The sequence below is a fragment of the Caretta caretta genome, chromosome 14 (genome assembly GCF_965140235.1).
Source record: "Caretta caretta isolate rCarCar2 chromosome 14, rCarCar1.hap1, whole genome shotgun sequence".
NCBI lineage: Eukaryota > Metazoa > Chordata > Testudines > Cheloniidae > Caretta > Caretta caretta.
In genome coordinates, this window is record NC_134219.1 from 48,333,941 (window position 1) to 48,467,477 (window position 133,537).

At 54.9% G+C, this 133,537-nt stretch overlaps 7 protein-coding genes and 1 long non-coding RNA gene across 20 annotated transcripts; 5 read left to right on the top strand and 3 right to left on the bottom strand.

The window, feature by feature from the left end:
• Window positions 1-7,199: 7,199 nt before the first annotated feature.
• LOC125629584 (T-cell antigen CD7-like) lies at window positions 7,200-9,874 on the bottom strand. Its single transcript, XM_075119121.1, has 3 exons — window positions 9,279-9,874; window positions 7,458-7,796; window positions 7,200-7,348 (listed from the first exon to the last, which is right to left on the bottom strand). Exons 1-3 carry the CDS (start codon window positions 9,343-9,345, stop codon window positions 7,200-7,202), a joined length of 555 nt encoding a protein of 184 aa, XP_074975222.1. The 5' UTR covers window positions 9,346-9,874.
• Window positions 9,875-12,891: 3,017 nt separating this feature from the next.
• On the top strand, window positions 12,892-18,087 carry LOC142069164 (uncharacterized). Of its 2 annotated transcripts, none has more exons than XR_012665006.1 (2): window positions 12,892-15,441; window positions 15,962-18,087. It is a non-coding gene; the product is annotated as an uncharacterized LOC142069164 (long non-coding RNA). The 2 variants fall into 2 exon arrangements; XR_012665007.1 differs by having other exon boundaries at window positions 12,892-13,913.
• A 44,072-nt stretch (window positions 18,088-62,159) lies between these two features.
• LOC125629570 (uncharacterized) lies at window positions 62,160-67,944 on the bottom strand. 2 transcript variants are annotated; one of them, XM_075119606.1, is made up of 4 exons: window positions 67,783-67,944; window positions 65,980-66,318; window positions 65,687-65,809; window positions 62,160-65,346 (listed from the first exon to the last, which is right to left on the bottom strand). In XM_075119606.1, the coding sequence occupies exons 1-4, from the start codon at window positions 67,847-67,849 to the stop codon at window positions 65,228-65,230; spliced, it is 648 nt and encodes a 215-aa protein (XP_074975707.1). In that variant the 5' UTR covers window positions 67,850-67,944; the 3' UTR covers window positions 62,160-65,227. The 2 variants fall into 2 exon arrangements, with proteins under 2 accessions (XP_074975707.1, XP_074975708.1); XM_075119607.1 differs by lacking the exon at window positions 65,687-65,809.
• A 5,714-nt stretch (window positions 67,945-73,658) lies between these two features.
• On the bottom strand, window positions 73,659-86,072 carry LOC125621274 (T-cell antigen CD7). 6 transcript variants are annotated; one of them, XM_075119616.1, is made up of 8 exons: window positions 85,982-86,072; window positions 85,428-85,542; window positions 82,773-82,840; window positions 79,611-79,884; window positions 76,706-77,044; window positions 76,477-76,596; window positions 76,199-76,236; window positions 73,659-75,896 (listed from the first exon to the last, which is right to left on the bottom strand). In XM_075119616.1, exons 5-8 carry the CDS (start codon window positions 76,989-76,991, stop codon window positions 75,786-75,788), a joined length of 555 nt encoding a protein of 184 aa, XP_074975717.1. In that variant the 5' UTR covers window positions 76,992-77,044; window positions 79,611-79,884; window positions 82,773-82,840; window positions 85,428-85,542; window positions 85,982-86,072; the 3' UTR covers window positions 73,659-75,785. The 6 variants fall into 6 exon arrangements, with proteins under 6 accessions (XP_074975717.1, XP_048673960.2, XP_074975714.1 ...); XM_048818003.2 differs by having other exon boundaries at window positions 78,455-79,884; XM_075119613.1 differs by having other exon boundaries at window positions 76,706-79,884.
• On the top strand, window positions 85,560-92,662 carry LOC125621407 (antigen-presenting glycoprotein CD1d). Of its 2 annotated transcripts, none has more exons than XM_075119608.1 (6): window positions 85,560-85,727; window positions 85,951-86,229; window positions 87,650-87,931; window positions 88,338-88,634; window positions 91,332-91,431; window positions 92,542-92,662. In XM_075119608.1, the coding sequence occupies exons 1-6, from the start codon at window positions 85,679-85,681 to the stop codon at window positions 92,552-92,554; spliced, it is 1,020 nt and encodes a 339-aa protein (XP_074975709.1). In that variant the 5' UTR covers window positions 85,560-85,678; the 3' UTR covers window positions 92,555-92,662. The 2 variants fall into 2 exon arrangements, with proteins under 2 accessions (XP_074975709.1, XP_074975710.1); XM_075119609.1 differs by having other exon boundaries at window positions 85,972-86,229.
• Window positions 92,663-92,696: 34 nt separating this feature from the next.
• On the top strand, window positions 92,697-105,856 carry LOC142069165 (T-cell antigen CD7-like). Of its 3 annotated transcripts, none has more exons than XM_075119611.1 (5): window positions 92,697-96,878; window positions 98,504-101,116; window positions 101,225-101,341; window positions 104,589-104,626; window positions 104,861-105,856. In XM_075119611.1, the coding sequence occupies exons 2-5, from the start codon at window positions 100,753-100,755 to the stop codon at window positions 104,969-104,971; spliced, it is 630 nt and encodes a 209-aa protein (XP_074975712.1). In that variant the 5' UTR covers window positions 92,697-96,878; window positions 98,504-100,752; the 3' UTR covers window positions 104,972-105,856. The 3 variants fall into 3 exon arrangements, with proteins under 3 accessions (XP_074975712.1, XP_074975711.1, XP_074975713.1); XM_075119610.1 differs by having other exon boundaries at window positions 100,769-101,116; XM_075119612.1 differs by lacking the exon at window positions 101,225-101,341 and having other exon boundaries at window positions 100,769-101,116.
• Window positions 105,857-106,613: 757 nt separating this feature from the next.
• NFKBIL1 (NFKB inhibitor like 1) lies at window positions 106,614-114,147 on the top strand. 3 transcript variants are annotated; one of them, XM_075119619.1, is made up of 5 exons: window positions 106,614-106,721; window positions 107,437-107,723; window positions 108,655-108,767; window positions 112,222-112,336; window positions 113,582-114,147. In XM_075119619.1, exons 2-5 carry the CDS (start codon window positions 107,447-107,449, stop codon window positions 114,145-114,147), a joined length of 1,071 nt encoding a protein of 356 aa, XP_074975720.1. In that variant the 5' UTR covers window positions 106,614-106,721; window positions 107,437-107,446. The 3 variants fall into 3 exon arrangements, with proteins under 3 accessions (XP_074975720.1, XP_048673948.1, XP_074975719.1); XM_048817991.2 differs by lacking the exon at window positions 106,614-106,721 and adding an exon at window positions 106,742-106,847; XM_075119618.1 differs by lacking the exon at window positions 106,614-106,721 and adding an exon at window positions 106,742-106,847 and having other exon boundaries at window positions 112,225-112,336.
• Window positions 114,109-121,156, top strand: LOC125621269 (TNF receptor-associated factor 2). Its single transcript, XM_048817989.2, has 6 exons — window positions 114,109-114,187; window positions 116,848-117,041; window positions 117,368-117,422; window positions 118,161-118,259; window positions 119,191-119,304; window positions 119,597-121,156. The coding sequence occupies exons 2-6, from the start codon at window positions 116,848-116,850 to the stop codon at window positions 120,266-120,268; spliced, it is 1,134 nt and encodes a 377-aa protein (XP_048673946.2). The 5' UTR covers window positions 114,109-114,187; the 3' UTR covers window positions 120,269-121,156.
• The last annotated feature ends 12,381 nt before the right edge of the window (window positions 121,157-133,537 follow it).

Below are 133,537 nucleotides of genomic sequence, written 5' to 3' on the forward strand. Positions count from 1 at the left end.
TCAGCCTGTTGGGTAGGCTGGAGACTCACGCTTCACTCGAACACACAACGCTGAGGTGCTTTGGGAAGCACAGTAACAAAGAAGAGATTTAAGTGACACTAAGCAAGAGAAAGAGACAAATTTCAAACAGACAAACAAAACACAACACACTTTGTACTGACTAAAACTGAATCTTAACAAGTCACAATCTTTGCCTTAGCAGTTTCCAGACTAACATCTCAGCTTTCCTAACAGACCTTCTTTGATGTCCCTGTAGGGTACAAAGCTTCTCTGTCGAATCCGCGGATTTGATTGCTTCGTCTTCTGGTTTCAGACCCTCTGTTCTCCTTCTGGGCTGCCTGGACCCTGACTGTAACATCTCTCTGGCCCAGCCTCTTACACAGATGCGTGCTGCAGCCAGCCCAGCGCAGGGAGCAGGGGGGACAGATGATCTCATCCCGTCAGACCAAGCAACAGGGGTCCCAGTGAGGCTTAGAAGGAAGATCCCAGGCATCTCCTGGAGGTAAGAACCGTCCACTCTTCCGGGCACTTGGGACTGTTGCAACAAAGAGGGGGCTCCTGTTCCATAGCCTCTTTGTCCTCATGACTGTGTTTTTTTATTCTCAGAAGATGCGTCCGGGACCCTGGAGACTGTTTCGTGGAGGAGGTTTGAGCGGGGAGAGATCACTCACTGTCATGACCCATGGGTCATTAACCCGGGTCTGCAGGGTTCCTGGGAGCAGCCGCCCTCCAGCACGCCACCTGGAAGCCTACGAAAAACTGCTTACCTAGGACTGACGAAGTCCAGACCCAGTTTGAGGCTCCATCCCTGAGGCCCATTGGCAGAGTCCCAGAGCAGCTAATCGGCCCCCGGGACCTCCTTAAACCAGCAGCAGGAACAAGGAGCTGTCTGAACACCCGAGCTCCTCCCCGGCTCTGGACCCTGTGTTAGCTGTTCCTGCTCCCACTCCCCAGGCTTGATTTCCTGGCACCCGGACTCGGGGTGACGCATCTGACTTGAGGTGCTGAGCACAATTTCGTCTTTTGCTTCTGCTCTTCCAGTGTCCTGACCCAGCTGACTCTCGACTCCTGCCTTGTGAGTGTGGACTCTGCCTCTTACCACTAGGTCCGGCTGCCCATGACCCGGCCATGACACTGACATTTCGACAGTTCCTCCAGTGCCCTTTCCTGCTCTCCAGCCCTGCTCTCCCAGCAAGACACACCGATCCCTGGCTCCCGGAGTCCTGCTTGCCTGATATTCAGGGGCTCCGGGGGAGAGCTTGTCTTGCCCCCTCCCCTACCACGGCTGCTTTTCTCGGGGGCTCTCCCTAGCGCAGAGGAGAATCCGTCCTGGCAGCAATTCAGGAAGTCACGGAAGGGACGGTCTGCTCAGCTCCCTCTGCAATGCCACTGCCCGAGACCATCACGAGTGGGTGCCCAGTGACTGCGCCGGCAGCTCCTTGAGAGACTCCTGGGGCAGGGCAGTCGTGTTTCCCGGTGACCGCGGGAAGCCATGCAAAGAGTGCGGCATTGAGGAGACTCTCCTGCTGTCCCAAAGGGTTTCTGTTCTCCTGCACGGTCAGACCGTGGGGCCGGCTGGCAGAATGGGGAAGAGCTGGTTGGTGATGAGTCGGAGGATTCACCATAGAGGTGGCAGCAGCTGCAGATCCTGGAGTCCCTGTGGTCGGGTTACCATGCGTCCGGATTTTCCCGGACGTGTCCGGCTTTTGGGGTTTTAAATCGCCCTCCGGGAGGAATTTGTAAAACTCTCCAAAGGGCCGGGATTTCCCTCCCAATGCAGCACTCCGGGGGCGGGGGGGGGGAGCTGCGCGCTCTGCGGGGGAGCGCGGCACTGTGTCTGGCTCCGCACCCCAGACACACTGCTCTGAGCAGCAGGGTACGGGGGCCGGGGGGCTGGAGAAGGGGAATGGGGTCCCAAGGGGCAGTCAGGGGACAGAGAGCAGGAGGGGTTGGATGGGTCAGGGGTTCTGGGGGGAGCCTGTCAGGGGGTGGGCATATGAAGAGGGGTCGGGGGAGTCAAGGGACAGGGAGCAGGGGGGGTTGGATGGGGCGGAGGTTCAGGGGGGAAGTCAGGGGCAGGGAGCGGGGCGGGTTAGATGGGTCGGGGGTTCTGCGGGGGCAGTCAGGGGACAGGGAGTGCTTGGATAGGAGTGGGAGACCCGGGGCTCTGCCAGGGGGCGGGGGTGCGGATAGGGGGTGGGGCAGTCAGGGGACAGGTAGGGGGGGAAGTTCTAGGGGGGCAGTTAGGGTGGGGGGGTCTCAGGAGGGGGCAGTTGGAGACAGGGAGAAGGAAGGCTTAGATAGAGGACGGGGTCCTGGGAGGGGGCGATCAGGGGACTAGGAGCGGGGGGGGTTGGATGGATGGGCGGTTCTGTGGGGGGCAGTCAGAGGGCAGGAAGTGGGAGGGAGTAGATAGGGGGCAGGGCTACCACTCCCCCCGCCCCACCCCGGAGTGTCCTCTTTTTGGAAAGTTCAAATATGGTAACCCTACCCTATGGGCCCAGCCTCCACCCCTGAGAGTTCAGGCGAACCTGCCCCTGTTCTCAGGGAGTCTTTGGCTTTGGCGGCTGGGCCTGCCTGCCGAGACAGAGGACTCAGTGTTTCCATCAGGCTGCTCAGCTGCAAATGCAGCCACCCAAAGAGGTGAAGAATGGAAGCGAAAGAGCAAAGCTGGACCCTCCGCTGACTCCTGCCATCGAGTGAGCCCAGCCGGGGAGAGACGAGGGAAAGCTCCAAGGTGGCTGGTGGCTGCAGGAATCCAGGGGAGGAGAAATAAATCATTAATGATGAATCCTACGGGCTTTGTCTTGTGTGGTGAAGGGTTTAAAATGGGTCTAGTTACTATCACATTCAACTTTACAATCGCTGCGTCTGATTGAAGGGCAGGTCTGGAAAGGTCAGAGGTCACTCGAGGAGATTCAAGTCTCCGATTCTGTCCCTATTGCCTGCTTTGACCAGCTGATCTCACCCCAACCCATCCCTCAGGTGGTCGCAGTGGTGAGCTCTTTCCCTCTTTTTCTGGATGAGCCGCCAGCATGGGGACAGGATACATGTGGCCAAGGAACTGGAGAGACGTGGGGGTCACTTGCAGAGGCATGCAGAGAACTTGCAGAGTTGCCTGTTGATGCAGCTCCTCTCAGGGAGCACGGTAGGGTCCCGTGCACTCAGGGGCACCATTTCAAATTTTGGTGGTGGCGGGGAGGATAAGTTCACCATGATTCCAGGGGCTACTTAGGCACCTGAAAACTCTCGTGTTTTGGCAGATAACTTAGCAAAGAGCTGACAGGAACACTTGCCAGACTGCTTTCCGGGGAAGACAGCTGTAAGCATGGATCCAGGGAATGGTTCTGCATCCCTGAGCTGTTTGGACACTTTCAGGGAACATTCCCGATTCAAGACAGAGATCCCCAAAGTTATCCTGGGTAACCCTGAGAGACTTATGGAAAACTCGCAGATACCACATCTCTGCTGTCACTTTGCACTGACAAACTTGGACTGTCCGAACCTGTTCATGTATTTTACCTGCTTTAAGCTCTCAATAACTTTCCCATATAAAAGAAAGAAAATTAAATAAATGAGTGACGTAGTTACACTGATATAGGGCCGTAGCGTAAACCCGACCTCAGAGTTGTCCCATTGAAATGGAATTATTCACAGCAGTCATTAAAGTTAAACATGCATGTGTCAAGGATCCTTCCCCACTTTGAACTCTAGGGTACAAATGTGGGGACCTGCATGAAAACCTCCTAAGCTTACTTTTACCAGCTTAGGTTAAAACTTCCCCAAGGTACAAACTATTTTACTCCTTGCCCTTGGTTTTCCACTGCCACCGCCAAACATTTCTCTGGGTTCCTGAGAAAACGTTGTTTGGAAACATCTTTCCCCCCAGAAATCCTCCCAGCCTTGCACCCCACTTCCTGGGGAAGGTTTGGTAAAAATCCTCACCAATTTGCATAGGTGACCACAGACCCAAGCCCTTGGATCTTAGAACAATGAATAAAGCAATCAGTTCTTGAAAAGAAACATTTTAATAGAAGAAACAGTAAAAAGAAAAGAATCACCTCTGTAAAATCAGGATGGTAAATACCTTCCTTACAGGGTAATTAGATTCAAAACATAGAGAATCCCTCTAGGCAAAACCTGAAGTTACAAAAAAGACACACAGACAGAAATATTCATTCTATTCAGCACAACTTCTTTTCTCAGTCATTTAAAGAAATCAGAATCTAACACATATCTAGCTTGATTACTTACTAAGTTTTAAGACTCCATTCCTGTTCTGTCCCCAGCAAAAACATCCCCCAGACAGACACAGACCCTTTGATGTTCTCCCTCTTCCCAGCTTTTGAAAGTATCTTGTCTCCTCATTGTTCATTTTGGTCAGGTGTCAGCGAGGTTATCCTAGCTTCTTAACCCTTTACAGGTGAAAGGATTTTTCCTCTGGCCAGGAGGGATTTTAAAGATGTTGACCCTTCCCTTTATATTTATGACAGCACGCAAGTGTTTCCAGGGCCAAGATTAAGGCCACAGCGTACGAGAGGTGCAGACGCAAGAAGAGAAGAGCGGTGCAAAAACTGAATTACCACGTGGAACTTGGCCCAAACAATGCAGCATGACAAATAAACTCATCTTGTTATTCAGTAATAGAGCTGGTTCAGAATGGTTTTACACTCACAATGCAACCTTTGAACTAAAAATGCCACTTTGGATTACATTGATCATTTGAAAAAAGTTCCCTTTCTAAAAAAAACATTTTGGATTTCTCTGCCCACTTGAGAGCGAACGTGGAGTTTTTCCCACCAAAACTAAACAAAAGTTTGATAATTCAAAAGATTTGCAAATAAGTTTGAAGAATATGGGGGGGAAGTGGTTTCTTCTTCAGTTTTCATAACCCTCCCCACCCCAGCTATTTTTCACCAGTTCTAATTATGAAGAAATGTCTGTCTGTCCATGAATGATAAATATGTCTGCTCCTGAAACATTTACAAACAACGGCTCTCATCAGGAGCACTGAGGTCACATTACGCAGAGAAACACCCAGGCCTGCAGGGTTCACATTCACAAAGACATAAACCGCCCCAGGCCGGGAATGTCACACACAACACAGCGTGACTGGCCCGGGTTGGTGAGGTGCGTGTTTTGCTGTTGCTGGCAAATTGTGCTTTTTTGAGGTGGGGGGGAGTTATATTTGAAAGGAGTTCTTCATCCTCTCCCACTCTCATCCAGGGGAGACCAGGGCCCACCACTTTTTACTGGCCATAAGTGTGAGCGACTGGATGAGGGGGAAGAGAAGGGAGAGGGGGGGCAGTGTTTTGGGGGCAAGGGGCGGCGTGAAGTGGGAGCTCAGGGAGAAAGATGACATGAGGGGGGGCCTCAGGGAAAGGGGCGGTTTGAGAGGGCAGGACCTTGAGGAGAAGGGGTGGCACCGGGGCTGGGTCACAGTTTGGCTGCCAGCAGCCCCCCCACTTTTAGGAAGCTTTTGCCCATCCTGCCACAAAGGACATTTTTAAACAAAAAATTGTTTCAAGCTGAAAAATCAAAATGGTTTGTTTGGAAAGTGTCTAAACGAAATGCTTCGACTTGTTAAGAACTTGGGGGAGGGGCTGGACGGGAACAATTCAGCAGACCGGATACGAATTCGCAAACTGCTGAATCTGCATTTTTCTCCTAAAATTGGTTTAGATGAAAAGTTTCGGCCAGTCTAGTCCCCACCATTGAGGGGCACCGTAAGAGGGATCAGCTCTTCTAGCTGGTTCCCCAGCCCAAGTCTGTCTCTATATAATGGGTCCCTCCCCGCCACTCCGGTTTAGGGTCGCCAATTTTAATGGGATGGATTCCTGAAGATTTCATCACATGCCATAATCTTTCATTAAAAATTAATCTTGAATTCCTGCAGACTCCCGGTCACCCTGGAGGATTGGCAATGCTGCTCCAGTTTCCTGGGCCACACCCGTGTCCCCACCTAATGGATCCCTTCCTCTGGGTTCCTGGGTGAAGCGTCTGTCCTCCATGAGCAGGTCTCCTTCCCCCTTCTCCAGGGCTGGGTCTGGATTCCTGTTTCTGGTTCCCTGGGCCTGGTCCCCGTCCCTGTCACACACTGCGGGGAGCTCAGGTTCCTGTCGCTCAGACCAGTTCCACCGCCCACACCATGCTGAGCTGGGCGAGCGTTTCTCTTCGTGCTCAGTTAGGAAGAGGGACCAGACGCTGCGTTAATTACCCCCAGCTGGTCACGCTCCACAGGGAGGCGTTGCAATCACTCCGGAGAGGACAGGGAAATAACACACAGGGACGTGATATAGTTATATCCAGGAGGCCCCGGAGAAGGCATTTCCTGAGGGTCAGACCATGCCCTAGTAGATTCTTCCCTGCCGTAGAGAGGGCTACTTGGGTTTTGTTGGGGTTCACATGGACTTTCACGCCCATAATTTTCTTCTGCTCTCCCTCAAACCCTGTGAGGGTCTCCTCCTGTGGGGAATTCCCTCCTGGCAGCGTGGCTGCGAGTGTGAGGGACTCAGGTGGTGCTGGGTGCGGAGGGACTCAGCGCCGCTGGGTGTGGTTGGAGGTGTGTTCCCTGCGTCCTGGAGTCTGGATTTTAATCTCTGAGTACTGTACGCTCTCGCTCTCCTCGGCCCCCCGGCTGCCGTGGCCCTGTGTTGGACAGACACACTGTGAGGACGCCGTCACCCCAGATCTGGTCTCTTAATTCTGGTCAATTTAGGCAGCTCCCAGGGAGCAAATCCCACAGTGTTACCCCAGATCGGAGGGGTTGGGAGTCAGGACTCCTGGGTTCTCTCCCCAGCTCTGGGAGGGGACTGGGGGGTTAGAGCAGGGGGGATGGGAGCAAGGACTCCTGGGTTCTCTCCCCTCACTGTATTGTACCAGTCCTTATTGGCACCCGGAGACCAGACCCAAGCACTGTATGGAACAGGGCCCAGCCTGCATTCTCTTACCTTCGGCTGCCGCTGGCGGGGCTGCGAGGGGGGCGGCGCTGCGGAAGAAGGGAGAAGAATGAAACGTTAAAACGGAGGAGTGTGAGAGAGAGTCTGGGGTGAAGAGGGAAGCTGCAGAGATCTAGGGACGAGAGGAGAAGGAAGGACATGGGGGGTTCGTTATATGGACAGACAGCCCAGCATGGACCCAGCGGACAGACGCTAGGGTGCGTTCACTAGCAGAGTCCCTGGCCCATGGAGGCCAGGAGTTTAGCAGGAGGAAGGCTCCGGTTTGGTACCTCGGCGTCTCTTTAGGAGGAGGGTGGCCACCAGGCCGAGGATGAGAAGGAGCCCCAAGGAGATGGCGACCTGATACAGGAGCTCCCGGCCGCAGCACCCTACGGGGGCAGGTTCTTTACCTGGGCGATGGAGAGGAGATTTAGGGGATTCTCAGCCCCTTGAGCCAGCCAGTCCCCTGCCCTGGGGCCGCAGAGGGGGAAGACCCCATGCCCCCATTCCCCACCTCACCTGTGTCACTCTGGTTTCTCCCCATCACCTGCAGCTCGGTGCCCGCTCCTGTCCCGCTCTCTCCCTGGTGGATGCTGATCTGACACCGATAGAGACCAGAGTCCCGCTGCTCCAACTCCGACAGGGTCAGCGTGGCCTCCCCTTTCCGGAGCAGATCCAGGTCGGACACATTGAGCCGTCCGCTGTAGAAGGGATGGTGAGATTCCAGCACAACCCCGGGTGCTATGGTCCAGATCACTTTTGTCACGCTGCCCTGTCTGTACTTGAAGAAGCAGCTGAGGTTCACGGTCTCGCCGGGGGACGCTCGGAGGACAGCTGGGCTCTGAAGCACTGTGAGACCTTCATGAACCAAGGCAATAAACATTACAGCAGGAAAGGAAAACTACGACCAGTGATATTAAGACATGCCCCAGCCACCCGAAACCTTAGCAGCACAGAGAGAAGAAGCTAAGGGGAAAGAATTGTGCGTTCCTGTCCCCCTTGCCATTGCTCACAACACTCCCGATAACACACTGCACAGGGCTTTCACTTCCACCCCAACAGAGACCCAACATCAACACTGCTCTGGGCACGGCAGATGCTCACAGAGACGTTACATGTCAAATCACTCAGGACAGCTAAGTCCAAAGCAGACTGCGAGGAATTACAAAGGGATCTCACTAAACTCGGTGACTGGGCAACAAAATGGCCGATGAAACTCAAGGGTGGAAAATGCAAAGTCATGTACATTGGAAAACAGAATCCCAACTATACATAGAAACTGATGGGGTCTCAATTAGCTGTTACCACTCAAGAGAGATCTTGGAGTCGTTGTGGATAGTTCTCTGCAAACATTCACTCAATGTGCAATGTCAGTGAAAAAAGTCACCAGACTGTGAGCATCCATTAGGAAAGGGAGAGAGAAAAAGACAGAAAATATCCTATTGCCTCTATATAAATCCAAGGTACGCCTGCACCTTGGACCCTGCGTGCGGTTTTGGTCGCCTCAAATCAAAATAAGATACATTAGAATTGCAAAAGGTGCAGAGAAGGCACGGGTATGGAACGGCTTCCCCCTTACAAGGACCAGGAAACCCCCTTACAAATTAAAGTGGCAGCTGGTCATTTTAACTACACCACAAACACATGCCTCCACTTTATACAATTTGTACTTCAAACTAGAGGGGGTCAGAATTTGTCCTGACGGAACATTTCCCTCTTGGGAAATGCCGTCTCATCGAAAGGGAGACAATTGGTTTAAAAATGGGGGAGAGAAAGCATTTTCGATAGGGTCAATAGGGAATTATTTGATTTTGCATTTCCACACTGGTTTGATTTGATATTATTAAGAGGAGTCAATACTGAAATGAAATATTTGTTTTATGGAAACAGACTACTTCTCATTGACCTGATGGGACATATCCATATCTATCTATGCATCCATGCACGCATCCTCCACCCCTAGATCTAGATAGATAGATACATAGATAGATATAGATATTCTTTTTGGGGTGGGATGGATGGGTACATAGATAAAAAGATAGATGAGATGTAGGGGTAGGGTGAATGGGTAGGCATAGATGGATCTAGGGATAGGGTATATGCACAGAGAGGGCTGAATATAGTGGAGTGGGGTAGAAGGACAGATGGACAGACAGAGATGGATCTAGGGATGGGGTAGGTCGATGGATGGACACACAGAGATGGATCTAGGGGTTGGGCAGATGGACAGAAGGACAGACAGAGATGGATCTAGGGGTTGGGTAGGTGGATGGACGGATGGACACAAAGAGATGGATCTTGGGATGGGTAAGTGGATGGATGGATACATAAAATTAGTACCTGCTCCCCAGGTGGGGATGAGGAGGACGGCGCAGAGGACGGTGCTCAGGGCAAGCAGCTGCTCCATGGTCCCTGCTCTCTGGGGAGCTCCGCAGCCCAGCTCAGCTCAGCCTCAGCATCCTCCGGAAATGTCACCTCGGGGAGGGGCCGGTGGAAAGTTTTGTGGCCTGAGCTTCTGAGATGGCTGCAGCAAAAGGCTGGGGACGAGGGCTGGACGGGGGTGGGGGGGTGCATTCCTCTGGCCCTCGCTGGGAGGAGAGTGGGGTCTAGTGCTTAGAGCAAGGGCAGATGGGGGGCTGGGAGCCAGGATTCCTGGGTTCAGTCCTCAGTTCATTCTCTCATCTTGGGTCATGCTCCTTACCCTCTCTGGGATATTTTGTCATGAGGAATAACATTATTTTACAGAAAGGAATTTTTGCTGAATATCTTTTATTTTCACATCCTGAGGTATGTTTATTTTTTGCAACACGTATCTCTTGCCATCGGCGTATTCCTTCTAAAAAACCAAACATGCTCCGGACAGTCTTTATCTGCTTTATACAGAAATGTTTTGTACAGAAATGTTTTCTGATGAAGTGACCTGTGGCTCAGGAAAGCTTATGCTCAAATAAATCGGTTAGTCTCTCAGGTGCCACAAGTCCTCCTGTTCTTCTTGTATGAGAAGGGAAACAGGAACACGACCACATTGCTTTCATGGCTAAATGCCAAGATTCCTGTACTATATACAACAGTGATATCTACATTCAGTTGATGTTAATTGGGTTCCAAATGTTTGCTGGAGCTTATAGATATTTAGGTCAGAAGGGACCATTATGATCATCGAGTCCGACCTCCTGCACAATGCAGGCCACAGAATTTCACCCACCCACTCCTGCGATAAACCTCTCACCTGAGTCTGAGCTACTGAAGTCCTCAAATCGTAGTTTAAAAAGACTTTAGGGAGCAGAGAATCCTCCAGCAAGTGACCCGTGCCCCACGCTGCAGAGGAAGGCGAAAAACCTCCAGGGCCTCTTCCAATCTGCCCTGGGGGAAAATTCCTTCCTGTCCCCACATATGGCGATCAGCTGAACCCTGAGCATATGGGCAAGATTCACCAGCCAGATACTACAGAAAATTCTTTCCTGTATGGATCCAGTAGCTCTTTTCTATAGATCTTGGCAAGATCACGTGAGACATACGGGAATCCTGCTGCAACAGCAGATCCAATCCACTGTTATTCTCACCAAGTTTTACCTTGAGTTTGTAAAGAGATTCAATCACGTTATGGACCATGACGTGGATAAACCATTTCTGTTCTACACTGGTACGGCCTCTAACCCAATACTTGCTGTACTAAGACAGAACCAAGGGTGGGGAGCTCTTGGGATGCACTCAGCGATGTTTGTGTCGTCCCTTCCTGCATCAATTTTGCGTTGGGGGTGTGACGTTATGAGTGTAATATATCTCATTGAAAGGTGACAGGGCCAGAAAGAGTCAATGAACTCCCAGACTGACCTGATCCAAGGCCGAACTTCAAAGGCTGGTTCGAAAGATCTGTAAATGAATGGTTTCAGAGTAACAGCCGTGTTAGTCTGTATTCGCAAAAAGAAACGGAGGACTTGTGGCACCTTAGAGACTAACCCATTTATTTGAGCATGAGCTTTCGGGTGCATCCGATGAAGTGAGCTGTAGCTCACGAAAGCTCATGCTCAAATAAATGGGTTAGTCTCTAAGGTGCCACAAGTCCGCCTTTTCTTTCTGTAAATGAATAGAGCTTTGAAATGCAAGGAGGGGAACTGCCTTGTTTTGACTTCTGAGTAACCAGGGAGGTCGTACAGAGGCAGTTTGGGGCTGGCTGGGTAAATCTCAGTATTGGAATATCCACCAGCTGTTGGGGTTTGTCTTCCTCGTTCTGTTTGCCGTTCACCCTGATTGAGTGACCTCAGCTGGCTCCCACGGGCACCATCCTCACACTGCAGCTGTGGGGAGAGAGTGAGGAGAGGTGGAGCCGGGGGGAGGGCTGGGAGTCAGGACTCCTGGGTTCTATCCTAAGTTCTGGTTCAGTGTGGTCTAGCAGAAAAAGACTCCCATGCCCCCCTGACTCTAACCCCCTAGTCCCCACTCCCATCGCAGAGCTGGGAGAGAACCCAGGAGTCCAGACCCTTTGTCATCCTTCAGTTCAGGTCTGTGCAGAGCCTGGCACGACAGGGGTCCCGATCTTTCCCAGAGGGGAGGGGTCTGTGCAGCACTGAGCAGCATGAGGGAGGGTCCATTTGCGACTGGTACTTTCTGCAGTTTCTGTGGTGGGCTGAAACGTGCCGAGTTCTTCGGGGCTCTGTCTTCACTTTCACCCCTGCGCATCATGGTGAGAAACAGGAAATTCAGCCTCTTGCATGGCTGCAGCTTCTGCAAAGGTGGCAGCTGGGGGGGGCCTGGGGGAAGGGGGGACCAGGGGTGAGTTACAATCAGCTACAGAAGTGTCGGAGTCAGGGCCGGGTGCCACGCACAAATAACTGACCACGGTTTCCGTCCCATGAGCTGGAGTCGATCTCTAGGTGCTCAGCTTGCAGAGCCAAAAATGCTTCCAGTCTTCACAGGTGCAAAGAAATCTCTCTAACCAGGGGCGGGGGGGACCCATGCCTGAGTCTGCAGAGAGCGTGAGCTGATCGCTCTGAGAGGGGGGAGCTGCCCCGAATGTGATCCAGGCAGCGATGGGAGTGGGCTGGCTCGGGGGGGGTCTCTCCTGCTAGAATTTTACTTTCCACCCAAATTTCCTATTTCTCACCTTTTTGTCCCAATTCAGGAGAAAAACAAGTGTTAAAATATAGATGGAAAATCTGTTTTCTGAACATCTGACCTGGGAGTGCTTGAAATTCCACCCAACACCCCTTCCTCATGTAGTCTGAGACGGGGTGAACAGCCTTATTTTCTAGCCTTCTATTACCTCCTCTTCTCTGTTTCAATCTCTCCCCCTACATCGAGTCTGTACCTAGGGTGTTTTCAAAACAATCATTTGCACTGGGGAAAAGTCAGAAGCCTGAAGAAACTCGCCCCGTTCGTTCTGCTAGAACTTTCCTCTCAGCCAGGTGTGTCGTCCATTCCCAAGACAGATATATTTCCGAGTGCAAACCTGTTTGTTTCAATAACACTGATATTTACGTGAGGAGAAGCAAATATGTTCCATAAATGCAACTACCCCTGGGGTGAAGCTTGACAGGTGTTATTATATAGAGAACATTATTTTTATCAAGAAAAATCATGAATTCCCATAAATGCAGCTAGCACGGGGGTGGAGCATATTGTGTCAGCTCTTATATATAGATGTAAACACACACACATATATACATATACACACACACACACTTTTTGTCCATGAGAAAACACATCATTTTCCATAATTATTTTTTTCTGAAAATATTTTTGCTAAAGAGAAACATTTTCCCCCGAAGTATTTTCCTTTTTAAAGTGATATCGGTTTTGTCAACGAGAACAGTTCACAAAGATATGTTTTCGTTGAAAGCCATTTCTGCACCAAAAGAACATTGCTTCATGTAAAACATTTTGAAATAACATTTTATCACGAGTGTTAGGATATAGATATTCAGGCCTGTCTGTAAAGGCCTGTACTCTAAGAATTTAGGTGTATTCTTATCACTTGGCTAGTGATAGAGGTATGAAAGAAAGAATCAAAATCACTGTCTGCTGGTGTAAGGGCCTTCTCTTACTGTGACAGTCTGAGGCCCTGTTCTTAGGCTAAGGCCTTTGGCTAAGCAGCAGAGGCAGCCATAAGCTGGGAAGCGACCAGTCACCTCCTCACATTGCAAACTAGTCACATTGAAATAAGGTGCTATTGGGCTGTCAGGCACTATCAGGACAGGATTGTATTCCTATCACCTCCAGAGAAAGGGAAGTGCCTAGAAAATGTAAAAGGAAACTTAGTTTGATAGCATCCTGTCTGGCAAGAACTCACTTATCAACAGCCGGGATGTGAAATCCTCACTTCTGTATTGTTTTGTCATTATAGTTCCCACTTTGCTGTTGTTTGTCTGTATAATCTCTGTCTGGTTCTGTGATTGTTCCTGTCTGCTGTATAATTAATTTTGCTGGGTGTAAACTAATTAAGGTGGTGGAATATAATTGGTTAAATAATCATGTTACAATATGTTAGGATTGGTTAGTTAAATTTCAGGAAAATGATTGGTTCAGGTATAGCTAAGCAGAACTCAAGTTTTACTATATAGTCTGTAGTCAATGAGGAAGTGACGGGGTGTGGGTGGGGGTGGGCATGTGGGTGTGTGAGATGGGAACAGGGAATGGGGGTAAGAAAATTGGAATCATGTTTTGCTAAAGGGGGAAATGGGAACAGGGAATGGGAGTAAGGAAGTTGGAATCATGCTTGGCTAAGGGCAGGAATGGGATCAGGGACACAGGTGTAAGGCTCTGTGGTGTCAGAGCTGGGAAGGAGGATACTAAGGAAGGAAACTGGAATCATGCTTGCTGGAAGTTCACCCCAATAAACATCGAATTGTTTGCACCTTTGGACTTCGGGTATTGTTGCTCTCTGTTGATGCGAGAAGGACCAGGGAAGTAAGTGGGTGAAGGAATAAGCCCCCTAACATCTTGGTGCCGGTGACTCGGATGCATCGCATTGGATAGGTGAGTGGCAGCCTGTAAGTCCCCCTCCCCAACAGTCCGCGCAGCTGCTTGGAGGGGGTCTCGCGAACTCTCGTGATGGTAGTTGTGGGCTCTGGCAAGCCAGGGTAAAGGATTTTTTGGATAAATGGATAAGGGAGGACCAGGGCCCATACCAGGTACAGGGGTCAACCTGGGATAAGATTAAAAAGGAAATGGAGGAAGTGTTAGGGGACCCAGAGGTATGGGGGGTGGCTGAGGAGCCCACCCTCCTTGGTATATGGGTAGGGGAAGAAGGTCCCTGCTCATGGGGACTGAATGCCTCCCAGGGAAAAGAGGCACTTCAGTCTGCTTGAGAGGTTTGAAGTGAGGGCAGCATTATGGGAAGCTGCCAGTAATCTTTCAAGTTTGGTGCTGCTTCAGCAAGGGCTGCTGAAGGGTTGTAAATTAGTTAGGGATAGTGAAAGATGATTTGGCACAAAAGGGTTTAAGGTCAAAAGCAGAGTTAACAGACCACCTTTAGAGACTGGATCTGAGACTTGGTCCTAGGGGAGTGGAGGGAAAAAAAAAAAAAAGTTTCAAAGTGCAACCTGCCTTTCCACACTCTTTTGTTTTTCTGAAGTTTTAATGGAGGGTACTTTGGATACGTATGTGAGATGTCAAGAAGGAAGTTTTTGTTTAATGATAAAACCCAGGTATATAAATGTCACTGTATGTGCAACTCTGTGCAGTCACATTGGATGGAAGCTTGGTCATTAAATTTTCCAAGGGGGTCAGGTCGAGCGGCTACTATCACCACTACGCTTCTGTCCCCAGAAGCCTTTATAGCTATTCTGAGGGAAAATGGGCCCTTTTCCCACAGAAATGGTCTATAAGGGACTGCTGCAGGCAGCAGGCGGAGAGAGAATCTGAGCAAAATTATTTGACTATTGGGTAATGTAATCAAAATCACTAAAGGATGGAAGAGGTTTCTTTTGGAACTTAACTTGGCTGCCCCTAGTTGTGTCTAGTTGTACAAGATGGAAGTGTAATCGGGGTACAGTTGTGTAAAAAAGAGTAATCACAGTGCAAGGGATGTTAGGCAAAACAGAATTTTGTGTGTGTGTGCACAGGTAAAAGAAAAGGAAAAGGGGAGGAATGGTGGGAACACTGAGCCTTGGGATGGCTCTGGGGGATCAGATTGTTGCTTTGGTGGGTTCTGCATGACAACTCTGTAGGCATGGGGGAGGCAGTTATACCTTGTGTAAAATTAATTTGGCTAATATGATGTTATGGAGGTTAAACTATATGGAAGGAATTTGCATTTTCCCAGGACATGTGCAGTGTATATTGGAAAAGGAGTAAAAGAAATGCAAATAAAACATGGTACTTCATTAAAATCCTAATAGGGCTCCAAAAGGAGCCACAATAGGTTGTGCTTTCTTTTTCAGATCGCTGTGTTTTGGAGCAGGAGATGAAAGTGGAAAGTGATCAGAACTCTGGTGGAAGTAAAATGCTTCCCTTTTAAGACAGTGTCTGAGCTGCTAACAGCTTTGGATCCAAAAGCAAGCTAGTAAGCCTCTGTGTGTAAATGCAAATTACCTAGCTGATGGGCACAAAGGAGCTGCAAATAACTGAATACATCTGGTCAGCAAACAAGCTACTAGAAGACTCAGATTATGGCCCTTCAGGAAAGGGAGGTGAAAAAAACAAGTCAAGCCTGAAAATAAGGGGGACAGGTTAACCTTAAGGGGGGTGTGTGTGTGTGTGTGTGTACAGTGCTAAAATCTGAAGCTGTGTCTCAGCTATTACCTGAGAATAAACTTAAAGCTTGGTACAGCAGAGAAACTATTGCAAACTTGGTCTGTTGTACAAGAGGGGAAACTGAGGTACACCATCTCATGAATTTCATAAATGACCAGTGAGTGAGGTAATTCACTAGCCTGACTATAGAACAAAATAAGGACAGTCTGGAGGTAATTCTTCTGTTTTTCCTGCAAGTAGCAAGGACATTTGTAAAAGAAAGTGGTATTATTATTAAGCAATAATCTGTCCCCACCATGGAGAAGGAAATTGTTTCTTTTGTTTTTCAGACACTCTACAAGCAAGCTGGCACCAGCGGGAAAAATAACCCAGAATACCATGGATCTATGTTTTGTGTTGTTTGTCTGTGGTGTTTGTCTTGTTGCTAGCATTGTTGTGTTTTAATGAACAGAAAACCTCATGATGTGGGTGGGGGATGGCTTCCAAAGGCTGGCCTTGAGGGGGAAGATGTGTATGGGAATGCAAATTCTCAACTAGGAGGCCAGCACCTGTGTAATAGCTACCGTGGTACCTGGAAATGGAATGGCAACTAAGGTGGCCCCCACAAGCCCTATGGAAATAATGAGAAGGGGAGAAGCTCACTGGGAGTTAATGGAGGTGTGTGTAAAATAGTGTAAATCAATAGAAGATGTTTGGATGTGCCCCTCTCCTATGACTATAGAGGAGCAGGATCAATGGCCTATGCAAGGGGTGGACAATTGGGTGTACTGTGTATAAGGTGTTTTGCTGGGAATGTACATATTACTGGGGGCACAATTACACCAGCCCATAACCAAACTACACCCATCTACATGCTGCTATATGGACTTTGGTGCACAAATGGATCTGTGAATCTTATTGCTGTGAATAAGCCAGGGCTTACTGCCTGATTCCATACCAAGTGGTCAAGCTGGTTTGGACAATATCCCATTTCTCTGTGAACATTCAATGAACTTGTGATATGGACAAAAGCATACACAACTTGCAGGAGCAGCTTGTTGCAACTGCCAGCAACTGGACACAAGATCGTGACCCCATCGAAGGAGGAGAGGCAGTATTTTGGGGGTGTCTCGGATGTTGGACCATACTGCAGTGGTCAGGACTCGGTGTTGCTGTGGATTTTGTATTGTTAACTGTACTTGTGTTACGTTGCATAGGGAGATAACCTATTAGGAATGTAATAAGCCCTCCAAACCCTGCAGTGTACTAGACAACCCGGACCCAACCTTCTCAGGCCCACTCTAATGGGAAGTCTGGAACACTAATTGGAATAGGTGTGGTATGCCCGTATGAGAGAAGGTGCAGGGCACTATACTACCCAAGGGGCAGTGGGACAAATGGAATATCGACACCTTCCACCTTGATGCCTGGCCCTATCAGGAAATGTGTCACCATATGTCCTATGCTTTTCCAGGGATACCTGGGCAGGAGGATCCCAAAAGAAAAAGAAAAAAAAAGGGGTGGAGTGTTAGGATATAGATATTCAGGCCTGTCTGTAAAGGCCTATACTCTAAGAATTTAGGTGTATTCTTATCACTTGGCTAGTGATAGAGGTATGAAAGAAAGAATCAAAATCACTGTCTGCTGGTGTAAGGGCCTTCTCTTACTGTGACAGTCTGAGGCCCTGTTCTTAGGCTAAGGCCTTTGGCTAAGCAGCAGAGGCAGCCATAAGCTGGGAAGCGACCAGTCACCTCCTCACATTGCAAACTAGTCACATTGAAATAAGGTGCTATTGGGCTGTCAGGCACTATCAGGACAGGATTGTATTCCTATCACCTCCAGAGAAAGGGAAGTGCCTAGAAAATGTAAAAGGAAACTTAGTTTGATAGCATCCTGTCTGGCAAGAACTCACTTATCAACAGCCGGGATGTGAAATCCTCACTTCTGTATTGTTTTGTCATTATAGTTCCCACTTTGCTGTTGTTTGTCTGTATAATCTCTGTCTGGTTCTGTGATTGTTCCTGTCTGCTGTATAATTAATTTTGCTGGGTGTAAACTAATTAAGGTGGTGGAATATAATTGGTTAAATAATCATGTTACAATATGTTAGGATTGGTTAGTTAAATTTCAGGAAAATGATTGGTTCAGGTATAGCTAAGCAGAACTCAAGTTTTACTATATAATCTGTAGTCAATGAGGAAGTGACGGGGTGTGGGTGGGGGTGGGCATGTGGGTGTGTGAGATGGGAACAGGGAATGGGGGTAAGAAAATTGGAATCATGTTTTGCTAAAGGGGGAAATGGGAACAGGGAATGGGAGTAAGGAAGTTGGAATCATGCTTGGCTAAGGGTAGGAATGGGAACAGGGACACAGGTGTAAGGCTCTGTGGTGTCAGAGCTGGGAAGGAGGATACTAAGGAAGGAAACTGGAATCATGCTTGCTGGAAGTTCACCCCAATAAACATCGAATTGTTTGCACCTTTGGACTTCGGGTATTGTTGCTCTCTGTTGATGCGAGAAGGACCAGGGAAGTAAGTGGGTGAAGGAATAAGCCCCCTAACAACGAGCTCTTGTGTTCCAGAAACGTTTGACTTGATAGAACTGGTTTTAAATAAGCGAAGGGAAAACCTCTGCCCAGATCCCAGCTGGTGTCAAACGGCCGCGCCTCCACTGACCTCAGCGGGGCCAGGTACTGAGCGTCTGGAAATCCGTTCCACTGAAGTCAGAAGCGCTACGGCCGACGGATCCCAGCAGGGATCTGGCCCCATTGACTTAGATGGAGCTACGGCCAATTGACTCCCTGGCTGATCGTTTCTCCTGTGCTCTCTCTCTCCGCTGCTGTGTTCTCTTTGGGTTTCTGCGTCTCCTCCCTCTGCTGCTGGACAGGACGGGACAGTGTCCTGCTGCTCCCTCAGCTCTCCATTCGGCTGTCGGACAGACGGACCGCTCAGCAAGCTTCTCTCTGCTTTTCTCTCCTTCTCATCACCGTCCACTCGCTCTCCACCTACCCCTTGGCTGTCTGCTGACACAGCGACGTTTATACCGACCTGTCAGGCACAGACGCCCTTCCGTGGGTGCTCTGGGGCTGTAGCACCCATGGGGGAAAATTAGTGGGTGCTCTGCACACACCAGCAACCAAGCTCCACTCCCCCCCCCACCTCACATCACCAAACCTCCACCTCATCCCCTGAGTGCGTCCCTGCTTCCCTGCCCACCTCCCAGCACTTGCTGCCGCAAAACAGCTGTTTCGTGGCGGAACAAGCTCCGGGAGGGAGGGGGGAGGAGCGGGGACTCCGCGCACTCAGGGGAGGAGGCGGAGAAGAGGCAGGGCAGGGGCGGGGATTTGGAGAGGGGGGTTGGAATGGGGGCAGGGAGGGGGCAGAGTTGGGGCGGGGCCTTTGGGAAAGGGGTTGGAATGGGGGCGGGGCAAGGGCGGAGTCGGGGCGGGACCGGGGGCAGACGGGGGTCGAGTTGGGAGGCCGCGGTTGGCGCCTCTGCTGCCCAACTGCCCGCCTTCCAGACGGTCCGTTCTGTTTTTAGCCCGCAGCCGTTGTTTCCCTCAGCGTTCGGATCGGCTGACCTTTGCCCCCCTTCGCTTTTCCCGCCAATTCTACCTGTTAGCGCTGTGGGATCTGCCGCTCCGCGCGTGGGCCTGACTCTTGCTCGTTTACAATGAAAGCCAGGGATACACCATGGAGCCCGGGGGATTTCTCTGGCATCAGCATCCTCCACGCAGGTGTTCGACCTGCAAGTTATTGCACCTGGTTTCTCACGTTTAGACAAAAAGGGAAGCAGCTCAGGGGGTAGCATAAGGAAATCTCAAAATTCGGGGTCAAGAGTTCATCAGTTTCTGGTGCGTTACTCAAGTGAGTTTCGTCTCCATATTTTTCAAAGGGGACGTGTGTTTGTTTCATATCTAGAGAGGAACTGACTGATTTGCGAACACTTCAGCTGTGTCTGTAACAACCTGATGTTCCAGGAGAGGAGAAGTGGAGGGGAGGCCAGGAGGCCACAAGGAGGGCGGAAGTGACGTGGAAGCGGTGTCACGCCGCCTGCCACGATGGGGCGTTTGCCCACAGCCTTGGTGCAAAGCCCGACAGGGTCCGGGTGGGAAACAGGAGGCCTCGAGGGAAAGTTTCGGGGTGTGTTTGGTTCTGCAGCGGTTAAATGGCCCCAAGGAGAGCAGGTGGTGGGGGAGGGGGACAGAAGACCGTCCATGGAGTGGGCCCAAGGCAGGGCGGGAGTGGACCGGATGTGGCGTCAGGATTATGGACGACTTGCCCACCGTTGGGTGCCACGCTCTCGATGATCCGTGTGGGAAAGACGAGGGGGAGGGTTCCGGGGTGTGGTGGGTCCCGCAGGACTTAAAGGGGCGGGGGGGCAGGTGAAACTGGGATTAACGCTCCAAAGGGAGGGGGAGACAGTGGAAGTGGATCTCAGTGAGGGCGGAAACAAACTGGAAGTGGCATCAACCCCTCTAACCTCAACGAAGGACTTGCCCATAGTTCCTCATGGGGTCCGGGTGGGAAACAGGAGCCGCGTTGGAAGGTTCCGGGATGTATTTGGGGCGGGGTATCAGAAAGGGAGTGAGTCCCCTTCCCCAGGCCAGGGACGATGGGGAGGTGATAGGTGGGGAGGGGAGAAAAGTGCGGGAGGGATAAAAGTCCCACAAAAATGGTAAATACCCAAAGGGGAAAAAAATCAAAGACCAATTTGCCCCCTGGTGTTTCAATTACTTCTCAACATTGCTGGTTGATTTTCCCCAGTGATTTCTATTAAGTTCCTTCTTTTTCTCGCTTTTTTCCTTCTTCCCCCACTCATCATTTAAAAAAATAACATTTGCAAGGGGGGCAAAATTCCAATTTACAGGGGAGAAAAGTTTTTCATGAAAAAAAGTATTGTTTTGGTGGGGGGGGGGAGGGAAATGTCCCAATTTTCAGGGATAAAATGAAACATTTTCACTGGGCGGGGGGAGGATGATGTTCCAGAACAAAATATCATATTTTCAGGAAAATATCATTTTTTTATACGGAAAAAGGTTCATTTTCTGAAAATCAAATTTTCAGAAATGATTGTAAGATTTTGGACCACGACAAAGGGACTGAAGAGAAGAGGGAAGTGAGGGAGAAAAAGCAAAAGTTTTTACCCAAACACATTTTTTCTAAAAACTCTGAAAACAGACAATTTTTCACACAAAGAAATTATTTAATTTTTAGACCAAAAAAAAATCACTTTCTTTGAGCCATTGGTTGGAGCACTCACGCTGGTCGCTCAGACCAGTTCCACCGCCCACACGATGCTGAGCTGGGCGAGCGTTTCTCTTCGTGCTCAGTTAGGAAGAGGGACCAGACGCTGTGTTAATTACCCCCAGCTGGTCACGCTCCACAGGGAGGCGTTGCAATCACTCCGTAGTGGACAGGGAAATAACACACAAGGACGTGATATAGTTATATCCAGGAGGCCCCGGAGAAGGCATTTCCTGAGGGTCAGACCATGCCCTAGTAGATTATTCCCTGCCGTAGAGAGGACTAGTTGGGTTTTGTTGGGGTTCACATGGACTTTCACACCCATAATTTTCTTCTGCTCTCCCTCAAACCCTGTGAGGGTCTCCTCCTGTGGGGAATTCCCTCCTGGCGGCGTGGCTGTGAGTGTGAGGGACTCAGCTGGTGCTGGGTGCGGAGGGACTCAGCGCCGCTGGGTGTGGTTGGAGGTGTGTTCCCTGCGTCCTGGAGTCTGGATTTTAATCTCTGCGTACTGCACGCTCTCGCTCTCCTCGGCCCCCCCGGCTGCCGTGGCCCTGTGTTGGACAGACACACTGTGAGGACGCCATCACCCCAGATCTGGTCCCTTAATTCTGGTCAATTTAGGCAGCTCCCAGGGAGCAAATCCCACAGTGTTACCCCAGATTGGAGGGGTTGGGAGCCAGGACTCCTGGGTTCTCTCCCCAGCTCTGGGAGAGGAGTGGGGTCGAGTTGGGTAGACCAGGGGGGCTGGGAGCCAGGATGCCTGGGTTCACTCCTCTCACTGTATTGTACCAGTCCTTATTGGCACCCGGAGACCAGACCCAAGCACTGTATGGAACAGGGCCCAGCCTGCATTGTCTCACCTTCGGCTGCCGCTGGCGGGGCTGCGAGGGGGGCAGCGCTGCGGAAGAAGGGAGAAGAAAGAAACGTTAAAACGGAGGAGTGTGAGAGAGAGTCTGGGGTGAAGAGGGAAGCTGCAGAGATCTAGGGATGGGAGGAGAAGGAAGGACGTGGTGGGGTTAGATATATGGACAGACAGCCCAGCATGGACCCAGAGGACAGACGGCCACTAGGGTGCGTTCACTAGCAGAGTCCCTGGCCCATGGAGGCCAGGAGTTTAGCAGGGGGAAGGCTCCGGTTTGGTACCTCGGCGTCTCTTCAGGAGCAGGGTGGCCACCAGGCCAAGGATGAGAAGGAGCCCCAAGGCAATGGCGACCTGGTACAGGAGCTCCCGGCCGCAGCACCCTATGGGGGCAGGTTCTTTACCTGGGCGATGGAGAGGAGATTTAGGGGATTCTCAGCCCCTTGAGCCAGCCAGTCCCCTGCCCTGGGGCCGGAGAGGGGGAAGGCCCCGTACCCCCATTCCCCACCTCACCTGTGTCACTCTGGTTTCTCCCCATCACCCGCAGCTCAGTGCCCGCTCCTGTCCCGCTCTCTCCCTGGCGGATGCTGATCTGACACCGATAGAGACCAGAGTCCCGCTTCTCCAGCTTCGACAGGGTCAGTGTGGCCTCCCCTTTCTGGAGCAGATCCAGGTCGGACATATTGAGCCGTCCGCTGTAGAAGGGATGGTGAGATTCCAGCACAACCCCGGGTGCTCTAGTCCACTTCACATTGACCATGCTGCCCCATCTATACTTGAAGGAGCAGATGAGTGTCGCGGTCTCGCCGACGTACGCTCGGACAACGGGGCTCTGACGCACTGTGAGACCTTCGTGAACCAGCAAAAAACATTACAGCAGCAAAGGAAAACGACGACGAGTGGTATCAAGACACGCCCCAGCCGCCTGAAACCTTAGCAGCACAGAGAGAAGAGGCTAAGGGGAAAGAATTGTGCGTTCCTGTCCACCTTGCTATTGCTCACAACACTCTCGATAACACACTGCACAGGGCTTTCACTTCCACCCCAACAGAGACCCGACATCAACACTGCTCTGGGCACGGCAGATGCTCACAGAGACGTTAGGCGTCAAATCACTCAGGACAGCTAAGTCCAAAGCAGACTGCGAGGAATTACAAAGGGATCTCACTAAACTGGGTGACGGGGCAACAAAATGGCCGATGAAACTCAATGGTGGAAAATGCAAAGTCATGCACATTGGAAAACAGAATCCCAACTGTACATACACACTGATGGGGTCTCAATTAGCTGTTACCGCTCAAGAGAGATCTTGGAGTCGTTGTGGATAGTTCTCTGCAAACATCCACTCCATCTGTAGCATCAGTGAAAAAAGTCACCCGACTGTGAGCATCCATTAGGAAGGGGAGAGATAAAAAGACAGAAAATATCCTATCGCCTCTATATAAATCCATGGTACGCCCGCACCTTGGACCCTGCGTGCAGTTTTGGTCGCCTCAAATCAAAAAAAGTTACATTAGAATTGCAAAAGGTACAGAGAAGGGCAACCAAAACAATGAGGGGTATGAAACGGCTTCCCCCTTACAAGGACCAGGAAACCCCCTTACAAATTAAATTGGCAGCTTGTCATTTTAACCCTTTTAAATACACCACAAACACATGCCTCCACATTATACAATTAGTGCTTCAAACCAGAGGGGGTCAGAATTCGTCCTGACAGAACGTTTTCCTCTTGGGAAATGCCGTCTCATCGACAGGGTGACAATTGGTTTAAAACTGGGGCAGAGAAAGCGTTTTGGATAGGGTCAATAGGGAATGATTTGATTTTGCATTTCCAGACTGGTTTGATTTGATATTATGAAGAAGAGTCAATACTGAAATGAAACATTTGTTTTATGGAAACAGAATACTTCTCATTGACCTGATGGGACATATCCATATCTATCTATGCATCCATACACACATCCTCCACCCCTAGATCTAGATAGATAGATACATAGATAGATATAGATATTCTTTTTGGGGTGGGATGAATGGGTACATAGATAAAAAGATAGATGAGATGTAGGGGTAGGGTGAATGGGTAGACAGAGATGGATCTAGGGATAGGGTATATGGACAGATAGGGCTGAATATAGTGGAGTGGGGTAGAAGGACAGATGGACAGGCAGAGATGGATCTTGGGATTGGGTAGGTGGATGAATGGACACACAGAGATGGATCTAGGGATGGGGTAGGTGGATGGATGGACAGACAGAGATGGATCTAGGGTTGCGGTAGGTGGATGGATGGACAGACAGAGATGGATCTAGGGGTGGGGTAGGTGGATAGATGGACACGTTAAATTAGTACCTGCTCCCCAGGTGGGGATGAGGAGGACGGCGCAGAGGACGGTGCTCAGGGCTGGCAGCTGCTCCATGGTCCCTGCTCTCTGGGGAGCTCCGCAGCCCAGCTCAGCTCAGCCTCAGCATCCTCCGGAAATGTCACCTCGGGGAGGGGCCGGTGGAAAGTTTTGTGGCCTGAGCTTCTGAGATGGCTGCTGCAAGAGGCTGGGGACGAGGGCTGGACGGGGGCGGGGGGGTGCATTCCTCTGGCCCGTGCTGGGAGGGGAGTGGGGTCTAGTGGTTAGAGCAAGGGGAGATGGGGGGCTGAGAGCCAGGACTCCTGGGTTCAGTCCTCAGTTCATTCTCTCATCTTGGGTCATGCTCCTTACCCTCTCTGGGATATTTTGTCATGAGGAATAACATTATTTTACAGAAAGGAATTTTTGCTTAATATCTTTTATTTTCACATACTGAGGTATATTTATTTTTTGCAACACGTATCTCTTGCCATCGGCGTATTCCTTCTAAAAAACCAAACATGCTCCGGACAGTCTTTATCTGCGTTATACAGAAATGTTTTGTACAGAAATGTTTTCTGATGAAGTGACCTGTGGCTCACGAAAGCTTATGCTCAAATAAATTTGTTAGTCTCTCAGATGCCACAAGTCCTCCTGTTCTTCTTGTATGAGAAGGGAAACAGGAACACGACCATATTGCTTTCATGGCTAAATGCCAAGATTCCTGTACTATAAACAACAGTAATATCTACCTTAAGTTGATGTTAATTGGGTTCCAAACGTTTGCTGGAGCTGACAGATATTTAGGTCGGAAGGGACCATTATGATCATCTAGTCCGACCTCCTGCACAACGCAGGCCACAGAATTTCACCCACCCACTCCTGCGATAAACCTCTCACCTGAGTCTGAGCTATTGAAGTCCTCAAATCCTGGTTTAAAGACTTCAGGGAGCAGAGAATCCTCCAGCAAGTGACCCGTGCCCCATGCTGCAGAGGAAGGCGAAAAACCCCCAGGGCCTCTTCCAATCTGCCCTGGGGGAAAATTCCTTCCCGACCCCAAATATGGCGATCAGCTGAACCCTGAGCATATGGGCAAGATTCACCAGCCAGATACTACAGAAAATTCTTTCCTGTATGGATCCAGTAGCTCTTTTCTATAGATCTTGGCAAGATCACGTGAGATATACGGGAATCCTGCTGCAACAGCAGATCCAATCCACTATTCTTCTCACCAAGTTTTACCTTGAGTTTATAAAGAGATTCAATCACGTTATGGACCATGACTTGGATAAACCATTTCTGTTCTACACTGGTACGGCTTCTAACCCAATACTTGCTGTAGTAAATCAGAACCAAGGGTGGGGAGCTCTTGGGATGCACTCAGCGATGTTTTGTCATCCCTTCCTGCATCCATTTTGCGTTGGGGGTGTGAAGTTATGACTGTAATATATCTCATTGAAAGGTGACAGGGCCAGAAAGAGTCAATGAACTCCCAGACTGACCTGATCCATGGCCGAACTTTAGAGGCTGCTTAGACAGATCTGTAAATGAATAGAGCTTTGAAATGCAACGAGGCCGGGCAGTTTAAGGGAACTGCGTTGTTTGGGCTTCTGAGTAACCAGGGAGGTCGTACAGAGGCTGTTTGGGGCTGGCTGGGTAAATCTCAGTATTGGAATATCCACCAGCTGTTGGGGTTTGTCTTCCTCGTTCTGTTTGCCATTTACCCTGATTGAGTGACCTCAGCTGGCTCCCACGGGCACCATCCTCACACTGCAGCTGTGAGGAGAGAGTGAGGAGAGGTGGAGCCGGGGGGAGGGCTGGGAGTCAGGACTCCTGGGTTCTATCCTAAGTTCTGGTTCAGTGTGGTCTAGCAGAAAAAGACTCCCATGCCCCCCTGACTCTAACCCCCTAGTCCCCACTCCCATCGCAGAGCTGGGAGAGAACCCAGGAGTCCAGACCCTCTGTCATCCTTCAGTTCAGGTCTGTGCAGAGCCTGGCACGACAGGGGTCCCGATCTTTCCCAGAGGGGAGGGGGTCTGTGCAGCACTGAGCAGCGTGAGGGAGGGTCCATTTGCGACTGGTACTTTCTGCAGTTTCTGTGGTGGGCTGAAACGTGCCGAGTTGCTCGGGGCTCTGTCTTCACTTTCACCCCTGCGCATCGTGGTGAGAAACAGGAAATTCAGCCTCTTGCATGGCTGCAGCTTCTGCAAAGGTGGCAGCAGGGGGGGGGGCTGGGGGGAGGGGGGACCAGGGGTGAGTTACAATCAGCTACAGAAGTGTCGGAGTCAGGGCCGGGTGCGACGCACAAATAACTGACCACGGTTTCCGTCCCGTCAGCTGGAGTCGATCTCTAGGCGCTCAGCTTGCAGAGCCAAAAATACTTCCAGCCCTCACAGGTGCAAAGAAATCTCTCTAACCAGGGACGGGTGGGACCCATGCCTGAGTCTGCAGAGAGCGTGAGCTGATCGCTCTGAGAGGGGGGAGCTGCCCCTAATGTGATCCAGGCAGTGATGGGAGTGGGCTGGCTCGGGGGGGGGTCTCTCCTGCTAGAATTTTACTTTCCACCCAAATTTCCAATTTCTCACCTTTTTGTCCCAATTCAAGAGAAAAACAAGTGTTAAAATATAGATAGAAAATCTGTTTTCTGAACATCTGACCTGGGAGTGCTTGAAATCCCACCCAACACCCCTTCCTCATGTAGTCTGAGACGGGGTGAACAGCCTTATTTTCCAGCCTTCTTTCACCTCCTCTTCTCTGTTTCAATCTCTCCTCCCACACCGAGTCGGGACCTAGGGTGTTTTCCAAACAAACATTTGCACTGGGGAAAAGTCAGAAGCCTGAAGAAACTCGCCCCGTTCGTTCTGCTAGAACTTTCCTCGCAGCCAGGTGTGTCGTCCATTCACAAGACAGATATATTTCCGAGTGCAAATGTGTTTGTTTCAATAACGTTGATATTTATGTAAGAAGAAGCAAATATGTTCCATAAATGCAACTACCACTGGGGTGAAGCTTGACAGGTATTATTATATTGAGAACAATATTTTTATCAAGAAAAATCATGAATTTCCATAAATGCAGCTAGCACTGGGGTGGAGCATATTGTGTCAGCTCTTATATATAGAAGTAAACACACACACAAAAATGCAAATGCACACACACAGCTTTTGGGTTTCTGCGTCTCCTCCCTCTGCTGCTGGACAGGACGGGGCAATGTCCTGCTGCTCCGTCGGCTCCCCATTCGGCTGTCGGACAGATGGACGGCTCAGCAAGCGTCTCTCTACTTTTCTCTCCTTCTCCTCACCGTCCACTCGCTCTCCACCTACCTCTTGGCTGTCTGCTGACACACTGACTTTTATACCACCCTGTCAGGCACAGGTGCCGTTCCGTGGGTGCTCTGGGGCTGTAGCACCCATGGGGGAAAATTAGTGGGTGCTCTGCACACACCAGCAACCAAGCTCCACTCCCCCCCGCACCTCACATCACCGAACCTCCGCCTCATCCCCTGAGTGCGTCCCTGCTTCCCTGCCCACCTCCCAGCACTTGCTGCCGCAAAACAGCTGTTTCGTGGCGGAACAAGCTCCGGGAGGGAGGGGGGAGGAGCGGGGACTCAGCGCACTCAGGGGAGGAGGCGGAGAAGAGGCAGGGCAGGGGCGGGGATTTGGAGAAGGAGGTTGGAATGGGGGCAGGGAGGGGGCAGAGTTGGGGCGGGGCCTTTGGGAAAGGGGTTGGAATGGGGGCGGGGCAAGGGCGGAGTCGGGGCGGGGCCGGGGGCAGACAGGGGTCGAGCACCCGCCAGCCGCGGTCGGCTCCTCTGCTGCCCAACTGCCCGCGTTCCAGACGGTCCGTTCTGTTTTTAGCCCGCAGCCGTTGTTTCCCTCAGCGTTCGGATCGGCTGACCTTTGCCCCCCTTCGCTTTTCCCGCCAATTCTACCTGTTAGCGCTGTGGGATCTGCCGCTCCGCGCGTGGGCCTGACTCTTGCTCGTTTACAATGAAAGCCAGGGGTACACCATGGAGCCCGGGGGATTTCTCTGGCATCAGCATCCTCCACGCAGGTGTTGAACCTGCAAGTTATTGCACCTGGTTTCTCACGTTTAGACAAAAAGGGAAGCACCTCAGGGGTAGCATAAGGAAATCTCTAAATTCGGGGTCAAGAGTTCATCAGTTTCTGGTGCGTTACTCAAGTGAGTTTCGTCTCCATATTTTTCAAAGGGGACGTGTGTTTGTTTCATATCTAGAGAGGAACTGACTGATTTGCGAACACTTCAGCTGTGTCTGTAACAACCTGATGTTCCAGGAGAGGAGAAGTGGAGGGGAGGCCAGGAGGCCACAAGGAGGGCGGAAGTGACGTGGAAGCGGTGTCACGCCGCCTGCCACGATGGGGCGTTTGCCCACAGCCTTGGTGCAAAGCCCGACAGGGTCCGGGTGGGAAACAGGAGGCCTCGAGGGAAAGTTTCGGGGTGTGTTTGGTTCTGCAGCGGTTAAATGGTCCCAAGGAGAGCAGGTGGTGGGGGAGGGGGACAGAAGACCGTCCATGAAGTGGGCCCAAGGCAGGGCGGGAGTGGACCGGATGTGGCGACAGGACTATAGCCACAGACGACTTGCCCACAGTTAGGTGCCACGCTCTCGATGATCCGGGTGGGAAAGATGAGGGGGAGGGTTCCGGGGAGTGGTGGATCCCCCAGGATTTAAAGCAGGGGGGGGCGGGTGAAACTGGTATTAATGCTTCAAAGGGAGGGGGAGACAGTGGAAGTGGATCTCAGTGAGGGCGGAAAGAAAACGGAAGTGGCATCGACCCCTCTAACCTCAACAAAGGACTTGCCCATAGTTCCTCATGGGGTCCGGGTGGGAAACAGGAGCCGCGTTGGAAGGTTACCCAAACACATTTTTTCAAAAAACTCTGAAAACAGACAATTTTTCACACAAAGAAATTATTTTATTTTTAGACCAAAAAAAATCACTTTCTTTGAGCAAGTCCAGCCGGCTGGAGCAGTCATGCTGGTCACTCAGACCAGTTCCACCGCCCACACCATGCTGAGCTGGGCGAGTGTTTCTCTTCGTGCTCAGTTAGGAAGAGGGACCAGACGCTGCGCTAATTACCCCCAGCTGGTCACGCTCCACAGGGAGGCGTTGCAATCACGCCAGAGAGGACAGGGAAATAACACACAGGGAAGTGATATAGTTATATCCAGGAGGCCCGGAGAAGGCATTCCCTGAAGGCCAGACCATGCCCTAGTCGATTATTCCCTGCCGTAGACAGGGCTAGTTGGGTTTTGTTGGGGTTCACATGGACTTTCACGCCCATAATCTTCTTCTGCTCTCCCTCAAACCCTGTGAGGGTCTCCTCCTGTGGGGAATTCCCTGCTGGCGGCGTGGCTGTGAGTGTGAGGGACTCAGGTGGTGCTGGGTGCGGAGGGACTCAGCGCCGCTGGGCGTGGTTGGAGGTGTGTTCCCTGCGTCCTGGCGTCTGGATTTTAATCTCTGCGTACTGCACGCTCTTGCTCTCCTCGGCCCCCCGGCTGCCGTGGCCCTGTGTTGGACAGACACACTGTGAGGACGCCGTCACCCCAGATCTGGTCTCTTAATTCTGGCCAATTTAGGCAGCTCCCAGGGAGCAAATCCCACAGTGTTACCCCAGATCGGAGGGGTTGGGAGTCAGGACTCCTGGGTTCTCTCCCCAGCTCTGGGAGGGGACTGGGGGGTTAGAGCAGGGGGGATGGGAGCCAGGACTCCTGGGTTCTCTCCCCTCACTGTATTGTACCAGTCCTTATTGGCACCCGGAGACCAGACCCAAGCACTGTATGGAACAGGGCCCAGCCTGCATTGTCTCACCTTCGGCTGCCGCTGGCGGGGCTGCGAGGGGGGCGGCGCTGCAGAAGAAGGGAGAAGAAAGAAACGTTAAAACGGAGGAGTGTGAGAGAGAGTCTGGGGTGAAGAGGGAAGCTGCAGAGATCTAGGGACGGGAGGAGAAGGAAGGACGTGGGAGGTTAGTTCTATGGACAGACAACCCAGCATGGACCACAACGGACAGACGGCCACTCAGGTGTGTTCACAAGCAGAGTCCCTGGCCCATGGGGGCCAGGAGTTTAGCAGGGGGAAGGCTCCGGTTTGGTACCTCGGCGTCTCTTCAGGAGGAGGGTGGCCACCAGGCCAAGGATGAGAAGGAGCCCCAAGGTGATGGCGACCTGGTACAGGAGCTCCCGGGTGCAGCACCCTACGGGGGCAGGTTCTTTACCTGGGCGATGGAGAGAAGCTTTAGGGGATTCTCAGCCCCTTGAACCAGCCAGTCCCCTGCCCTGGGGCTGCAGAGGGGGAAGGCCCCGTGCCCCCATTCCCCACCTCACCTGTGTCACTCTGGTTTCTCCCCATCACCTGCAGCTTGGTGCCTGCTCCTGTCCAGCTTTCTCCCTGGTGATTGCTGACGTGGCACTGATAGAGACCAGAGTCCCGCTTCTCCAGGTCCGACAGGGTCAGCGTGACCTCCTCTTTCTGGAGCAGATCCCGGAAGAACACCTTGAACCGTCCTTTATAGAAGGGATGGTGAGATTCCAGTATGACTCCGGGTGCTCTAGTCCACCTCACATTGACTGCGCTGCCCGGTCTGTTCTCAAAGGAGCAGCTGAGGTTCACGGTCTCGCCGGGGGACGCTCGGAGGACAACGGGGCTCTGAAGCACTGTGAGACCTTCGTGAACCAGGGCAATAAACATTACAGCAGGAAAGGAAAATGACGACGAGTGGTATCAAGACACGCCCCAGCCACCCGAAACCTTAGCAGCACGGAGAGAAGAAGCTAAGGGGAAAGAATTGTGCGTTCCTGTCCACCTTGCCATTGCTCACAACACTCCCGATAACACACTGCACGGGGCTTTCACTTCCACCCCAACAGAGACCCAACATCAACACTGCTCTGGGCACGGCAGATGCTCACAGAGATGTTAGACGTCAAATCACTCAGGACAGCTAAGTCCAAAGCAGACTGCGAGGAATTACAAAGGGATCTCACTAGACTGGGTGACGGGGCAACAAAATGGCTGATGAAACTCAATGGTGGAAAATGCAGAGTCATGCACATTGGAAAGCAGAACCCCAACTGTACATACACACTGATGGGATCTAAATTAGCTGTTACCACTCAAGAGAGATCTTGGAGTCGTTGTGGATAGTTCTCTGCAAACATCCACTCAATGTGCAATGTCAGTGAAAAAAGTCACCAGACTGTGAGCATCCATTCAGAAGGGGAGAGATAAAAAGACAGAAAATATCCTATCGCCTCTATATAAATCCATGTTTCGCCCGCACCTTGGACCCTGTGTGCAGTTTTGGTCGCCTCAAATCAAAAAAAGATACATTAGAATTGCAAAAGGTACAGAGAAGGGCAACCAAAATAATGAGGGGTATGGAACGGCTTCCCCCTTACAAGGACCAGGAAACCCCCTTACAAATTAAAGTGGCAGCTTGTCATTTTAACCCTTTTAAATACACCACAAACACATTCCTCCACTTCACACAATTTGTGCTTCAAATGAGAGGGGGTCAGAATTTGTCCTGACGGAACGTTTTCCTCTTGGGAAATGCCGTCTCGTCGACAGGGTGACAATTGCTTTAAAACTGGGGCAGGGAAAGTGTTTTTGATAGGGTCAAAAGGGAATGATTTGATTTTGCATTTCCAGACTGATTTGAGTTGATATTATGAAGAGGAGTCAACACTGAAATGAAATATTTGTTTTACGGAAACAGAATACTTCTCATTGACCTGATGTGACATATCCACATCTATCTATGCATCCATGCACGTATCCTCCACCCCTAGATCTAGATAGATAGATAGATTAGATAGATATTCTTTTTGGGATGGGATGGATGGGTACATAGATACATAGCTAGATGAGATGTAGGGGTTGGGCTGAACGGGTAGACAGAGATGGATCTAGGGATAGGGTAGGTGGATGGATGGACAGACAGAGATGGATCTAGGGATAGGATATATGGACAGACAGAGACGGATCTTGGGATGGGGTAGGTGGATGGACGGATGGACACACAGAGATGGATCTAGGGGTGGGGTAGGTCAATGGATGGACACACAGAGATGGATCTAGGGGTTGGGCAGATGGACAGAAGGACAGACAGAGGTGGATCTAGGGTTGGGGTAAGTGGCTGGATGGACATATAAAATTACCTGCTCCCCAGGTGGGGATGAGGAGGACGGCGCAGAGGACGGTGCTCAGGCCTGGCAGCTGCTCCATGGTCCCTGCTCTCTGGGGAGCTCCGCAGCCCAGCTCAGCTCAGCCCCAGCATCCTCCGGAAATGTCACCTCGGGGGGGGCCGGTGGAAAGTTTTGTGGCCTGAGCTTCTGAGATGGCTGCAGCAAGAGGCTGGGGACGAGAGCTGGATGCTGTGGGGGTTTGCATTCCTCTGGCCCATGCTGGGAGGGGAGTGGGGTCTAGTGGTTAGAGCACAGGGCGATGGGGGCTGCGAGCCAGGACTCCTGGGTTCAGTCCTCAGTTCATTCTCTCATCTTGGGTGATGCTCCTTACCCTCTCTGGGATATTTTGTCATGAGGAATAACATTATTTTACATAAAGGAATTTTTGCTGAATATCTTTTATTTTCACACCATGAGGTATATTTATTTTTTGCAACACATATCTCTTCCCATCGGCGTATTCCTTCTAAAAAACCAAACATGCTCCGGACAGTCTTTATCTGCTTTATACGGAAATGTTTTCTTTAGAATTTTGTTTTCTCTTATGGCTGACTCCTTTACAGCATTTAATTTTCATTTGTAAATGGAAAAATATTGTCCCACAAGGAATTAATCTTGAGAAATACTTTTCTTTCACGTTATTGGCATACCCAAGACATACAGGACAGATCCACAGCGGGTGTAAATAGGTCTTTCTGAGTTTATTCCAGCGGAGCTACGGCCGATTGACCCCAGCTGGGATCACACCAGGAGCCCTGCAGGGCGCACATTCCCCTCCCCAGACCCACCCACACCCAGGAGCCCGACGCCCAGAGCCACAGGCCATTTCCTGTACCAAGGAGAACTATAATGGCAGCAGCCACTAGGGGACGACAAAGCTCCCAGGCACCCATCGCTGCTGCATGGCCCCTTCCCTGGGTGCCCTGGGCCGATCGACCCACAGACAGAAGCAGAGGAGAACGGAGATGCCCAGGCCCCGCAGGAGCCCCTGGCAGGTGGCTCAGAGTCCAGCGAAGTCTGACGGCTTGTGCCCCAAGAGCTGGGAAAATTCTGCCGGTGACCAGCCCCCGTAAGCAGCTAAAGCAGCGTCACCCGCCCCTGTGCCGGGGGCGGCTTGGAGCCAGCACGCACCGTGGGATCCACGGGGATGCCTGGGAAACAGAACGGGAGCGTCACTGAGCAGACTGGGGGGAAACACGACGGGGATGGAGCCCAATCAACACCAGAGAGAGACTGATTCCACCAGGGATGAAATGCAGCCACCTCTGGGGTAGAACGCTGGGGCTGTTTATACAGGGACCCCTTGCCCGGTGCTGAGATGCAGCTGGCTCTGGGGTGGGGCAAAGGCTGCTTACCAGCCCACACAGTGATGCCATGTAACCATTTGGGACAGGAAGTGAAGGCAGAACCCACGTGGAGCCGGTACCGCTCCAAGGCCGCAGGCGGAGGATGATTCCCAGGGAGAAGAGAACGACGAGCAAAAGGGAGATGACGGCTCGGTAAAAGAGGGGCCCCGAGTCCCGACAGAGCTCACGTCCCCTACTTGGAGAACACTTCAATCTCTCTGGTCACTCGAATACAGACCTAAAAGTGGCAATTCTTCAACAAAAAGTCTTCAAAAACAGACTCCAATGAGAGACTGCGGAACTGGAATGAATTTGCAAACTGGATACAATTAACTTAGGCTTAAATAGAGACTGGGAGTAGATGCGTCATTACACAAAGTAAAACTATTTCCCCATGTTTATCTCCCCCCTCCACCACCGTTCCTCAGACATTCTTGTCAACTGCTGGAAATGGCCCACCTTGATTATCACGACAAAAGGTTTTTTTCTCTCCTGCTGGTAATAGCTCACCTTAAGTGATCAGTCTCGTTACAGTGCGTATGGTAACACCCATTGTTTCATGTTCTCTGTGTATATAAATCTCCCCACTGTATTTTCCACTGAATGCATCCGATGAAGTGAGCTGTAGCTCACGAAAGCTTATGCTCAAATAAATGTGTTAGTCTCTCAGTTGCCACAAGTCCTCCTGTTCTTTTTGTATGAGAAGGGAAACAGGAACACGACCATATTGCTTTCACGGCTAAATGCCAAGATTCCTGCACTATAAACAACAGTGATATCTACATTAAGTTGATGTTAATTGGGTTCCAAACGTTTGCCGGAGCTTGTATGGATAAAGTAGCTCTTTTCTTTAGCTCTTGGGAAGATCACATGAGACATACGGGAATCCTGCTGCAACAGCAGATCCAATCCACTATTGGTCTAACCAAGTTTTACCTTGAGTTTATAAAGAGATTCAATCATGTTGTGGAACGTGACTTGGATAAACCATTTCTGTTCTACACTGGTACGGCTTCTAACCCAATACAAGCTGTAGTAAATCAGAACCAAGGATAGGTTAAGAGTAACAAGAAGGGTTTCTTCAGGTATGTTGGCAACAAGAAGAAAGCCAAGGAAAGTGTGGGCCCCTTACTGAACGAGGGAGGCTACCTGGTGACAGAGGATGTGGAAAAAGCTAATGTACTCAATGCTTTTTTTGCCTCTGTCTTCATGAACAAGGTCAGCTTCCAGACTGCTGCGCTTGGCATCACAGCATGGGGAGGAGGTGACCAGCCCTCTGTGGAGAAAGAGGTGGTTAGGGACTATTTAGAAAAGTTGGACGTGCACAAGTCCATGGGGCCGGATGCGTTGCATCCAAGAGTGCTAAAGGAATTGGCGGCTGTGATTGCAGAGCCATTGGCCATTATCTTTGAAAACTCGTGGCAAACGGGGGAAGTCCCGGATGACTGGAAAAAGGCTAATGTAGTGCCAATCTTTAAAAAAGGGAAGAAGGAGGATCCTGGGAACTACAGGCCAGTCAGCCTCACTTCAGTCCCCGGACAAATCAAGGAATCAATCCTGAAGCATTTACACGAGAGGAAAGTGATCAGGAACAGTCAGCATGGATCCACCAAGGGAAGGTCATGTCTGACTAATCTAATTGCCTTCTATGATGAAATTACTGGTTCTGTGGATGAAGGGAAAGCAGTGGATGTATTGTTTCTTGACTTTAGCAAAGCTTTTGACACGGTCTCCCACAGTATTCTTGTCAGCAAGTTAAAGAAGTATGGGCTGAATGAATGCACTATAAGGTGGGTAGAAAGTTGGCTAGATTGTCGGGCTCAACGGGTAGTGATCAATGGCTCCATGTCTAGTTGGCAGCCGGTGTCAAGTGGAGTGCCCCAAGGGTCAGTCCTGGGGCCGGTTTTGTTCAATATCTTCATAAATGATCTGGGGGATGGCGTGGATTGCACTCTCAGCAAATTTGCGGATGATACTAAACTAGGAGGAGTGGTAGATACGCTGGAGGGTAGGGATAGGATACAGCGGGACCTAGACAAAGTGGAGGATTGGGCCAAAAGAAATCTGATGAGGTTCAACAAGGATAAGTGCAGGGTCCTGCACTTAGGACGGAAGAATCCCATGCACCGCTACAGACTAGGGACCGAATGGCTAAGCAGCAGTTCTGCGGAAAAGGACCTAGGGGTGACAGTGGACGAGAAGCTGGATATGAGTCAGCAGTGTGCCCTTGTTGCCAAGAAAGCCAATGGCATTTTGGGATGTATAAGTAGGGGCATAGCCAGCAGATCGAGGGACGTGATTGTTCCCCTCTATTCGACATTGGTGAGGCCTCATCTGGAGTACTGTGTCCAGTATTGGGCCCCACACTACAAGAAGGATGTGGATAAATTGGAGAGAGTCCAGCGAAGGGCAACAAAAATGATTAGGGATCTAGAACACATAACTTATGAGGAGAGGCTGAGGGAACTGGGATTGTTTTGTCTGCGGAAAAGAAGAACGAGTAGGGATTAGATAGCTGCTTTCAACTACCTGAGAGGTGGTTCCAAAGAGGATGGTTCAAGACTATTCTCAGTGGTAGCTGATGACAGAACAAGGAGTAATGGTCTCAAGTTGCAGTGGGGGAGGTTTAGGTTGGATATTAGGAAAAACTTTTTCACTAGGAGGGTGGTGAAACACTGGAATACGCTACCTAGGGAGGTGGTGGAATCCCCTTCCTTAGAAGTTTTTAAGGTCAGGCTTGACAAAGCCCTGGCTGGGATGATTTAATTGGGGATTGGTCCTGCTTTGACCAGGGGGTTGGACTAGATGACCTCCTGAGGTCCCTTCCGACCCTGATATTCTATGATTCTATAATTCTATGATTCTAATGATCAGCAATTCCTAGAAGCAGGGAATTATTTTTTCTGTTGCTGCTCTCCTTGCAATTACGTGGCCTGGCAGGTGGGAGTAGATCTACTGGGGACCTGGGGAGGGCACCAGCAGGTATGGAGGTTGTTGGATAGGTGGGGGTTTGAGGAAGGAATTAGGGGTGGGGGGGTGGATAAAGAGGAATAGGGAGCAGAAAAAAGGGTTGTTTTGACATTTCTCCCCCAAATTCTTTTTGTTTGTTTGTTTCAATGTAAATATCTTGCCAAAGTTGACATGGATTTGTAAAATGTTTCTGTCAACCCACCTCTGCAATTTTCACCTTAAAAATGTTTGCCTGTGTTTGGAGGGGTGTGGAAGGAGTAAAAGTGCTAAGCAGACCAGGCCCTTGAATACAGCCCAACTGCAAAGAGCACAGGTCAGCGGGTGCTGAGCAAAGATGGCTCCAAGCTCACATTTCAGCTAGCTTGCTGCTGCCCTGTGCAGGCTCTTCCTACTGCATTATATTAGAGCCACACACAAGCGTTGCTCCAACTCATACCAGCTATATGATGAATATATCTAATTTATCTAAATATTTTTAACCTGTTCTTTTCCTATTTTGTATTCCTTCCCCTTGTAGTTAGTATTAATTGAGTTAAATATCTGGTCACCATTAACCCTTTTAGTGAAGACTGAAGTAAAGTAGGCATTAAACACCTCAGCCTTCTTCTTGTCATCAGTTATTAGCACTTCTTCCCCACTAAGTAGTGGACCTACACTTTCCTTCATCTTTCTCTTGCTCCCAATGTATTTATAGAACCTTTTCCTATTGCCTTTTGTGTCCCTTGCTAGGTGTAACTCATTTTACACCTTAGCCTTGCTGATTTTCTCCCTATATGCTTGTCTCATTCTTTTGTACTCCTCCTTATCAATTTGTACAAGTTTCCACTTTGTGTAGGGTTCCTTTTTGATTTTCAGGTCATCAAAGAGCTCCCAATGGAGCCATATTGGCCTCTCACGATTCTTGCCTTCATACACAGAAGTTTGCTGTTATAACTTTAATAGTCTCTCTTTGACAAACTGCCAGCTCGTTTTCCTTTAGATTTTCTTCCTGTGGGAGCTTACCTACCCGTTCTGAGTTTTAGTCTGCTTCTTTGATGTTCATTGTCCATATTCTGCTGCTCTCATTCCTTCCTTTCCTTAGAATTATGAAATCATATCATTTCATGATCACTTTCACCCAATCGCCTTCAACCTTCAGATTCGCAACCAATTCCTCCCTGTTAGTCAGAATCAATTCTAAAATGGCTGCCTCTTGGTTACTTCCTCCACCTTCTGAAACCAGTTATCCCCGATCCATTCCAAGAATTCACAGGACATTTTGTGTTTTACCACATTACTTTTCAACAGATGTCTGGGGAGTTCAAGTTCTCCATTACTACCAGGTTGAGTGTTTTGGATATTTCTGTTGTTTGGTCTAGAAATGCCTCACCCACCTCGTCTTTCTGGGGTAGACTCCTACCATGCCATCACCCCTGAATTTTCCCCTTCTATCTTCACCCAGTCTTCTTCTGACCTCCTTCTCTTCTCGGTGTATAGTGGCACACCTCCTCCTTTTCCCATTGTCTGCCCTTCCTTGCCAAGCTCTATCCCTCTATACTAATATTGCAGTCATGAGCATTATCCCACCAAGTTTCAGTGATTCCAATTAAGTAATAATTTAGCTTATGTACTCCAATACTTCCCGTTCTTCTGTTCATTCCCCAAACTCCTTGCATTGGTGTACAGACATCTAAGATATCGAAGAGAGTCCCCCACTGATTTCCTCTTGTTGCTCCAATGACTTTACTGTAATTTTCCATTACCCAACCCGCAACACAGCTAGCCTCCTCTGTTAAGGTCAGCTTTTTTATATACCTACCTGTAATGGCTTCCTCCAGCTCCCTGCACGCTGTGTAGAGACTTCTGGTCCCTCTCTGTTCCCCTCCCCACCTAAATATACTGATATTGAACAGAAACCCATTTCCCCCTTCCCCTCTGTTACCTGCCATCACCAGTGGGCTGACTTCCCCTCTATTATCTTCAGCTTCTCCTCTGAAGGAGCCTTTGCTAACCCCCCAGAAACCTTTACTCTCCCACAGATGCCCAGGGCAGTACCATACCTATTATTGTGATGATCAGTGGAGGCTTCATAGAATCATAGAATCATAGAATATAAGGGTTGGAAGGGACCCCAGAAGGTCATCTAGTCCAACCCCCTGCTCGAAGCAGGACCAATTCCCAGTTAAATCATCCCAGCCAGGGCTTTGTCAAGCCTGACCTTAAAAACCTCTAAGGAAGGAGATTCTACCACCTCCCTAGGTAACGCATTCCAGTGTTTCACCACCCTCTTAGTGAAAAAGTTTTTCCTAATATCCAATCTAAACCTCCCCCACTGCAACTTGAGACCATTACTCCTCGTTCTGTCATCTGATACCATTGAGAACAGTCTAGAGCCATCCTCTTTGGAACCCCCTTTCAGGTAGTTGAAAGCAGCTATCAAATCCCCCCTCATTCTTCTCTTCTGCAGGCTAAACAATCCCAGCTCCCTCAGCCTCTCCTCATAACTCATGTGTTCCAGACCCCTCATCATTTTTGTTGCCCTTCGCTGGACTCTCTCCAATTTATCCACATCCTTCTTGAAGTGTGGGGCCCAAAACTGGACACAGTACTCCAGATGAGGCCTCACCAATGTCGAATAGAGGGGAACGATCACGTCCCTCGATCTGCTCGCTATGCCCCTACTTATACATCCCAAAATGCCATTGGCCTTCTTGGCAACAAGGGCACACTGCTGACTCATATCCAGCTTCTCGTCCACTGTCACCCCTAGGTCCTTTTCCGCAGAACTGCTGCCTAGCCATTCGGTCCCTAGTCTGTAGCTGTGCATTGGGTTCTTCCGTCCTAAGTGCAGGACCCTGCACTTATCCTTATTGAACCTCATCAGATTTCTTTTGGCCCAATCCTCCAATTTGTCTAGGTCCTTCTGTATCCTATCCCTCCCCTCCAGCGTATCTACCACTCCTCCCAGTTTAGTATCATCCGCAAATTTGCTGAGAGTGCAATCCACACCATCCTCCAGATCATTTATGAAGATATTGAACAAAACCGGCCCCAGGACCGACCCTTGGGGCACTCCACTTGATACCGGCTGCCAACTAGACATGGAGCCATTGATCACTACCCGTCGAGCCCGACAATCTAGCCAGCTTTCTATCCACCTTGTAGTGCATTCATCCAGCCCATACTTCCTTAACTTGCTGACAAGAATACTGTGGGAGACCGTGTCAAAAGCTTTGCTAAAGTCAAGAAACAATACATCCACTGCTTTCCCTTCATCCACAGAACCAGTAATCTCATCATAGAAGGCGATTAGATTAGTCAGGCATGACCTTCCCTTGGTGAATCCATGCTGGCTCTTCCTGATCACTTTCCTCTCATGCAAGTGCTTCAGGATTGATTCTTTGAGGACCTGCTCCATGATTTTTCCAGGGACTGAAGTGAGGCTGACTGGCCTGTAGTTCCCAGGATCCTCCTTCTTCCCTTTTTTAAAGATTGGTACTACATTAGCCTTTTTCCAGTCATCCGGGACTTCCCCGGTTCGCCACGAGTTTTCAAAGATAATGGCCAATGGCTCTGCAATCACAGCCGCCAGTTCCTTCAGCACTCTCGGATGCAACTCGTCCGGCCCCATGGACTTGTGCACGTCCAGCTTTTCTAAATAGTCCCTAATCACCTCTATCTCCACAGAGGGCTGTCCATCTCTTCCCCATTTTGTGATGCCCAGCGTAGCAGTCTGGGAGCTAACCTTGTTAGTGAAAACAGAGGCAAAAAAAGCATTGAGTACATTAGCTTTTTCCACATCCTCTGTCACTAGTTTGCCTCCCTCATTCAGTAAGGGGCCCACACATTCCTTGGCTTTCTTCTTGTTGCCAACATACCTGAAGAAACCCTTCTTGTTACTCTTGACATCTCTGGCTAGCTGCAGCTCCAGGTGCGATTTGGCCCTCCTGATAACATTCCTACATGCCCGAGCAATATTTTTATACTCTTCCCTGGTCATATGTCCAACCTTCCACTTCTTGTAAGCTTCTTTTTTATGTTTAAGATCCGCTAAGATTTCACCATTAAGCCAAGCTGGTCGCCTGCCATATTTACTATTCTTTCGACTCATCGGGATGGTTTGTCCCTGTAACCTCAACAGGGATTCCTTGAAATACAGCCAGCTCTCCTGGACTCCTTTCCCCTTCAAGTTAGTCCCCCAGGGGATCCTGGCCATCCGTTCCCTGAGGGAGTCGAAGTCTGCTTTCCTGAAGTCCAGGGTCCGTATCGTGCTGCTTACCTTTCTTCCCTGTTTCTTCCTCTGTTTCTTCAGCAACAGAGGATGTGGTCTCAGGCCCAACACAGGATACTCTGAACCCTAATTCAGACAGGCGGGGGCAGAGCGGAAATGGCCACTAACCATTTGCAAAGAACAACGGACTTCAAACAAAATGATGGGGAAACTGAAAAGCTCCCTGCAGCTGAGGTGATAAAAGACAATTCCTTGCAGCAGGGTACTATTGTCTCAGCGGCTGTTGTAATTTGTTTGCATAGCAAGTGGTAGCAGACATTAAGGGGTGCTGAGAGAAGAAACAGCAGTTGGAAAGTAGATTGGATACGAATAAAAAGCTGGGGGGAGGGTGGTAAGTTAGGGCATAAGTATATTAGGAGAGAGGGGGGGACTCCCCAGCAGCAGAAAGGAGGTTGGTCTGGGCAGCTTTTACAGTTGGATTGCAGAAAGGCTCGATTCTTCTAGTTCTGGAGAGCAGGGATTCAGCAGTGCACCTGTCCAGCCCCTGGGATCTGTTCTTCTTTCCAGCCTGCCCTGATGTGGATGATTTTTGGCCTCCTCCAGGCTGATTCTGAGTTCTGTATTGCTTATTCCTTGCAGCCTGCAGCTCCCCTGTCTCCTCATGAGCTTCCAGGCTTGGAAATTAGAAATGGGGAGGCCTGTCAGGTCACATCATTTCAATGGATAATCATGGAGGGAAGTACTATTATATCTTACCTACCTCTGAGGCCTTGAGCAGGATCTTTCCTCCAGGGCTTGCCTACTCCTGGTTTTGATCCCACAATAATAGCTTTCTTATAAATATCTCAGAGTGTATGTGGATTGACCATTTGAAACACATCCAGCATGGGGCTCCCAGTCTATGCCTTAGGGATCTAGATGCTCACAGACCCTTTAGAGCTAGGGGATCCGTCTTAGCCTCTTACATGGCCTCCTTGAGCATAGTATTTAAGCCCCTTGCAATCTTTAACATATTATCCTCACAACATCTCTGTGACATAGGGAAGAGCTATTGCTTCCATTTATTCACAAATGATGAACAAAGGCAAAGAGAGAGTAAGGGCTGGATGCTCAGAAGGATTTCGGCATCACAACACCTAACTGGAAAAAATCACTGTGATTCTGCAGGTCTGAGTTTGGTGCCCAGATTCCCTAGACAATGAATGGGGCGAGATGGGCCCCTTAGACTAAGCCAGCCAATGGGCAATGCTGACCACAGGGATGTGTGCTGAGCCCCACCCATGTCTCAGAGACAAATGCCTGTCTCTGCTTGTGATCAGTCTCTCCTATAGAAGCTGTTGTTCTGCGGATAATAATTAGAGCCATCGGAATGAGGGGACTGGATGCTGGGTGTCCCACATCTTAGGCGTCTGCTGTAACTACTGGGCTAAAAGTTGAGGGAAGTCCTCAGACTTCCTCCCCCGGTTGTTTTGTGCGGAGCCAGGCAGCCCCTGGGCATGTCTTTCAGATCGGGCCTACCCACGACTTAGGTGACCAAATGCCTATCTTCCCCCAGTTTGGGAATCACTCTGGGCCTGAGGCAGGAGGAAGGCCCCTGGGTGCCCCTAGGCAGCAGCAGTGTGCATGCCCAGAGGCAGAAAGTTTGGCACCTTGGGAACGTTTACTGCAAAATCTTAGGCCTGGTCTACACTACCCAGCTGTGTCAACAAAAAACTGCCTTTCGGTGACAAAACAGCCAGAGCGTACACACTACAATGGGACGTCTGTCGCGAAAAATGCCCAGTTTTGGCGACAAAAAACTTCCACTCCTACGAGAGACGTTTGTCTTTTCCCCTCCCCTTTCAAAGCTCCGGGAAGTATCTGTGTGCTGCTCCCTTTGGGGAACAAACAGAGAGCAAATCGTTGGAATGCTCCTGTTCTGCCCTGCACTAGGATCACAGCAGAAGACAGACTGCTGTTGCGGGTGGGAGACTGCTGTCGTGGGTGGGAGACTGCTGTCGTGGGTGGAGACTGCTGTCGTGGGATGGGAGACTGCTGTCGTGGGGTGGGGTGGGAGACTGCTGTCTTGGGTGGGAGACTCCTGTCGTGGGGTGGGAGACTGCTGTCGCGGGTGGGAGACTGCTTTGACATGCCTCAGCACGGCGAGCTCCCCGAGCTACTCATGATGCTGCTCTCTGCAGTTGAGGGCGGGGGCTGTAGGAGAATTCGGAGAGAATCCCAAGATGGGCATCGATCAGCTCTTCCTTCTCGCAACACTGCACTGTGGGGAATATACCCACGGTGCATTGCTCACCCTGTCAGTGGACATGGTCTGCCCTCAATGCCCCTCCCTTTTGAATTCCACCTAGTTTTAACCCCTTGGCTGCCGTCTCTCTCCTTGGCGTTCACATGCTGAAGTGACTTAAGGATGGTGACCTTTGCCTGGAAGTCATTCAGCACCTAGATGCTGGGCATTTCAATACCTCAGTTGTCCCCATGGAACACATGGCTGCCCATCACCAGCACATTTGGGTAAAGAGCATTGAGATCTAGAGATGAAAACCACTGTAGAAGAGCTAGATATTGTTCTCCACTCCACAGAGTCTGGCATGGTTAGTATCTCTGGGTGTCTGCACTGAAGAGGCCTGGGCCTGCATATTCGAGGCCTCCCCATCTCCCTCTTAAATGATCTCCTTTCTCGAGGGGAAACGAGAGAGAAAAGTATTGGGTGTAATGTATTTCAAAAGCAGTCCTACACATTTTCTCTAGGTAGCAACTAGTTCAGTGATAAACGTCACAAAAAACTGTACTACTGAGCACTATCCCATTCCCTTGTAGAGAGGAAACATTATCTAGTGGTAGTGGTTCGAGCAGGGGGGCCCTGGGAGTCAAGACTCCTTGGTTCTATTCCCTGTTTTGGGAGGGCAGTATGGTCCAGTGGTAAGCAGGGCCTGGGAGTCAGGACACCTGGCTTTTATTCCCCGCTCTGCAAAGGTTGAGAATATAATCAGAGGTTAGAATATGGGGGGAAATTTGGTTCTAGTGTAGTTGGGGAGGGAGTGCTTAGAGAAAGGCACCAATGACGATGAGATGGGCTTCAAATCCCTTTGGAAGAGGACTTTGGGCCCCATTGTTGCCAATGGTTTCACACTAGAAAGCGGTACGGTGTTGCCTGGAATGATGGGAGGGGAGTCCCAAATGGGAGAAGGGCATGGAAGTTTTACTCTTTAACCTGCCCATTCCAAAACCCTCCCCATATAGTAACTAACCTGTAAAGCTGGTTTCGGGAAGATGGAGACCGGAATTATTATTAATTGGTTTTATAAAGCTCTAGGTTCTATAATCACAGAATCATAGGAGTAGAAGGGACCTTGAGAGGTCGTCTAGTCCAGTCCCCTGCACTCATACATTAAATCCACGAGATCCACGTTAGGCACTGCTGCTAACCTTGGTGGGTGATAAAATAGTCGCAGCGTGGTAACTAATGAGGAGGAGAGGGCAGTGACAGAGAGCAATCGGATCCCTTGAGAAGCTGGACCCATTCAAAGAAAACCAATTTGAAAAGAACCAAAGGAAGGGTCCTGTCGCTAGCAGCAAACCACACCTACAGAATGGGGCAGTGCATCCAGGAAAGCACTGAGTGTGAAGAGGATTTCGGGGCCATGCTGGGCAAGCCATTCAACAAGAGCCCCCAGGGTGATGCTGTGGTGAACGGGGCTAAAGCCATCATTAGATGTATGAAAAGCGCAGTGAGGCGCACAGGGAGGTGACACACCATGCGGAAGACTGATCACGGAATACTGCATCCAGTTTTGGCGTCCACCTTTGAAAAAAGATTTGGAAATATTGGAGATGGGGCAGCAAAAAGCAATGAAACGTTTTGAGGGCTGGAGAAAAATGCCTGCTCGTGAGCTATTGAAAGAGCTCAGCCTGTTTAGATGATAAAAAAGATCGGGAGGTGACGTCATTGAAGTGTTGAAGTGACTTCATGGAGAGAAACTATCGGGTATTAAAGGGCTCGTTGAGCTAGCAGAGAAAAGCATAACAAGACCCAGTGGCTGGAAACTCAAAAGGGACCGATTCATATGAGAAAGAGGGCACACATATTCAACCGTGAGGATGAATCACCAAAGGAACAAACTAGAAAGGGAAGTGGTGGGAATTCCCCACCTCTTGATGTCTTCTAATGAAGACTAGATGCCTTTCTGGAACGTGTAGTCAAAACCTAGCTCCTATGCTCTACAGAAATCATGTGATATGCAGGGGGTCAGAAGACACGCTCTAATTGTCTCTTCTGTCCATAAAGTCTGCTAATTTTGCATGGGGAGAAGCTTTGCATGGGGAGCTTTGCATGGGGAGAAGCCTCTGATGTTTTACTGTGTAGTCGGCTTGAGCCTACAATGAACGCTCATTGCGTGGGGTGATCCAGGGGAAGCAGCTCAAACATCCAATGTGGCTGGACAGGGGCAGGACATCAGCACTGCAGGGGAGGGCTGGGTGTGGCAGTGACATCACAAGGGCCTTTGGCAGGACCTCAGCCGATTGGACAAAGGTGGAGGGGAGGCGATGACCTCACAGAGAGATCTTGACATCAGCCAGGCAGGACAGGGGTGCAGGACAGGGGCCACCTCGGAGATCCCTGTGGCTTTGCTTCAGCACGTCTCCTTCTCGAGGTCTCTCCTGGAGGACTGAGAGAGCATTCACTTGCACCTTCGTGAGCGCAAGGAGGACCCTCTTCGGAGTTTTCTCCTTTTCTTTTAGTTGTTTTGCTCAAAAACAGTCGTCCCTCTAGAGAAGGTAAGAGCCTCGGAGAGCTTTGGAACCTGTTCAGTCTGATCCATCAGGTGCCGGCTGATTTTTCGGAAAGGAAAACACTAGATTGTGGGGGCAGCATTTTATTTCCGACCTAGGACTTTGTCCCTTAGAATGACTGGGGACATTGGGATTTCTCCTTTTTGTTTTCCCTTTTCCTGTCTCTCCCTCCTTTCTCGTCTTCTCTTGTATCTTTGTCCTTTTCCCCTGCTTTCCTTTCACCACCAGGACCTGTCTGTGCATGTGGAGTTGGGGATGGGGGGTTGCACTCCAACTCTCATTGCGGGAGGCCCTCCCAAAGACATGTGGCTGGAATGGTGCTCTAAGAGTGACTCCCTCCGGTGGTGACCCGGGACATCTGGTGAGAACTCTCAGCTTTCTGCTTCTCAGAGTCTCAATGCTGATTGAGGGAGCTTGGGGCTATTGTGAGGGAGGAGGCTCAGGTCCTTGTTACCCTCTTTTAAGACCAAGGAAATAGGCCGTAACCAAACATGTATTTGATTGCTCTTGCCGCTTTTCTCCATTCATTGTCTTTGAGTAATTCACAATTCTCTCTCTAATGGGCTAGTTCTTCTAAAATACTTACTAAAGAATTAGGTTTTAATAAAGCCAAATGCAACCCCATACTGCCAGTAACAAAGGAGTCAGGTGGCACCCTACAGAATGGGGGACAATCCGCTGGAAAGCAGTGACCCTGAAAAGGATTTCGGGGCCATAGTGGATGAGCTGCTCAGCATGTTCTGTCAGTGTGAAACGGTGGTAAAAAAAGGTTAAAGCCATTCTTGGATGGATAGAGTAGTGAGGATGGAAAGGGAAGTGAAACAGCATTGGTGAGACTGATGTTGGAATGTTGAATCCAGTTCTTGTGTCCACATTTTGAATATTATGTTAAAACAATTGGAGAGGGTACAGAAAAGATTTGAAATTGAGTGATGGGGATGATTCCTTCTAATGAGACATTGAAAAAGCTCAATCTGTTTAGTAGATACAAAAGACGAATGAGAGGTGAGTTGCTTGACTTCATGGAGAGAAAATGTGGAGTATAAAAGGGCTCTTTTATGTCGCAGAGAAAGGCATGACAAGACCCCATGGATGGAAGCAGAAATCAGAAAAAATATAATGACAATAAGACCCAGATTTGTAAGAGGGTGGTTCGTCCTTAGCACAAACTACCAAGAGAAATGATGGCTTCTCCATCTCTTGATCTCTTCGAATAAAGACTAGATGCCTTTCTGGAAAATGTTTGAGTAAAAGAAAAGCCCAGCTCTTCTGACATACAGGAGGCCTTCGGATACGCAGGGGATCAGATTAAATGCTCTAACGGTTCCTTCTTGCCATAAAGTCGACTAACTTGTGAAAACCTAATTGCGGCCTGGGGAAGAGCCTCTGTGCTCGACTGTGTGGTCGGTGTCATCCCCACAATGAACGCTCATTGCGTGGGGTGATCCAGGGGAAGCAGCTCAAACATCCGGTGTGGCTGGACAGGGGCAGGACATCAGCACTGCAGGGGAGGGCTGGGTGTGGCAGTGACATCACAAGGGCCTTTGGCAGGACCTCAGCCGATTGGACAAAGGTGGAGGGGAGGCGATGACCTCACAGAGAGATCTTGACATCAGCCAGGCAGGACAGGGGTGCAGGACAGGGGCCACCTCGGAGATCCCTGTGGCTTTGCTTCAGCACGTCTCCTTCTCGAGGTCTCTCCTGGAGGACTGAGAGAGCATTCACTTGCACGTTCCTGAGCGCAAGGAGGACCCTCTTCGGAGTTTTCTCCTTTTCTTTTAGTGGTTTTGCTCAAAAACAGACGTCCCTCTAGAGAAGGTAAGAGCCTCGGAGAGCTTTGGAACCTGTTCAGTCTGATCCATCAGGTGCCAGCTGATTTTTAGGAAAGGAAAACACTACATTGTGGGGGCAGCATTTTATTTCCGACCTAGGACTTTGTCCCTTAGAATGACTGGGGACATTGGGATTTCTCCTTTTTGTTTTCCCTTTTCCTCTGTCCCTCCTACCTTTCTCTTCTTGCTTCCTTTGTCCTTTTCCTCTGTTCTCCTCCCACCACCAGGAGCTCTGTGGGTGGAGCGGGGGCCGGGGGGGCTGTGGGAGGCCCTCACAGACAGGTGAGACTGGACTAGTGCTCCGAGAGTGATCCCCTTGGTAGTGACCAGGGTCATTCTTTGGGCTATTTGGTAAGACCCCTTAGCCTCCCACCCCTCAAAGTCTCAACCTTGATTGGCTGAGGAGGGGGCTATTGACTCTGGTCTTTGTTGTCCTCTTTTCTGACCAAGCAAATAAGTCACAACCAGTTAGATGTTTGACCAGTGTGGATGCTGCTCTCCATTCATTGTCTCGGAGCAGTTCATGATCCTCTCGAACATTCCAATTCTTCTGAAATACTTGCTGAATAATTACTAGGAACAATTGTTGGTCTGTAGCTCATTTGAGAGCAACTCTGCTACTGACTGGCTGCATCAGCTAAGACAAGTCCCTGCTCCTTTCTCAGCCTTCGTTTCTCCTTCTGTCAAGGACGACTAACAATCCTCTCCCACCTACCTCGCCATGGCTGGATGCTGGGGATCCACTGAAGAGTGTCACTCGGAGCAGTGCAGACTCGGGGGTGTCCGATCACACTGAGCCATAGCAGATTATGACCTAAGATTCGATTTGATTTGCATTTTATTCTTTTGAAATTGTGAAGAGCAGCAACTACTTAGCTCAGACTGAAGCATCTCGTCTAATTTTCCAGAGCGTCGTGTCTCCCCTTTGTGTACGACGAGACAGTTTAATGCGCTGTGACAAACAGGAGATGCTCTTCTTTTGCAAACAAATATTTTTGCAAAGAATTTTCATCTTACTTGTTATGATTTCAAGAAACAAAGTGGTTTCGCCTGAATGGGTTTTCTGACAGAAAACGGTTTCCATGAAAATGTTCACACCTTATCTCCTGGGCTCTGGAAGTGCTGGGATGTCAGGATCCTGCAGGCGCTGTCTCCTCCGCCCTAGGGCCGTGTTCTGCACCCCACTGCTGCTGGCTGAGTTTCTCCGTCCCTTGGCAATAAGACAGACTCTTGTTTTCACAGCCAGTCGATCGCCCTCGTGTCATCACCCTGCCTGCTGGCTGGGCAGGGTAACTCCTGAGGTCACCACCCTCTCCAGCCTGCCTTGGGCTTGGAGAGTGAGGAGGAGGGCGAGGGACGTCTGCTGACTCTGAACATCCGCCATCCATCATACCATCACTGAGAGCACGTGAGTGGCATTCGGGTTCCTCGGTGGCTTCCCCTGTCTGTGTGGGGAGACGCAGAAACAGGGGGAGAGAATACCTCCAAAGGGGGATTTCATTTGCAAACAGCCCCCAAGAGCCCCTCACTCTTAGACCGGGCAGGGGCTTCTCCAGAGCCGTCTCCAGTGTGTCTGGAAAGCTTCCAGCAATGGGGCTCCCAGCCCTTCCCTTGTGGGACACTGTTCCCCAGGCTGAGAGTCTCTGAGCTGGGGAAATCAAGGGGGAACGAGGAGGGCCCTGGTCTTCCTGTGCCTAGGGTCTTTGTGACTTTGACGTGGGAATGGTTTCCCAGGAGAAGTCGGGACTCCTGGCTTCTCTTCCTTCTCTAGCCTGGGTGGGAGTGTGGCCTGGGACGACAGGAGGGGGCTGCTTGTCCAGAGGAACCGATGGTCTTTGGGACTGACCCCATTGCTGGAAAAGGATGAGACTTCCTGGCTATTGCAGCAGCAGGGATTACGAGGGGGAAGGTTGGGAGCAGATCGTGCAATGAACTCCTGCCCGTGTGTGTAGATGGCTCTCCCTGCACTCCTGTGGGGGCAGAGGGGGCGGCTGTGGTTGGAGCAGGGAGGAGGAGGGACGGAAAAGGCCCAGGAGTGAAAGGCTGCCGTGAGCCCAGACTCAGCCCTGCTCCCCGCTCGGTTCCAGGATGGCCAGGCTCCTGCGGATGTTGCGGAGGAAGGCTCTGCCGGTGGCCCCAGAGCCTGAGGGAAGCAGCTGCCGCCTTCCCGAGGGGCAGAGCAAGCCCTGCGTCCCCGCTGGCGGGGAAGCAGCTCCCGTCCAGCCCAGACGGCGGAAGTGCCCGGCCTTCTGGAAAAGGACCCCGGCTCCCGGCGCAGGCGCCGAGCTGGGAGCGGCCCCGACCAGGCCCCGGTGGAGCTGGCCCAGGCTGCGGTTTTGCAGACGGGACCCAGCCCAGGAGGGGCGCCGGGCAGGGTGGCTCTGGGGCTGGTTGTGTGGGCAGCAGCGGCCCCAGGAGCCCAGCCCTCCTTCCCATCAGGAGGCCTCGCCCTGCCCGCTCTCTGAGGCCCTTCCAGCCCCCGCCGGCCAGGAGGGGGAAGGTCCCTGGCCCAGCACCGGCAGCTCAGCCTGGGACCGCGGCAGCACCTGGGTCTTTAGCAGCAGCCAGGCCGACGGGCGCCACGGCTTTGTGCCAGGTGAGGAGCCGGGCTGGGCTCCGGGAGGGCTGAGGACGGGATGTGAACCCCCTGGGCCCAGACGCTCTCCCAGGGAGACGGGGGGGGGGGGTCCCCAGCCCAGGTGTCTGGCCTGAGCCCCGCGAACCCCACGGACAGCAGCAGCCGTCACACAGCTGCCCCTTCGCACGGGGACCTGGGGGTGGGGGCGTGAGGAGCTGCTGCCACCTTGGTCCTGGCAGCAACGGGCGGGGGGAACAGGCCCCTCCCCTGGGGTCCTGGGCAGGGGTGGGGGGCTCTGCTCTGGGCTTCGGCAGCTGTTGGGGGCTGACGGCATCCCTGAGAGGGAGGTCTGGGGCCCCATCTGCCCTGGGGGCCTGAGGTGGGAAGGGGGGTCTTGAATCCTGCTCTGCCCACCACGCCCCCGTCCACCCACCAAGTGGCAGCAGGCATCACCCTGTTCCCTTCTCTCCTGGGTGCAGGGACCCCCCTGGATTCGGAGCCGGAGGAAGGGGTGGACGTGGCCAAAGATGAAGCTGCTCTCAAGGTCATCCGAGAGCAGCTCCAGTGCAGAGATAAGGTACAAATGTTCCCCACCTGGGCTGGAACCAAGATGGCCCTGTCCCTTCCCAGCATCCCCACCCCCTGCCGAGGGTCCTGTCCCTCCTGATCCACCACCCCTAATGGGGCCCTTTTACATCCACGATGTGGGACCCCCAAGATGGGGGTGTTTGTCCCACAACAGCCGAGGTCGCTCCCCTCACAGGCACTGTCCCGGTTCCTGATCCTGCTTGCGTAGCAGTGGTGGGGGATTTGGACAGTACGCGGGTCCCCACAATCCCCCATTGAGGCCTGAGCCCTGGAGATGGTGTGGGTGGGGCAGGAAGGTCCCTCGCTAACAGGTTCTCTCTCGCTATACCCCACTCCTGGTGGGTCCAGGATGAGGGGCAGCAGCTCCTGTTCCTTCAGGCCGTCTACCCCGCCTGTCTGGCTGCACGGGAGAGAGGGGAGGACACGCTGGAGCCGCGCTGCTGCAAGGCGGCTGTGGCAAAGAGGATCGTGGTGAGTGAGACACGCCATACGGCAGCCGGCGGGAGGAGAGGGATCCTGCTGGCCATGTGGGGCACTGGCTGTGTCATCTCCTCACTGGGAGGTGTCAGTCGGGCCTGAATCTCACACGCTCCTTTGTCTCCTTCGCGTCTCACAGGAGCTCATCGAGGAGCTTCCCGACGACTCGTCACCCAGCGCCGTCCTCGCCCACTCCCTGGCTGCAGTGGGCAACCTCTGGTACCGAGACAGCCCCACCCCCCCTCCCCGCCGGCTCCCCTCACCCCAGTGCTGCTCAGGCCCAAGGCTGGGAGTCACCGTCACTGTCCCGCCCAGGTCACCTCCCAAGAGTGGCGCCTCTGGCAGAGATGGTGGGGTGGGAAGGGTCACTCTCTCCTGGCGGGGCTCTTCTTTTCACTCCCATCACATGACCGGGGCCCTGGGGAGGGGCTCACTCCCGGGCTCAGATACAGGAGGGCCCGCAGGCTCCAGGGAACAGGAGCTATTCCTGTCCCCACTGTCTGTCTGTGATGCTTTGGCCTTGTCATTCCCGAGCTCAGTGCCTCAGTTTCCATTCTCGCCAGCCTGTGCCTCTATCCCTGTGGGTTGGTGTCCGTGTTGGCGACAGTCCCACCCCCGTACTGCACAGTCTAACACCAGCTCCTCTCTCTTGCCAGCACCATGAAACCTCCCCTGGAGCCAGACCTAGAGACCCACCTCTTGCGAGCTGCCCTTCACTCCGTCTTCACCCTGGGCACGGAGAAGGACACCACCGGCATCCAGGTACCTCCTCCTCCTCCATCCTCCTCCTCTTCCAGAGTGGTCCTCGGTCCTGCTCCCTTGATTCGCTGGAGCTCCAGATTTAGGGGTGGGGTAGCGGAGATGGAACAAGCTGCAGGGCTGGATCCTTCCCTCCAGCAGGGAAGAGATTACCCCTCCCTGGGGGATTTCTTTCTTTCTTTCTTTCTTTCTTTCTTTCTTTCTTTCTTTCTTTCTTTCTTTCTTTCTTTCTTTCTTCCATAAGCCGTGTTTTGCCCAGAAGCCCAGCTTCCATCCATAGCCACTTGGCTGTTTCATACTCTTCTGCCTACAAGGCCCTCTGCAGAGACCTGCTAAGCTCATGGATCAAAGATCCAGGGGTCATCAATTCTTGAGAATTGCCTGCAGTGGGATGTGAAGGAGAGAGGCCAGGAGATGTGTTTGGGAGTCTCCCCAGTGCTTCATAGATTCATAGAAGGTTAGGGTTGGAAGGGACCTCAGGAGGTCATCTAGTCCAACCCCCTGCTTGAAGCAGGACCAATCCCCAATTTTTGCTCCAGATCCCTAAATGGCCCCCTCAAGGATTGAACTCACAACCCTGGGTTTAGCAGGCCAATGCTCAAACCACTGAGCTATCCCTCCCCCCCTGTGCTTCCCAGAGACCCCTATTCCAATCCTGTGGCAGGTGTAGGCTCAGGTTCCCTAACTCTGACCCATGCTTTGCAGGCTCTGCACAAAGTCATCCCAGAGGTCCTGGATGCCATGCTGGGGAATCTGCTGGCAGAGTCCCCAGACACAGACAGGCTCCACTTCATCTTGGAGGTTAGCCGCATTTCACCTAAACTCTTTGGGGGACTGGTAAGGAGAGACTGGAAGATCCATTTTCTACTCTGTCCTCCTAGCTGGGTCCCCAGTGGGCCGTCCTTGGTTGGGGAGGTCAGTGCAATGCAGTGTCAGGTCCTTCCTTCTTGAGGGACAGAGGAAGGAGCTGGGACTTCAAGCCAGAGCTCTGCCTGGTTCTGCTGAGCACTAACCACAGGGCTCCTGGCTGTCTTGGGGAGTGAGAGTCTGAAAACCCACCCTTCCCCCACCCCTCCAACACACACACACCCATGGGAGATGGTTCTCAGAGAAGAGTCACATGCTCCTTCCTAGAGAAACAGGAGGACCCCAGGGAATCAGCCCTTCCCTCTGATCTGCTCTGAAATTCCTGGGGGGATTGTGCTCTCAGTCACTCCCTACACGCCCCCAAGGATTTGCGTAGCAGGGAAGGGCCGAGGGTTCAGTCTCCTTTCTGGTGAACTGGTCAGGAATCAGGAGTTCTGGGAGGAGGGGACCGGCCCCGACCCTGAACATTGTCCCAATCTAGAGAGACGCTGACAAGTTGTGACCTGCAAGGTACAAGCTGCGTCCTGGGGGAAAGAATCCCCTTCTAAAGCTCTGCCATCAAGGCCTGAGATATTCCCCCCTGCGCAGAATGTCTCAGGCCCCTGGGGCTGGGGGCGTGGGGGGCTCATTTGCAAAGCAGGTGCAGCTGGCCATTGAGTCTGACCTGCCTCCTTTCCCCACAGCATGTCAACTTCTGGGTCGTGTCCAGGGTGTCCCAGGAGCGAGCCAGGGCCATCAGGAGCAGCACAGCCCTGCTCAGATACACAGTCTCCCTCCCTGAGTTTGACGTAAGTGACCTCCGACCCCAGCTTGCTGGCTCCTGGCGGAGGCGGGCTGGCTCCGGCGGGCTGCAGGATCTGCTGCTGCCGGGGCCGTGGCTTAGGAGGGTTCTTCATGGGGAGGCAGGGTCAGAGCAGGGACTGAGGTCGGCTTGAGTCAAGTTCTTCTTGTCCTGGTTCAGTGTTGTCCCTGGGCCTTTAAGGGGACCATGCTCCACCCCTGCTTGGCATCCCAAAGCAGCTCCGGGCTCCCTCGGCAGCAGAGCAAATGAAGGGTCGATCTCAAGCTCCTCTCCCCCAGCATCTCCTGCAGAGGGGCTAAGGGGAAGGAGCCCTCTGGCCCAGGGGGGACAGGGAGCTGACAGGAAAATGCTGATGGAGTCCCCTCTCCTCTCCCTTCCATTAGGTCTCAGCCGAGTTCCCCAGGATGGGGCACCATGTGGCCCAGCTGGCTCTATTTGTCAGCGATCCAGACAAGGACATCAGCCGGCAGGCCAGGGAGGGGACTTACCGGCTCTACCAGCTGCTGCTCCGACAGAGGGGTAAGGAACCCAGCTGGGACAGGGAACCCAACAGGGGACTGAGAGTGACCACAGGTGGATAATGGGACCCCAGACCATTTCTCTCCGACTGACCCCAGCTGGAGGACAAGTCTCTCTCTGCCTCTGGTCTTCTCCACTCCACTGTGGAGCCACCAGTGGGATTGGAAGGACACAGAAACTGCAGCCAGAAGGAGAAAAGTCTCTCTCTCTCTCTCTCTCTTCCAGGCCTGACCATACGTGACGCGGAAGATCTCTGGTGCTATGACTGGCACCAGGACAGCAGGCTCTTGGGCTACAAAAACACAGCCAGAGTGGGGGAGGTAAGGGCACTGTGCCAGGGCATGACACAGCCCGGGGAGTGGGGCTGGCTGGGTTCCCTGCAGTGGAGGCCTCCTGGAGACAGGAAAAGAGCCCGCTCCTTATTTCCAGCTCAGAGCTCCTCATCCAACAACCAGTGGGACAGGCTGGTGCTAAAGGTCCCACATTGGAACCTCGCTAGTTGCCGTGATTTGAGTGTCTTACATGGCTGCGTTGCTCCGTGGCATAAGGAGGATCCCCGGGTGGGTGAGTTAATATAGGATTATGGCTCTGGGTGTCTCTCTGCTCAGGGTCCCCTGTCGTCTCGGTGCCCTGCACAGCAGAGTGGCCTGCTCACACACATTAGAGATCCATTTCCAGCCCATCCGGGCCCCTGCCAGAAATTGCCCTTCCCAAGGAGCCACTGGAGGCTTTGGTCCCTCAGCACCTGCGACCTTTTAATAAAGGGGCTTCCCTGAGCCCTGGGACCCTGAAAGCCTCCTGGGGAATGAACTGCCTTGGCCACAGCAGCTCTCTTCCCCGCCCTTTGGGGCACTAGACGGTGATGCCATTGTACGGCCAGGACTTGGAGGCTGGCTCTGGGCAATCTGCTCGAGCCTCGTGTCCTCTTGGTTCTAGGTCTTTGGGAAATTCTTCTGCGACGGGCAGAAAAGGTCCTTTCTGCAGACAGCAGTCCTGGCCATCCACGACCCCCTGCTGCGTGTCAGCCAGGCTGGGCTGGTGCTCGTCTACTCCCTCCTGGGGGAAGCCCAGCAACTGATGGGGGTCACGGTAAGCAGCTGCAATCGACTCAGGAGCTTGGGGTGGGGCCCAGGGCCTCATTCCCATCCGATCGCCATTCGCTGGCCTGGTAGCAAGGAGCCTAGTGGGAACTTCTGGACTTCATGGACTTCTCTTCTTAGGATGTGCTGCTCTGCTATGACTCCTGGAAAGGACAGGAAAGTCCCCTAAGTGCCCTCTGGGAACTTTTCCTGCCCCACAGAGCTGCACCCATTTCCTCATGGCCTAGTGTCCATGTCACCCGAGCCACCATCGAGAGTTGCTCCCTTCCCCGGCAGCCTGGGCGGCCAAGGCCTGACTGGTGATGGCAACTGACCAGGAAGGGCTGAGGCACATGGGCATGGGAAGCTGGGTCTTGCTGCTGGTAGGGTGGACCCGCTCTCGAGCGATTGGGAGGATTCAGTCAGCAGGGGCTGCTGACCTGCCCCCTTCACCAGGGCTGCCATCCTGTGGCTTCGGCTTTTGTCACTGGGGTGACTTGGGGAAAGGTCTCAACCTCTCCCCATCCCACTTCACTGCTGCCAGAATCCCTCCTGCCCCCCGCCACCCTGCTACAGCCCCCTCCCTGCCCTACCTGGGTGGGGATGGAGGTAGGGGTGGAGGAGAGGGTTCTACGAACTTGAGCGGTGTCCCCAGGTGGGTTGGAGGTGGAACAGCTGTCAGGGGCACGGATGGGGAGGTGGAAGGAGCTCATCGTAGAAGGAGGGGGGTTGGCACCGGAGGTCACTACAGAGGACAGCAAGCCTCCATCCTGGGGGTCGGGAGGGTGAATCCACCACTCAGACATGAGCAGCTGCTGGGTGGAAATGATGGCGCTGGTTCCAGGTGCCCTTCATCCTCCCTAATTCCTGGGGAGTGTCTCCATCTCTGACATGTTCTCGTTCCCCTGCAGCACGAGGATGTCACAGCCAAGGTCATGGGCCAGCTTCACATCATCAGGCACTTGCACCAGATGCCCGAGGCGCTGCAAGGGCTGTGGCTCCTCTGATGCTCTGAAAGGTTCCCCTCCCTGTTCAGCAAGTCCCCTCCCTGCTGCAGGTACTGCTCTGTCTCACTGTAATTGGGGGGCTAGTGGAAGCGGAAATGGAGGCCCCTGGCACTCACAGAAACTCTCTCCCCTCTCTGTGGAGCCGGGTCCTTCCCTCGGCCCCCCAAATTCCTTCATCTGGGGCAGGAGCTCTTTCCCTCACACCCATACACCTCCCCTCTTTCCTTGATCTCACCCCCATCCCATTCCCCGTGCTCCCAGGCAGAGATCTTCCTGCCCCATACGGTGCAGAAGGACCTTTGGGTCAGGGCTACGGACTGTCTGCCCAACTGAAGCTCAGGAAGCTCCACATTTGAGGAGGTGAGGATGGGACAGAGGCTCAGGGCTAGCTTCATCTCCTGCCCTTTATTCTTCCTTTGGCCCTTCTCTGGGCTCTCAGAGTCTGACATGAAGAGGAGCCTCCTCCCCCCGTGTCTTCTAGGCCCTGGGGTGTGTGACAGCCTCCCAGATGGCTGCAGTCAGAAGCTGAACCACCTCAGGGAGCAGTGGGGACAGGTCCCTTGTCCGAGGAAACCAAGCAGTGGTAGTTCTCAAAGAGGCTGAGAGGGAAGACCCCGCTCCCTCATGGAGGTAAGAGCCATTGACTTCTTTGGGCATATGGGTTTCTTGGGGGAGAAATGGGATCCCTGCTGCATGGCCTGGCTGGGAGCTTCCCCCATCCCTGGGACAGAGACATCTCCATCAATGTGCCACCCTTGTTTTTTCCTAGCAAGAGGCTCCCCAGAGATCTCCTCAAACCTGTTCTCCTGGGAGCGTTTCTGGGAGGAGGCTCCCGTCCCTCAGTCTCCAACTCCATCATGCAGCCTCATTCACCTAACATCTCCGCTCTCCAGCTCCACTTCCCGCAGCAGGACAAACGGACCTTCAGCTCTGACCTGGAGTGGAGTAAAGGCCAGTCACCTGGTTGGAGGGCTGAGTTCCCAGCCAACAAACTGCAAGAGTGAGTATCAGCGGGGTTGCTAGCCCAGCGAGAAAGCGGTGACACGAGGCCTGGCCAGCATCTAGCGGTGAGTGAACTCTGGTACGCACCTACTTCCATTCTGGAAACAGCCTGGTACTGGAGAGTGGGTGGGGAGAGCAGGGAGGTGGGAGGGGTTCCTGAGGCTGGGGTGGGGAGGAAGCTGTGGGGCTGGGAGGGGAAGGACATGGCCCAGCTTGTGGGAGGGATCCTGCTCGCTGTGTCTGGAGCCCTGTGTAGCCTCTTCTGTGGGAAGTTCCCATGGGTCAGTGGGGCCTGAATCTCTCCTGCTCCTTTGGTCTCTTTGGGCTTCACAGGAGATGTCTGGTGAACTGCCCTTGGACTCTGGGCCCAGCAGCGCTCAGAAATTATTCGCTACCTTCAGAGAGACAGGGCACAGCTCAGCCTGTTGGGTGGGCTGGAGACTCACGCTTCACTCGAACACACAACGCTGAGGTGCTTTGGGAAGCACAGTAACAAAGAAGAGATTTAAGTGACACTAAGCAAGAGAAAGAGACAAATTTCAAACAGACAAACAAAACACAACACACTTTGTACTGACTAAAACTGAATCTTAACAAGTCACAATCTTTGCCTTAGCAGTTTCCAGACTAACATCTCAGCTTTCCTAACAGACCTTCTTTGATGTCCCTGTAGGGTACAAAGCTTCTCTGTCGAATCCGCGGATTTGATTGCTTCGTCTTCTGGTTTCAGACCCTCTGTTCTCCTTCTGGGCTGCCTGGACCCTGACTGTAACATCTCTCTGGCCCAGCCTCTTACACAGATGCGTGCTGCAGCCAGCCCAGCGCAGGGAGCAGGGGGGACAGATGATCTCATCCCGTCAGACCAAGCAACAGGGGTCCCAGTGAGGCTTAGAAGGAAGATCCCAGGCATCTCCTGGAGGTAAGAACCGTCCACTCTTCCGGGCACTTGGGACTGTTGCAACAAAGAGGGGGCTCCTGTTCCATAGCCTCTTTGTCCTCATGACTGTGTTTTTTTATTCTCAGAAGATGCGTCCGGGACCCTGGAGACTGTTTCGTGGAGGAGGTTTGAGCGGGGAGAGATCACTCACTGTCATGACCCATGGGTCATTAACCCGGGTCTGCAGGGTTCCTGGGAGCAGCCGCCCTCCAGCACGCCACCTGGAAGCCTACGAAAAACTGCTTACCTAGGACTGACGAAGTCCAGACCCAGTTTGAGGCTCCATCCCTGAGGCCCATTGGCAGAGTCCCAGAGCAGCTAATCGGCCCCCGGGACCTCCTTAAACCAGCAGCAGGAACAAGGAGCTGTCTGAACACCCGAGCTCCTCCCCGGCTCTGGACCCTGTGTTAGCTGTTCCTGCTCCCACTCCCCAGGCTTGATTTCCTGGCACCCGGACTCGGGGTGACGCATCTGACTTGAGGTGCTGAGCACAATTTCGTCTTTTGCTTCTGCTCTTCCAGTGTCCTGACCCAGCTGACTCTCGACTCCTGCCTTGTGAGTGTGGACTCTGCCTCTTACCACTAGGTCCGGCTGCCCATGACCCGGCCATGACACTGACATTTCGACAGTTCCTCCAGTGCCCTTTCCTGCTCTCCAGCCCTGCTCTCCCAGCAAGACACACCGATCCCTGGCTCCCGGAGTCCTGCTTGCCTGATATTCAGGGGCTCCGGGGGAGAGCTTGTCTTGCCCCCTCCCCTACCACGGCTGCTTTTCTCGGGGGCTCTCCCTAGCGCAGAGGAGAATCCGTCCTGGCAGCAATTCAGGAAGTCACGGAAGGGACGGTCTGCTCAGCTCCCTCTGCAATGCCACTGCCCGAGACCATCACGAGTGGGTGCCCAGTGACTGCGCCGGCAGCTCCTTGAGAGACTCCTGGGGCAGGGCAGTCGTGTTTCCCGGTGACCGCGGGAAGCCATGCAAAGAGTGCGGCATTGAGGAGACTCTCCTGCTGTCCCAAAGGGTTTCTGTTCTCCTGCACGGTCAGACCGTGGGGCCGGCTGGCAGAATGGGGAAGAGCTGGTTGGTGATGAGTCGGAGGATTCACCATAGAGGTGGCAGCAGCTGCAGATCCTGGAGTCCCTGTGGTCGGGTTACCATGCGTCCGGATTTTCCCGGACGTGTCCGGCTTTTGGGGTTTTAAATCGCCCTCCGGGAGGAATTTGTAAAACTCTCCAAAGGGCCGGGATTTCCCTCCCAATGCAGCACTCCGGGGGCGGGGGGGGGGGGAGCTGCGCGCTCTGCGGGGGAGCGCGGCACTGTGTCTGGCTCCGCACCCCAGACACACTGCTCTGAGCAGCAGGGTACGGGGGCCGGGGGGCTGGAGAAGGGGAATGGGGTCCCAAGGGGCAGTCAGGGGACAGAGAGCAGGAGGGGTTGGATGGGTCAGGGGTTCTGGGGGGAGCCTGTCAGGGGGTGGGCATATGAAGAGGGGTCGGGGGAGTCAAGGGACAGGGAGCAGGGGGGGTTGGATGGGGCGGAGGTTCAGGGGGGAAGTCAGGGGCAGGGAGCGGGGCGGGTTAGATGGGTCGGGGGTTCTGCGGGGGCAGTCAGGGGACAGGGAGTGCTTGGATAGGAGTGGGAGACCCGGGGCTCTGCCAGGGGGCGGGGGTGCGGATAGGGGGTGGGGCAGTCAGGGGACAGGTAGGGGGGGAAGTTCTAGGGGGGCAGTTAGGGTGGGGGGGTCTCAGGAGGGGGCAGTTGGAGACAGGGAGAAGGAAGGCTTAGATAGAGGACGGGGTCCTGGGAGGGGGCGATCAGGGGACTAGGAGCGGGGGGGGTTGGATGGATGGGCGGTTCTGTGGGGGGCAGTCAGGGGGCAGGAAGTGGGAGGGAGTAGATAGGGGGCAGGGCTACCACTCCCCCCGCCCCACCCCGGAGTGTCCTCTTTTTGGAAAGTTCAAAAATGGTAACCCTACCCTATGGGCCCAGCCTCCACCCCTGAGAGTTCAGGCGAACCTGCCCCTGTTCTCAGGGAGTCTTTGGCTTTCGCGCCTGGGCCTGCCTGCCGAGACAGAGGACTCAGTGTTTCCATCAGGCTGCTCAGCTGCAAATGCAGCCACCCAAAGACGTGAAGAATGGAAGCGAAAGAGCAAAGCTGGACCCTCCGCTGACTCCTGCCATCAAGTGAGCCCAGCCGGGGAGAGACGAGGGAAAGCTCCAAGGTGGCTGGTGGCTGCAGGAATCCAGGGGAGGAGAAATAAATCATTAATGATGAATCCTGCGGGCTTTGTCTTGTGTGGTGAAGGGTTTAAAATGGGTCTAGTTACTATCACATTCAACTTTACAGTCGCTGTGTCTGATTGAAGGGCAGGTCTGGAAAGGTCAGAGGTCACTCGAGGAGCTTCAAGTCTCTGATTCTGTCCCTATTGCCTGCTTTGACCAGCTGATCTCAGCCCAACACATCCCTCAGGTGGTCGCAGTGGTGAGCTCTTTCCCTCTTTTTCTGGATGAGCCGCCAGCATGGGGACAGGATACATGTGGCCAAGGAAATGGAGAGACGTGGGGGTCACTTGCAGAGGCATGCAGAGAACTTGCAGAGTTGCCTGTTGATGCAGCTCCTCTGGGGGGAGCACGGTAGGGTCCCGTGCACTCAGGGGCACCATTTCAAATTTTGGTGGTGGCGGGGAGGATAAGTTCACCATGATTCCAGGGGCTACTTAGGCACCTGAAAACTCTCGTGTTTTGGCAGATAACTTAGCAAAGAGCTGACAGGAACACTTGCCAGACTGCTTTCCGGGGAAGACAGCTATAAGCATGGATCCAGGGAATGGTTCTGCATCCCTGAGCTGTTTGGACACTTTCAGGGAACATTCCCGATTCAAGACAGAGATCCTCAAAGTTATCCTGGGTAACCCTGAGAGACTTATGGAAAACTCGCAGATACCACATCTCTGCTGTCACTTTGCACTGACAAACTTGGACTGTCCGAACCTGTTCATGTATTTTACCTGCTTTAAGCTCTCAATAACTTTCCCATATAAAAGAAAGAAAATTAAATAAATGAGTGACGTAGTTACACTGATATAGGGCCGCAGTGTAAACCCGACCTCAGAGTTGTCCCATTGAAATGGAATTATTCACAGCAGTCATTAAAGTTAAACATGCACGTGTCAAGGATCCTTCCCCACTTTGAACTCTAGGGTACAAATGTGGGGACCTGCCTGAAAACCTCCTAAGCTTACTTTTACCAGCTTAGGTTAAAACTTCCCCAAGGTACAAACTATTTTACTCCTTGCACTTGGTTTTCCACTGCCACCGCCAAACGTTTCCCTGGGTTCCTGAGAAAACGTTGTTTGGAAACATCTTTCCCCCCAGAAATCCTCCCAGCCTTGCACCCCACTTCCTGGGGAAGGTTTGGTAAAAATCCTCACCGATTTGCATAGGTGACCACAGACCCAAGCCCTTGGATCTTAGAACAATGAATAAAGCAATCAGTTCTTGAAAAGAAACATTTTAATAGAAGAAACAGTAAAAAGAAAAGAATCACCTCTGTAAAATCAGGATGGTAAATACCTTCCTTACAGGGTAATTAGATTCAAAACATAGAGACAGGTTTCAGAGGAACAGCCGTGTTAGTCTGTATTCGCAAAAAGAAAAGGAGTACTTGTGGCACCTTAGAGACTAACGAATTTATTTGAGCATAAGCTTTCATGGGCTACAGCCCACTTCATCGGATGCATAGAATGGAACATATAGATATAGATAGATATTACATACAGATAAGTTGGAAGTTACCATACAAACTGTGAGAGGCTAATTAGTTAAGATGAGCTATTATCAGCAGGAGAAAAAAACTTTTGTAGTGATAATCAAGATGGCCCATTTAGACAGTTGACAAGAAGGTGTGAGGATAGTTACCATAGGGAAATATTTCAGAGGAACAGCCGTGTTAGTCTGTATTCGCAAAAAGAAAAGGAGTACTTGTGGCACCTTAGAGACTAACGAATTTATTTGAGCATGAGCTTTCGTGAGCTACAGCTCACTTCATCAGATGTTTACCGTGGAAACTGCAGCAGACTTTATATACACACAGAGAATATGAAACAATACCTCAATCAAAACATATCAAAACATAGAGAATCCCTCTAGGCAAAACCTGAAGTTACAAAAAAGACACAAAGACAGGAATATTCATTCTATTCAGCACAACTTCTTTTCTCAGTCATTTAAAGAAATCAGAATCTAACACATATCTAGCTTGATTACTTACTAAGTTTTAAGACTCCATTCCTGTTCTGTCCCCAGCAAAAACATCCCCCAGACAGACACAGACCCTTTGATGTTCTCCCTCTTCCCAGCTTTTGAAAGTATCTTGTCTCCTCATTGTTCATTTTGGTCAGGTGCCAGCGAGGTTATCCTAGCTTCTTAACCCTTTACAGGTGAAAGGATTTTTCCTCTGGCCAGGAGGGATTTTAAAGATGTTGACCCTTCCCTTTATATTTATGACAGCACGCAAGTGTTTCCAGGGCCAAGATTAAGGCCACAGCGTACGAGAGGTGCAGACGCAAGAAGAGAAGAGCGGTGCAAAAACTGAATTACCACGTGGAACTTGGCCCAAACAATGCAGCATGAAAAATGAACTCATCTTGTTATACAGTAATAGAGCTGGTTCAGAATGGTTTTACACTCACAATGCAACCTTTGAACTAAAAATGCCACTTTGGATTACATTGATCATTTGAAAAAAGTTCCCTTTCTAAAAAAAACATTTTGGATTTCTCTGCCCACTTGAGAGCGAACGTGGAGTTTTTCCCACCAAAACTAAACAAAAGTTTGATAATTCAAAAGATTTGCAAATAAGTTTGAAGAATATGGGGGGGAAGTGGTTTCTTCTTCAGTTTTCATAACCCTCCCCACCCCAGCTATTTTTGACCAGTTCTAATTATGAAGAAATGTCTGTCTGTCCATGAATGATAAATATGTCTGCTCCTGAAACATTTACAAACAATGGCTCTCATCAGGAGCACTGAGGTCACATTACGCAGAGAAACACCCAGGCCTGCAGGGTTCACATTCACAAAGACATAAACCGCCCCAGGACGGGAATGTCACACACAACACAGCGTGACTGGCCCGGGTTGGTGAGGTGCGTGTTTTGCTGTTGCTGGCAAATTGTGCTTTTTTGAGGTGGGGGGGAGTTATATTTGAAAGGAGTTCTTCATCCTCTCCCACTCTCATCCAGGGGAGACCAGGGCCCACCACTTTTTACTGGCCATAAGTGTGAGCGACTGGATGAGGGGGAAGAGAAGGGAGAGGGGGGGCAGTGTTTTGGGGGCAAGGGGCGGCGTGAAGTGGGAGCTCAGGGGGAAAGATGACATGAGGGGGGGCCTCAGGGAAAGGGGCGGTTTGAGAGGGCAGGACCTTGAGGAGAAGGGGTGGCACAGGGGCTGGGCCACAGTTTGGCTGCCAGCAGCCCCCCCACTTTTAGGAAGCTTTTGCCCATCCTGCCACAAAGGACATTTTTAAACAAAAAATTGTTTCAAGCTGAAAAATCAAAATGGTTTGTTTGGAAAGTGTCTAAACGAAATGCTTCGACTTGTTAAGAACTTGGGGGAGGGGCTGGACGGGAACAATTCAGCAGACCGGATACGAATTCGCAAACTGCTGAATCTGCATTTTTCTCCTAAAATTGGTTTAGATGAAAAGTTTCGGCCAGTCTAGTCCCCACCATTGAGGGGCACCGTAAGAGGGATCAGCTCTTCTAGCTGGTTCCCCAGCCCAAGTCTGTCTCTATATAATGGGTCCCTCCCCGCCACTCCGGTTTAGGGTTGCCAATTTTAATTGGACGGATTCCTGAAGATTTCATCACATGCCATAATCTTTAATTAAAAATTAATCTTGAATTCCTGCAGACTCCCGGTCACCCTGGAGGATTGGCAATGCTGCTCCAGTTTCTTGGGCCACACCCGTGTCCCCACCTAATGGATCCCTTCCTCTGGGTTCCTGGGTGAAGCATCTGTCCTCCATGAGCAGGTCTCCTTCCCCCTTCTCCAGGGCTGGGTCTGGATTCCTGTTTCTGGTTCCCTGGGCCTGGTCCCCGTCCCTGTCACACACTGCGGGGAGCTCAGGTTCCTGTCACTCAGACCAGTTCCACCGCCCACACCATGCTGAGCTGGGCGAGCGTTTCTCTTCGTGCTCAGTTAGGAAGAGGGACCAGACGCTGCGTTAATTACCCCCAGCTGGTCACGCTCCACAGGGAGGCGTTGCAATCACTCCGGAGAGGACAGGGAAATAACACACAGGGACATGATATAGTTATACCCAGGAGGCCCCGGAGAAGGCATTTCCTGAGGGTCAGACCATGCCCTAGTAGATTATTCCCTGCCGTAGAGAGGACTAGTTGGGTTTTGTTGGGGTTCACATGGACTTTCATGCCCATAATTTTCTTCTGCTCTCCCTCAAACCCTGTCAGGGTCTCCTCCTGTGGGGAATTCCCTGCTGGCGGCGTGGCTGTGAGTGTGAGGGACTCAGGTGGTGCTGGGTGCGGAGGGACTCAGCGCCGCTGGGCGTGGTTGGAGGTGTGTTCCCTGTGTCCTGGAGTCTGGATTTTAATCTCTGCGTACTGCACGCTCTCGCTCTCCTCGGCCCCCCGGCTGCCGTGGCCCTGTGTTGGACAGACACACTGTGAGGACGCCGTCACCCCAGATCTGGTCTCTTAATTCAGGCCAATTTAGGCAGCTCCCAGGGAGCAAATCCCACAGTGTTACCCCAGATCGGAGGGGTTGGGAGTCAGGACTCCTGGGTTCTCTCCCCAGCTCTGGGAGAGGAGTGGGGTCTAGTGAGGTAGAGCAGGGGGGCTCGGAGCCAGGACTCCTGGGTTCTATCCTTGGCTCTGGGAGGGGACTGGGGACTGGTGGGTTAGGGCAGGGGGGATGGGAGCAAGGACTCTTGGGTTCTCTCCCCTGCGGAAGAAGGGAGAAGAAAGGAACGTTAAAACGGAGGAGTGTGAGAGAGAGTCTGGGGTGAAGAGGGAAGCTGCAGAGATCTAGGGACGGGAGAAGAAGGAAGGACGTGGGGGGGTTAATTATATAGACAGACAACCCAGCATGGGCCACAACGGACAGACGGCCATTCGGGTGTGTTCACGAGCAGAGGCCCTGGCGCATGGGGGCCAGGAGTTTAGCAGGGGGAAGGCTCCGGTTTCGTATCTCAGCATCTCTTCAGGAGGAGGGTGGCCACCAGGCCAAGGATGAGAAGGAGCCCCAAGGCGATGGCGACCTGGTACAGGAGCTCCCAGCTGCAGCACCCTACGGGGGCAGGTTCTTTACCTGGGAGATGGAGAGGAGCGTTAGGGGATTCTCAGCCCCTTGAGCCAGCCAGTCCCCTGCCCTGGGGCCGGAGAGGGGGAAGGCTGATTCCACCAGGGATGAAATGCAGCCACCTCTGGGGTAGAACGCAGGGGCTGTTTATACAGGGACCCCTCACCCGGCGCTGAGACATGGCCTCTCTGGGGTGGGGTGCAGGGGCTGTTTATACAGGGACCCCTTGCCCGGTGCTGAGATGCAGCGGGCTCTGGGGTGGGGCAAAGGCTGGTTACCAGCCCACACAGTGATGCCATGGAACCGTTTGGGACAGGAAGTGAAGGCAGAACCCGCGTGGAGCCGTTACCGTTCCAAGGCCGCAGGCTGAGGATGATTCCCAGGGAGAAGAGAACGACGAGCAACAGGGAGATGACGGCTCGGTAAAAGAGGGGCCCCGAAGCCCGACAGACCTCACATCCCCCTGGAAACCCTAGACAATAGAAATGAGGGGTTAGGAGATTCCTGGACCAATGCCCCATGGAGGGGACAGCCCCGTAACCCATTCCCACCACCTCAGCCAGCCAGTCCCCCACCCTGGGGCCGAATCGGTGCTGGCACCCCATAGAGGGGAAGGCCCCGTGCCCCCATTCCCCACCTCACCTGTGTCACTCTGGTTTCTCCCCGTCACCTGCAGCTCGGTGCCCGCTCCTGTCCCGCTCTCTCCCTGTTGGATGCTGATCTGACACTGATAGAGACCAGAGTCCCGCTTCTCCAACTCCGACAGGGTCAATGTGGCCTCCCCTTTCTGGAGCAGATCCAGGTCGGACATATTGAGCCGTCCGCTGTAGAAGGGATGGTGAGAATCCAGCACAACCCCGGGTGCTATGGTCCAGATCACTTTTGTCACGCTGCCCTGTCTGTACTTGAAGAAGCAGCTGAGGTTCACGGTCTCGCCGGGGGACGCTCGGAGGACAGCTGGGCTCTGAAGCACTGTGAGACCTTCGTGAACCAAGGCAATAAACATTACAGCAGCAAAGGAAAACTACGACCAGTGATATCAAGACACGCCCCAGCCACCCGAAACCTTAGCAGCACAGAGAGAAGAAGCTAAGGGGAAAGAATTGTGCGTTCCTGTCCCCCTTGCTATTGCTCACAACACTCCCGATAACACACTGCGCAGGGCTTTCACTTCCACCCCAACAGAGACCCAACATCAACACTGCTCTGGGCACGGCAGATGCTCACAGAGACGTTAGATGTCAAATCACTCAGGACAGCTAAGTCCAAAGCAGACTGCGAGGAATTACAAAGGGATCTCACTAAACTGGGTGACGGGGCAACAAAATGGCCGATGAAACTCAATGGTGGAAAATGCAAAGTCATGCACATTGGAAAACAGAATCCCAACTATACATAGAAACTGATGGGGTCTCAATTAGCTGTTACCACTCAAGAGAGATCTGGACAGTTCTCTGCAAACATCCACTCAATGTGCAGCGGCAGTGAAAAAAGTCACCAGACTGTGAGCATCCATTAGGAAAGGGAGAGACAAAAAGACAGAAAATATCCTATTGCCTCTATATAAATCCATGGAATGCCCGCACCTTGGACCCTGCGTGCAGTTTTGGTCGCCTCAAATCAAAAAAAGATACATTAGAATTGCAAAAGGTACAGAGAAGGCACGGGTATGGAACGGCTTCCCTCTTACAAGGACCAGGAAACCCCCTTACAAATTAAAGTGGCAGCTGGTCATTTTAACTACACCACAAACATATGCCTCCACTTTATACAATTTGTACTTCAAACTAGAGGGGGTCAGAATTTGTCCTGACGGAACATTTTCCACTTGGGAAATGCCGTCTCATCGAAAGGGTGACAATTGGTTTAAAAATGGGGGAGAGAAAGCATTTTCGATAGGGTCAATAGAGAATTATTTGATTTTGCATTTCCACACTGGTTTGATTTGATATTATTAAGAGGAGTCAATACTGAAATGAAATATTTGTTTTATGGAAACAGAATACTTCTCATTGACCTGATGTGACATATCCATATCTATCTATACATCCATGCACGCATCCTCCACCCCTAGATCTAGATAGATAGATACATAGATAGATATTCTTTTTGGGGTGGGATGAATGGGTACATAGATAAAAAGATAGATGAGATGTAGGGGTAGGGTGAATGGGTAGGCATAGATGGATCTAGGGATAGGGTATATGCACAGAGAGGGCTGAATATAGTGGAGTGGGGTAGAAGGACAGATGGACAGACAGAGATGGATCTAGGGATGGGGTAGGTCAATGGATGGACACACAGAGATGGATTAGGGGTTGGGCAGATGGACAGATGGACAGACAGAGATGGATCTAGGGGTTGGGTAGGTGGATGGACGGATGGACACACAGAGATGGATCTAGGGGTGGGGTATGTGGATGGATGGATACATAAAATTAGTACCTGCTCCCCAGGTGGGGATGAGGAGGACAGCGCAGAGGACGGTGCTCAGGGCTGGCAGCTGCTCCATGGTCCCTGCTCTCTGGGGAGCTCCGCAGCCCAGCTCAGCTCAGCCTCAGCATCCTCCGGAAATGTCACCTCGGGGGAGGCCGGTGAAAAGTTTTGTGGCCTGAGCTTCTGAGATGGCTGCAGCAAGAAACTGGGGACGAAGGCTGGATGCGGCGGGGGGGGGGGGGGGTGTGCATTCCCCTGGCCCGTGCTGGGAGGGGACTGGGGTGCAGTGCTTAGAGCAAGGAGAGATGTGGGGCTGGGAGCCAGGACTCCTGGGTTCAGTACTCAGTTCATTCTCTCATCTTGGGTCATGCTCCTTACCCTCTCTGGGATATTTTGTCATGAGGAATAACATTATTTTACAGAAAGGAATTTTTGCTTAATATCTTTTATTTTCACATCCTGAGGTATATTTTTTTTTTGCAACACGTATCTCTTGCCATCGGCGTATTCCTTCTAAAAAACCAAACATGCTCCGGACAGTCTTTATCTGCTTTATACAGAAATGTTTTGTACAGAAATGTTTTCCGATGAAGTGAGCTGTAGCTCACGAAAGCTTATGCTCAAATAAATCGGTTAGTCTCTCAGGTGCCACAAGTCCTCCTGTTCTTCTTGTATGAGAAGGGAAACAGGAACACGACCATATTGCTTTCATGGCTAAATGCCAAGATTCCTGTACTATAAACAACAGTGATATCTACATTCAGTTGATGTTAATTGGGTTCCAAACGTTTGCCGGAGCTGACAGATATTAAGGTCGGAAGGGACCATTATGATCATCTAGTCCGACCTCCTGCACAACGCAGGCCACAGAATCTCACCCACCCACTCCTGCGATAAACCTCTCACCTGAGTCTGAGCTATTGAAGTCCTCAAATCCTGGTTTAAAGACTTCAGGGAGCAGAGAATCCTCCAGCAAGTGACCCATGCCCCATGCTGCAGAGAAAGGCGAAAAACCCCCAGGGCCTCTTCCAATCTGCCCTGGGGGAAAATTCCTTCCTGACCCCAAATATGGCGATCAGCTGAACCCTGAGCATATGGGCAAGATTCACCAGCCAGATACTACAGAAAATTCTTTCCTGTATGGATCCAGTAGCTCTTTTCTATAGATCTTGGCAAGATCACGTGAGACATACAGGAATCCTGCTGCAACAGCAGATCCAATCCACTGTTGTTTGAACCAAGTTTTACCTTGAGTTTATAAAGAGATTCAAACACGTTATGGACCATGACTTGGATAAACCATTTCTGTTCTACACTGGTACGGCTTCTAACCCAATACTTGCTGTAATAAATCAGAACCAAGGATAGGGAGCTCTTGGGATGCACTCAGCGATGTTTGTGTCATCCCTTCCTGCATCCATTTTGCGTTGGGGGTGTGAAGTTATGACTGTAATATATCTCATTGAAAGGTGACAGGGCCAGAAAGAGTCAATGAACTCCCAGACTGACCTGATCCAAGGCCGAACTTTAGAGGCTGGTTAGACAGATCTGTAAATGAATAGAGCTTTGAAATGCAACGAGACCGGGCAGTTTAAGGGAACTGCGTTCTTTGGACTTCTGAGTAACCAGGGAGGTCGTACAGAGGCTGTTTGGGGCTGGCTGGGTAAATCTCAGTATTGGAATATCCACCAGCTGTTGGGGTTTGTCTTCCCCATTCTGTTTGCCGTTCACCCTGATTGAGTGACCTCAGCTGGCTCCCACGGGCACCATCCTCACACTGCAGCTGTGGGGAGAGAGTGAGGAGAGGTGGAGCCGGGGGGAGGGCTGGGAGTCAGGACTCCTGGGTTCTATCCTAAGTTCTGGTTCAGTGTTGTCTAGCAGAAAAAGACTCCCATGCCCCCCTGACTCTAACCCCCTAGTCCCCACTCCCATCGCAGAGCTGGGAGAGAACCCAGGAGTCCAGACCCTTTGTCATCCTTCAGTTCAGGTCTGTGCAGAGCCTGGCACGACAGGGGTCCCGATCTTTCCCAGAGGGGAGGGAGTCTGTACAGCACTGAGCAGCATGAGGGAGGGTCCATTTGCGACTGGAACTTTCTGCAGTTTCTGTGGTGGGCTGAAACGTGCCGAGTTGCTCGGGGCTCTGTCTTCACTTTCACCCCTGCGCATCGTGGTAAGAAACAGGAAATTCAGCCTCTTGCACGGCTGCAGCTTCTGCAAAGGTGGCAGCTGCGGGGGGGCTGGGGGAAGGGGGGACCAGGGGTGAGTTACAATCAGCTACAGAAGTGTCGGAGTCAGGGCCGGGTGCGACACACAAATAACTGACCACGGTTTCCGTCCCGTCAGCTGGAGTCGATCTCTAGGCGCTCAGCTTGCAGAGCCAAAAATACTTCCAGCCCTCACAGGTGCAAAGAAATCTCTCTAACCAGGGGTGAGTGGGACCCATGCCTGAGTCTGCAGAGAGCGTGAGCTGATCGCTCTGAGAGGGGGGAGCTGCCCCGAATGTGATCCAGGCAGTGATGGGAGTGGGCTGGCTCGGGGGGGGTCTATCCTGCTAGAATTTTACTTTCCACCCAAATTTCCAATTTCTCACCTTTTTGTCCCAATTCAGGAGAAAAATAAGCGTTAAAATATAGATGGAAAATCTGTTTTCTGAACATCTGACCTGGGAGTGCTTGAAATTCCACCCAACATCCCTTCCTCATGTAGTCTGAGACGGGGTGAACAGCCTTATTTTCCAGCCTTCTTTCACCTCCTCTTCTCTGTTTCAATCTCTCCTCCCACACCGAGTCGGGACCTAGGGTGATTTCAAAACAAACATTTGCACTGGGGAAAAGTCAGAAGCCTGAAGAAACTCGCCCCGTTCGTTCTGCTAGAACTTTCCTCGCAGCCAGGTGTGTCGTCCATTCACAAGACAGATATATTTCCGAGTGCAAACGTGTTTGTTTCAATAACACTGATATTTACATGAGGAGAAGCAAATATGTTCCATAAATGCAACTACCCCTGGGGTGAAGCTTGACAGGTATTATTATATAGAGAACATTATTTTTATCAAGAAAAATCATTATTTCCCATAAATGCAGCTAGCACTGGGGAGGAGCGTATTGTGTCAGCTCTTATATATAGATGTAAACACACACACATATATACATATACACACACACACACTTTTTGTCCATGAGAAAACACATCATTTTCCATAATTATTTTTTTCTGAAAATATTTTTGCTAAAGAGAAACATTTTCCCCCGAAGTATTTTCCTTTTTAAAGTGATATCGGTTTTGTCAACGAGAACAGTTCACAAAGATATGTTTTCGTTGAAAGCCATTTCTGCACCAAAAGAATATTGCTTCATCTAAAACATTTTGAAATAACATTTTATCACGAGCTCTTGCGTTCCAGAAACGTTTGACTTGATAGAACTGGTTTTAAATAAGCGAAGGGAAAACCTCTGCCCAGATCCCAGCTGGTGTCAAACGGCCGCGCCTCCACTGACCTCAGCGGGGCCAGGTACTGAGCGTCTGGAAATCCGTTCCACTGAAGTCAGAAGCGCTACGGCCGACGGATCCCAGCAGGGATCTGGCCCCATTGACTTAGATGGAGCTACGGCCAATTGACTCCCTGGCTGATCGTTTCTCCTGTGCTCTCTCTCTCCGCTGCTGTGTTCTCTTTGGGTTTCTGCGTCTCCTCCCTCTGCTGCTGGACAGGACGGGACAGTGTCCTGCTGCTCCCTCAGCTCTCCATTCGGCTGTCGGACAGACGGACCGCTCAGCAAGCTTCTCTCTGCTTTTCTCACCTTCTCATCACCGTCCACTCGCTCTCCACCTACCCCTTGGCTGTCTGCTGACACAGCGACGTTTATACCGACCTGTCAGGCACAGACGCCCTTCCGTGGGTGCTCTGGGGCTGTAGCACCCATGGGGGAAAATTAGTGGGTGCTCTGCACACACCAGCAACCAAGCTCCACTCCCCCCCCCCACCTCACATCACCAAACCTCCGCCTCATCCCCTGAGTGTGTCCCTGCTTCCCTGCCCACCTCCCAGCACTTGCTGCCGCAAAACAGCTGTTTCGTGGCGGAACAAGCTCCGGGAGGGAGGGGGGAGGAGCAGGGACTCCGCGCACTCAGGGGAGGAGGCGGAGAAGAGGCAGGGCAGGGGCGGGGATTTGGAGAGGGGGGTTGGAATGGGGGCAGGGAGGGGGCAGAGTTGGGGCGGGGCCTTTGGGAAAGGGGTTGGAATGGGGGCGGGGCAAGGGTGGAGTCGGGGCGGGACCGGGGGCAGATGGGGGTCGAGTTGGGAGGCCACGGTTGGCTCCTCTGCTGCCCAACTGCCCGCCTTCCAGACGGTCCGTTCTGTTTTTAGCCCGCAGCCGTTGTTTCCCTCAGCGTTCGGATCGGCTGACCTTTGCCCCCCTTCGCTTTTCCCGCCAATTCTACCTGTTAGCGCTGTGGGATCTGCCGCTCCGCGCGTGGGCCTGACTCTTGCTCGTTTACAATGAAAGCCAGGGATACACCATGGAGCCCGGGGGATTTCTCTGGCATCAGCATCCTCCACGCAGGTGTTCGACCTGCAAGTTATTGCACCTGGTTTCTCACGTTTAGACAAAAAGGGAAGCAGCTCAGGGGGTAGCATAAGGAAATCTCAAAATGCAAGGTCAAGAGTTCATCAGTTTCTGGTGCGTTACTCAAGTGAGTTTCGTCTCCATATTTTTCAAAGGGGACGTGTGTTTGTTTCATCACTAGAGAGGAACTGACTGATTTGCGAACACTTCAGCTGTGTCTGTAACAACCTGATGTTCCAGGAGAGGAGAAGTGGAGGGGAGGCCAGGAGGCCACAAGGAGGGCGGAAGTGACGTGGAAGCGGTGTCACGCCGCCTGCCACGATGGGGCGTTTGCCCACAGCCTTGGTGCAAAGCCCGACAGGGTCCGGGTGGGAAACAGGAGGCCTCGAGGGAAAGTTTCGGGGTGTGTTTGGTTCTGCAGCGGTTAAATGGCCCCAAGGAGAGCAGGTGGTGGGGGAGGGGGACAGAAGACCGTCCATGAAGTGGGCCCAAGACAGGGCGGGAGTGGACCGGATGTGGCGTCAAGACTATAGCCACAGACGACTTGCCCACCGTTGGGTGCCACGCTCTCGATGATCCGGGTGGGAAAGACGAGGGGGAGGGTTCCGGGGTGTGGTGGATCCCCCAGGATTTAAAGCGGGGGGGGCGGGTGCAACTGGTATTAACGCTTCAAAGGGAGGGGGAGACAGTGGAAGTGGATCTCAGTGAGGGCGGAAAGAAACCGGAAGTGGCATCGATCCCTCTAACCTAAACCAAGGACTTGCCCATAGTTCCTCATGGGGTCCGGGTGGGAAACAAGAGCCGCATTGGAAGGTTCCGGGATGTATTTGGGGCGGGGTATCAGAAAGTGAGTGAGTCCCCTTCCCCAGGTGTTAGCCGACGGCCAAGGATGTTTGGTGAGGTGCCAGCTATGCCCGTTTATACCATCCGTGACTTTAACCGCTAGGACGCACTGTCCCTTCGCGGCGGGCAGCCCGGGCTAGGCTGACGGATGCCCCAAGGTCCTAATCACCCGTGACTTTAACTGCTAGAGCTCAGAGCTCCTTCGCAGCGGGCAGTCAATACTGACTGACAGGTGCCCCAATGGCAGCACTAAGAGCCTCTCCACACCCGTGACTTTAACTGCTAGAGCTCAGAGCTCCTTCGCAGCGGGCAGCCAGGATTGACTGACAGGTGCCCCAAGAGTTTGCCCCGTGGAGGCGGCACAACTCAACGCTAGGCTCTTAGTACTCTCACCTAATGGCCAGGCTTTAGAGCCAAAACGGCTGAGGTTCTTTAATTGTGTTGGCTGCTTTACAGTAAACCAGAGAAAACAAGTCAGGCTTATGCATAAATGGTTACCAAAATTTATTAAGCTAGATTCTAATCATGTGGTTACAAAATTGCTAGTGCCTACTTATTTAAATGTAGAGATGTTACACACACAAACAAGTTACAAAATTGAAGCCACAATCCCAAAGAAAGAAAGCAAAGTATAGAGCTCAATTTCAAAATATGTGTACACTAAAGATAGGAGATCAGGTGTGGGTGCTTCTTACCCTCCTTGCATCTCTCGATTCCAGCGGTGCCAAGCCAGGATCGGTCACTCAATTCCGCGGAAAGACAAATAAGGGACAAGGCGTAGGGACCCTCTTAGCTGCAGAAGCCTTGGGAGGCTGTCACTTATCTGACCAGCAGATAGATAGTGAAAAGCACTCAAAAATCATGGTGCTGTAGGTCCCCTACTTATACCTCTGTACTCCTTTATTCTCTTTCTCCTTTCTTATGCCAAATTGAGGCTGGTCTGTTGGGGTGACGCCAGCTTTCGCAAGAGTAGTTTACACTTGCAAGGGAGAGAAACAATAAGTTTCGACTACTGGACATTTCTTTTATCAGGGTAAATATTTTCCCACCCAGGATGTTGGTGTGTGTGCATCACACTATTTAGTAGGGGCTACGAGCCATGTCTGTCACAGGGCCTCTGCCTGCTGTGAGCTTAATCCTTGTATCTGCTCCCAGAGGCACATTGTAGCAGCACACCTGTGCTTTCACAGCTTCAAAGGCTGTGCTGGAATATATGTTAAGTGCCCTGTTCCTGCTTCCTCCTGTGTTTCCAGCAATGCTGGTCTGAGGGCGGGGGGGCTGGCTGTCTGGCTACACCAGGTCAGGGACAATGGGGAGGTGATAGGTGGGGAGGGGACAAAAGTGGTTGAGGGACAAAAATCCCACAAAAATGGTAAATACCCAAAGGGGAAAAAAATCAGAGACCAATTTCCCCCTTGGTGTTTCAATTACTTCTCAGGTTTCAGAGTAGCAGCCGTGTAAGTCTGTGTTCGCAAAAAGAACAGGAGGACTTGTGGCACCTTAGAGACTAACCAATTTATTTGAGCATGAGCTTTCGTGAGCTACAGCTCACTTCATCGGATGCATCTCGGATGCATAGCTCCTAAAAGCGTATGCTCAAATAAATTGGTTAGTCTCTAAGGTGCCAAAACTCCTCCTTTTCTTTTTGCAATTACTTCTCGACATTGTTGGTTAATTTTCCCCAGTGATTTTTATTAAGTTCCTTCTTTTTCTCTCTTTTTTCCTTCTTCCCCCATGCAACATTTTAAAAAATAACATTTGCAGGGGGGACAAAATTCCAATTTACAGGGGAGAAAAGATTTTCATGAAAAAAAATATTGTTTTTGGGAGGGGAGGGAAGTGTCCCAATGTTCAGGGATAAAATGAAACATTTTCACTGCGGGGGGGAGAGGGATGATATTCCAGGACAAAATATCAAATTTTCAGGAAAATATCTTTTTTTTTCATACGGAAAAAAGTTGATTTTCTGAAAAGCAAATTTTCGGAAATGATTGTAAGATTTTGGACCACGACAAGGGGACTGAAGAGAAGAGGGAAGTGAGGGAGAAAAAGCAAAAGTTTTTACCCAAACACATTTTTCCAAAAACTCTGAAAACAGACAATTTTTCACACAAAGAAATTATTTAATTTTTAGACAAAAAAAATCACTTTCTTTGAGACATTCCAGCTGGCTGGAGCACTCACGCTGGTCACTCAGACCGCTTCCACCGCCCACACGATGCTGAGCTGGGCGAACGTTTCTCTTTGTGCTCAGTTAGGAAGAGGGACCAGACGCTGCGTTAATTACCCCCAGCTGGTCACGCTCCACAGGGAGGCGTTGCAATCACTCCGGAGAGGACAGGGAAATAACACACAGGGACGTGATATAGTTATATCCAGGAGGCCCCGGAGAAGGCATTTCCTGAGGGTAGATCCATGCCCTAGTAGATTATTCCCTGCCGTAGACAGGGCTAGTTGGGTTTTGTTGGGGTTCACATGGACTTTCACACCCATAATTTTCTTCTGCTCTCCCTCAAACCCTCTGAGGGTCTCCTCCTGTGGGGAATTCCCTCCTGGCGGCGTGGCTACGAGTGTGAGGGACTCAGGTGGTGCTGGGTGCAGAGGGACTCAGCGCCGCTGGGCGTGGTTGGAGGTGTGTTCCCTGCGTCCTGGAGTCTGGATTTTAAACTCTGAGTAGTGCACGCTCTCGCTCTCCTTGGCCCCCCGGCTGCCGTGGCCCTGTGTTGGACAGACACGCTGTGAGGACGCCATCACCCCAGATCTGGTCTCTTAATTCTGGCCAATTTAGGCATCTCCCAGGGAACAAATCCCACAGTGTTACCCCAGATTGGAGGGGTTGGGAGTCAGGACTCCTGGGTTCTATCCCCAGCTCTGGGAGGGGACTGGGGTGTTAGAGCAGGGGGGATGGGAGCAAGGACTCCTGGGTTCTCTCCCCTCACTGTATTGTACCAGTCCTTATTGGCACCCGGAGACCAGACCCAAGCACTGTATGGAACAGGGCCCAGCCTGCATTGTCTCACCTTCGGCTGCCGCTGGCGGGGCTGCAAGGGGGGCGGCGCTGCGGAAGAAGGGAGAAGAAAGAAACGGTAAAACGGAGGAGTGTGAGAGAGAGTCTCGGGTGAAGAGGGAAGCTGCAGAGAACTAGGGATGGGAGGAGAAGGAAGGACATGGGGGGTTAGTTATATGGACAGACAGCCCAACATGGACCCAGCGGACAGACGCTAGGGTGCGTTCACTAGCAGAGTCCCTGGCCCATGGGAGCCAGGAGTTTAGCAGGGGGAAGGCTCCGGTTTGGTACCTCGGCGTCTCTTCAGGAGGAGGGTGGCCACCAGGCCGAGGATGAGAAGGAGCCCCAAGGCGATGGCGACCTGGTACAGGAGCTCCCGGGTGCAGCACCCTACAGGGGCAGGTTCTTTACCTGGGCGATGGAGAGGAGCTTTAGGAGATTCTCAGCCCCTTGAGCCAGCCAGTCCCCTGCCCTGGGGCCGCAGAGGGGGAAGACCCCGTGCCCCCATTCCCCACCTCACCTGTGTCACTCTGGTTTCTCCCCATCACCTGCAGCTCGGTGCCCGCTCCTGTCCCGCTCTCTCCCTGGCGGATGCTGATGTGGCACCGATACAGACCAGAGTCCCGCTTCTCCAACTCCGACAGGGTCAGCGTGACCTCCCCTTTCCGGAGCAGATCCAGGTCGGACATATTGAGCCGTCCGCTGTAGAAGGGATGGTCAGATTCCAGCACAACCCCGGGTGCTATGGTCCACGTCGCTTTGACCACGCTGCCCTGTCTGTTCTCAAAGGAGCAGCTGAGGTTCATGGTCTCGCCGGGCGACGCTCGGAGAACAACAGGGCTCTGAAGAACTGTGAGACCTTCGTGAACCAGGGCAATAAACATTACAGCAGGAAAGGAAAATGACGACAACTGGTACCAAGACACACCCCAGCTGCCCGAAACCTTAGCAGCACGGAGAGAAGAAACTAAGGGGAAAGAATCTTGCATTCCTGTCCACCTTGCTATTGCTCACATCACTCTCAATAACAACACACTGCACAGGGCTTTCACTTCCACCCCAACAGAACCCAACATCAACACTGCTCTGTGCACGGCAGATGCTCACAGAGACGTTAGACGTCAAATCACTCAGGACAGCTAAGTCCAAAGCAGACTGCGAGGAATTACAAAGGGATCTCACTAAACTGGGTGACTGGGCAACAAAATGGCCGATGAAACTCAAGGGTGGTAAATGCAAAGTCATGCACATTGGAAAGCAGAATCCCAACTGTACATACACACTGATGGGATCTAAATTAGCTGTTACCACTCAAGAGAGATCTTGGAGTCGTTGTGGATAGTTCTCTGAAAACATCCACTCACTGTGCAGCATCAGTGAAAAAAGTCACCAGACTGTGAGCATCCATTAGGAAAGGGAGAGAGAAAAAGACAGAAAATATCCTATTGCCTCTATATAAATCCATGGTACGCCCACACCTTGGACCCTGCATGCAGTTTTGGTCGCCTCAAATCAAAAAAAGATACATTAGAATTGCAAAAGGTACAGAGAAGGGCAACCAAAACAATGAGGGGTATGAAACGGCTTCCCCCTTACAAGGACCAGGAAACCCCCATACAAATTAAATTGGCAGTTTGTCATTTTAACCTTATTTAAATACACCACAAACACATGCCTCCATGTTATACAATTTGTGCTTCAAACTAAAGGGAGTCAGAATTTGTCCTGACGGAACGTTTTCCTCTTGGGAAATGCCGTCTCATCGAAAGGGTGACAATTGGTTTAAAAATGGGGCAGAGAAAGCATTTTTGATAGGGTCAAAAGAGAATGATTTGATTTTGCATTTCCAGACTGATTTGATTTGATATTATTAAGAAGAGTCAATACCGAAATGAAATATTTGTTTTATGGAAACAGAATACTTCTCATTGACCTGATGTGACATATCCATATCTATCTATGCATCCATGCACGCATCCTCCACCCCTAGATCTAGATAGATAGATAGATAGATATTCTTTTTGGGGTGGGATGAATGGGTACATAGATAAAAAGATAGATGAGATGTAGAGGTAGGCCTGAATGGGTAGACAGAGATGGATCTAGGGATAGGGTATATGGACAGATAGGGCTGAATATAGTGGAGTGGGGTAGAAGGACAGATGGACAGACAGAGATGGATCTAGGGATGGGGTAGGTGGATGGATGGACAGACAGAGATGGATCTAGGGGTGGGGTAGGTGGATAGATGGACACGTTAAATTAGTACCTGCTCCCCAGGTGGGGATGAGGAGGACGGCGCAGAGGACGGTGCTCAGGGCTGGCAGCTGCTCCATGGTCCCTGCTCTCTGGGGAGCTCCGCAGCCCAGCTCAGCTCAGCCCCAGCATCCTCCGGAAATGTCACCTCGGGGGGGGCCGGTGGAAAGTTTTGTTGCCTTAGCTGCTGAGATGGCTGCAGCAAGAGGCTGGGGACGAGGACTGGATGCGGTGGGGGGGTGGGGTGTGCATTCCTCTGGCCCGTGCTGGGAGGGGAGTGGGGTCTAGTGGTTAGAGCAAGGGGAGCTGGGGGGCTGTGAGCCAGGACTCCTGGGTTCAGTCCTCAGTTCATTCTCTCATCTTGGGTCATGCTCCTTACCCTCTCTGGGATATTTTGTCATGAGGAATAACGTTATTTTACAGAAAGGAATTTTTGCTTAATATCTTTTATTTTCACATACTGAGGTATATTTATTTTTTGCAACACGTATCTCTTGCCATCGGCGTATTCCTTCTAAAAAACCAAACATGCTCTGGACAGTCTTTATCTGCGTTATACAGAAATGTTTTGTACAGAAATGTTTTCCGATGAAGTGAGCTGTAGCTCACGAAAGCTTATGCTCAAATAAATTTGTTAGTCTCTCAGGTGCCGCAAGTCTTCCTGTTCTTTTTGTATGAGAAGGGAAACAGGAACACGACCATATTGCTTTCATGGCTAAATGCCAAGATTCCTGTACTATAAATAACAGTAATATCTACATTAAGTTGATGTTAATTGGGTTCCAAACGTTTGCCGGAGCTTGTTTGGATCCAGTATGTCTTTTCTTTAGCTCTTGGCAAGATCACGAGACATACGGGAATCCTGCTGCAACAGCAGATCCAATCCACTATTCTTCTCACCAAGTTTTACCTTGAGTTTATAAAGAGATTCAATCATGTTATTCAACGTGACTTGGATAAACCATATCTGTTCTACACTGGTACGGCTTCTAACCCAATACTAGCTGTAGAAAATCAGAACCAAGGGTGGGGAGCTCTTGGGATGCACTCAGCGATGTTTTGTCATCCCTTCCTGCATCAATTTTGCGTTGGGGGTGTGACGTTATGAGTGTAATATATTCATTGAAAAGTGACAGGGCCAGAAAGAATCAATGAACTCCCAGACTGACCTGATCCATGGCCGAACTTTAGAGGCTGCTTAGACAGATCTGTAAATGAATAGAGCTTTGAAATGCAACGAGGCCGGGCAGTTTAAGGGAACTCCATTGTTTGGACTTCTGAGTAACCAGGGAGGTCGTACAGAGGCTGTTTGGGGCTGGCTGGGTAAATCTAAATATTGGAATATCCACCAGCTGTTGGGGTTTGTCTTCCTCGTTCTGTTTGCCGTTCACCCTGATTGAGTGACCTCAGCTGGCTCCCATGGACCGCACCGTTACACTGCAGCTGTGGGGAGAGAGTGAGGAGAGGTGGAGCCGGGGGGAGGGCTGGGAGTCAGGACTCCTGGGTTCTATCCTAAGTTCTGGTTCAGTGTGGTCTAGCAGAAAAAGACTCCCATGCCCCCCTGACTCTAACCCCCTAGTCCCCACTCCCATCGCAGAGCTGGGAGAGAACCCAGGAGTCCAGACCCTTTGTCATCCTTCAGTTCAGGTCTGTGCAGAGCCTGGCACGACAGGGGTCCCGATCTTTCCCAGAGGGGAGGGGGTCTGTGCAGCACTGAGCAGCATGAGGGAGGGTCCATTTGCGACTGGTACTTTCTGCAGTTTCTGTGGTGGGCTGAAACGTGCCGAGTTGCTTTGAGCAGGGGGTTGGACTAGATGACAGGACGGGACAGTGTCCTGCTGCTCCCTCAGCTCTCCATTCGGCTGTCGGACAGATGGACCGCTCGGCAAGCTTCTCTCTGCTTTTCTCTCCTTCTCATCACTGTCCAGTCGCTCCCCACCTACCTCTTGGCTGTCTGCTGACACACTGACTTTTATACTGACCTGTCAGGACTGTCTTGCGCATGACAACTGCCCACATTCCAAACGGTCTGTTCTGTTTTTAGCCCGCAGCCGTTGTTTAGCTCAGCGTTCGGATCGGCTGACCTTTCCCCTACTTCGGTTTTCCCGCCAGTTCTACTTTTTAGTGCTATGGGATCTGCAGCTTCGAACGTGGGCCTGACTCTTGCTTATTTAAAATGAAAGTCAGGGATACACCATGGAGTCTGGGGAATTTCTCTGGTATCAGCATCATCCACTCAGGTGTTTGATCTCAGCTCCTCCATCCTGCTCCCTCTGGTCCATCTCCACAGCCCCCACCCACTCCCTCTGCTTCGCTGCACCCCAATCCCGCTGCCTGAGCCCACCCCCCGTCCCACTCAAGACATGCAGGAAGAGCCCCCAGAGTCCATGACCGCCCCCCCGCCCCCCCCCGGGGACGTGCAGCTACCCCAGGGGATCAGCAGGCTCTGGCCCCCCAGGCTGCTGTGCTCCACCCGGCAGGCGTAGCTGTGCCCGTCGCCCGGCTCCACGGCCAGGGAGCTGCGCAGCTGGTAGGTCAGGTCCGCGTTGGGCAGGATCCCGCTGGAGCTCAGCCGCCCACCCGGCCCCACCTCCTCCCCGTCCTGCAGCCAGGCCACGCGGACCGGCCGGGGGTAGAAACCGGTGACCCGGCAAACCAGCAGTAACGGCGCGGGGGTCCTGGCTTGGGGAGACGCTCGGGCAAACACCACGGCGACCAGCCGCTCTGAGACAGGGGGAGAGAGACGGGGCGGGGGAGAGGGACGATTCAGTCTGAGCCTCAGGGACTCACTCGCCAAGCCCAGCTCCATCCCCCTGGGTCAGGCGTTGGCCCCGCTGTCCTGGCCAGACCCTGCAGTTACCAGTGGTGAGGGAATCCCCCTTCACTTCCTGTCCTAAACGGCTGTGCAGTGCGGCCATGAAATCGCTCCACCGCAGATATGACTGCATTTGTACACCGGGCAAGAGATCCCTCTATAAATAGCCCTCTACCAATCCCAGAGGGGGCTACATATCTGCGAGTGGGGAGTAGCTTGCCTCTCCCGTGACCCTTTCCCGTAGCAGACAAAGCTCTTAGTCTTATTGACACAAGTTGTTTTCAGGAGCCCTGGGTAACAAAGGGGTCTGGAAGAGGAAGGGCAGGGGGATGGTCCAGAGGTCACCGGGGCGGAAATAGAGAGATGTTAGGTGCAATGAGGACGTTCGGTCACCAGATGGCAGTGGGATTGTGGGGCAGGACAGGTTGCAGTTACTGTTTAAAGCTGATTTGTGCTCTAAGATCCACGTGCAACATCAGATTGGCTCGAAAATCACTGTGAGACATCGGGGCCTGAGGCAGATTTTGTGGTGCTAATTTGGGGTCACTTCGTCAGGGGGATCCTGAGATACAGACCCCGTCCCAGATAAATGCTTAATTATTTAGAACGTTATTTGTGATGCTCGAGAGAAAACTGTGGCCCTGAGCCTCAATACACTCACATCCCCGGGCTCCCCTCAGCTCAGAGCCACCCTGGTGGCAAGGACACGTTTGGCTTCCCGAGGTTACACAAGTCACTGGGCCTTGGTTGTGTGTGTGGAGCGGTACGCTGGGCGGTGGTGCACCTCTGCCCACAGACGGTTCACACCTCTGCCAGGGGTTCTTTCCTCGGCAGCGACTCAGGGCATGACACACCGAGTCACACGCTCGCTCAGTGGGAGAGGCTGTAACCTCTGAGCCCCGGGAGGACCCGTCCGAGCCCCGTCACCGAGAGGGTCCTGCGGCTGTGAGCTGTGATCACCGGGCCGGCTGTCACGCTGTCGTGAAACGCACATGCCCCGGCAGATTGCCGTGAAACTAGCAAGGTGCAGGGGACAGTTTGTGGTGCAGATTTGGGGGCAGGTGGTGAAGGGGTTCCTGAGAGAAAGACTCGCCCGAGGACCTGCTTTTAGTGCTCCAGCATCAGACACCCAGCGCCGGCCCTGGGCTCAGCCGCTGAGAAGAGGTGTGCTGGGCTCTGTCCCACCCCCTGGGGCAGCGCTGGCTGCGAGGGTGATTGTTGCGTTTTGTCCATTTTGTATGTTGTGTATAATTTCAGGATGCCATGTTGATTTTCAAAATGGAATTTGTGCCCATGTGATCCAGCTGATCACAGGGTTCCCGCCTTTTATTTCTCCTCAGAAGGGGTAAACAACTTCTGGATAGAACCGGTTTTTACCGCCTTTTCCACAGGGTTTCCCAGGAGGGGTTTTCTGCTCCTTCTACGGGGTTTCCCGGGCCAGAGTATATAAGTCTGCCCCGAGCCCTGCTCAGCGGCTGTCCCTCTGAGTGACAGTGAGGGTCTGACTTGTACTCACCTCCCCATCCCCGTGGTAGAGGGGGCTCGGGTTTTCCCTCCGCAGCTCTGCGCCTACGTTGCCATCCCCTGCAAGAAGAGAAGGCCAGACAGCCACATCCCACTTACCACCAGCCACCTTCAGCTGCTGTCCTGTTTATAGGGTTTATTTGGGGGAAATCACTGTATTGCAACATTTGCCTGTTTACTCCCTCCTTTGCTTTGCCGCATTCATTGTACACCAATCGCTCACTACACTTCATTTGTTTTCCACCTTATCACAGCTGACTCCTCGTTATTCGAGATGGGAGGGACTCTTTGTGGGAAGATCCAACCCACCAGATGACAGGTGCTGGATAGGGAGGGTCTCATCTAAGGAAACAGGAAGCACGGGAATCTCTTGCCTTATCCCACATATATTCCTTTGCCTTTCGGTCCTTTCCTCTCACAGTGGGGGAGGCATTATCTTATCTCTGCATTTCCTGCGTATCCCATTCTTTGTTGGGTGACCCCTTCCTAGAGGGGTCAGTTTTCAACGTTCAGATAGGGCACCATGAGCAGCCTTCCCCCTCCTTCGACAAAGGCCTTTGATAGGGGACATGAAAGACCTTGAGCCTCGGGTCAGGGGCTGGCACATGGGGCCTTTCCCCTCTAGGGCGCACAGGCTACAATCTGGCCCCAGAGCTGGGGGACTGGCTCAGTGGAGTGGAAGGGGGCAGAATGAGGGTGCCCACGCGAGGGCATTGAGACTTTCCCAGGTCTTAGGGTTGCACCTCGGGATGGGGAGAGGTACATTTGCAAAAGAAAGCCCAGAAAATCTAAACTGAATCGGCCCTGTTTGCTGCCAATAACACCTCGCTGGAGGGTGACACCCATTTGCTTCGTGCTGCACGTACACAGAGAGGGGAGTGAGGTCTAGTGGTCAGAGCAGAGGAGGGTGGTAGCTCAGACTCCTGTGTGCTTTCCCTAGTTCTAGCAGGTTATTGCCCCCCAGAGCAAGCCCACCCCCATCACTGCCGGGATCACAGTCAGTGAAGCGCCCCCCTCCCAGAGCGACCAGCTCAGGGTCTCTGCAGACTCAGGCATGGGTCCCCCCGGCCCCGGTTTGGAGAAATTTCTTTGCACTCGTGAGGGCTAGAGGTGCTTTTTGGCTCTGCAAGCTGAGCGCCTGGAGATCGACTCCGGCTCGCGGGACGGAAACCGTGGTCAGTCGTTTGTGCGTCGCACACGGCCCCGACTCCGACACGTCTGTCGCTGACTGTAAATCACCCCCCGCGTCCCACCTGCAGCTGCCTTTGCACAAGCTGCGGCGTGAACGCTGCTGAATTTCCTGTTTCTCACCAGGAGCTCAAGGGCAGACAGAGCCCCGAGCCACTCGGCGCGCTCCGGCCTGCCACAGAAACGGCAGCCGTAGCCAATGGAGGGGCCCCCGGGCGCTACACAGATCCCCCTGAAAGAGATCGGGGCCCCTGTCGTGCCAGGTTCAGCACAGACACCCCCCCCACACACCCCAAAGCAAGCTCAGCGCCCTTGGTATGCCAGGCTCTGCACAGCCCCCAGCTGAACCATGACAAAGGGGTCCGGACTCCTGGGTTCTCTGTCCCACATCTAGGGGAAGAGCAGGGTTGAGCAGGTTTGAGTGGGGGGGCTGGGGCTGGGAGCCCGGACTCCTGGGTTCTCTCCCCAGCTCGGGGAAGGGAGTGGGGTCTAGTGGTTAGAGCCGGGGGGCTGGGAGCCAGGACTCCAAGTGACAGTTGGCCCCGCCCCCTCCCACCCTCTTGTGACAGTTGGCCCCGCCCCCTCCCACCCTCTCAGGTGACAGTTGGCCCTTCCCTCCTCGTGCTCTCAGCGGCCATTGGCGCCTCACGGAGCTTCCCCGCCCGTTTCCCGCCCTTTTTCATCCCCGCCAGTTCTCCCTCATGCTGCCCCGGCTGACTCTGCCCGGCAACTAGTGACATTTAAACAGGATGTCGCCTTCTAATAGGCTGTCCCGCCAAGCCAGTGAGGGAAAGGGAGGGGCCTGGGAGAAGAATAAGGAGGCGGGGCCAAGGAGTGGGAGGGGCTAATGAGCAGGAACAGGGGGCAGGGAGCAGGAGTGTGGCTAATAGGAAAGCGGGCAGGGAGAGGAAGGGGCTATTGGGAGAGGGAAGGGGAGGGGCCATCGGGATGGAGGGGGAGGGGCTATTGGGAGAGGCAGGTTGGGGGAGGGGCCATTGGGATGAGGGGACAGTTGGGGGGCTCTGCCCTCGATTCTGCTCTGACCCTTCTCCCCTGCCCCCACCCCATCTCCCCCCGTCACTCAGGTGCAGCCCCTGCGGGGGGAGCCAGGCCCAGCCCCGTGGGACAGGAGCCCCACTGCGGGGTGGGGTTGCTTTCCACCACCACCACCACCCCAAGTCTCCCCCCGCCCCCTCCCTCCGCGGCAGGCCAGGTTCGGGGTGCGGTGCCCGGTCAGAGGGTGCAGCTGTGGGGAGGCAGAGCCCCTGGGTGGGGTGAGAAGGAGGACGCTGGCCTGTAATTTTGGGGCCACCCCCCACCAATTCGAGGTCTAGGTGCGTGGCTGGTTTGTCTGCAGGTGAATCAAGCCCTAAGTGGGGGGCGCTGTCCCCTGGCAGGCAGGACTGGCCCCATTGCCCCAGGGCAGAGGAGATGGAGGGGGCGTCTCACACACACTGACCCTGGCTCAGGGCCTGGTTCTGCTCTTCCTGCCGGGGATCCCCTTCCCGCGCTGCCGCCGCTCCCCGACTCCCTCTGCCCTGATTGGCTCGGGGCTGGCAGCTGCGGGCACGGCGCTGAGCAGAGACAGAGAGAGAGAGAAGTTGGCAGAGAGATTTGCGACCTGGGAGGAACCGAGAGCACAAGTGTGCAACCCTGGGCCCCTCGTCCCGCAGCCCGGACACCTGCCTGAGCCCGTATTCCCTTGCTGGGATGCTGCTCCCTCTGCTGCTCCTCCCCTGGGCATGGGGGGCTCTGGCCGGTAAGCGGGGACCCCCCCCCACCCTTTTTGCTACTGAGGGGGTGCAGAGGGTGTAATGCCAGGGTGGGGCAGCACCATGCTGGGCTAGTGACCCTTGCCAGGGGTGTAGGAGGAGGGGGGAGGCGGGTTAGGGGTCAGCAGGGAGCATTAAGGAGACGGAGATTCATTAATCCCTCTCCCCACCTGCTTTATCCTCCACTTGTTTCCTTTCCCCTCCCCACAGCCTCCCCTCCTGTCCCCCCAGGGTCTCTCACCCTCCGGCTGTTCCAAACCATCATCTTCCACAACGCCAGCTCCACGGACATCCTGGGGACAGCCCTGGTTGGCGACCTGGAGACCCACTCCCTAGACTGCAGCCCCTGCAAGATCCGCTTCCTGCAGCCCTGGGCCCGGCTGGGCCTCACCCCGAAGGTGTGGCAGGACCTGGAGACGTTGATCTATACCTATCTGTCCAACTTCATCCGTATGATGAACGATCTGGCTCAGGAAGAAGGAGAGGGCTGTGAGTATGGTGCAGTCTGAGGGGGTCCCTTCCCGCACCCACCAGGGAGCTGAGAACTGACACGCTCACAGCAGCAACTGTGTCCTGACAGGGTGGATCGAGGGCAAGACAGCCAGGCCCTGGCCTTTAGGCTGGATGGAGCCAGCGTCCCCTAGAGGGGAAAGGCCCCGTGTCCCATTCTCCACCCCATTGAGCCAGTCCCCTGCTCTGGGGCCGGACTGTAGCCTGTGCGCCCTAGAGGGGAAAGGCCCCATGTCCCAGCCCCTGACCCTAGGCTCATGGTCTTTCGCGACCATGTGCCCTACCAAAGGCCTTTGTCGAAGGAGAGGGAAGTGGAGAGGAAGGGGAAGGCTGCTTAACGTGCCACCTGTCCTGCCTCAACCTTGAAAACTGACACATGGGCAGGAAATGCAGAGCTGAGCTCATGCCTCCCCCCCTCACAGCCAGCGCTGCCCCGGGGCATGGGACAGAGCCCAGCACGCCTCTTCTCAGCGGCTCAGCCCAGGGCCTGCGCCGGGTGTCTGATGCTGGAGCACTAAAAGCAGGTCCTCAGGCAAGACTTCCTCTCAGGAACCTCTTAACCACCTGCCCCCAGATTTGCACCCCAAAGTCTCCCCTGCACCTTGGTGGGGCAGAGCTAGTTTCACGGCAATCTGCCGGGGCATGTGCGTTTCACGACAGCGTGACAGCCGGCCCGGTGATCACAGCTCACAGCCGCAGGACCCTCTCGGTGACGGGGCTCGGACGGGTCCTCCCGGGGCTCAGAGGTTACAGCCTCTCCCACTGAGCAAGCGTGTGACTCGGTGTGTCATGCCCTGAGTCGCTGCCGAGGAAAGAACCCCTGGCAGAGGTGTGAACCGTCTGTGGGCAGAGGTGCACCACCGCCCGGCGTACCGCTCCACACGCACAACCAAGGCCCAGTGACTTGTGTAACCTCGGGAAGCCAAACGTGTCCTTGCCACCGGGGCGGCTCTGAGCTGAGGGGAGCCCGGGGATGTGAGTGTATTGAGGCTCAGGGCCACAGTTTTCTCTCGAGCATCACAAATAACGTTCTAAATAATTAAGCATTTATCTGGGACGGGGTCTGTATCTCAGGATCCCCCCGATGAAGTCACTCCAAATTAGCACCACAAACTCTGCCTCAGGCCCCGATGTCTCATAGCGATTTTCGAGCCAATCCGACAATGCATGTGGACCTTAGAACACTTTGAAAAAAACAGCTTGAAACAGAAACTGCAACGTACCCTGAACTGGAACCAGGGCCCCCCACAATCCGGCCCCCATCTTGTGGCCCAACATCCTCATTGCACTTGACATTGTGTCTTTATTTCCCCCCCGCATCTCTCTATTTCTGCCCCTACCCCCGTCCCGGTGACCTCTGGACGGCCTGTCCTTGTCCCCCCTGCCCTTCCTGTTCCAGACCCCTTTGTTACCCAGTTCACCGAGGGCTGCGAGCTCCACCCCAACGGCACCTCGAGGCAATTCTGTGATGCTGGGATGAACAGCGAGGACTTCGTCAGCTTTGACATGGACACCGGCAAATGGGTCACTCGGCGGGGGGATAAGCTGACGCTCAAAGCCCTGGAGATTCTTAACTGCAACAGAGCGGTGGCCATCACGCTTCCGTTTCTCCTGAGAACGACGTGTGTCAATGAGCTCAAGAGCTTTGTCCAGCATGGGAAAGAGTCTCTGGAGAGGCAAGGTGAGGCTGGACACCACTCCCTGCTCGCTGAGATGCAGCCACCTCTGGGGTGGGGCATGCGAGCTATTTACATGGGGATCCCTCGCCCAGCTGTGAGATGCAGCCCCCTCTGGGGTGGGGCAGGGGACTGTTTATCCAGAGACCCCTTGCCTGGTGTACAAATGCAGCTATAGCTGGGGTGGAGCGCAGTAGCCGTTCATAGCCGCACTGAACAGCCGTTTAGGACAGGAAGTGAAGGGGGATTCCCTCACCACTGGTAACTGCAGGGGACAGAATTGGGACCTGGCCAAGACAGCGGGGCCAACGCCTGACCCCGGGGGATGGAGCTGGGTTTGGCTAGTGAGTCCCTGAGGCTCAGACTGAATCATCCCCTCTCCCCCGCCCCGTCTCTCTCCCCCTGTCTCAGAGCGGCCGGTCGCCGTGGTGTTTGCCCGAGCGCCTCCCCCAGCCGGGACCCCCGCGCCGTTACTGCTGGTTTGCCGGGTCACCGGTTTCTACCCCCGGCCCGTCCGCGTGGCCTGGCTGCAGGACGGGGAGGAGGTGGGGCCGGGCGGGCGGCTGAGCTCCAGCGGGATCCTGCCCAACGCAGACCTGACCTACCAGCTGCGCAGCTCCCTGGCCGTGGGGCCGGGCGACGGGCACAGCTACGCCTGCCGGGTGGAGCACAGCAGCCTGGGGGGCCAGAGCCTGCTGATCCCCTGGGGTAGGTGCACGTCCCTGGAGGGGAGGGGGCGGTCATGGTCCCTGGGGGCTTTTCCTGCACGTCCTGAGTGGGACGGGGGTGGGTCCAGGCAGCGGGATTCGGGTGGAGGGAGGTCGAGGGTGTCAGCGGATGTGTGGTGATGGACCAGCGGAAGCAGGGTGGAGGAACTGAGTGGGACAGGACTGTGACTGGGGGAGCAGGGGGGGCTGAGGGGGATGGGACAGGACTGGGATGGGGGGAGCAGGGTGGGGGCTGAGGGGGATAGGACAGGACTGGGATGGGGAGAGCAGGGTGTGGGTGAGGGGAGCATGAATGGGACAGGGTAGAGAGAGCTCTGTGCAGTGGGGCAGGGGGAGACAATGGGGCAGGGCTGGGGAGGGTCAGGGGGGTTAGGAAGAGGGGCAAGGGTCTGGAGGGGATGAGACATAGGGGAGCAGGACTGGAATGGGGGAAGATGAGGGGGTGGGACAGCAGGGGGAGCGATGGGGGTGGGATGACGGGGGAGGTTGAAGAAAGAGATTTAGGGTAGGGCAAGGCTGAGGGCAGTGGGTCTGGGTGGGGTGAGCCAGGGGGAGACTGCGCGGGAGGCTGAGGAAAGAGGGTCGGGGTGGGGGGGGCGGAGGGCAGTGCGTCGGGATGGGGCGAGCAACAGGGACTGCAGGGGATGTTGAGGGAACAGGGTCAGGGTGGGGGGGCTGCGGGCAGTAGGTCGGGGGGATCAAGGGGGACTGTGGGGGAGACTGAGAGAACAGGGTGGGGGGCACTGGATTGCGGTTGCGGGGGAGCAGGGGGGACCGTGGGAGAGGCTGATGGAACGGGGGGGGGGCTGCAGGCAGTGGGTCGGGGTGGGGGAGATCAAGGAGGACTGCGGGGGAGGCTGATGGAACAGGGTGGGGGGGCCAAGGGCAGTGGGTTGGAGGTGGGGGGATCAGGGGGGACTGCGGGGGAGGCTGATGGAACAGGGTGGGGGCTGAGGGCAGTGGGTTGGGGTTGGGGGATCAGAGGGGACTGCGGGGGAGGCTGATGGAACAGGGTGGGGGCTGAGGGCAGTGGGTTGGGGTTGGGGGATCAGGGGGGACTGCGGGGGAGGCTGATGGAACAGGGTGGGGCCGAGGGCAGTGGGTTGGGGTTGGGGGATCAGGGGGGACTGCGGGGGAGGCTGATGGAACAGGGTGGGGGCTGAGGGCAGTGGGTTGGGGTTGGGGGATCAGGGGGGACTGCGGGGGAGGCTGATGGAACAGGGTGGGGGCTGAGGGCAGTGGGTTGGGGTTGGGGGATCAGGGGGGACTGCGGGGGAGGCTGATGGAACAGGGTGGGGGGCTGAGGGCAGGGGGTTGGGGGATCAGGGGGGACTGCGGGGGAGGCTGATGGAACAGGGTGGGGGCTGAGGGCAGTGGGTTGGGGTTGGGGGATCAGGGGGGACTGCGGGGGAGGCTGATGGAACAGGGTGGGGGGCTGAGGGCAGTGGGTTGGGGTGGGGGGTACAGGGCGGACTGCGGGGGAGGCTGATGGAACAGGGTGGGGGGCTGAGGGCAGTGGGTTGGGGTGGGGGGTACAGGGCGGACTGCGGGGGAGGCTGATGGAACAGGGTGGGGGGCTGAGGGCAGTGGGTTGGGGTTGAGGGATCAGGGGGGACTGCGGGGGAGGCTGATGGAACAGGGTGGGGGGGCTGAGGGCAGTGGGTTGGGGTTGGGGGATCAGGGAGCACTGCGGGGGAGGCTGATGGAACAGGGTGGGGGGCTGAGGGCAGTGGGTTGGGGTTGGGGGATCAGGGGGGACTGCGGGGGAGGCTGATGGAACAGGGTGGGGGGCTGAGGGCAGTGGGTTGGGGTTGGGGGATCAGGGGGGACTGCGGGGGAGGCTGATGGAACAGGGTGGGGGGCTGAGGGCAGTGGGTTGGGGTTGGGGGATCAGGGGGGACTGCGGGGGAGGCTGATGGAACAGGGTGGGGGCTGAGGGCAGTGGGTTGGGGTGGGGGGTACAGGGAGCACTGCGGGGGAGGCTGATGGAACAGGGTGGGGGGCTGAGGGCAGTGGGTTGGGGTTGGGGGATCAGGGGGGACTGCGGGGGAGGCTGATGGAACAGGGTGGGGGGGCTGAGGGCAGTGGGTTGGGGTTGGGGGATCAGGGAGCACTGCGGGGGAGGCTGATGGAACAGGGTGGGGGGCTGAGGGCAGTGGGTTGGGGTTGGGGGATCAGGGGGGACTGCGGGGGAGGCTGATGGAACAGGGTGGGGGGCTGAGGGCAGTGGGTTGGGGTTGGGGGATCAGGGGGGACTGCGGGGGAGGCTGATGGAACAGGGTGGGGGGCTGAGGGCAGTGGGTTGGGGTTGGGGGATCAGGGGGGACTGCGGGGGAGGCTGATGGAACAGGGTGGGGGCTGAGGGCAGTGGGTTGGGGTGGGGGGTACAGGGAGCACTGCGGGGGAGGCTGATGGAACAGGGTGGGGGGCTGAGGGCAGTGGGTTGGGGTTGGGGGATCAGGGGGGACTGCGGGGGAGGCTGATGGAACAGGGTGGGGGGCTGAGGGCAGTGGGTTGGGGTTGGGGGATCAAGGGGGACTGCGGGGGAGGCTGATGGAACAGGGTGGGGGGCTGAGGGCAGTGGGTTGGGGTGGCTGGGGGGGACTGCGGGGGAGGCAGGGGGAACAGGACCCATACTCCTGTCCCGGTTCCCAGCACGGCCCCCCCTGTTTTACAGGGCACAGCAGGGGCTGGGGCCCCGGCCTGGCCGTGGGCATCGCCCTGGGGGTTGTGGCCGTAGCCGCCGTGGCCGTGGCGCTGTGGAGGAGCAGACGCAAGTGAGTCCTCTCCCTCTCGGGGGTAGGGGGTGGGGGTGGGGGTGTTACACCCCATAACCCTCCCCCTGCTCTCTCCTTCCAGGGGCTACCAGGATGTTAGACCAGGGGGGAGTCCAGGGCCTGAGGGTGGCACCGGCCCAGGCGTGGGCATTGGTCTCCTGGGGATATGGACCTTCAGGCTAGATCCATGCTTGGCTCTAGAGCTGAGGGCCCCAAGGGCAGGACTGGATCAGAGCCCAGGGCGATCAGGGCCCTGGGTGGGGGGGTGGGATTCTTCTCCCTCTAGATCATTTGGGGCACGTTGGACACTTAGGGGTGCCATGGGATCGCTGGGATCCAGGATCCGCAGGGAGCCGGCGCTGGCCTGTGCCATTCAATAAACCTTTCAGGGAGGGGCTCCCCAGCGGGCCCCACTGGGGCCTGTAGGAGCCAGGGCCTGGGAGCAGGGGTCAGACACAGCTACATACAGAAAGGCGGTGGGCGCGGATGGGTTCATGGGAACCAGGAGTGGGTCCTGGCACAGCGTTCAGGCTGAGCTAGGGTGCCCAGGTAGCAAGTGGGTTGCCCGTGGGACATTGGCCCAGCTACCCACATGGAGCCCTGACAAGACTACAGCCCGCGGGGCGCCGGGGAGGCCGCTCCAAGGTCGCTGGCTGGGCTGGGCTGAGAGCTCCTGGGGGCAGGGCCCCTCCAAAGCTGGGTGTGAGGGACCCCGTGACGGGGTTTTACCTCTCGGGGATTGAAATGAAGTGGTTCAAGAATGGGCAGGAGTAGATGGCTGGGATGGTGTCCGCGGAGCTGCTCCACAATGGAGACTGGACCTTCCAGATCCTGCTGATGCTGGAGATGACCCCCCCGGTGCAGGGACGTCTACACCTGCCAGGTGGAGCCCATGAGCCTGTGGGGCCCCCTCACTGTGCACTGGGGTAAGAGCCTCTCAGTGTGGGGCCTCCCCTGAGCCCGCAGGGGCACCCCTAGCTCTATGGAGCCTCTCAGGCGATGGGCCTGTGTCAGGTCATCATCCCCACCACGGGGGCAGAGAGCGGGGACGTGACAAAGGGAAGGAGAAGCTGGGCTGAGCCCAAACCATCTCTGCTCTTGTTTTCACAGAAGCACAGACTGACTCTGCCAGGGGCAAGAGGCTGGCTGGGGTTGTGGGCTCCGTGCTCGGGTTGGTCTTCGTGGTCCTGGGATTGCTCGTGTACCTGAGGAATAAGAAAGGTGACTGGCTCAGGCATGGGGCCGGCAGCCCCAGGAAATGAGTCCCCAGTGGGGCCATAACCCAGTGGCACTGGAGGATTTCACTAGAATTTTGATTCACCACAATTTAGCTTCCCCTTCAGGCTCGAATCCAGTTTTCTGCTGACCGAGGAACTTCCTGCCCATCCTCAGCCCACATCCAGGAAGTGCGGAGCTAATTCCAGCCTCTGGCTTCCCGTGCATCTGAGTCAGACCTTTCAGATTCTGAGCAACAGTTGTGGCCTCCTGGTCTTCCCTCCACTTCTCCTCTCCTGGAACATCAGGTTGTTACAGACACAGTTGCAGTGTTCGCAAATCAGTCAGTTCCTCTCTACTTACGAAGCAAATACACTCTCCTTTGAAAAATAGGGAGACCAAACTCACTTGAGAAACACACAAGAAACTGACGAACTCTTGGCCCTGAATTTTGAGATTTACTTATGCTACCCTCTAAGCTGCTTTCCTTTTTGCCTAAACGTGGGAAACAACATGCGATAACTTTCAGGTCGAACACCTGAGTGGATGTTGCTGATACCAGAGGAATTCCCCAGACTCCATGGTGTATCCCTGACTTCCATCTTAATTAAGCAAGAGTCAGGCCCTCATTCAAAGCTGCAGATCCCATAGCACTAAAAAGAAGAACTGGCGGGAAAACCGAAGTAGGGGAAAGGTCAGCCGATCCAAACACTGAGGTAAACAACGGCTGCGGGCTAAAAACAGAACGGACCGTTTGGAATGTGGGCAGTTGTCATGCGCAAGACAGTCCTGACAGATCGGTATAAAAGTCGCTGTGTCAGCAGACAGCCAAGGGGTAGGTGGAGAGCGAGTGGACGGTGATGAGAAGGAGAGAAAAGCAGAGAGAAGCTTGCCGAGCGGTCCATCTGTCCGACAGCCGAATGGAGAGCTGAGGGAGCAGCAGGACACTGTCCCGTCCTGTCCAGCAGCAGAGGGAGGAGACGCAGAAACCCAAAGAGAACACAGCAGCGGAGAGAGAGCGCACAGGAGAAACGATCAGCCAGGGAGTCAATTGGCCGTAGCTCCATCTAAGTCAATGGGGCCAGATCCCTGCTGGGATCCGTCGGCCGTAGCGCTTCTGACTTCAGTGGAACGGATTTCCAGACGCTCAGTACCTGGCCCCGCTGAGGTCAGTGGAGGCGCGGCCGTTTGACACCAGCTGGGATCCGGCCCAGAGGTTTTCCCTTCGCTTATTTAAAAACAGTTCTATCAAGTCAAACGTTTCTGGAACACAAGAGCTTTTAAATGAAGCATTTTTAATGAAAACTCTCTCCTGGAAAATGTTCTTTCCATGCAGAAATTGCTTTCTACAGAAAAATATCTTTGTGAACTGTTCTCCTTGACAAACACGATATCACTTTAAAAAGGAAAATACTTTGGGGGAAAATGTTTCTCTTTAGCCAAGATATTTTTCGAAAAAAAATAATTATGGAAAATGATGTGTTTTCTCATGGACAAAAAGTGTGTGTGTGTTTACATCTATATATAAGAGCTGACACAATATGCTCCACCCCAGTGCTCGCTGCATTTATGGGAAATAATGATTTTTCTTGATAAAAATAATGTTCTCTATATAATAATACCTGTCAAGCTTCACCCCAGTGGTAGTTGCATTTATGGAACATATTTGCTTCTCCTCACGTAAATATCAGTGTCATTGAAACAAACACGTTTGCACTCGGAAATATATCTGTCTTGTGAATGGACGACACACCTGGCTGCGAGGAAAGTTCTAGCAGAACGAACGGGGCGAGTTTCTTCAGGCTTTTGACTTTTACCCAGCGCAAATGTTTGTTTTGAAAACACCCTAGGTCCCGACTCGGTGTAGGAGGAGAGATTGAAACAGAGAAGAGGAGGTGATAGAAGGCTCGAAAATAAGGCTGTTCACCCCGTCTCAGACTACATGAGGAAGGGATGTTGGGTGGAATTTCAAGCACTCCCTGGTCAGATGTTCAGAAAACAGATTTTCTATCTATATTTTAACACTTGTTTTTCTCCTGAATTGGGACAAAAAGGTGAGAAATTGGAAATTTGGGTGGAAAGTAAAATTCTAGCAGGATAGACCCCCCCCGAGCCAGCCCACTCCCATCACTGCCTGGATCACATTCGGGGCAGCTCCCCCCTCTCAGAGCGATCAGCTCACGCTCTCTGCAGACTCAGGCATGGGTCCCACTCACCCCTGGTTAGAGAGATTTCTTTGCTCCTGTGAGGGCTGGAAGCATTTTTGGCACTGCAAGCTGAGCGCCTAGAGATCGACTCCAGCTGACGGGACGGAAACCGTGGTCAGTTATTTGTGTGTCGCACATGCCCCCGACTCTGACATTTCTGTAGCTAATTGTAACTCACCCCTGGTCCCCCCTCCCCCCAGGCCCACCTGCTGCCACCTTTGCAAAAGCTGCAGTCGTGCAAGATGCTGAATTTCCTGTTTCTTACCACGATGCGCAGGGGTGAAAGTGAAGACAGAGTCCCGAGCAACTCGGCACGTTTCAGCCCACCACAGAAACTGCAGAAAGTACCATAGTAGCAAAGGGACCCCACCCCATGGTGCTCAGTGCTGCACAGATCTTCTCGCTCCTGAGAAACATCGGGGTCCCTGTCACACCAGGCTCTGCACAGACCTGAACTGAGGGATGACAAAGGGTCTGGACTCCTGAGTTCTCTCCCAGCTCTGGGAGGGGAGTGGGGACTAGTGGGTTAGAGTCAGGAGAGCCTGGGAATCCTTTTCTGCTCAACCACACTTAACCAGAACCTACGATAGAACCCAGGAGTCCTGACAGATAGATCCCATAGCTTTCCCCATCCGTAGAAATTCACAAGCACCCCTTGTCAAATTTAACACCCAAAGCAGGTCATGAAACAACCAGGGTCAGTGGACAAAACAACACCCCACGAAAACAAGGAACTGCAGCCCCTCAACACAACCACCCCATCTGCCCTTCCACTCTCAGACCCCTTCCCATGAGCCCACCTACCACCCGACACCTTCACTCTGGGTCGCTAGGCGCCATCCCTTCTCCACCCACCCCTGTCCACAACCACGCTGTCATCTGCGTCCTTGGGTTGCCAATCTTCCACCATTGTCCTGGAGACTCCAACAATTCAGGGTTAATCATTAATTAAGATTTACATCATGGGATGGAAACTCCAGGAATACTCCAACCAAAACTGGCCACCCGAGCTGGGGCTGATTGGAGCGGCGGTGGGTGGGAGTGATGGCACATTGGCATGTCTCAGTCAGCGGAGATAAGTTCATCCAAGAAAATAGGACTTCCTGGAGGTAAAGGGAAACGAGGGGCAACCCCGAAATGCAGCTGTTGACGGAGAAGATTTTACCCACCTCCAGCCACACGTACAATTTGGCAGGGTCATTTTGGACAGATAATGGCTCCACATTACCCCAAATCCCCATCAGAACTACCCGCAACCTGACAGCTCCTCTGAATATCACGAGCCAGCGGTGTGGTGTAGCTGTCGGCCAACCATTCAAGGTCGTGCCACTAAGGACAATGTCTGGTTAGAAATGTCTTGTGACAGAGCCGATGAACAAGACGTGGAAAATTGACAGGGCCAGATCGCCAACCCAGGGTGGGAATTCAAGCCCATTGGTCCCCCTGGTTTGAGAGCAGAGCAGGGATTTGTGGTCCAGTGTAGGATGCAGCCCTGGTAGGGGAGCTGTTCCTGGGGACCACCACCAAGCCAGGATGCTCCCGGAGATGCCAGCTGCTGCTGTGCTGTCCCCTGCACCAGGGCAGCCGGGCGGGGCATCAGACCAGATGCCCCAGCTCTAAACACCCCAACTGCCCCAGTCCAAGTAAGGGGAATCCTCCTCAGTCATACGCAGTAGAGGGGCTAGAGGACACAGATGAATGCGGCTGATTCTAGGGGGCAGTGGGATGTGTGCATGCACACACGTACGCACACGCACACACACCAGCCAGTCCCTCACACAGTGAATAGCACATGCTCAAACACACACACACATCCGGCCCTTGTCCCTGGCTTCTCACTGCAGCCATCTCAGAGGCACTGACCACAAAACTTTCCACCACCCCTGGGGCTGATGCTTCCGGAGGATGCTGAGGCTGAGCTGAGCAGGCCCCACGGAGCCGCCCAGAGAGCGGGGACCATGGAGCCACCACCAGCCCTGAGCCCTGTCCTCTGCGTTGTCCTCCTCATCCCCACCTGGGGAGCAGGTACTAATTTAAAGTGTTCATCCAGCCACCTACCCCATCCCTAGATCTCTCTCTGTCTGTCCTTCTGTCCATCTGCCCCATGCCTAGATCCATCTCTGTCTGTCCTTCTGTCCATCTATCCCATCCCTAGATCCCTCTCTGTCTGTCCTTCTGTCCATCTGCCGCATACTGAGATCCCTCTCTGTCTGTCCTTCTGTCCATCTGCCCCATGCCTAAATCCATCTCTGTCTGCCTTTCTTTCCACCTACCCAACCCCTAGATTCATCTCTGTCTGTCCACCTTGTAGCCCAGAAGGCTAATCTGCTGGCTTGCTTTATTATGTTCTGCCTTTATTTATTGGTTTGCTTTGGTATATTTGCCTTGTACGTTTGCATTGGATTACTTTATTGTGTTTCAGGGTGGTAGCCGTGTTAGTCTGTATCAGCAAAAACAATGAGGAGTCCTTGTGGCACTTTAGAGACTAACAAATTTATTTGGGCATAAGCTTTCGTGGGCTAAAACCCACTTCATCAGATGCATGGAGTGGAAAATACAGTAGGGAGGTATAAATACACAGCATATGGAAAGATGGGAGTTGCCTTACCAGGTGCGGGGTCAGTGCTAACGAGCCAATTCAATTTAAGTTGGAAGTAGGCAATTCTCAACAGTTGACAAGAAGGAGTGGAAATCACTTTTGTAGGGTTAATGAGGCCAATGTAAACAAGGTGGGCCATTTGAAACAGTGGACAAGAAGGTGGGAGTGTTTAGTTTAGAGACTAACAAATTTATTTGGGCATAAGCATTCATCACTATAGAAAACAAAATCAATTTGTTAGTCTGTAAGGTGCCACAAGTACTCCTCGTTGTTTTTACATAAACTAATTTCCCCTTGCTAAATACATTTGCATTGGATTACTTTATTATGTTTGGCTGTAACAGGACCTACAGGCCTGTATCCTGTATGTTTAGCTTCAGCAAGTGAGCATCAGTATGGTTAAGTGGGCTCGTGACCTTAGGCTCATTTTTATGGCCAAACCGATACCCTTTTAGATTTTGGGGAACTAAACATGTTTATCTAAGAAACTCGGGACTTCATGGTGACCACATGGGACACCGCAGGAATGTGGAAGTAATGACCAGAAACCAGTTTGGGCAAGAAATAACACATCTGAGCATGAGCCAATTGGCATTAATATGTGTGAATACACTAACCTACAGAATAAGTGCACCCCAATATTATGTGGGTGAGGAAGTTAGATTTGGGCACAGAAGCTTGGGTACTAGCTTGAATATTTAAGATATTGCAGATGTCCTATAGGAGGGCAACCCACCGTGTGCAGGCAGCTTCGTCTTCTTCAGCTTTTGAGTTTCTCCACTGTCTGCTGTCATCTTCACTCCTCGGCATCTGACCCTTCAGCTCTATTGTCACCGTCAGTCTCAAGCACCGTTGGACCCATTTGGCAGGCCAGGGATAAGGCTGGTCCATTGCCTCCTACCACCAGGTGCCCATGTGAGGGTGCTAGTCTAGGAAGCTTTGGTAAAGACTAAGGTGACAGGTACCCCCAGAGCTGTGTTATTCCCTTGTGGAGCTTTGGTAGCTTTTTCACTTATTTTAATAAGTCTCTAAGGCTGCATTTTCTCCTCAGCCTGCATGTCCTTGTCATCCACCTCGAAGGTCCTTACAAGATATTGAACTCACGGCATTTAATTCTGGGTGGTCTGATTCTGGGACAAGAACTTCCTCATCTTCTGGTCAGATCAAATGGCAAGTCAACAATAATATACCATCCTCTAAAATCAAGCAACAATCAACCCCATTCCTAGATCCATCTCTATCTGTCCATCCATCTATCCTCCACCCCTAGATTCATCTCTATCTGTCCATCCACCCATTCATCCCTCCCCCTAGATCCTTCTTATTTATCTTTCTATGTACCCATCCACCCCACCCCTAAATTAATATCTGTCCATCCATACCCCATCCCTAGGGCATCTGTATCTAGCTAGCTAGCTATCGTCCAGCCAAGATCCTGTCTATCTATAGCTAGAGAGCTAGGGGTGTATAGATAGCTATGGATCTAGGGTGCATGTATGGATAGGACAGGCGCATGTGTGGATGGTTAGATATGGATATGTCATTTCAGGTCAACCCAGATGTATTCTGTTTCCATAAAACTGAAGCATTTCATTTCAGTTTTGACTCTTGTTTAATAATATAACACCAAATAAGTTTGGAAACTGAAAAATCAAACCATTCCCTTTCGACCCTATCAAAACGCTTTTTCATGCCAGCCACCCCGTTGCTAAACAAGTTGTCATCATTTCAATGAAACGGCATTTCCAAGGGACAAACGTTCCATTGGGAAACATTTCCACCCGCTGTAGCTTGGAGCACAAACTGAATAAAGTCGAAGCATGTGTTTGTGGTGTACTTAAAACTGTTAAACTGACAAGCTGCCACTTTAATTTGTAAGCGGGTCTCCTGGGCCTGCTTGCAGCCTAGAGGTCTCCATGTGATCAGAGTCAGTCTGCAGAGACCCAGCCTAAACTAATGTGGGGTAAGTCATTCCTCTCTGCCTTAGGGAGCAGCCTCTTTTCTCTCTCTCTGGTTTGCGGGTTTTGTGTGTTAGGATTCTGAATTCTAGGAAATAAAGTAGTGTGACTTGCAATCATCCTGGAAGAACATAAGAATGGCTGGACTGGTCCATCTAGCCCAGTCCATCTAGCCCAGTATCCCGTCTCTGACAGTGGCCAGTGCCAGATGCTTCAGAGAGAATGTACAGAACAGGGCAATCATCAAGTGATCCATCCCTGTCGTCCAGTCCCTTCTTCTGGCAGTCAGAGATTTAGAGACACCCAGAGCATGGGGTTGCATCCCTGACTGTCTTGGCCATTGATGGGCATATCCTCCAGGAAATTATCTAATTCCTTTTTGAGCTCAGTTATAGTTTTGGCCTTCACAACATCCCCTGGCAGTGAGTTCCCCAGGTTGACTGTGTGTTGTGTGAAGAAGTACTTCTTTTTGCTTGTTTTAAACCTGCTGCCTGTTAATTTCATCAGGTGACCCCTGGTTCTTGTGTTATGAGAAGTGGTAATTTACACTCCCTAGTCACTTTCTCCCCACCAGTCGTGATTTTATATCTATCATATCCCCCCCTTACTCGTTTCTTTTCTAAGCTGAACAGTCCCTGTGTTTTCAATCTCTCCTCACATGGAACAGTTCCATCCCCCTCATCATTTTTGTTGCCTTTTTCTGCACCTTTTCCAATTCTAATGTATCTTTTCTTGAGATGGGGTGACCAGAACTGCATGCACTATTCAAGGTGTGGGCATGCCCTGGATTTATTTAGTGCCATTATGGTATTTTCCATCTTGTTATCTGTTCCTTTCCTAATGGTTCCTACTGTCCTGTTTGCTTTCTTGACTGCCGCTGCTCAGTGAGCGGATGTTTTCAAAGAACTATCCATGATCTTTTTGAGATGCAACAGCTAAATTAGACCCCAGCATTTTATATGTGTAGTTGGGATTATGTTTCCCAGTGGGCATGACTTTGCATTTATTACCTTTGAGTTTCATCTGCCATTTCGTCACCCAGTCTAGTGAGATCCCTTTGCAACTCTGTGCAGTCTGCTTTGGACTTAACTGTCCTGAGTGGTTTGACGTCTAACGTCTCTGTGAGCATCTGCCGTGCACAGAGCAGTGTTGATGTTGGGTCTCTGTTGGGGTGGAAGTGAAAGCCCTGTGCAGTGTGTTATCGAGAGTGTTGTGAGCAATAGCAAGGTGGACAGGAACGCAAAATTCTTTCCCCTTAGCTTCTTATCTCTGTGCTGCTAAGGTTTCGGGCAGCTGGGGCGTGTCTTGATACCACTCGTCGTCATTTTCCTTTGCTGCTGTAATGTTTATTGCCCTAGTTCACGAAGGTCTCACAGTCCTTCAGAGCCCCGCTGTCCTCCGAGCATCCCCCGGCGAGACCGTGAACCTCAGCTGCTCCTTCGAGAACAGACTTGGCAGGATGGCCAAAGCAACGTGGACTAGAGCACCCAGAGTCGTGCTGGAATCTGACCATCCCTTCTACAAGGGGAGGCTCAATGTGTCCCACCTGGATCTGCTCCGGAAAGGGGAGGCCACGCTGACCCTGTCGAAGTTGGAGAAGCGGGACTCTGGTCTCTATCAGTGCCACATCAGCATCCACCAGGGAGAGAGCGGGACAGGAGCGGGCACCGAGCTGCGGGTGATGGGGAGAAACCAGAGTGACACAGGTGAGGTGGGGAATGGGGCACGGGGCCTTCCCCCTCTCCGGCCCCAGGGCAGGGGACTGGCTGGTTCACGGGGCTGAGAATCCCCTAACGCTCCTCTCCATCACCCAGGTAAAAAACCTGCCCCCTTAGGGTGCTGCACCCGGGAGCTCCTGTACCAGGTTGCCATTGCCCTGGGGCTTCTTCTCATCGGCCTGGTGGCCACCCTCCTCCTGAAGAGACGCCGAGGTACCAAACCAGAGCCTTCCCCCCACTAACCTCCTGGCCCCTATGGGCCAGGGCCTCTTCTAGTGAACACATCCTAGCTGCCGTCTGTCCACTGGGTCCATGCTGGGCTGTCTGTCAATGTTTCCTCTAATTTTTGACAGGCCATGTGTGCAAAAAATTTCTTCTGTGCAAATTTTTGTGTGCGTGGTGTTTTTCCGTGTACGTGGGATTTACGATCTCTGTGCATGCGCACACGCGCACAGCTTAGAGGGAACAGTGCTGTCTGTCCATCTATCCATCTCCCACCGACACATCCTTCCTTCTCCCTCATAGAATCATAGAATATCAGGGTTGGAAGGGACCTCTGGAGGTCATCTAGTCCAACCCTCTGCTCAAAGCAGGACCGATCCCCAATTAAATCATCCCAGCCAGGGCTTTGTCAAGCCTGACCTTAAAAACCTCTAAGGAAGGGGATTCCACCACCTCCCTAGGTAACGCATTCCAGTGTTTCACCACCCTCCTAGTGAAAAAGTTTTTCCTAATATCCAACCTAAATCTCCCCCACTGCAACTTGAAACCATTACTCGTTGTCCTGTCATCTGCTATCACTGAGAATAGTCTAGATCCATCCTCTTTGGATCCACCTTTCAGGTAGTTGAAAGCAGCTATCAAATCCCCCCTCATTCTTCTCTTCTGCAGGCTAAACAATCCCAGTTCCCTCAGCCTCTCCTCATGACTCATGTGTTCCAGACCCCTAATCATTTTTGTTGCCCTTCGCTGGACTCTCTCCAATTTTTCCACATCCTTCTTGTAGTGTGGGGCCCAAAACTGGACACAGTACTCCAGATGAGGCCTCACCAATGTCAAATAGAGGGGAACGATCACGTCCCTTGATCTGCTCGCTATGCCCCTACTTATACATCCCAAAATGCCATTGGCCTTCTTGGCAACAAGGGCACACTGTTGACTCAGATCCAGCTTCTCGTCCACTGTCACCCCTAGGTCCTTCTCTGCAGAACTGCTGCCTAGCCATTCGGTCCCTAGTCTGTAACGGTGCATGGGATTCTTCCATCCTAAGTGCAGGACTCTGCACTTGTCCTTGTTGAACGTCATCAGATTTCTTTTGGCCCAATCCTCTAATTTGTCCCTCTGGACCCTATCCCTACCCTCCAGCGTATCTACCACTCCTCCCAGTTTAGTGTCATCTGCAAACTTGCTGAAGGTGCAATCCAGACCATCCTCCAGATCATTAATGAAGATATTGAACAAAACCGGCCCCAGGACCGACCCTTGGGGCCCTCCACTTGATACCGGCTGCCAACTAGACATGGAGCCATTGATCACTACCCATGGAGCCCGACAATCTAGCCAACTTTCTACCCACCTTGTAGTGCATCCATCCAGCCCATACTTCTTTAACTTGCTGACAAGAATACTGTGGGAGACCGTGTCAAAAGCTTTGCTAAAGTCAAGGAACAACACGTCCACTGCTTTCCCTTCATACACAGAGCCAGTAATCTCATCATAGAAGGCAATTAGATTAGTCAGGCATGACTTGCCCTTGGTGAATCCATGCTTGCTGACTGTTCCTGATCACTTTCCTCTCCTCTAAGTGCTTCAGAATTGATTCCTTGAGGACCTGCTCCATGATTTTTCCAGGGACTGAGGTGAGGCTGACTGGCCTGTAGTTCCCAGGATCCTCCTTCTTCCCTTTTTTAAAGATGGGCACAACATTAGCCTTTTTCCAGTCCTCTGGGACTTACCCTGATCGCCATGAGTTTTCAAAGATAATGGCCAATGGCTCTGCAATCACATCCTCCCATTCCTTTAGCACTCTTGGATGCAGCGCATCTGGCCCCATGGACTTGTGCTCGTCCAGCTTTTCTAAATAGTCCCGAACCACTTCTTTCTCCACAGAGGGCTGGCCACCTACTCCCCATGCTGTGCTGCCCTGTGCAGTAGTCTGCGAGCTGACCTTGTTCGTGAAGACAGAGGCAAAAAAAGCATTGAGTACATTAGCTTTTTCCACATCCTCTGTCACTAGGTTGCCTCCCTCATTCAGTAAGGGGCCCACACTTTCCTTGGCTTTCTTCTTGTTGCTAACATACCTGAAAAAACCCTTCTTGTTACTCTTAACATCTCTCGCTAGCTGCAACTCCAGGTGTGATTTGGCCTTCCTGATTTCACTCCTGCATGCCTGAGCAATATTTTTATACTCATCCCTGGTCATTTGTCCAATCTTCCACTTCTTGTAAGCCTCTTTCTTGTGTTTAAGATCAGCAAGGATTTCACTGTTAAGCCAAGCTGGTCGCCTGCCATATTTACTATTCTTTCTACACATCGGGATGGTTTGTCCCTGTAACCACAATAAGAATTCTTTAAAATACAGCCAGCTCTCCTGGACTCCTTTCCCCCTCATGTTATTCTCCCAGGGGATCCTGCCCATCAGTTCCCGGAGAGAGTCAAAGTCTGCTTTTCTGAAGTCCAGGGTCCGTATTCTGCTGCTCTCCTTTCTTCCTTGTGTCAGGATCCTGAACTCGACCATCTCATGGTCACTGCCGCCCAGGTTCCCATCCACTTTTGCTTCCCCCACTAATTCTTCCCGGTTTGTGAGCAGCCGGTCAAGAAGAGCTCTGCCCCTAGTTGGTTCCTCCAGCACTTGCACCAGGAAATTGTCCCCTACCCTTTCCAAAAACTTCCTGGATTGTCTGTGCACCGCTGTAGTGCTCTCCCAGCAGATATCAGGAAAATTAAAGTCACCCATGAGAATCAGGGCCTGCGATCTAGTAACTTCTGCGAGTTGCCGGAAAAAAGCCTCGTCCACCTCGTCCCCCTGGTCCGGTGGTCTATAGCAGACTCCCACCACGACATCACCCTTGTTGCTCACACTTCTAAACTTAATCCAGAGACACTCAGGTTTTTCTGCAGTTTCATACTTGAGCTCTGAGCAGTCATACTGCTCCCTTACTTACAGTGCAACTCCCCCACCTTCTGCCCTGCCTGTCCTTCCTGAACAGCTTATATCCATCCATGACAGTGCTCCAGTCATGTGAGTTATCCCACCAAGTCTCTGTTATTCCAATCACATCATAATTCCTTGACTTTGCCAGGACCTCCAGTTCTCCCTGCTTGTTTCCCAGGCTTTGTGAATTTGTGCACTTCCCTCCTTCTTCCCCAGTCCCTAGATTTCTGCTGCTTCCCTCTTCACCCCAGACTCTCTCTCACACACCTCCGTTTTAACGTTCCTTTCTTCTCCCTTCTTCCACAGCACCGCCCCCCTCGCAGCCCCACCAGCAGCAGCCAAAGGTGAGACAATGCAGGCTGGGCCCTGTTCCATACAGTGCTTGGGTCTGGTCTCTGGGTGCCAATAAGGACTGGTACAATACAGTGAGGGGAGAGAACCCAGGAGTCCTGACTCCCAACCCCTCCAATCTGGGGTAACACTTTGGGATTTGCTCCCTGGGAGCTGCCTAAATTGGCCAGAATTAAGAGACCAGATCTGGGGTGACGGCGTCCTCACAGTGTGTCTGTCCAACACAGGGCCACGGCAGCCGGGGGGCCGAGGAAAGCGAGAGCATGCAGTACGCAGAGATTAAAATCCAGACTCCAGGACGCAGGGAACACACCTCCAACCACGCCCAGCGGCACTGAGTCCCTCCGCACCCAGCACCACCTGAGTCCCTCACACTCACAGCCACGCTGCCAGCAGGGAATTCCCCACAGGAGGAGACCCTCACAGGGTTTGAGGGAGAGCAGAAGAAAATTATGGGCGTGAAAGTCCATGTGAACCCCAACAAAACCCAACTAGCCCTGTCTACGGCAGGGAATAATCTACTAGGGCATGGTCTGACCCTCAGGAAATGCCTTCTCTGGGGCCTCCTCGGTATAACTATATCACGTCCCTGTGTGTTATTTCCCTGTCCTCTCCGGAGTGATTGCAACGCCTCCCTGTGGAGCGTGACCAGCTGGGGGTAATTAACGCAGCGTCTGGTCCCTCTTCCTAACTGAGCACAAAGAGAAACGCTCGCCCAGCTCAGCATCATGTGGGCGGTGGAACTGGTCTGAGCGACCAACCTGACCATATTTCTTCATGTGAAAAATTGTCTGTTGTCAGACTTTGTTGAAAAAAATGTGTTTGGCTAAAAACTTTTGCTTTTCTCCCTCACTTCCCTCTTCTCTTCAGTCCCCTTGTCGTAGTCCAAAATCTTACAATCATTTCTGAAAGTTTGCTTTTCAAAAAATCAACTTTTTTCCCTATGAAAAAAAAAGATATTTTCCTGAAAATTTGATATTTTGTTCTGGAACATAATTTCCCCTGAATGAAAATGTGTCATTTTATCCCTGAAAATGGGGACACTTCCCCCCCCCCCCAAAAAAACCCAATATTTTTTTCATGAAAATCTTTTCTCCCCTATACATTGGAATTTTGTTCCCCCTGCAAATATTATTTGTTTAAAATGATGAGTGGGGGAAGAAGGGAAAAGAGAGAAATAAGGAGGAACTAAATAAAAATCACTGAGGAAAATCAATCAACAATGTAGAGAAGTAATTGAAACACCGGGAGAAATTAATGTCTGATTTTTTCCCTTTGGGTATTTATCATTTTTGTGGGATTTTTGTCCCTCTCGCACTTTTCTCCCCTCCGCACCTATCACCTCCCCATCGTCCCTGACCTGGGGAAGGAGACTCACTCCCCTTCTGATACCCCCCAAATACATCCCGGAACCTTCCAACGCGGCTCCTGTTTCCCACCCGGACCCCATGAGGAACTATGGGCAAGTCCTTCGTTGAGGTTAGAGGGGTTGATGCCACTTCCGGTTTGTTTCCGCCCTCTCTGAGATCCACCTCCGCTGTCTCCCCCGCCTTTTGGAGCGTTAATCCCATTTTCACCCCACCCCCCCGCTTTAAATCCTGCGGGACCCACCACACCCCGGAACCCTCCCCCTCGTGTTTCCCACCCGGACCATAGAGAGCGTGGCACCCAACTGTGGGCAAGTCGTCTATGGCTATAGTCCTGACGCCATATCCGGTCCACTTCCGCCCTGCCTTGGGCCCACTTCCTGTACTGCCTTCCGTCACCGCCAACCTGCTTTTAACCCCTGCAGATCCCAGAACCAAACACACCCGGAACCTTCCCTTTCGGCCTCCTGTTTCCAACCCGGACCCTCTCGGGCTTTGCACCTGGACTGTGGGCAAACGCCCCATTGTGGCAGGCGGCGTGACGCCGTTTCCGCTTCACTTCCGCCCCTCGTTTGCCTCCCCTTCCGGGCTCCCAGTCTCCACCCTCCCCCCTTGGTTGCCAGGTTAACGACTAATCGACCCATCGATTCCGGGTCCCCGCTTCCCCCCAGGCGAGTCGGCCCCCCCAGTGGACGAACCCCCTCTCCCTCCACATTGGCAGGTATGAGGTCACTTCCGTCCTACTTCCGCCCTTCCTCTGCCCCACTTCCGGTCCTGGCGTTTTCCCCTTCCCCCTGTGGTGCCGAACTCAACAAGCGATTAACATGCCCCCAGCCAGCGGCTCCGGGTGGGTACCGCCGCCCCGGGGGGGGCCTGGGGTGTGAGGACGGGGTGGGGGGCTGGGAGGAAGAGGAACAGTGCCCGGGGTCTCTGGGGGTTTGCTGGGGGGATCTAGTGGGGCAGGGATGGGCAAGGGGGACACGGGGGTCCTCAGAAGGGATTTTGGGGGGCAGGGGGGATCTGGGGGTCGGCAGGGGGTCAGCAAGAGGGGTTGTGTGGGGCAGGGGTGGGCAGGAGGGATGCTGGGTGGTTCTGGGGCAGCGGGTGGGCATGGGGGATACGGAGGATGTGGGGGTCAGCAGGGGGATTCTGTGGGGCAGGGATGGGCAAGGAGAACTTGGGGGCCCTCAGAAGGGATTTTGGGGGCAGGAGGGCTCTAGGGGTTGGCAGGGGGATCTGGGAGCAGGGGGTGGGCAAGGGGAACATGGAGATCGGGGGCAGGGATGGGCAAGGGGGACATGGGCGGCCTACGGGGTGGCAGGGGGTGGGCAGGAAGGATGATGGGGGAGTCTTGGGTCAGCAAGGGGGATGTGGGGTGATCAGGGAGATGAGCAGCAACTGGTGTCTCTAACCCCATCTCCCACTCCAACGCACAGGCCCATCCCCATGGCCTCGCGTCACCAGCGCCGCCTCTGGCGTTACGTGGAGTCTGGCCGGCACCGCCGGCTGCGCTCGCTCCTCACCCGCCACCGGGAGGTGTTGGACCTGGACCAGCCAGGGCGGCACAAGGGCCGTCCCCCCCTGCACCATGCCTGCGCCCACCGAGACCCCATTGCCGCCCAGATCCTTCTGGGCCACGGAGCCAACCCCGCCCTCCAGGACCGGCAAGGAGACACGGCCCTGCACCACGCCGCCCGGCAGGCCGCCCGCAAGGGCAAGAACGGTGAGCACCGGCCCTTTAAATCCCGGCCGGGGGGGAAGGGATTTGAACCCAGGCCTCACCTCTGGGCTGCAGTGCTTCGAGGATACCACTGGTGGGGGAGGCAATGGGAGCCAGGGATAGAACCCAGGAGTCCTGGCTTCTAGCGCCACCCCCCCCGGTCTAACCACTAGACCCCACTCCCCTCCCAGAGCCGGGAAGAGAACCCTGGAGTCCTGGCTCCCAGCGCCCCCCTGCTCTAACCCACCAGCCCCCACTCCCCTCCCAGAGCTGGGGAGAGACCCCAGGAGTCCTGGCTCTCAGCGCCCCCCTGCTCTAACCACTAGACCCCACTCCCCTCCCAGAGCCGGGAAGAGAACCCTGGAGTCCTGGCTCCCAGCGCCCCCCTGCTCTAACCCACCAGCCCCCACTCCCCTCCCAGAGCTGGGGAGAGACCCCAGGAGTCCTGGCTCTCAGCGCCCCCCTGCTCTAACCACTAGACCCCACTCCCCTCCCAGAGCTGGGGAGAGAACCCAGGAGTCCTGGCTCTCAGCCCCCCTGCTCTAACCCACTAGACCCCACTCCCCTCCCAGAGCTGGGGAGAGACCCCAGGAGTCCTGGCTCTCAGCCCCCCTGCTCTAACCCACTAGACCCCACTCCCCTCCCAGAGCTGGGGAGAGACCCCAGGAGTCCTGGCTCTCAGCCCCCCTGCTCTAACCCACTAGACCCCACTCTTCTTTCAGATGCAACCTGTAGTGCAGGTTTCTGGCCACTAGGGGGTGCCACTGAGTTCACAACCCCAGGAAAGCGGGAGAGACCTGGACATGGAATGGAAAACCCAGGAACAGGAGTCTGGGGGGCGTAGACCACGATGGGGGCTGGGGACCCAGGCGTCCAGGATGGCATTTGCTCCCTCCAGGGGGCACCACTAACCTCTCCCTTTCTCCCTCTCCAGTGTACAAAGTCCTCTTTGCCAGCCTGCAGAGCCACTCCCCTCGGGCCATGGGGATCCGGAACCGGGCCGGGGAGACGCCCAGGGACCTTCTGGGGCCCGTGAAGGAGGAGCAGGTACCGATCTGGTCCACCAGGGGGCGCTGTGCTGGAAGGAGCCGGGTGGGGGCTCGGTAGGAGGCGCTCCTCCCTGTCCGTGCCCAGTGCCCTAGGGCAGTGCTCCGGGTCTGCGCTGCAGGGAGCGGGGTGAGGGGGGCTCAGTAGGGGGTTGTTACCAGATTTGCTCATTACTTTGGGGTTGGCTCATTTATTAGGGTTAGTCTTTTGGGGGGGGCTGGGGAGGGGATCTGTACTTCTATCCGTGAACTACTTGTGTTCACACGGAGTTTTACTTCTCCCTGCTGCAAGTTTCCTCCCAAGGGCGCTACCCTGCAGGACCGGGGCTCCCCAGGGCTGGGCTCCTCCAGCCCCAGAATCAGACGAACACACACACAGTAACAGAGCGCGTCTGGGGGGGCCGGGTTAATCAGCACTCCCAAGCTGACCCCTTAGGTGCTCCTGGCCTCGGCAGGCTGGGTCGAGCAGCACCTCCAAGCTGCCACCCTCACATGCCCCGGGTTCAGCACGTCCCTGTCCCCACTTCACGTTACACTTCTTCTGGTCGTAACCCACTGGATGAGCAAACCCCTCAGGAGTTTTGGGCGCTGCAGGGAGGTACGAGGAGCGTTGCTGCAGAGCAAATGGGGAAGCTGAAAAACACCCACGAGGGGGGGATAGAGAGAGAGAAGCAACCAGCTTAACCATGACAGTTATTTATTGCCAGGTAATAACCATAGAGGAGCCAAACAAACAAAACAGTTACTGTATTAAATCTAACTTAAATTTGATTATAAAAGTCAAGTTTAGAAAACTACAACTGATCCCACAAGTCAGGGTCAGAAGCCTATACCTAGAGAGAGAGAGCTGGGTTCTCACCACTCTATGATGCTTGAATCTATCGGGGGTCCCCGGTGGTGTTGGTAGCTGAGGGTCCGGAGGGCTGGAATCAGGCAGAGCCCCCCGCACGATCACTCAGGAGAAGATGAAGTCCCGGTGGAACGGATGCAGCTTTTGGATCCAGGCATCAGAGCACTTCCTTGAGCGTGGGTCGGGGTTTCTGTAGGGAAAGAACCATGGTTCAAGGGAGACGCTAGCTTTGTTGATGTGTAAACAAGGGAGGATCCCAAAGGTGTTTTGTTCAGGCTAGACCATGGGAGCTGATCATTCCTGGCTGTGGGCCGTGTTCCTTGGAGGGAATCCACCGTGCGATTTGGGAGCGTCACTGTTTTGGATGCCAGTAAGGGATTCATGACTAGAATTGGTTTGATAACGACTGAGCTGGGTGTGTGCAGGCGTGGGTTCATTAACATCTGGAGCAGAGATCCCCCATCATGCACTGCTTCCCTGCTTTTCTGGTCCCAGAGTTCAGTGTGGTTCTTTCCTCCGAGTCCCTGTTCTCCAATCTGTATGCTAATGGCGATGCCTCCCTGTCCCATCTTCGATGCAAATGAGGCCAAGGGAGTTTCCTTAATCCTGTCACTCTTGTCCCAGGGGTTTAGGTGTGTCTCCCTCGGCCTTTTTATTGCGTTTTGTAAGTCTGTCTTCTGATCGGCTTTGGTTCAAGTAGAGGCTGAGGTGGGGGGGGTCTTTTCGTGAGTCAGACAGGCTGGATATTGCGCCCTGGTTCCCCAAGAACACAGAGCTGACAGGAGAGATTAATAAGCCTGGAGCTTTTCACCTTGGAAAAGAGACAACTAAGGGGGGATATGACAGAGGTCTATAAAATCATGACTGATGTGGAGAAAGTAGATAAGGAAGTGTTATTTACTCCTCCTCATAACACAAGAACTGGGGGTCACCCAATGCAATTAATAGGCAGCAGGTTTAAAACAAACAACAGGAAGTATTTCTTCACACAATATACAGTCAACCTGTGGAACTCCTTGCCAGAGGATGTTGTGAAGGTCAAGGCTATAACAGGGTTCAAAAGAGAGCTAGATAAATTTGTGGAGGATATGTGCCTCAATGGCTATTAGCCAGGATGAACAGGGATGGTGTCCCTAGCCTCTGTTTGCCAGATGCCGGGAATGGGCGGCAGGGGATGGATCACTTGATGATTCTGAGGATGGAGTGGAGATCAAGGATAATCTAGGCATGGCCCAATATCTAAACAAATACTTTGCCTCAGTCTTTAATAAGACTAAAGAGGATCTTAGGGATAATGGTAGCATGACAAATGGGAATGAGGATATGGAGGTAGATATTACCATATCTGAGGTAGAAGTGAAACTCAAACAGCTTAGTGGGACTAAATCGGGGGGCCCAAATAATCTTCATCCAAGAATATTAAAGGAATTGGCACATGAAATAGCAAGCCCATTAGCAAGAATTTTTAATCAATCTGTCAACTCAGGGGTTGTACCGTATGACTGGAGAATTGCTAACATAGTTCCTATTTTTAAGAAAGGGGAAGAAAAGTGATCTGGGTAACTATAGGCCTGTTAGTTTGACATCTGTAGTATGCAAGGCCCCCTCCTGGACAGGGTAAGCCCGTAATCAGTCCATCAGTCCAAAGCTGGGTAATGATTTCGCACCAGCCTGTGATCCGAAGTAGAGATCCCCCAAAACTGCGATCAAAATCCACACGGGTTTAGAGAAAACCGTAAAACAAGTTTATTAGCTGCAGAACGATCGATTTTAAGTGAGTTCAAGAGGAAAGGCATCGACGTCAGAACGGGTTACAAGGGAAATCAAAAGGCTGACATCACTCTGTTCGCCAGAAGCTGGGAACGGGGCCACAGGGGGTGGGTCACTTGGTGATTCCCTGTTCTGTGCATTCCCTCTGGGGCACCTGGCACTGGCCCCTGTTGGAAGACAGGACACTGGGCTCGATGGGCCTTTGGTCTGACCCAGTCTGGCCGTTCTTATTCAGGGGTGTGTTAACCGGAGTGTCGTGTGTAATTCACGGGAGGTAAATGTCCGGCTCTGCTTGGCACGGGTGAGGCCCCACCTGGGGTCCTGGGTCCAGTTCTGGGAGCCACGCTCTAGGAAAGAGGGGGACAAATTGGCGAGAGGCCGGAGAAGAGCAACAAAAATGAGTGAAGGGTTAGACGCCCTGACCTAGGGGGAAAGGTTAGAAAACGGGGCACGTTTAGTCTGGAGAAAAGAAGAGTGATGGGGGAACCTGAGAACAGTCTACAAATACGTTCAGGGCTGGTGTAAAGGGACCGGGGATCGATGGTTCCCCACGTTCGCTGAAGGCCGGACACGACGTAACGGGCTTAATCCGGACCAAAGGCACTTTTGTTTAGATACCAGGAAAATCTTCCTAACTCTAAGGGGAATTGAGCTCTGGAATCGGTGTCCACAGACGGGTCGCGGGATCCCCGTCCCGGGAGGCTTAAGACCAGGTTGGCCAAACCCCTGTCAGGGCTGGTCTAGGTTGGCTGGGCCCTGCCTCAGCGCGGGGGCCAGGTGTGACGGCGACGTCCCAGCCCGTGCTGGTTCTCTGATGCCCGATGACTCTCCGCAGCAGCCCCCGGAGGAATCTGAGGAGAGCGGCGGGGAGCGGGACAGGGACTGGGAATGGCGCCAGAAGCTCCTCGGGGAATGCCAAGATGAATACCAGGAGATCTGGCGCTACGAAGGTAGGGACCCTGCATGGCCCCCTAGACGGGACAGGCCCCATTCCCAGCCCCCCTGAGCCAGCCAGTCCCCGCCCTGGGGCCGGGTGGGAGTCGGCGCCCCCTAGAGGGGACAGGCCCCTGCCCCATTCCCCGCCCCCCTGAGCCAGCCAGTCCCCGCCCTGGGGCCGGGTGGGAGTCGGCACCCCCTAGAGGGGACAGGCCCCTGCCCCATTCCCCGCCCCCCTGAGCCAGCCAGTCCCTGCCCCGGGGCCGGGTGGGAGTCGGCGCCCCCTAGAGGGGACAGGCCCCTGCCCCATTCCCCACCCCCCTGAGCCAGCCAGTCCCTGCCCCGGGGCCGGGTGGGAGTCGGCGCCCCCTAGAGGGGACAGGCCCCTGCCCCATTCCCCGCCCCCCTGAGCCAGCCAGTCCCTGCCCCGGGGCCGGGTGGGAGTCGGCGCCCCCTAGAGGGGACAGGCCCCTGCCCCATTCCCCGCCCCCCTGAGCCAGCCAGTCCCTGCCCCGGGGCCGGGTGGGAGTCGGCGCCCCCTAGAGGGGACAGGCCCCTGCCCCATTCCCCGCCCCCCTGAGCCAGCCAGTCCCTGCCCTGGGGCCGGGTGGGAGCCGGCGCCCCCTAGAGGGGACAGGCCCCTGCCCCATTCCCCGCCCCCCTGAGCCAGCCAGTCCCCCCCTGCGGCCGGAGGGGAACCGGCGCCCCCTAGAGGGGACAGGCCCCGCCCCATTCCCCGCCCCCCTGAGCCAGCCAGTCCCTGCCCTGGGGCCGGGTGGGAGCCGGCGCCCCCTAGAGGGGACAGGCCCCTGCCCCATTCCCCGCCCCCCTGAGCCAGCCAGTCCCCCCCTGCGGCCGGAGGGGAACCGGCGCCCCCTAGAGGGGACAGGCCCCGCCCCATTCCCCGCCCCCCTGAGCCAGCCAGTCCCTGCCCTGGGGCCGGGTGGGAGCCGGCGCCCCCTAGAGGGGACAGGCCCCTGCCCCATTCCCCGCCCCCCTGAGCCAGCCAGTCCCCGCCCTGGGGCCGGGTGGGAGTCGGCGCCCCCTAGAGGGGACAGGCCCCTTCCCCATTCCCCGCCCCCCTGAGCCAGCCAGTCCCTGCCCTGGGGCCGGGTGGGAGCCAGCGCCCCTTAGAGGGGACAGGCCCCTGCCCCGTTCCCCGCCCCCCTGAGCCAGGCAGTGTCAGATCAGCCCTGGTGCCCCCTACAGGGGAAATTCTCACCTAACACCACCCTCCTCGTCTCTCCCCCCGTCCCCAGAGGATTTCTGCACGGCCCACCCGGACCCAGAACCCTACGAGGAGTGGGCAGAGCGCATGGCACGGGAATACAGGCGGAAAGACCGCCAGTGGGCGGGGCCTGGCCCCCAGTGGGCGGGGCCTGGCCCCCAGGTCCCCGACAACGGAGCTGCGCAGCCCCCCCGCCACACCTCCCAGCGCCCCCTGGAGGAAGAGTCTCGTCTCTACCGGGAACGCGCCCGCACCAAGGAGGAGGAGCTGCGGGAAGCCAAGCGGCAGCGTTACCAGGAGGGCTGCGCCCGCGTCTTCGCCCCCGATGCCACCCGCCCCCTGTGCTACGGGGACGTCCCGTGGCCCTGCCCCAGGGGCTCCGTGGCGGAGATGGCCGCTGTCGCCATGCTAGGCACGGATCCCTCGGACGTGGGCGCCTACCGCCGCCGGCTCCGGCGCCAGCAGGCCCTGTGGCACCCGGATAAATTCGCCCAGCGCTGCGGGGGGCGACTGGCGGAACCGGACCGGTGCCGGATCCTGGCCACGGTCACGGCGCTGTCCCAGGAGCTCAACAGCCTGGCCGAGGCGGCCAAGTAACACGAACACGCACCCACGCAGTGCAGCTGTGTCAATAAAGGTTCGGTTCTTGTACAGAGCCCGGACTCCTGGGTTCTCTCCCCGGCTCTGGGAGGGGAGTGGGGGCTGGTGGTTAGAGCAGGGGGGGCTGGGAGCCAGGACTCCTGGGTTCTCTCCCCAGCTCTGGGAGGGGAGTGGGGGCTGGTGGTTAGAGCAGGGGGGGCTGGGAGCCTGGACTCCTGGGTTCTCTCCCCGGCTCTGGGAGGGGAGTGGGGGCTGGTGGTTAGAGCAGGGGAGGCTGGGAGCCAGGACTCCTGGGTTCTCTCCCCAGCTCTGGGAGGGGAGTGGGGGCTGGTGGTTAGAGCAGGGGGGGCTGGGAGCCAGGACTCCTGGGTTCTCTCCCCGGCTCTGGGAGGGGAAGGGGATCTGGTGGTTAGAGCAGGGGGGGCTGGGAGCCCGGACTCCTGGGTTCTCTCCCCAGCTCTAGGAGGGGAGGGGGATCTGGTGATTAGAGCAGGGGAGGCTGGGAGCCAGGACTCCTGGGTTCTCTCCCCGGCTCTGGGAGGGGAGTGGGGGCTGGTGGTTAGAGCAGGGGGCGCTGGGAGCCAGGACTCCTGGGTTCTCTCCCCAGCTCTGGGAGGGGAAGGGGATCTGGTGGTTAGAGCAGGGGGGGCTGGGAGCCCGGACTCCTGGGTTCTCTCCCCAGCTCTTGGAGGGGAGGGGGATCTGGTGATTAGAGCAGGGGAGGCTGGGAGCCAGGACTCCTGGGTTCTCTCCCCGGCTCTGGGAGGGGAGTGGGGGCTGGTGGTTAGAGTGGGGGGGCTGGGAGCCGGGACTCCTGGGTTCTCTCCCCAGCTCTGGGAGGGGAGTGGGGGCTGGTGGTTAGAGCAGGGGAGGCTGGGAGCCAGGACTCCTGGGTTCTCTCCCCGGCTCTGGGAGGGGAGGGGGATCTGTTGGTTAGAGCGGGGGGGCTGGGAGCCAGGACTCCTGGGTTCTCTCCCCGGCTCTGGGAGGGGAGGGGGGGCTGGTGGTTAGAGCAGAGGGGGGCTGGGAGCCAGGACGCCTGGGTTCTCTCCCCGGCTGCGGGAGGGGGGTTACAGGAGCGGGGGCTGCCTAGTCCCCTAACTTCACCCCACCCTGTGCCACAATTCCTTGCCCCACGCACTGAACATCCCCTTCCCCTGCCCCCGCAAGCGGCCTCCTGCTCCGGAAGCGCCTCCCTGCTCCTCTTGCTCAATGTCTCTTCTCAGAGTTTGGTAACTAGGAGCCGCTGGGCCTGCGGCCAGAGCCGGGCCCCAGTTCCCAGGCGGGTGACGAAGGGAGCAGCCCTCAGCAAACCCACAGAGCCAGGGGGGCGGGGGGGGAGCCCAGGGCTGGGCCGGCGGGGGGCTGCGGGTCGGGAGCGAGGGGCACCAGCAGGGCTGGGGGGGCAGGGCTGGGCTGGCAGGGGCTGCGGGTCGGGAGTGAGGGGCACCGGCAGGGCTGGGGGGCCAGGGCTGGGCCGGCAGGGGGCTGCGGGTCGGGAGTGAGGGGCACCGGCAGGGCTGGGGGGGCCGGGCTGGGCCGGCAGGGGGCTGCGGGTCGGGAGTGAGGGGCACCGGCAGGGCTGGGGGGGCAGGGCTGGGCCGGCAGGGGGCTGCGGGTCGGGAGTGAGGGGCACCGAGCCCCCATCCCCTCAGAGCCCCGCACTGAGACTGTCCCCGTGCGAGTGTCTCTGGGGAGCGGCCCGACGTGGGCGGTTGCTCCCGGGCTCAACCCCGACTCCCAGCCCTGCCCGGCTGGCACCAGACGACCCTGCCCGTCCCTCCTCCGTGTCCTCTCTTCCCGTCTGTCTGCCGTTCTCTCATCCCCCCACCCTTCCTCGGCCGTCCATCCCTTCGGTCTCTCCTCCTTTGCCTCGTTCTGTCTCTCCTTCCCTCGTCTCTTCATCCTCCTTCAGTTCCTCGGGTTTTCCCTCACTCCCTCCTTCAGTTTTCTTCATCCGATTTCTTTCCTTCGCACATTCGCTCGTTCTTTTCTTTTCTCATTGATTCATTCCTTCCTTCTTTCCTTTCCTTTCCTCCTTTCCCGCCTTCATCCTCTGGTACCTTTTTTCTTTCCCGCCTTTTTCCATCCCTCTTTCTTTTTTCACGCAGCCCTTCGTTCCCTCCCGTGTGCCCCGCTCGTTCATTTATTCCTTCATTCGCTCTTTGTCCCTTTCTTCTCTCATCCTTTCATGCCCTCGTTCTGATGTTTGTTCTTTCCTCCCCTTGTTCCTTAACTCATGGTTTTCTTTCTCAGTTTGTTTCTTTCTATCCTTTTTCTCTATCCCTTTTTATTTGCACCCATTTTATTTCTATTTCTATCCATTTTTTCTTTCTCTCTCTATCCATTTGTCTTTGGGATTTTTTTCTTTCCTCCATTTTTACCAGTTTTCTCTTTCTATCCTTTAATTTCCCTCTTGCTTGCTTGCTTCTATCCATTTTCTTTCCTTTTCCCTTTTCTTTTCTTCATTCTTTCTTCTTCTGTCTTTGTTTGTTTTCTTTCTCTCTTTGCCCCACCCCGTCTCTCCTCCACACACCCCCGTCACACCCCTCGCTCCCCGTCAGGATGACCCAAGAGGAAGGCTCTGGCGTCGTTCTGCTCACATCACAGCTGGGTTGGGACAGGGTGACTCACGGGCAGGAATTCCCGCCCGGGGCCGGTGCCGTATAAACCCCGAACCCGTCCTGCCCCGAGCAGATGTCTCCCGTCGCCAGCGCCCAGCCGTCCATCCCAGGGGGGACCATGGTGAAGTTCGGGGCAGGCCTCAGGCCTGTGGATCCTGCCCGGGGCTCCGGCTTGCTCTGCTCGGCGTGTGGCTTCCTGCTCATCCGGCCCCAGCAGACGGAGTGCGGCCATCGGTACTGCACGGCCTGCGTCCGGCGACTGCTGGGGTGAGCGCCGGGGGGCTGCGGGTCGGGGGTGAGGGGCACCGGCAGGGCGGGGATAGCAGGGGGCTGCGGGTCGGGGGTGAGGGGCACCGGCAGGTCTCGGGGGGCCCAGGGCTGGGCTAGCAGGGGGCTGCGGGTCGGGAGTGAGGGGCACTGGGGGGTGCAGGGTGGGGGGTCAGGGGCTGCGGGTCGGGAGTGAGGGGCACCGGGAGGGGGTCTGTCTCTGACATGTTTGTAAACAGCCGGGCCCCGTCTAACCCGTGTCCCCGCCGTGGGGGGGTGGGGGGGGGCTGCGCTGAACTCTGACGACGGGATTTGTCTCCTCACAGGGACACAGACAAGGTGACCTGCTGCGTCTGTAGCAAGAGACTGAGCCCCAACCAGGTGAGTGTCACCAGGAAAACGCTGGGGGCTGCGGGTCGGGAGTGAGGGGCACCGGCAGGGCTGGGGGAGGGGGCAGGGGGCTGCGGGTCGGGAGTGAGGGGCACCGGCAGGGCTGGGGGGGGGCAGGGGGCTGCGGGTCGGGAGTGAGGGGCACCGGCAGGGCTGGGGGGGGACAGGGGGCTGCGGGTCGGGAGTGAGGGGCACCGGCAGGGCTGGGGGGGCAGGGGGCTGCAGGTTGGGAGTGAGAGGCACCAGCAGGGCTGGGGGGGGACAGGGGGCTGCGGGTTGGGAGTGAGGGGCTCCGGCAGGGCTGGGGGGGCAGGGGGCTGCGGGTCGGAAGTGAGGGGCTCCGGCAGGGCTGGGGGGGCAGGGGGCTGCGGGTTGGGAGTGAGGGGCTCCGGCAGGGCTGGGGGGGGACAGGGGGCTGCGGGTTGGGAGTGAGGGGCTCCGGCAGGGCTGGGGGGGCAGGGGGCTGTGGGTCGGAAGTGAGGGGCTCCGGCAGGGCTGGGGGGGCAGGGGGCTGCGGGTTGGGAGTGAGGGGCACCGGCAGGGCTGGGGGGGGACAGGGGGCTGCGGGTCGGGAGTGAGGGGCACCGGCGGGGCTGGGGGGGGGACAGGGGGCTGCGGGTCGGGAGTGAGGGGCACCAGCAGGGCTGGGGGGGCAGGGGGCTGCGGGTCGGGAGTGAGGGGCACCGGCAGAGCGGGCGGATTCACTGATTCTTTTCTCTCCTTCCTCAGTTTCACAAGGACCGAGCGGCCGAGAAAGACGCTCTCAGCACGGCCGTGACCTGCCCCAGAGCCAGCTGCAGCTGGATGGGGACCCTGGCGTCCTACCTGGTGAGAACCCGGGACACAGACACACCCCAGCCCCAGATGGGAGCCGGCGCCCCCTAGAGGGGACAGGCCCCGCCCCATTCCCCGCCTCCCTGAGCCAGACCCTGCCCTGGGGCCAGGTGGGAGCCGGCGCCCCCTAGAGGCGACAGGCCCCTGCCCCATTCCCTGCCCCCCTGAGCCAGCCAATCCCTGCCCTGGGGCCGGGTGGGAACCGGCGCCCCCTAGAGGGGACAGGCCCCTGCCCCATTCCCTGCCCCCCTGAGCCAGCCAGTCCCCGCCCTGGGGCCGGGTGGAAGCCGGCGCCCCCTAGAGGGGACAGGCCCCGCCCCATTCCCCGCCCCCCTGAGCCAGCCAATCCCTGCCCTGGGGCCGGGTGGGAGCCGGCGCCCCCTAGAGGGGACAGGCCCCGCCCCGTTCCCCGCCCCCCTGAGCCAGCCAATCCCTGCCCTGGGGCCGGGTGGGAGCTGGCGCCCCCTAGAGGCGACAGGCCCCTGCCCCGTTCCCCGCCCCCCTGAGCCAGCCAGGCCCACGTCTGCTCTGGGACTGTATTGATGGTGCAGTTGTGCCCCCTGGTGGCCGTCCCTGGGAATGGCAGGCTGGAGCTCTTAAAGGGCCAGTTCCCCTTTTTAACCTCACTGCTTGTCTCTCTCCGCAGGGTGCCCATCGATGTGGCCAGGCCCCATCTCCCATCGCCACCCCCTAGATTCTCCCTCTTCCCATGGCACCCCCCACTGCTGCTCCCTCCAGACTCCATCCCCTCTGACCCCCACGGCCCCACCCCCACGGCCCTCGCTGCAGTCCCCTTAACCCCCCCCCATTTTCCCTCCACCCCCTGATCCCCCGCCTCTCCCCTCCCCCAGGCCAGAGTCGTCCCACTACGCTGCCCCCTCCCCACACCCCCCATCCTCTAACCCTCTCCTCTCTCCCGCTGCAGGAGCACCTCTGCCCCCCAGCGGTGAGTCCCGGCCCAGAGGAGAAGTCAGCTCCGAAGGACCTGGAGGTCCACGTGATGACAGGTGTCCCCTGGGGGGGCAGGAACTCCCAGATGGTGAGTCACAAGGCAGCCACCAGATGTGCAGGGGAAAGGAGGAGGCCTGGTGGCCAGATGTGGAGAGGGGAGGAGCATGTAGGCTGATGTTTGGGGGGGGGCAGCCAGATGTGCAAGGGGGAAGGGGAGATGTCAGCTTGTGGCCAGATGTTTGGGGAGCTAGCCAGACGGGCAGGCTGGGGGGCTGAGGGGAAGCAGGGTGCAGCCAGATGTGCAGGGGGGCAGGGGAGCCCAGCCAGATGTACAGGGCGGTAGCCAGATGGGAGCTGACCCCTCTCCCATCCTCCCCCAGGACGCCCCGCCCCTGGATCTCCAGCGGAGGATAGAGCAGCTGGAGGTTATGGTGACCTCCCTGCGCCGGGAGCTCCGGAGCCAGGCCGGTGCCATGCAAGCTCTCCAGCGCCGGGGCCTCCAGGACCAGCCGTCCCCGGGGGTCTCCGCCGAGCCGTCTGGCTGCTCCCACGGGGCTCGGGGAGCCGCAGCTACGTCCCCGGCGCTGGCCAGCGCCGACGGGACCCTGGTGTGGAAGCTGCAAGGGTTCTCCAAGCTGCTGGGGGACGCCAAGGCCGGGAGGAGAACGTCCATCTATTCCTCGGTCTTCGCCACCCACCCCTTCGGCTACCGGCTCTGCCTCCGGCTCTACCCGGACGGGGATGGGGCCGGCCAGGGGACTCACCTGTCACTGTTCATGGCCTTGGCCAAGGGGCCCTACGACGATCTCCTGCCTTGGCCTTTCCTCCGCAAGGTCACCTTCTACCTCCTGGATCCCTGGCAGAAGAGGCCGGCCCTGAGGGAGACTTTCGCCCCTGACCCCTGCAGCACGTCCTTCCAGCAGCCCCAGGGCCAGCTCAACGTGGCTAGCGGGAGCCCCCTCTTTGCCCCCCACGGACAGCTCCAAAACTACCTCAAAGACGACACCCTCTACGTCAAGGTGGTGGTGGACACATCCGGGACGGGGGTGTGAGCTTTGGGGGCGAGGGGTTCCTCTGCCTCCATACCCTCCTGCCTCTTCCTATTCCTCCCTCAGCGCCCCCTAAAGCCCTGTCCCCCGGTGCTGCCCCCTACCACCCTCCAGCTCTCCCGCCGAAGCCTTAGAAACATCCTGCCTTGCGCGTTAGCGGCCCAGAAACCTTCCAGCCACCAAAGGCGACTGCAGTAGGAGGTGCCCTTGTGGCTTAGTACGCTCAGCACTTATTAGGCTTTGAAAGCTAAGCAGGGCTGGGCTTGTTCTGATCCCAGCTGGGCGACCTCGCCCCCTGAGATCCCAGTGCTCAGCAGGGACTGGGCTGGGTGGGGGGAGACGTGGGAGCTAAGCAGGGGGCTGGTCTGTTCAAGTCATCGGAGGGGAGACCCTCACTGCGAAGCAGGGCCGCAGGAGAGGATAATCTGCTCGGTTATTGTGCTTCTCTGATAATTTATGATAATTTATTACCCTTACTAACGATCCGTGCTGCGGGAAGGCGGCGTTTGCGGGTTTATCGAAGCACTGAATTGTCTATTTATGTATTTATGGGCCGGCTGCTGGTGCCCCTGGGCAGAGCCGTTCCCGCGGGAAGGGGGAGTCCGGGGCGGGGACACTCCACCGGGGGCAGCTCCGCTGTTCTGCGGTGAGACCCCCCCACCCCGTTCCTGGAGCCGAGGCGGGCTCTGGGCGCGCGGCCGTCGTGGGGCTCCGTGCAAGATGGGATGTAACGCGCACTTCTTGTGTGGGTGAGCGCGTGTCTGAGCACAATTCCTACGGCCCCTAACGCAGCCGCTGGCCCAGGACCCGTCCTGCCCCCTCGCCCCGTATTGATCGCCAGCGTCTGGTTTATTTATTGTGCGATATTGTAATAAAAATCTCTCTCCGTCACTCGTGTTACTGCCCTTGTCACGCTGCCCGGCTCAGCGCCCGGACTGCCTGGGCACAGCGCCCCCATGCTGGGCTCCCCCTGCTGCCCCCTGCTCCCCCTGCTGCCCCACAGCCCAGTGCCCCCTGCTGCCCCTACCCCCGACCCCTCCTGCCTCCCGCCTCCTGCAGCCCAGCGCCCGGCACTGCTCCCAGCTGCCCCCCGCAGCCCAGGCCCCTAGCACCCCCTGGGGCAATGGGGCCGGGGGCACACGCTCCTGGCTGCGCTCTGCAGGCGTATGCGGGGGGTGTAAGTTGCAGTTCTGCGGAACGGCCACGCGGTGGCAGCAGAGACCAATATTTCCAGGCCGGCCCTTAACACGGCTCAACCTCTGCTTTTAACGGGACCAGGGGAGGAGGCGGGAGACCAGGGTAGATGGGCCCGTGGCTCTGACCTGGGTGGGAGGGAGGAGGCAGGAGAACAGGGTAGATGGGCCCTGGGTCTGACCCAGGGTGGGAGGGAAGAGGTGAGAGACCAGGGTAGATGGGTCCAGGGTCTGACCTGGGGTGGGAGTGAGGAGGCAGGAGACGAGGGTAGATGGGCCCAGGGTCTGACCCAGGTGGAAGGGAGGAGGGTGGGAGACCAGGGTAGATGGGCCCAGGGTCTGACCCAGGTGGAAGGGAGGAGGCGGGAGACCAGGGTAGATGAGCCCAGGGGCTGACCCAGGTGGGAGGGAGGAGGTGGGAGACCAGGGTAGATGGGCCCAGGGTCTGACCCAGGTGGAAGGGAGGAGGCGGGAGACCAGGGTAGATGGGCCCAGGGGCTGACCTGGGGTGGGAGGGAGGAGGCGGGATACCAGGGTAGATGGGCCCAGGGGTTGACCCAGGTGGGAGGGAAGAGGCGGGAGACCAGGGTAGATGAGCCCAGGGGCTGACCTGAGTGGGAGGGAGGAGGCGGGATACTAGGGTAGATGGGCCCAGGGGCTGACCTGAGTGGGAGGGAGGAGGCAGGATACCAGGGTAGATGGGCCCAGGGTCTGACTCGGGGTGGGAAGGAGGAGGCAGGATACCAGGGTAGATGGGCCCGTGTGTCTGACCCAGGGTTGGAGGGAGGAGGTGGGACACCAGGGTAGATGGGCCCAGGGGCTGACCCAGGGTGGGAGGAAAGAGCTGGGAGACCAGGGTAAATGGGCCTGTGGGTCTGACCCAGGTGGGAGGGAGGAGGCGGGATACCAGGCTAGATGGGCCCAAGTTCTGACCCGGCGTGGAAGGGAGGAGGTGGGATACCAGGGTAAATGGGCCTGTGGGTCTGACCCAGGTGGGAGGGAGGAGGCAGGAGACCAGGGTAGATGGGCCCAGGGTCTGACCCAGGTTGGGAGGGAAGAGGTGAGAGACCAGGGTAGATGGGCCCAGGGGCTGACCTGGGGTGGGAGGGAGGAGGCGGGATACCAGGGTAGATGGGCCCAGGGGTTGACCCAGGTGGGAGGGAAGAGGCGGGAGACCAGGGTAGATGGGCCCAGGGGTTGACCCAGGTGGGAGGGAGGAGGCGGGAGACCAGGGTAGATGGGCCCAGGGTCTGACCCGGGGTGGGAGGGAGGAGGCAGGATACCAGGGTAAATGGGCCTGTGGGTCTGACCCAGGTGGGAGGGAGGAGGCAGGAGACCAGGGTAGATGGGCCCAGGGTCTGACCCAAGGTGGGAGGGAGGAGGCGGGATACCAGGGTAGATGGGCCCAGGGGCTGACCTGAGTGGGAGGGAGGAGGCAGGATACTAGGGTATCCTAAATGGGCCTGTGGAAGGGAGGAGGTGGGATACCAGGGTAAATGGGCCTGTGGGTCTGACCCAGGTGGGAGGGAGGAGGCAGGAGACCAGGGTAGATGGGCCCAGGGTCTGACCCAAGGTGGGAGGGAGGAGGCGGGATACCAGGGTAGATGGGCCCAGGGGCTGACCTGAGTGGGAGGGAGGAGGCAGGATACTAGGGTAGATGGGCCCAGGGTCTGACTCGGGGTGGGAAGGAGGAGGCAGGATACCAGGGTAGATGGGCCCGTGTGTCTGACCCAGGGTTGGAGGGAGGAGGTGGGACACCAGGGTAGATGGGCCCAGGGGCTGACCCAGGGTGGGAGGAAAGAGCTGGGAGACCAGGGTAAATGGGCCTGTGGGTCTGACCCAGGTGGGAGGGAGGAGGCGGGATACCAGGCTAGATGGGCCCAAGTTCTGACCCAGCGTGGGAGGGAGGAGGCGGGATACCAGGGTAAATGGGCCTGTGGGTCTGACCCAGGTGGGAGGGAGGAGGCAGGAGACCAGGGTAGATGGGCCCAGGGTCTGACCCAGGTTGGGAGGGAAGAGGTGAGAGACCAGGGTAGATGGGCCCAGGGGCTGACCTGGGGTGGGAGGGAGGAGGCGGGATACCAGGGTAGATGGGCCCAGCGGCTGACCTGGGGTGGGAGGGAGGAGGCGGGATACTAGGGTAGATGGGCCCAGGGGTTGACCCAGGTGGGAGGGAAGAGGCGGGAGACCAGGGTAGATGGGCCCAGGGGTTGACCCAGATGGGAGGGAGGAGGCGGGAGACCAGGGTAGATGGGCCCGTGGGTCTGACCCGGGGTGGGAGGGAAGAGGCGGGAGACCAGGATAGATGGGCCCAGGGTTTGACCCGGGGTGGGAGGGAGGAGGCAGGATACCAGGGTAAATGGGCCTTATGGGTCTGACCCAGGTGGGAGGGAGGAGCAGGAGACGAGGGTAGATGGGCCCAGGGTCTGACCCAAGGTGGGAGGGAGGAGGCGGGATACCAGGGTAGATGGGCCCAGGGGCTGACCTGAGTGGGAGGGAGGAGGCAGGATACCAGGGTAGATGGGCCCGTGTGTCTGACCCAGGGTTGGAGGGAGGAGGCGGGACACCAGGGTAGATGGGCCCAGGGTCTGACCCAGGGTAGGAGGGAGGAGGTGGGATACCAGGGTAGGTGGGCCCAGGGTCTGACCCAGGGTGGGAGGGAGGAGGCGGGAGGCCAGGGTTGATGGGCTCAGGGTCTGACCCGGGGGAGGTCAGAGTTGGTGGATCTGAGATCCTGTCCTGTCCCTGGAGGCTGGAGGCTGTTTTGCATAGACACAAAGTGAAACGCCTGCTTCTATTTTTGATCTTACTGGGGGCCTGGGGCCTTTCACCCCAAACCGCATCCTCACCGAGGGCTTTCCCGATTTCTCTCACGACCCGGCTCGTGAGTCATCCCCTGCCAACGTCTTCAACCGTTCCAGAGCTGGCCTGGGGGCAGGGAGCCCAGGGCCGGGCTGGCAGGGGGCTGCGGGTCAGGAGTGAGGGGCACCGGCAGGGCTTGGGGGGGCCCAGGGCCGGGCTGGCAGGGGGCTGCGGGTCGGGAGTGAGGGGCACCGGCAGGGCTGGGGGGGCCCAGGGCCGGGCTGGCAGGGGGCTGCGGGTCGGGAGTGAGGGGCACCGGCAGGGCTGGGGGGGCCCAGGGCCGGGCTGGCAGGGGGCTGCGGGTCGGGAGTGAGGGGCACCGGCAGGGCTGGGGGGGCCCAGGGCCGGGCTGGCAGGGGGCTGCGGGTCGGGAGTGAGGGGCACCGGCAGGGCTGGGGGAGCCCAGGGCCGGGCTGGCAGGGGGCTGCGGGTCGGGAGTGAGGGGCACCGGCAGGGCTGGGGGGGCCCAGGGCCGGGCTGGCAGGGGGCTGCGGGTCGGGAGTGAGGGGCACCGGCAGGGCTGGGGGGGCCCAGGGCCGGGCTGGCAGGGGGCTGCGGGTCGGGAGTGAGGGGCACCGGCAGGGCTGGGGGGGCCCAGGGCCGGGCTGGCAGGGGGCTGCGGGTCGGGAGTGAGGGGCACCGGCAGGGCTGGGGGGGCCCAGGGCCGGGCTGGCAGGGGGCTGCGGGTCGGGAGTGAGGGGCACCGGCAGGGCTGGGGGGGCCCAGGGCCGGGCTGGCAGGGGGCTGCGGGTCGGGAGTGAGGGGCACCGGCAGGGCTGGGGGGGCCCAGGGCCGGGCTGGCAGGGGGCTGCGGGTCGGGAGTGAGGGGCACCGGCAGGGCTGGGGGGGCCCAGGGCCGGGCTGGCAGGGGGCTGCGGGTCGGGAGTGAGGGGCACCGGCAGGGCTGGGGGTTGCAGGTCGCGATGTAAATTCCATGATAGGTTTGTTTCTACCCCTCACGTCAGTGGGAAATTTCTCGCTCTTCCACCTCGGCCCCTGGAGCCGGAAGCAGAAGTGACCCCGCTGCATCCCAGAGCCAAAAATATACCAGATGGGAGTGGAAGAGATGCCCCAGGTTATGCAACCCAGTTACCTCACCCTATAGACTCCCTGATGAGCCAAGATCTCTCTGTTCCAGCAGACGTCACTGACCCTCCCATCCTCCACCCTGCTGAGTCCTCTTCCCACATCAACTCGCAACCTGGGTTCCCCTAAGAGAGGCCTAATTCCTTCCTTATTCCCGCCTGCTGCGGGTGCCGATTAGAACAGCAGTCGAAACAGTGGTTGGTCCGGATCTGCCAGGAGATCATGACCCTTCCCCCCTCCCCAGCAAATCTGAGAGCCCTGCTCCATTGCCCTTAACTGTGACTTGCCGCTTAGTTGGGTCTAGCTTGCATTTGTGGCCAGTTCCCTGAAGCTACGTGGACCAAACTGCCTTGTCTGGCTGATCTTTGGAGCAGAGATGCCTAGGGCTAGGTTGGGTTTGTGGTGGGTCCCCCGAGGGTACAAACATCTGAGCTCCCCACATCACCTGACTGGGGTGAACATTTCCGAAGCAGGGCTGTCTGGACCCGGGTTGCTCTCGAGGTGATTCGGTCTCCTCACTGTCTCTGCAGTGGAGGTAGCTGGACCTAGCTTAGGTGTCTGGTGGCTTTCCATAAACTCCATAGACTTATCCCCCGCCCCAGAGACCATGGGGTGGGGCATCGTCGGTCATGCTTTGATCTGAAACAACTTCCGACCACCAGATGCCGGCCGAATTTGGGATTAAACGTCTCCTATTTCTTCCACGGGAGGGAACAGCAGAGACTTTCTCCTACCGCTAACAAACGGGCCCTTGGTTTGACCACTACGCGGCAGCCTGGTCTGGGATCGGCGCTCCTAGCGCTCCTGCAAATAAGAATTCACGGACTCTATGTCCGGGCGGGACCGTCTGGTCTGACCGCCTGGATAGCGCAGGCCCGAGGACTTCCCTGAGTTCAGGCCTACTCAAGCGGGAGCAGATCTTTGAGGAAACCAGCCCAGCTCGAGTTAGGATGGAGAATCCACCGCGGCCCTTGGGGAATTGTTCGTTCCCCCTCTCTGTTACAACTGGACAGCTGAATCTGTCTAGTGGCCACTTCCAGCCACGGGCTGCAGCTTTGGCCGCCAGATCTCAGGGTCACTTCTAGCCTGGGATCACGTCACCCCCTGGTCGGTCTCTTTGTTCAGCTGGGCAGAGCTTCTGTTTTCCAACCCTGTGATCGTTCTCCTGGCCCTTCTGGGCGCCCGCTCCGGTTTCCCAGCACGAACTGCGGTCCCCAGCACGGAGCAGGGGGCAGCGGCCGAACTGCTCCAACTCGCTCTCCCCGTCCTTTCCGTCAGGCCCCCCGGGGCGATTTTGCAAGCCGCGTTCTCCCGTTGAGGGATCGTGGGGGACCAGCTGAGGTTGGCGCTATCCAGGTCGGGTGCGGTTTGCGATCACTTCCTCTCCGCTAGGTCGCCTGCGGCTGGACCGGGGTGTGTGGTTGGACCCCCGTTCGCTCCCTGGACCGAGCTCTGCGACCTGCCCTAGCTCCGGTGCCCATCTGGGGTCAGCTCTATGCCGGCCAAATGCAGCTTGTGGTGGGTTCCCGTAAGTCACGTAACCTTCAGCGTGTCCCGTCTTGTGGGGGGCCGAGACGGCGGGGGCCAGGGGGGACATCAGCCCAGCCTCGAGCGTCTCGCCAGACCACGCTCAGGCAGGCCTTTGATCTCAGCCGAAAGCCAGGCTCGGGGCGGGCGGGGGAGTTGGGGGGAATTACAACGGGGTCAACGCAGCCCGAGCGAGTTCCCGAGAAAAGCCACCGGCTGCAGCGAAGCGGGGCCGGGGCCCCGGGCAGCGGGCTGGGGGGGGCCGGTCGGTCACAGGCAGCCGATTTTCGGAGAGGGACAGGATGTGGGTTTGGTGGCGGGGGACGGTCGGGCGAGCCGGTCTTGCTCAAGATGCTTGGGCAAGTCGGGGCCGCTTGGAGCAGCTGACGGGGCCTGGCTTCTCCGGCGCAGCGAGCGAACCTCGGAGGGGGAAGGGACGGGAAAGGGGGGGAAGCCGATGATGGTTGTGATTGCAGGACTGGGGGGGAGGTGAGTTTTGGGGGGGGTCTCCCCTGCCCCCGGCCCCGTGACAATCTGTGTTCTTAGTGCATGCTGAAAACAGGCCAGCTGAGTGGGGTGTGATACACACGGGGGGACCCGATTTTGCGCCATTTGCACCGACGGAAATGCCCTTCACGTGACCCCACGTCTCACGCGCGGCCAATCACCGCCGGCACGGCTGAGCCTCGCCTTTTGCACGCACGGTTTCGCCCAGACAAAGACCCCCTCCGTGCGTCGGCCCCATCCCCTTTGCACACCCTGCACCCCTGTCTTTGCACCTCTTTCCACACACAAAATTCACCAGCAAACAGCCCCTCGTGTTCCTGTAAAGCACCCGCATGTGGGCACCTTCCCAGCCGTCACACACGCCCAGGCCCTGGCTGCGGGTGCCGAATGCCCAGCCGTGTGCATGAAACGGCCGGGCACGAGGGCTGTAGCAGGCCCGCCTGCCTGGGCACGCGGAGCCCCCTGTGTTTGCACGTGGGTGGCCTGCACACGCAGGGGTGACCCTCGGGGTGGCCGGCAGAGGGACCGGTCCCAGCGTAAAGCTCGCACGGCTCTGCCCTCGCACGAGGCTGGAGAAATCCACAGTGGCATGATCCAGAGCCAGGCATCCGTGCGCACAAGTGCTTTTGTGTCACACTTGCACGTGTGCAAGCCACTGCTGCATGTAAAAGACTCTTGCACGCTTTACCCTTTGCACACCCACGTCTTTGCCATGTGCTCACGTGGGTGTGATCCCCGGCACGCGAAAACCTCTCGTGCGTTTTCCCCTTTGCACATGTGTGCCTTTGCCCTGTGCTCGCACGTGTGTGATCCACCGTGGCACAGGAACAGATCTTGCACGCTTTTCCGGGTTTGCACGTGTGCGAGCCACCATGGCATGCCACAGAACCCTGCCCGGTTAAACCTCATCTCTGTGCCCCCCCATCTGCACACCAGTAACTCCCCCTTGCACATGCGGGTCTGCCCACCTGCCCGCCGTGGCCTCTGGGCTCCTCACACCATGGGCACCCGTCCAACTGCCCCCCCGACGGTTAACCAACAGCCCCCCCCGCCTTTCGCTGTGACTGTTTCCTTCCCTTCTTCACCTCAACCGCTTTCCCTTTCAAAGAAAGGCAGCGGCCAGGGGAATTCACGGGGTGCGGGGGTGGGGGTGGGGGGGCAGGTTACACAGAATCTGCCCCCTCCCGGCCCCGGCCCGGCTGAGTTACGGGAAGGGAGGAAGGAGGGAAGGAAACGGGCCCAGACGGAGAGAGAGAGGGAGAGAGGCCCGGGGGGGGGGACTGCGGGTCGGGGAGCCGGGGTGGGCCCAGCTTCACCTGCACCCGCAGGGACCCCCCAAGCTGGCAGTCACTGGGGACACACAAGGGGGGGTAGGTGCGGGGGGGTCTGTGTGTGTTCTCGAGGGGTGTGTGTGAGTTGGTGTGTGTGTGTGTTACCTGCGGGGGGGGGTGTTGTGTGGCGTGTTCACTCTGGGTGGATGAGTTTGAGTTTGTATGCACGTTGTGTGGTGTGGCGCGGTGTGTTCTCTGTGTGTGTGTGCGTTTGTGTGTCTGTATTGTGTCTGGGTGTGGCGTGGTGTGTTCTCTGTGTGTGTGCGTTTGTGTGTGTGTGTATTGTGTCTGGGTGTGGCGTGGTGTGTTCTCTGTGTGTGTGCGTTTGTGTGTGTGTGTGTATTGTGTCTGGGTGTGGTGTGGTGTGTTCTCTGTGTGTGTGTGCGTTTGTGTGTCTGTATTGTGTCTGGGTGTGGCGCGGTGTGGCCTTCTCTGTGTGTGTGTGCGTTTGTGTGTGTGTGTATTGTGTCTGGGTGTGGCGTGGTGTGTTCTCTGTGTGTGTGTGTGCGTTTGTGTGTCTGTATTGTGTCTGGGTGTGGCGTGGTGTGTTCTCTGTGTGTGTGTGCGTTTGTGTGTGTGTGTATTGTGTCTGGGTGTGGTGTATGCGTTTGTGTGTGTGTGCTCCATTTGGGGTGTGTTGTGTTGTGTAGCGGCGTGTGTGTTTGTGTGTGTGTCTGGGGGGTGCGTGATTGTGTCTGAGTTGATGGAGGGGGGGCTGTTGTGTGTCCCACCTTAGTGTGCTCAGAAGGGTCCCTGTGGAGCGGGGCGGGGGCTCACTGGGTGGGAGGGGGCTGGGAGGCCGGGTTGCCCCCCCCCAACACACACACACACAACACCAGACACACACCCTGGGTCCCAGCCAAGGCCACGTGGTCTGGACCTCGATTCAGCATCTGCTCTGGTTAGCGCTGGGGAGAGGGGGCAGGAAACCCTGGTGGGCTGCCTCCACTTCCCCTCCACCGCCGGCTCCGGGGCGGGGCGCGGGGGCCGGTTACCCGGGGACCCCTGGCCCTGCACGGAGCTGGGGCCGGCTCCGGGGCGGGGCGCGGGGGCCGGTTACCCGGGGACCCCTGGCCCTGCACGGAGCTGGGGCCGGCTCCGGGGCGGGGCGCGGGGGCCGGTTACCCGGGGACCCCTGGCCCTGCACGGAGCTGGGGCCGGCTCCGGGGCGGGGCGCGGGGGCCGGTTACCCGGGGACCCCTGGCCCTGCACGGAGCTGGGGCCGGCTCCGGGGCGGGGCGCGGGGGCCGGTTACCCGGGGACCCCTGGCCCTGCACGGAGCTGGGGCCGGCTCCGGGGCGGGGCGCGGGGGCCGGTTACCCGGGGACCCCTGGCCCTGCACGGAGCTGGGGCCGGCTCCGGGGCGGGGCGCGGGGGCCGGTTACCCGGGGACCCCTGGCCCTGCACGGAGCTGGGGCCGGCTCCGGGGCGGGGCGCGGGGGCCGGTTACCCGGGGACCCCTGGCCCTGCACGGAGCTGGGGCCGGCTCCGGGGCGGGGCGCGGGGGCCGGTTACCCGGGGACCCCTGGCCCTGCACGGAGCTGGGGCCGGCTCCGGGGCGGGGCGCGGGGGCCGGTTACCCGGGGACCCCTGGCCCTGCACGGAGCTGGGGCCGGCTCCGGGGCGGGGCGCGGGGGCCGGTTAACCGGGGACCCCTGGCCCTGCACGGAGCTGGGGCCGGCTCCGGGGCGGGGCGCGGGGGCCGGTTACCCGGGGACCCCTGGCCCTGCACGGAGCTGGGGCCGGCTCCGGGGCGGGGCGCGGGGGCCGGTTACCCGGGGACCCCTGGCCCTGCACGGAGCTGGGGCCGGCTCCGGGGCGGGGCGCGGGGGCCGGTTACCCGGGGACCCCTGGCCCTGCACGGAGCTGGGGCCGGCTCCGGGGCGGGGCGCGGGGGCTGGTTACGCAGTAGATCTAATTCACCTCGATTTCAGGAAGGCGTCTGATACGGTGCCACATGGGGAATTATTAGCTAAATTGGAAAAGTTGGGGATCAGTATGAACACTGAAAGGTGGAGAAGGAACTGGTTAAAGGGGAGACGACGGCGCGTCACACTGAAGGGTGAACTGTCAGGCTGGAGGGAGGTTACCAGTGGAGTTCCTCAGGGATCGGTTTTGGGACCAATCTTATTTAATCTTTTGGTTACTGACCTCGGCACAAAAAGCGGGAGTGTGCTAATAAAGTTTGCGGATGACAAAGCCGGGAGGTATTGCCAATTTAGAGAGAGACCGGGACATCCTACAGGAGGACCTGGATGACCTTGTACACCGGAGGAACAGGAATAGGAATAGTGAGAAGTGCGAGGCCGGGCATTTAGGGATGAATAACAAGAATTTTAGTTATAAGCTGGGGAGGCATCACTTGGAAGTAACAGAGGAGGAGAAGGGCCTCGGAGTATTGGTTGACCACAGGATGCCTACGAGCCGCCAACGTGATGTGGCCGTTGAAAAAGCCAATGCGGTTTTAGGAGGCATCCGGCGAGGTGTTTCCAGCCGAGATAAGGAGGGTTAGCACCGTTATACACGGCACTGGTGAGACCTCCCCTGGAATAGTGGGTGCCGTTCTGGTCCCCCATGTTGGAGAAGGATGAATTCAACCTGGACTAGGTACAGAGAAGGGCTACTAGGATGATCCGGGGCATGGAAAACCTGTCTTATGAAAGGAGACTCGAGCTTGGCTTGTTTAGCCTAACCCAAAGAAGGCTGAGGGGAGATAGGATTGCTCTCTACAAATGTATCAGAGGGATAAATACCAGAGAGGGAGAGGAATTATTTAAGCTCAGTACCAATGTGGACACAAGAACAAATGGATATAAACTGGCCATCGGGAAGTTTAGACTTGAAATTAGACGACGGTTTCTAACCATCAGAGGAGTGAAATTCTGGAACAGCCTTCCAAGGGAAGCAGTGGGGGCAAAAGACCTATCTGGCTTCAGGATTAAACTCGATAAGTTTATGGAGGAGATGGTATGATGGCATAACATGATTTTGGCAATTAATTGATCTTTAACCATTCATGGTTAATAGGCCCAGTGGCCTGTGATGGGATGCTCGATGGGGTGGGATCCACGTTGCGACAGAGAATTCGTTCCTGGGTGTCCGGCCGGTGAGACTTGCCCACATACTCAGGGTTTAGCTGATCACCATATGTGGGGTCGGGAAGGAATTTTCCCCAGGGCAGATTGGAAGAGGCCCTGGGGGTTTTTCACCTTCCTCTGCAGCGTGGGGCACGGGTCACTTGCTGGAGGAGTCTCTGCTCCCTGAAGTCTTTAAACCAGGAGTTGAGGACTTCAGTAGCTCAGACAGAGGTGAGAGGTTTATCGCAGGAGTGGGTGGGTGAGATTCGGTGGCCTGCGTTGTGCAGGGGGTCGGACTAGATGATCATAATGGTCCCTTCCAACTTTAATATCTATGAGTCTACGAGACCCCTGGCCCTGCACTGAGCTGCGGCTGGCTCTGGGGTGGGGCGCGGGGGCTGGTTACCCAGGGACCCCTCACCCAGTGCTGAGATGCAGCTGGCTCTGGGGTGGGCTACAGGGACTAGTTATACAAGGAGCCCCAAGACCCAGCCCCAGCTGGGGTTTAATGATCCCTAGGCCCCCTTGTGACAATGGGGTCCCGACACCCCAAAGGGAGCAAGGGGGTCTGAGCCCGCAAAGAATGCACAGTGGGAGCGGCTGCATCTCCCCAGCCGGGCCGTGCAACCCGCGTCTCGGGCACGGGCTGCCGGGGGGCCAGCCCTGGGCAGTGACTGTCCTGGCACCACCTGCTGATTTCCGGACACTCGCGGATTGGGGCATGGAAGTCTGGGACCAAACGAAAGGGGAAACAGGGCTTCCCCCAGACAGGAGGTCAGGCAGCTCCCTCGCTGCACGGTCACCCCCGCCCCTTCCCTTCCCTCCCCGAGCCAGTGAGAGAACCCAGGAGTCCTGGCTCCCATCCCCCTGCTCTCACCCCTACGTCCCACGCTCCTCCCAGAGCTTGTAATAGGCTGCATGGATTAGAAATCTATTTATCCCCACACACATCTAACTACCCATCCATCCCCAGACCCCCTCTCTACCTACCCATCCATCCATCCATCCATCCACCCCCTCCATCCGTCCATCTAGCCATCCCAGACATCCCCTCTCCCTACCCATCCATCCACCCACCCCCCACATCCATCCATCCATCTATCCCCAGACAACCCCTCCATCCATCCATCCACCCATCCATCCATCCATCCATCCCCACACACCCCCTCCATCCATCCACCCCCTCCATCTGTCCATCTAGCCATCCCAGACATCCCCTCTACCTACCCATCCATCCATCCACCCCCCACATCCCTCCATCCATCTATCCCCAGACACCCCCTCCATCCATCCATCCATCCATCCATCCCCACACACCCCCTCCATCCATCCACCCCCTCTATCTGTCCATCTAGCCATCCCAGACATCCCCTCTACCTACCCATCCATCCATCCACCCCCCACATCCATCCATCCATCCATCCATCCATCCATCCCCAGACCCCCTCTCTACCTACCCATCCATCCATCCACCCCCTCCATCCGTCCATCTAGCCATCCCAGACATCCCCTCTCCCTACCCATCCATCCATCCACCCCCCACATCCATCCATCCATCTATCCCCAGACACCCCCTCCATCCATCCATCCATCCATCCATCCATCCATCCCCACACACCCCCTCCATCCATCCATCCATCTATCCCCAGACACCCCCTCCATCCATCCATCCATCCATCCATCCCCAGA

What these genes read in the sequence shown, in the direction of transcription:
- LOC125629584 (XM_075119121.1), bottom strand. Translation starts at nt 9,345, where the DNA reads ATGGAGCAGCTGCTTGCCCTGAGCACCGTCCTCTGCGCCGTCCTCCTC. An exon ending in CATCCCCACCTGGGGAGCAG is followed by an intron (nt 7,797 to 9,278) that starts GTACTAATTTTA and finishes TGGTTCATGAAG; the next exon opens with GTCTCACAGTGCTTCAGAGC. An exon ending in GAGAAACCAGAGTGACACAG is followed by an intron (nt 7,349 to 7,457) that starts GTGAGGTGGGGA and finishes TCCATCGCCCAG; the next exon opens with GTAAAGAACCTGCCCCCGTA.
- LOC125629570 (XM_075119606.1), bottom strand. Translation starts at nt 67,849, where the DNA reads ATGGAGCAGCTGCCAGCCCTGAGCACCGTCCTCTGCGCTGTCCTCCTC. An exon ending in CATCCCCACCTGGGGAGCAG is followed by an intron (nt 66,319 to 67,782) that starts GTACTAATTTTA and finishes TGGTTCACGAAG; the next exon opens with GTCTCACAGTGCTTCAGAGC. An exon ending in CAGCCTGCGGCCTTGGAACG is followed by an intron (nt 65,347 to 65,686) that starts GTAACGGCTCCA and finishes TCCATCTCCCAG; the next exon opens with GTAAAGAACCTGCCCCCGTA.
- LOC125621274 (XM_075119613.1), bottom strand. Translation starts at nt 77,174, where the DNA reads ATGCAAGATTCTTTCCCCTTAGTTTCTTCTCTCCGTGCTGCTAAGGTT. An exon ending in CCTCCTGAAGAGACGCCGAG is followed by an intron (nt 76,237 to 76,476) that starts GTACCAAACCGG and finishes CTTCTTCCGCAG; the next exon opens with CGCCGCCCCCCTTGCAGCCC. An exon ending in CCCGCCAGCGGCAGCCGAAG is followed by an intron (nt 75,897 to 76,198) that starts GTGAGACAATGC and finishes TGTCCAACACAG; the next exon opens with GGCCACGGCAGCCGGGGGGC.
- LOC125621407 (XM_075119608.1), top strand. Translation starts at nt 85,679, where the DNA reads ATGCTGCTCCCTCTGCTGCTCCTCCCCTGGGCATGGGGGGCTCTGGCC. An exon ending in GGCATGGGGGGCTCTGGCCG is followed by an intron (nt 85,728 to 85,950) that starts GTAAGCGGGGAC and finishes CCCTCCCCACAG; the next exon opens with CCTCCCCTCCTGTCCCCCCA. An exon ending in TCAGGAAGAAGGAGAGGGCT is followed by an intron (nt 86,230 to 87,649) that starts GTGAGTATGGTG and finishes TTCCTGTTCCAG; the next exon opens with ACCCCTTTGTTACCCAGTTC.
- LOC142069165 (XM_075119610.1), top strand. Translation starts at nt 96,746, where the DNA reads ATGCTTCCGGAGGATGCTGAGGCTGAGCTGAGCAGGCCCCACGGAGCC. An exon ending in CATCCCCACCTGGGGAGCAG is followed by an intron (nt 96,879 to 100,768) that starts GTACTAATTTAA and finishes TTATTGCCCTAG; the next exon opens with TTCACGAAGGTCTCACAGTC. An exon ending in CCTCCTGAAGAGACGCCGAG is followed by an intron (nt 101,342 to 104,588) that starts GTACCAAACCAG and finishes CTTCTTCCACAG; the next exon opens with CACCGCCCCCCTCGCAGCCC.
- NFKBIL1 (XM_048817991.2), top strand. Translation starts at nt 106,825, where the DNA reads ATGCCCCCAGCCAGCGGCTCCGG. An exon ending in CGCCCGCAAGGGCAAGAACG is followed by an intron (nt 107,724 to 108,654) that starts GTGAGCACCGGC and finishes CTCCCTCTCCAG; the next exon opens with TGTACAAAGTCCTCTTTGCC. An exon ending in GGCCCGTGAAGGAGGAGCAG is followed by an intron (nt 108,768 to 112,221) that starts GTACCGATCTGG and finishes GACTCTCCGCAG; the next exon opens with CAGCCCCCGGAGGAATCTGA.
- LOC125621269 (XM_048817989.2), top strand. Translation starts at nt 116,848, where the DNA reads ATGTCTCCCGTCGCCAGCGCCCAGCCGTCCATCCCAGGGGGGACCATG. An exon ending in TGCGTCCGGCGACTGCTGGG is followed by an intron (nt 117,042 to 117,367) that starts GTGAGCGCCGGG and finishes GTCTCCTCACAG; the next exon opens with GGACACAGACAAGGTGACCT. An exon ending in GGGGCAGGAACTCCCAGATG is followed by an intron (nt 119,305 to 119,596) that starts GTGAGTCACAAG and finishes ATCCTCCCCCAG; the next exon opens with GACGCCCCGCCCCTGGATCT.